This window comes from Saccopteryx leptura, chromosome 2, assembly GCF_036850995.1.
Source record: "Saccopteryx leptura isolate mSacLep1 chromosome 2, mSacLep1_pri_phased_curated, whole genome shotgun sequence".
NCBI lineage: Eukaryota > Metazoa > Chordata > Mammalia > Chiroptera > Emballonuridae > Saccopteryx > Saccopteryx leptura.
In genome coordinates, this window is record NC_089504.1 from 217,185,156 (window position 1) to 217,328,548 (window position 143,393).

The 143,393-nt window shown below is 46.5% G+C and overlaps 4 protein-coding genes and 1 pseudogene across 5 annotated transcripts in view; 3 read left to right on the top strand and 2 right to left on the bottom strand.

The window, feature by feature from the left end:
* TFF1 (trefoil factor 1) overlaps window positions 1-623 on the top strand; it is a 3,704-nt gene extending 3,081 nt beyond the window's left edge. Inside the window, exon 3 of the mRNA XM_066370140.1 lies at window positions 403-623. Coding sequence (XP_066226237.1) covers window positions 403-419 — 17 coding nt within the window. The 3' untranslated portion in view covers window positions 420-623. The remainder of the gene's footprint in view (window positions 1-402) is intronic.
* Window positions 624-14,191: 13,568 nt separating this feature from the next.
* Window positions 14,192-17,360, top strand: TFF2 (trefoil factor 2). The gene is made up of 4 exons (XM_066370137.1): window positions 14,192-14,333; window positions 14,999-15,148; window positions 16,154-16,300; window positions 17,175-17,360. Exons 1-4 carry the CDS (start codon window positions 14,210-14,212, stop codon window positions 17,186-17,188), a joined length of 435 nt encoding a protein of 144 aa, XP_066226234.1. The 5' UTR covers window positions 14,192-14,209; the 3' UTR covers window positions 17,189-17,360.
* Window positions 17,361-39,688: 22,328 nt separating this feature from the next.
* TFF3 (trefoil factor 3) lies at window positions 39,689-42,348 on the top strand. Its single transcript, XM_066370139.1, has 3 exons — window positions 39,689-39,822; window positions 41,059-41,205; window positions 42,150-42,348. Exons 1-3 carry the CDS (start codon window positions 39,699-39,701, stop codon window positions 42,161-42,163), a joined length of 285 nt encoding a protein of 94 aa, XP_066226236.1. The 5' UTR covers window positions 39,689-39,698; the 3' UTR covers window positions 42,164-42,348.
* A 6,597-nt stretch (window positions 42,349-48,945) lies between these two features.
* ABCG1 (ATP binding cassette subfamily G member 1) lies at window positions 48,946-114,583 on the bottom strand. Of its 2 annotated transcripts, none has more exons than XM_066370120.1 (15): window positions 114,387-114,583; window positions 107,309-107,552; window positions 74,812-74,929; window positions 73,645-73,777; window positions 71,198-71,248; window positions 66,356-66,501; window positions 65,947-66,070; window positions 64,969-65,083; window positions 62,341-62,489; window positions 62,069-62,170; window positions 60,933-61,101; window positions 59,982-60,082; window positions 59,707-59,865; window positions 58,540-58,658; window positions 48,946-57,501 (listed from the first exon to the last, which is right to left on the bottom strand). In XM_066370120.1, exons 1-15 carry the CDS (start codon window positions 114,426-114,428, stop codon window positions 57,273-57,275), a joined length of 2,001 nt encoding a protein of 666 aa, XP_066226217.1. In that variant the 5' UTR covers window positions 114,429-114,583; the 3' UTR covers window positions 48,946-57,272. The 2 variants fall into 2 exon arrangements, with proteins under 2 accessions (XP_066226217.1, XP_066226216.1); XM_066370119.1 differs by having other exon boundaries at window positions 62,305-62,489.
* A 2,517-nt stretch (window positions 114,584-117,100) lies between these two features.
* On the bottom strand, window positions 117,101-117,276 carry LOC136396369 (U4 spliceosomal RNA; annotated as a pseudogene).
* Window positions 117,277-143,393: the final 26,117 nt, after the last annotated feature.

A 143,393-nucleotide genomic window follows, 5' to 3' on the forward strand; every position in this document is an offset into this window, starting at 1 on the left:
ATGACCAGCTGTCTTTTTTAATACCCGGAATAGTGACCCCAAGGTGGCCCCATGGAGAAGTGGTATAGTTTAAATCAGGCTGGATTCAGGTCTGGGGTGGAAACGCAGGACTGAAAGACTGTTTGGGGAGGAACTCTGGTTTTTTTGTTTTGTTTTGTTTCCTGGCTTTTCTTCACATCTGTAAGCAAACATTGTAAAGAATCATCCTTGTAATGCTGAGCTGTTCACTTGGGTTGAAAGTGAACGGAATGACAAAATAGGAAGACAGTCCATGTTTTCCAAAGAATCTTCCCATTGGCACTTTAAAGTTAAACCCTCTGTAATTATTTAGAAGTGAAAAATGTTCTCATTCTCACTAACACATCTCTTCTTCCCCCTGCCTGCCCCCTCCTTTCCTTTCAGATGAATGTGAGTTTTAGCCGCTTTCCTGGTGAGAGTCACGTGGGAACTCCATAAAGCCCTACCCAGGCTCCGCTGGTGGCCACAGGTCCGTGGCAACTCTGCCAAGTGGCTGCTCACGCATTTGGGGGCATCTGCGTCTGAGTCTCAACTCACTGCATGGATTGATTGCTCTGATTTCTCATGCTCAAAACTGGCCTAAACATTAAAAGACATGAATGCTACCCTGTGCTTTTAATTCTTTCTAAAAATATAAAAATTTTTCTTTCTTTCAAAGAAAAGTGCCCTGTGTTTCCCTCTTGTTTCCTGTCATGGATTATACATTAATTCACATCATCTCAAGGGAGATATGAGGGAAGATGAAGGGTAAAATGGCCACAGGGTAGTAGAAGTTGACTCAGTAGCTCTTAGCAACTGAGGTCCGTGTACACCAGTGGTAGTCAACCTGGTCCCTACCGCCCACTAGGGGGCGTTCCAGCTTTCATAGTGGGTGGTAGCGGAGCTAACAAAGTATAAATAAAAAGATAGATTTAACTATAGTAAGTTGTTTTATAAAGATTTATTCTGCCAAACAGCGAAAATCCGACATAAAGTACTTGGTAAGTAATTATTATTATATGTTTTAACTTGCTGTAACTCTGCTTTATAAATTTTATAAAGTAAAGTTACTTCTCTATTTTATAAATCACCATTACTGTGGAACTGGTGGGCGGTTAGAAATTTTTACTACTAACAGAGATACAAAAGTGGGCGGTAGGTATAAAAAAGTTGATTACCCCTGATGTACAAGGTTATTCATTGCAAAGTCTTCAAGGAGCAACTTCAAGTCACACCCTTGTCAAGTCAGGAAAATAGGTACCAAACTCTACCAAGGCCCCTGCAATGTTTATTGTGGATAAACCATAAAAACTACTTTTCAATTTCTTCACTTCCTCCAGGTAGAAACTGGCTCAGGAGATGAAATCCACAGTAAAGAGTCTGAATAATAAAAAATTGCAAAGCATGACATGAGTTGATATCTTGAAGAACTCCCCACCTACCAATGGGAGGGATACAAAAGCCACATGTCACCTTATTACTGACACAGGCAAAATGGAAGGACAGAAAGTCAACTGGACCTGCCAATTGCACCCTGTCATTGAACAGACAACCCCCACCCCATGCCAGCAGTGCAGACTGAGCAGCCTTAGGTGCCCGGCCCCACAGTGCTGCAGGAGGAGTGGGGAGAGGCCACCAGCTCCACTGTCATTCTGCCCCAGGAGCACAGCTAAGCAAGTCCATCACTCCCCAGAGTGGCTTCTCCTCTCAAGTGTCCTTGCACCAGGCACAGCCTGGACAACTGTTGAGGGGTTCCCAGGAGCAGTGGAACACTACATATTCAGTTGCTCCCCAGAGGAAGAAGAGGCATCAAGCTTTGTGTGAATGGTGTTTTCCAAATCAGCCAGTCAGATCAATCACTCCCCCAACCCTTGGACACCAGGACAAGCATGTACAGAAGCTCCAGGGGCCAGGAGTACCATGCACAGGCAGGGACATCAAGATGGGAACCCCAGCACAGGCACACAGCAGCATACACGTGTGTGCAATGATGTGCATCATGTGTGTGTGCTGCGGAGATCAGCATGGCTTTTCCTCATTGGAGAATGTGCACAGACATTTGTTGCTTCTCTTTTGTGTCCATAGTGTATCTGATCTCTCTCACAATGTCTGCCTGCTAGATTGAGGTAAAAAGAAACTAGCTTTGTTTAGTCCAGTCCCTTGTGAGATGCAGCATCTTCTAGTCACTGCTCCTGGAGGTAACAGTCCCTGGGAATAAACTGCTCAGTCTCTTTTGGCCCACCCCCTTCCTGATCCTCTCCATGACTGGCTGGTGGGGAGGGGCTCAAGTGCCTTGTGGCTGCGGAGTGAGGGAGGCCTTGGGTCTACGGGCATCTCTTCAGTTTTGTCTGTGGAATGGCACTCGAGCATTCTCAGGAGCCCAGCTGGTTCTGTCCCCTGTCCTCCCACCCCACATTCCCCATGACATCTTGTGGCAGACCTGTTTCCCAGTCTGGCCATCCATTTCTTCCTTCCCTTATTTCTTACCTGACTTCTGCTCTATAAAGGAAGGAAAGAAAGCATTCACTTTCCTAATCTTTCTTTCAGTTACAGGTGGCCATGTGACTCCATTCTGGCCCATGAGGCAGTAGGCAGCATCTACCTGGAGGCTCTTGAAGATTCTTTCTCCTTAGAAAAAGTAGGGCTTCTTTTGGCCACCCTGGTCACACCTGCCTCCTGCCTTTGAATGTTGAGTGGTATGAAGGTGTGGTGTGGACTTCAGAAAGCCATTCTCTGATAACGAAGAAAGGCCAGAGAACTAGAGCCTCAACACCCATGAGTTGTTGATTTGACCCATCACCACCCACCTCCAGACTTGGTGCTAACTAAACCCAATGTCCTCAGGAGTTAAAGCATTGCCTGTGGCATTTTATGTTCTGGGACAACACATCAACAAGGCCCATCACTTTCCTGTACCATAGGACAGTCACCCTATGGCCCAGCTGCCACAGGCAGGGAGGGGCAAACGAGAGTGAAAGTCCCAAGGTAAAAGTCCTTAGGATGAGTCCTCCAGGCTGGGCCCCGATCTTTTAGACCAGGGGTAGTCAACCTTTTTATATCTACCACCCACTTTTGTATCTCTGTTAGTAGTAAAATTTTCTAACCACCCACCGGTTCCACAGTAATGGTGGTTTATAAAGTAGGGAAGTAACTTTACTTTATAAAATTTATAAAGCAGAGTTACAGCAAGTTAAAACATATAATAATAATTACTTACCAAGTACTTTATGTCGGATTTTCACTAAGTTTGGCAGAATAAATCTTTATAAAACAACTTAACTATAGTTAAATCTATCTTTTTATTTATACTTTGGTTGCTCCACTACCACCCACCATGAAAGCTGGAACGCCCACTAGGGGGCAGTAGGGACCAGGTTGACTACCACTGTTCTAGACAAATGCAGGCAGTCATTCTCTCTACCACGCCTGGGGTTTCACCCTAACTTCGTCTGTCTTTGTCTTCAGTGGGAACCCCCCAGTTTGGCATTAGGAGTGAGCTGGCAAAGGGAACTATGCAAGAGGGAACTAAAAGTCTTCACTTCATGTTTCCAAAACCAACTCCATTACAAATGACACCTCATCCTTCTCTTCATCCCCATTTTGTAATTGAGGACAAGGCACCGGCAGGTGTTTAATGACCTGCTGAGTGAGCAGACCCAGTGATCTAACAGGCTCAGCAGACTCTCAGGTCAGAGATCCTCCCAGGATCGAGGTTTACTAATGATTTCAGAGATGCAATCAAGAAAGCTGAGAGAGACGAGGACAACACCCTCTATTCATCCTTTTTGTGGCTCTGAAACACAGATGGGGCCCCCAGTGGGGCTCACACAGCTGGGGCCTTTCACTATGAGTCATCTCTCTTTCTCACATGGATAGCTGTGTGGGTGAAGTGACACTTTCCAGGGAGCCATGACTTATAGATCAGGTGCTCTGGAGTCTAAGTCCTCCTATAACCAGGGGCATTCAGTAGCAAAGTTCCTTCTTCCTGGCAAACATGTCAGACTAAGGACCTGGAAGCCAGGTGACAAGGGACTGAATTTGTGGGTTCCCTGCCTTCATCCAGTTTCCTTGGATCCTGGCCCAGTGAAACGACCCAACAGATACAGCATGGGCTGTGTCAGCCCCCCCCCCCCCCCCGTCAGGTTACACAGAAAGAATCACAGCTCATGACCCATGTCTGTCTCCTCTGGTGTCCACCTCTAGAATGTGTGATCATGTGGCTCTACCATCTGGATGCCAGGCCTCTGGGGGAGGACAGAGACTGGGGACTCCTACAGAAGCATTCTTGCTCAATACAAAGTAATGGGGTACATGTGCTTCTGCCCCATTGTGGCCCAGAACTCTGCATAGGACCCAGGGGTGGGTGCAAAATATGTGGCTTGATCTGTGCCATATTGTCCTGGAAACTCACAAAAATGCAGAATAATTCCACAGTGGGATGCACTGGGCGGGTGGAGGGGACAGGGAGAAAGCCCTGGAGACAGAGCTCAGAGGGCGGGAGGCGGGACAGGGAGCAGGGTTGTGGAAGTGAGGCTGTGAAGGTCTGGAAGACCAAGGGGTTAGGGGGGATGTGACAGCCATGCCCCGGCTGTTACTCCTGGGGCATGCCCAGTGGACCTATAGCAATCACTCAAGTTCTGGGGTTGGTGGGAGCTGCTGAGTCCTGGGTGCGGTGACAGCTGGGGTAGCATGCATGTATGCAGGAGCTGGGCCTGAATGGACATAGGGTGCTGGGTGCCATGCCACTTCCTTCTTCTGGTCAGAGCCAGGTGGAGTGAGATAAGAGAGGAGGAGCTTGAGAAGAAAACTGTTGGGCAGATAAAATATATTATGCTCACTTTGTTAAAGATGGCGCTGCCCACATGGAAGCTGTCGCCAAGGTGATATTAATGTGTGTTGGGGGTGGGCTGTGGGCAGGAAGGATCCTTGTAGCCTGGGGCTTGGTTTTGGGACTAAGCCTTTCCCACCCTTTTTGATGTGGGGTGGTACAATCCCATCATGCCTCAGAGAAGTGACTTTGTATTAGAGGCTTCCCTATTTTGTATATTGGATTAAAGGTTTTGATTTCTACACTACAAAATGGGGGCAGAACAGGAGCTTGCTCTCTTGGTTCCTGAGATTATCATTAGAGGAGAGAGCAGAGAGGAGAGCAGAGAAAGGCCACGTGGAGGAGGCCAGGAGAAGCAGCCAAGATGGCGGAGTGCTGAGTGAGAAGCCAGTTAGTGCAGAGTTTGTGCAGGGAGAAGAAAGGAGATGGGAAACAGAGGTGAGTAAGTCTGGTGAGCTAGAAACCTTGATTCTAGGAAACTCGGATAAGTCAGTAGCTTTGTGAGCACTGAATGTGAGTGGGTTTTGGAGCCCAGTGTGTGTTTTTACTTGCCCGCTGGGTGCAAGCTAGGATTAAAGATGATGGCTCACCAGTTTTTGGCTCCATTGTTTCTTTACCGACTGTTCTAATCGAGTGCGAACCTGCGTGGGCCAGGCTGCTGTGATGGTAGCCCTGGCTACTGGCTTTACAAAAACCCAGAAAGGCCTCAGAAGGGTGAAATGTTTCCTCCTTACGCCCAGGAGTATAAAGACATTCAAACCTGCCCAAGGCCAACTTCTGCCCATGGCAGCCCCTCACCCATGGTGTGTCCACACCCTTCGCTGCTCCCCATGCTGGTCATCATCTGTGGGGGGAACCTGGGTGGGTGTTTGGTATCACACCACTCCCCACATGTGCTTCTCTACAACCTGAGCACATGGGTGGGTTGGTGGGGGGTCAGGAGCAAAACTGATGTCTTAAGGAGGCAATAGCTTCCTTCTCTGGGTCACTGCAGAGTCCTTAAAACGAGCAGAAGGGTGGTGGGAAAAAGGCAAGCTGCAGTGATAACGTGCCTTAATAAGAACAGCTCTGCTGATAAGGCACAGGAGCAGTGAACAGTTTAGAGAACGTACCACATGCACACACATACATGTAGGCATACACATATATGCATACACATACATGTACACACAGCCCTTAAAGGACCTGAGCTCCTCTTGCAGTTCCAGAGCCTGGAAGTCTGAGATCAAGACATCAGCAGGACTGGTTCCTCCAGAGGACTCTTTCCTTGGCCTGTGGGTGACTGTCTTCTCCCTGTCCTTACATGATTGTCCCTGTGTATGTTTATCTGTTTCCTAGTCTCTTCCATTTACAAGGTCACCAGTCCTATTGGATTAAGACCCACCCTAAAGGCCTCATTTTAACTTAATTACTTTCCCAAATACCTTATCTCTACTTAAAGTCACATTTTGAAATAGTGGGGGTTGGGACTTCAATCTAGGAATTTGAGGGAGACCCAATTCAGCCCGAAGAAGTAGTAGCCTGTGTTTATTACTTGTAACCAGAGAGCCCTAATCCATGCAAATGGCCACATGCCCATGTCATGATGGCTGGCTGTTATTTGAGACTAGTTAGTTCTGTACTCCCTGGTGAGAGACCAAATGGGATACATGAAACTGAAAATGTGTCAGGTACAAAGAGCAGGAAGCTAGCTTCCAAGACGTAGGTGGCAGGAGCCTGCAGGAAGTATTACCTGACCAAAAGGATGGAATAGCAGAAATGTCATTACAGATGGGAGAGGATGAGGAGGCCACTCATCAGAAGTAGATAGTTCATGCCCAGGCTGACAGGTCTGTTATCTGTCATCCCTAAACCAGGCACTCATCGGTGGCCCCCATCATGGGCCCATTTGGAATTCAGGTGTCAGCCCAGAAACACAGACTAACAGCAGGTCTGCTTTGTGGGTCACTGGGGACTACAGCTGAGCCAGCAGTCCCAGATCTGGGTCTCCCCAGTAAAGCCCCAGGCACCGTTTATGTCCTGGCCCCTTGCTGAAACCTCGGTTTTTGTCCTTGTTACTGTGTATTGCTAGAAAGGCCAAGAGTGGGATAGGACAGAATACCTCATGACCCAGGGTCCAGGTATGTGGTCATTCCACCCATTCGCATCCACGGGAAACATCAACCTGTCCTGCGCTTTTTACTATGGACTGTTGCTGGATTTAGTTAATGCTCCATGAGCTTTTCTGTTCTGCTTGATCCATGAGCCTTTCTGTTCTGTGACTGGTCGTGTGCTTGGAGGTTACCATTGTTTCTAGATAATTTGTTACACAATAGGGTTCTGTTCAGACAATGTTGAACTAAAGAGCAGGCCAGGAACCAATTCTTGAAGCCAAGTTGTGGCTTAAGATCATATTTGTAGGGTCATTAAGAAGGATATTGTTAGCTTAAGAGAACTCCCTCACCTTTCTCTGTAAGAGTGGGAGGGCGGGCTGTGGAAATAGTCAATAACTGTGTGCCTGATAGGAAACACCAGGGGCTATTAAAGAACAATTAGATATTTGATCCAAATATTCATGGCTATTAGAAAACAGTCATCCATTGAAAATTTTGAGCAGACAGAAGATTATAGTTAGTAACAGAAAGATAAATGTAATACAATGTTTTAAAGGCATTTCTTTTTAAAAATTATTTATCTTTTTATTGAATTTATTGGGTGGCATTGGTTAACAAAATTATAAAGGTTTCAGGTGTACAATTCTATAATACATCATCTGTATATTGCATTGTGTGTTCTTAATTGTTCTTCTCATTCTTACTGCTGCCCTGAGTTGTACATTTTGGGAGTAGCAAACAGATTAAATTCGACAGAACTACACATATCTTTGTACATAAGTGGTACAGTGAGGTTGTGTGGACCTATTAAGTAGGGGACATCTATTCTAAAGGCAAACTCTGAAGGGTGTTTTAGTATTTAATCTAGTCTATCATTGTCAAGAACTCTGAAGAGCTATGAGTTTACCATACTCGCAAGCTAATAGTTTCATGGATGCTTGTTCACTGACTAAGGACTTGATTATTCACAATGTAGCAAGCAGCATGAAATTGTGATGTTTGTGCCCCTAAGTCCTCCTGGGGTGACACAGTTGGGCTCAAATGAGGGCTAGCACACACAGTTGGTTGTGTTGTAGGAGAGAAACACTGACCTCCTAAGGGACTCACATCTTTTAAGAGGCAGTAAGCCTGCCTGCCCGCTGCTGATGGAGATGCCATATCTGTTTTCGCAGGTTTGCTCCACAAACATTCTGGAAAAGATAGTCTGGAATGGAGGACTGTGTTGATAGTCTCCTACTCATCTCACTGGGGTCAGGGGGTACTGCCAGGGTTATGAGGGTGGCCAATGTTGGACAGCTGAGGTCACCCCCAACTTATGAGTCACATATGCTCATGGCCTGGGATAGGAGGACACCATATGCCATGCAAGGCCACCTGAGGGTGTACCCAGGAGCAGAGTGAGCAGCCAGGGGCTGTGGGAAGAAGTGCTGCTGTATATCAAGAGAGTAGGGTGCCCGTGGTTTCCACAGAGGATGTGATTGGCTTGTTTGAGTGATTTTGAGGACTAGCAGGGAAGTGAAGTCCCTTATTGAGGGGACAGCAGGAGTGACACCAGGGTCTTGATAAAGAGGGTTGTTTGGCCAGGGGGCCTTCTCTGTGGGGCAGGTGGGGAGGAGAACCTGTGATGAGGCCCTGTGAGGCCCTCTCAGTTCTACCAGATGTCAAGGCACACTCCACACTCAATCTTAATTCTAGGTCCCATACCATAAGGACAGTTAGTGAGACATGCCCAGATCGTAGAGACACATGGAGAATTGCTGCCCGACAATTTTGAAACATTTAAAGTTTATTCTTAGAGAGTTTTAAGACAGGGGTAGGCAGATTTTGTTTTTCCTGAAGAACAAATGGTAAATATTTCAGGGTTTGTGGGCCATATAGTCTCGATCACAACTCTGCCATCATAGCTTAAACATAGCCATAGACAAATGTGTAAATAAATAGGCATAACTGTATTTTAATAAAGTTTTATTTAAAAGAAAACAAGCAATGAGTCTGTGGGCCATAGTTTGCTAACTCCCACTGTAATATATCAGTTTGCCTTGACATGTGGGAACCTAAATGATTTAAATATTTTGAAGTTTTAAGATGGACCAGATTGTAGCTTGTCTCAGCTTGGTGTCAAATAAAACCAAATAAAGCACCCACTTAAATACCAAGAAGACATCTTCAAGTAATGTAAATCTTGCATAAAGTCTTTCACAGAAGTTCAAGGATGAATCGCATTGCACAACACATTGGAAAATGTGCTAAAATTCATATCCAACCAATTATACTGCCAAGTATAACTCATGGAGAAATGTTGAATTTCACCCCCTCCCAAACTCCATATCAAAATTCTCATCAGCGGCCTGACCAGGCGGTGGCGCAGTGGATAGAGCATCGGACTGGGATGTGGAGGACCCAGGTTCGAGACCCGAGGTCACCAGCTTGAGCACGGGCTCATCTGGTTTGAGCAAGGCTCACCAGCTTGGACCCAAGGTTGCTGGCTCCAGCAAGAGGTTACTCAATCAGCTGTAGCCCCCCAAGAGTCAAGGCACATATGAGAAAGCAATCAATGAACAACTAAGGTGTCGCAACAAAAAACTCATGATTGATGCTTCTCATCTCTCTCTGTTCCTATCTGTCTGTCCCTATCTATCCCTCTTTCTGACTCTCTCTCTCTCTCTCTCTCTGTAAAAAAAAAAAGAAACTTAAAAAAAATTCTCATCAGCGTTAATTAATCTGTTTACATCTTCTAGTTTTGGCCACATTCTTAATTAAGTCGATAAACTTAGTCCTGGGCTTCCAAAGACTTGCTTATTTCCTCACTCCACTGATCAGTACTACCAAACTACAGAAACCTGGAAAGCTGGGAAGGGATTGAATTGTGTGTTGTTTAGCCCCCCCTCCCACCCCTCTTCTACATTTAGGGGCACGAAGCATGTAAATGTTCATAATAAAAATAGTTTCCCCTGATGATAGTGTAACAACGAGGTATTATCCTACACAGAGGCAGATTTAATGGCGGGTGCACCAGGCATGCACCCTGGGCCCCGACTTCTGAAGGGAAGGGCAAAACCCCAACTTTACACTTTTTTCTAATGACACCAAGTTTGGTTTTATATGTGCCATTTTAACATTCATAGTACATAATATATTTTATTTATTTAAAAAATATGGTTAACAAGTATTTTTATTTTCTCCGTCTCTCTCTCTTTTTTTTAAGGGGCCCAATATTTTCTTCTGCACCGAAGGCCGCAACCCATCTTAATCCGCTGCTGATCCTACACAGGTTTTAGAGGGCATGTGGGACTCAGGGAAGCACTGCATTAGCCCTCATCCCAGCTCCCTTTACAAACGAGGATGCTGTCATCTAGAGAAATGAGGCTTCCTTCGTTATGTGTGTATATCTATGTCTAGATATTATTTTATGAGTTCCAAAGGTATTTGGGGTAGTGGGCGACACTGGATGGGAAGTTCCCACTTCTCCATTCTACTCCTTTCATTAAATAAGTCCACTGGGTCTGGGTCTGGAACATGAAGGGAATGAGGCACAGGCCTGGCTCTGGGTCTCACCCTGCACTTACTCTCTGTGTTATTTGAGTGAGACACTTTCCCTGTGTAGACCGTAAGATGGGAGTGGTCGCATTAGCCCTTCCCTTGCATTGCTGTGAGGATGGAATATGATCTAGCGTTTGAAATCCTCAGACAATCCCCTGGCACAAAGCTAGCCTAACCTGTAATAAATAGTAGCTATTCTCTTTGGTACAATTAATAAGGCAACCAAAAAAGGAAAAAATCTACTTAAAATGTAGGTGTGGTTAATGTTTTGAATCAGGTGGACAAAGGGTGTTTGGGAGAGGGATGAAGGGCACCTGTCGTCTCTCTGGGGGAGGTAAAGGAAATCTTCCTGGATGAAGATACTCCTGAGGTGAGAGCTAAAGCACAGAAAGGGGTTAGCAAGGCAAAGAGTGGAGGGGGAGGCATGAGGGAGGAGCGAACACACAAGCAAAGACTCAAAGGTTCAGCTCTGTGTAGAGAAGTGTGATATGCCTACAATGAGAAGGAGACCTAGTAACAAAAGATGCTGGAGGGGCATGGGGGTCCGGCTCACAAGGGCTCTTACCTTGCTTTTCATACTCAGGAAACTCAGACCTGGTCTTTGCCTTATAGGCTGTGAGAAGCAAGGAAGTGGCAGAGGAGTGACATATACATATTTTCATTTTGTAAAGATAATTAAGTAGCCTGACTCTTGTCTGGGTGGGTACAGAACTATTTGTGGCTAAGAGACAAGTTAGGAAACAGTTGTAGCAAACAAAGTGAGGAAGTCACGGGGACTAGATGGGCTTGTAAATGCAAATACTTACAGAAGCCACGCAGGTGCCATAACAGGGAAAGCCAGTTGGGTGGGACATGGCTGAGTAAGCTGGGGAGCTCACGCCCCGCACTGAGGGACCACCACAGCTCCAACGTCAGGAACTTCCTTCAAAATTCCTTGGAGAACAAGTTTGCAAGTGACAGGCTTGCTCACCTTTGGTTTGTCAAAACAAGTATTGAAATCTCTGTACCTTCTGCTCAGTCTTCTGTGAATCTAGAACTTCTCTAAAAATAAACTTTATTTTAAAGAAAAGAGTATTTTGCCTTTATTTTTGAAGGATATCTTTTACCAAGTATAGAATTCTGACTTGACAAGGTTTCCTTTTTCTTTTAGCACTTTAGAATTGCTGTTCCATTGCCTCCTGGTTTGCATTGTTTCAGATGAGAAATCACTTGTAATTCTTATTATGCTCCCCTGGATACAGTATATCTTTTCTCCAGTTGCTATAAAAATATACTTTTTAATTACTTATTTTCAGCAATTTGATCACACTGTGCCTTGATGTGTTTTTTTTTATATTTATTTTGCTTGGAGTTCATTGAGCTTCTGGGCCATGAGTTTATATGTTCCATCAAGTTTACAAAAAAAATTTTTGGCCATTATTTTCTTCAGTACTTTTTTTTTTCCTCTCCTAATGCTACACCAATTCTATGTATGTTAGACTGGTTGACACTATCTCATGGGTTGTCAAGGCTATGCTCACCTTTTATTAGTACTTGCTTTTTATGTTTGAGTTTGGAAAGTACATACTGCACTGGCTTCAAGCAAACCAGACTTTTCTTCAGTATCTAATCTAAAGTCCATACAGTGGATTTTTCATTTCAGCTATTTTTCTTATGTCTAGAATTTCCACTAGGTTCAATTTTAGTTTCCATTCCTTTATTTAGATTTAAAATTTCATTTCCTCACTATATTTTTTATGTTTCTCTTTAAATATTTGAACATTTTAGTGCAGAATCTGGGTCTGTTTTTATTCACTGACTTGTCCTAATGATTATGGACTGTACTTCTTCACATGATGAGTCAATTCTGGCTTTGTTCAGAACATTTTTCTGTGTCTGGCTTTTGTTGTCTTCCTGAACAAAATGCTAAGTTTTGTTCTGTTAAGCAGTTAATTTACTTGCAGATTAAATTGGTTATTTTAAGACTTGTCATAAAGATCTGTTAGAGAGGTGACATGGTGTAGGTCTACAGATGATGGTGGGGCAGGGCATTAAAAGTGGTATGGTTCACAGCCTGCTTCTCCAAGGAGCATGGTTTTTGTGTGAGCATAGAGACATCAGGGCTCAAGGTCAATGTCTGGCCTTCTGCCAGAGCCCATGTAATGGGAGCATGGACAGACAATGCAGTTGCAGATGTTGTACTGTGTACATAGCTTCACATTCACATAGGGTGCTATCACATCTATTATAATGATTTCCTCACAGGTGGAAATAACTTGTCTTGGAGAAAGGCTCCTCTTTCCAATTTGCACAAAAGCACTGTGTGGGCAGTTGGTGCCCTAGGATGGGGGAAGTAGCTGAGAACCTCTTCCTGAAATGGATGAAAGGGGCATCTTAGGGAAGACACCAGTATCTGTTAGGGCCAGGATAAGGTGAGAGGCTCAGGGACTGAGGATGATGATCTGTGTCTTTGGCAGAGATCAGGTGCTTTCAGCTGGAACACTGGAAGGGCCAAGATGAGGACAAGTTGGCTCCTCATCTTGTCAGATGAGGGAAGTTGGCTCCAGGGAAAGGGAACAGAGAGAACAGAGGGGATGAGGAGCCAGGAGAAATCAGATGATGTAGGAGCTTATGTCTTGGTGGTAACTAAGGGTGACCGGAATAGGGGCAGGGTAAGTTGACTTTGCAAGTGATTCAAAGATGGAGTCCCCTTGGTTGCATAGCAGTAGAAAGTCAAATACCTAGCCTGGAGATGTTATAGCTAGACTGCAGAAGCCCTGGAGGATGAGGCTTGCTGTCTAGACCTGAGGTCCTTGGGTTTTGGATTTCATACACCTTTGGGCCCCTGGCTGCTCAACTGATGATTTATAGATTGACGACTCTTTGTGATTCCTATGGGGGGTGGGGTGAGAGGGATTTAATGATCCCCTTTTGGCCTCCCACCATATCTTTCCTCTTTTTCTGTTGGGGTGTCTTCCCTCTGACTTTTCTCCTCTCTCTTTCTGTCCCATCCACAGACTCCCTTACCCAGAACATCACACCCCTGGCACAGTCAGTTTGTAGGTGCCATTTCTTTTTCTTTTTCTTTTTTTTTTTTTGCAGGTGCCATTTTCTTAAGGAGTGCAGAGAGCTCCTGTGAAGATGAAATGAGGAATTTCAGAGCATTGCTGAAATAGACTTATTTTTACATTTATCCAGGTTTCTCCTGTCACCTGGTTAGACCCATCTCTATGGACAGCAGCCCCCTTCCAAGGACGCACAGAAAAGAGATGCCAGCAAGGAGCCAGGAGACCCCATAACTGTGCAGCCCTGGAGGAAGGGGTCTCCTGCTCTCCTCAGAGATCCTCCCACTCCTGGAGGAGGCCTTCTCTCTGCTGACAAGTAACCTGGTCATTTTTCCCAATAGCCTTGGGCCCAATATATATATTTTTAATTCCTTTGCTAACCACTTACTTTATCTGGAAAAAGCATGGCTTATCCCTTCCTGGGTGTGACCCTGTGAGTGCCCTGCTCCAGACATACATGTGACCAGTTTTCCACGTTGGCATCCTGGAACGACCCGGCTCCCAGCGCCAGCATGGGAGGCCTCACTGGTGCCCAGGGAGCAGGGCACCTGGCCCGGAAGCCTCGCCTGTGCAGCCCTGTCTCCCGGCTGAGCTACCTCAGCCCCTTTTCCTAACAAAGGCTCCAAAGGGTTGGTGCCAGGGGTGAGAGAGAAAGGTTATTTCCGTTTGCTGAGCAAACAGAGGGAAAATGATAAAGCACCTCTGGCATGGGAACCCTGCATTCTGCAAGCGGTCCTGGGGTGCAGCTGAGCTTGGACATGGCAGGTGCCCGGCTCCTGGCAGCGGTCCTCGTCCTGGGTCTGTGCACCGTGGCAGGGGCCGAGAAACCTTGTAAGTGAAGGCCCCCGAGTGCCCCTCTGTGGCTCCCTATTCACAACTGGGCAGTGGAGCACTTGGGCCAGCGAGCTCAGAGAACCTTCTAGTGCCCCCAATATAGCGGGGGGTCTGTAAGTTCCCCTTGGTGGGCCTTTGTTCTTGTTTATTTCTCTCAAGAGAAAGGGTGGAATGAGGAGTTAACCTGAGGAAAGAAGGTAGTGGAAAGGCACCCCAGGGTCTGTGGTGTGAGCCACACAGCCAGTCCCCTCCCCCCTTCACTTTCACACATGCTCTCCTGCTGTGCAGGGGGGACCCTTGGGGTTCTGTGAGACCTCTGAGAAAGGCCTCTCTCCAGGACAAGGTCGGGATGACCTCAGGTGTTGAGGGCCCTGCCTGAGGAGACGATCAATCCGGAGGCCCCCTAGGGGCTCCTTGAGGTCCAGACTTGATTACTTTTCATCTTGACCTTGACCTGGGTCCACTGTCCACCTCTTTCCAGAAGGTTATTTTATTTTTTTATATACTGTATATATATTTTTACTAGTAAGATAATTTCAGCAAAGCCCTGTCAAATGCAGGTGAGATAAGGTTTTGCATTTCTGTGTGGACCCCAATGGTGCCCTGAGCGTGCCCCCGAGAGCAGGGCAGTGGGGCAGGCTTTGACCGAGGTCTCTCCACAGCCCCCTGCCAGTGCTCCCGGATGAGCCCCCAGAGCAGGAAGAACTGCGGCTTCCCTGGCATCTCCAGCGACCAGTGCTTTGCAGCCGGATGCTGCTTTGACACCAGCGTTCCCGGAGTGCCCTGGTGCTTCCACCCGCTCCCAAAGCAAGGTAACCTGCAAGAGGGCTGGACCCTCCTCCTGTGCCTTTGGCCGGCAGCCCAGGACCTGGCTAATGGTGCTTAGGGGCAGGTGCCCAAGGCCTCCAAAGGGAAGAGAACATGCTCTCCTTAGCGATGTCCACACCTGGAGCCCCAAGCGCCAGCTCTTTGTCCCTTTTGGCAGATATGAGTGGGAACTCATGTATTTACAGAACCTGTTTTCTGTACAGTATTTGAAGAAAAAACAACTCTCAGGCCTTTCCCACCTGTAAAAGCATGACCCTTGAAGGAGCTTCTACTAAATATCTCCTTTCATAGGACATTATTAACAGGACTGCTCACAGACCTCAAGTATTAAGAAAATGAAGATTTTTAGGATTACCTTCTGAGGGCGAGCTTTATGTCAGTGCATTGAATCAAGACAGAAAGTCATTACTTCCAAGGCAGGCAGAAAAGGAAGCTGCGTGTGCGGAGCACGCCGGGGTGTCTGGGACGGCCCCACGGCCCTGCTCATCCACACTCCCCGGGACTGCACTGGAGGTCCTGGGGCTCTGAGGCTGGGTGTCGGCCAGGGCCCTCCCTCGAGAGGAAGTGCTGTTGGGTTTTAATACTGCGGCCAAATGCTTATAACCTTTTTTTTTTAAATGAAGAAATAAAAACTTTTACAACCTTAGAGGGCATTTGCCAGGCTTTTCTCATCCTGGTGGGGCGGGCCACCCTATTTTACGGAGGTGGACTATCGAGTCCAGAGAGAGAAAAGGACCTTCTTGAGGCCCAGGTGCTTTAGGTCTTCTGACATGTGATATCTGTGGGGAGGAAGGGGTGCCCAGTCGCTGGGGCCAACATGCACACAGATGGTTCTTGGGTGTTTCTGGCCCAGAAGTTCCTCATGACCCATCTCACCAATAAATCCAGGGGGCTCTCGGAAGAAGATGGGGATGGAAGTTTCTAGGTGACTGTAGTGGGCCTAACTGTGTCTCTGCTGTTTCTCTCCTAAACCTGGTGCCGGTGACCAGAGTCAGATGGCTGTGTCATGGAAGTGTCATCCCGGAAGGACTGTGGCTACCCGGGCATCAGCCCTGAGGAGTGCGCATCTCGAAAGTGCTGCTTTTCCAACAACATCCCTGAAGTGCCCTGGTGTTTCTTCCCGCTCCCTGTGCAAGGTAGTGTCGCTGAGAACACCCCCCCCCCACCTGGTGCCTGGACTCGGAGGGTTTCTCGGAGAAAGTGGGAGCTGGCTGGGGATGGAGGGTCCTCAGGGGGACTTCATGCCTGAGTGCCACGGGGGGCCAGGGCTCCTGAACCCAACAAATATACTGATAGGCAAGCCTGCCTTTACTGGCAACCAGCTCTGAAGGCAATGCTAGAATGTTTTCAATGATGGCTGCTTCTTTTAGATAAATTTAAAGCCACACAGCACCACGTGTCATTAAGACGGCTTGACGTTAAGAAAGCATGTCACTTTTCTGCCACGCCCCTGAATCTAGGCCCATTTTGGTGTACTTGCCCATTTTACTGCAGTTCAGTCACCATTTTTGGATGTTACTCAATGCCATCTTTGTGTTGGGTACAGAAGACAAGGCCTAGAACAGAGCAGATGTGGCCCCTTTCCTTGTGGACCTCACTGTCCACTCAAAGGTGACCCTGCATGACAGGTTCTGCCCATAGTATCTTGCTTCAGTGCCAGTCCAGAAGGGTCCCACCCCTTTTCCCATAATGTGTCTCCTGACATGGAGTTTGGCAAGATAAAGGAAAAGCAGGCATTTCTCCCAAAATGGGGGGAAGGCACTGATCCTTGAAGAGTTCAGAAATTTCCAAGTGTGACCCAAGGGTCTATCTGGAAAATGGCCAGTTGTTTGGGGGAAATGGCTCCCCAGAGGGTACCCCAGCCCTGGGCGTTTTTCCCGGCAGGGGAGCTCCTTCTTCAGTGGGCACTGCTGAGCAAGAAGCCGGCTGCCACGTGACCCACAGCACCCTTAGCTCAGGGCTCTCGGCCCCCTGGCCACCCCTCAACTGTCTTGCATTTTCAATTTCCAGACTGTCACTATTAAGGGCACTGGCTTCAGAGGACTCACCAGCTCTTGGATGTTGTGACACAAAACAAGAGTACTCACCGGCTTATCAGTTTCATATTTTGTGTTTCCTGTATTCCTGGGTTTTCTTAATCACTTTTTGTCAACATTCAGTGTCTTCAAATAAAGAAAACCCTTAAAATTTGCTAAATGTTATTTTGGCTTCGTTGACACTGAGGTGGAGATTGTGTGTGTGTGTGTGTGTGTGTGTGTGTGTGTGTGTGTGTGTGTTCTCAGTGACTCTGGAGGCAATAAAGTATTGTGTGTAAGTGAATTTCAGAATCTATCTCACTTTCTAACTCTTATGTCTGATCATTTGCATACATACTCAAACGACTTTAGCCCTAAAATCTCTTGCAGTAGCATGCAATTTTAGTTTGCAATTACAAAATCACGTTACTTTTACCAAATGCATCACAGACCTCCTGCTTTTGAATGGAGGGAAGGGGCTCGGCTGGGTTAGCCCCAGATGCTCCCAGTAGTTTGCTTCCTCGTGTGCCCTCCTCGCCTGGAGCAGGTGGATGTTAGTTAGGCTGCAGCTCACACTGAGGCTTGGCCACCTGTGGGAAGGTAGCTGCAGGGCAGGTCATTTATGTGTCTACATGAAAGGGTCCTGGAATCCTTTAGGTCAGGGTGGGGGTGCAGCATGGAGGACACCAGGCCAGTCCGTCTGTAGCTTCTCCCTCCTCCTGACGCCTCCTCCAGCCGGAGTCCACTGGCTTAGCATGTGTCACTCTGTTACCGCCTTTGAAATCCAAGTTTTCTCCTTCCTGAGTGGGGAGAACCAGTGACACTGAATTTGCGTCGGAAGGTGGGGATTTTGAAAAATGTTTCTTCTAGAAGGGACTCCCCCCAGCCCTCATCTCCTCTCAGGACTCCTATCTTCAGAAGGAGGTTACATGCAGCCCAAGTCACCGCCATACGTTTATCTTGCTCACAACACATTTAATAAACAAACGGCTATTGTTGGAACATGGGGTCTCAGACATCGGAGACAAATGGCCAGTGGAGACAGGCACAGGCATTTGTGAATTTGTTTATCACAAGATGTCAGGTCCCTCTCAGGTTTGTCCACATGAGTAGTTTACATGTTTCCAGTCAGCCAGGCTGGCCACACCCGAAGCAAAGCCAAGTCACTCTCCAGGGGCCACATGAATTATTCCTTCCAACACCCCAGGACTGAAAATCTGCAGGTTCTGTTACCAGAATTGGCACTTGGCAGTCTCATCTGCTGGGTTTGGTGGGAGCTCCTGGTTTCGTGCCATGCTTGGGCATTTTCTGGTCCACAGACCTCTTGTTCTCAGGCTGAGTGCATGCCACTTGGCAGGACTCTCTGCCCACACTGAAGGCATTTTCTCAAAATTCTCTTCTCACGTCTCACCTTCGTGCCTCTTCCCCCTTAAGATTCTCTTCGAGGCATGAACACCCTAATTTCTGAGCTGATTCCTGCATTGCCATTCTGATGACTGAGTGTGGAGTCATGCATTTTTGGTGGTTTGCTAAGGGCTTGGGCGTCCTTAGGACATTTTCATCCCTTTCCGATATTGTAACTCCTGCTGCCCCAACGCCATTGGTGACAGTGTGGCATCCCAGCGTGGCTTGGGTTGTGCTGTCCTTCCTCCTACTACTTTAGATGGACCACACCAAAGGGTCCTTGTTGCCCCTAGAGCAATGATTGGTGACATGCGAACCCTCTCCCATCAGAAAAACAAACATTTCTTTGTCCCTCTCTGTCTTCTTCTATCTCTTCGCTTCCCCTCCTTTTCCTCCTGTGATTAATTATGTTCCATCTCTTCTGCCAGTCTCTGCTGTGCTCTCCCTCCATCCCCTCTCCCTCCAGAGGCACCCACAGTCACACTGGGCTCTGCAGGCACCCTGCTGATGGGGGAGGAGGGGAAGCTTGGTGCGGAGGGTCAGTTGGGAGCAGGGGGACCGCACTCCCAATGTCCTGGTCTCCTGGCTTGTTAGGTTCTAGGCCCTTGCCAGCCAGTTTGGGTGATGAAGGTGCTTTGACAAGCAATCACAGGAGAGGGGACTGGCCAGCCCATTGGCAGAGTGGACATCACAGCGCACATGTGGGTTGGTATCCCAGCTGTGTATTATTGGGGAGCTTCTCTTATCTCACATTTTCAGGTGTTCGCATGTAAACTGGTAATACTTACATCTCTAGCCAGATGTAGTGGGAATTAAAATTAATGTTTGTGAGGTACTGTTGCCTAGTGGGCCCAATCAATGAGGCACCTTCCAGGGTGTCGGGCAGAGTCTGCTCCTCTTGTCCTGACACCAAACAGGGTCACCCTGTGGTCTGTGTGTAGAAGTTCCTTCCACATACTACATGTAAGGCCAGTCTGACTGCATCCAGATGCGGTGGGTCCTATACATGTACTCATTACATTCATTGCACATTCATTGAGCTCACAGCAAGCAGCACCGCCACTCACTTCTGACGGAAGTTGGTCTGGCTCCCTGCGTCTCTTGGAACAGCGTCATAGCCTTCTTGATCTTAGGATGCTGGACAACCCTGGCCCACTATGCTTGGGACCAATTATACAGCAAAGATCACCATCAAAAAGCACAAAAATGCCAAAAAAAAAAAAAAAGGAGATACTAAACAGGCCATGAAAAGACAGTCTGAGAGCAGAAGCAGAAAGACAGAAGGTCACCTTGTTGGACCTCAGCTGGGAACGTTCCTGGTGAACCACGTGTTTTCACTGGCATTTCCAGGCATTCGCACATCAGCTAATGACCACAGCAGCACGGGGAGTATTGACACTGGAGTTAAAAATATTATACATTTTAGCAAGCGGGTAAATTTTCAAATAGGGAGTCCATGAGTGATGAGAAGCTACCGTCTGCTCATTATAGGTAGTATAGTTTCATTATATGTATTTGGGAGATGTAGTACATACACATAAATACTCCTAGCTGTTGCTTTGAGGTTCAGGAGAGCAGTCCCTCTGTGGACACCCCTTTTTGCCTAAAGAAGGAGGCAGAAAGGCCACAGCTCCATCTGAACCTCTATGGGACCCCATGGAATCATGGCATAGCAATAATATCATATGTATCACATCTTCAAAATAGACACATTACACTTATACTGCATAGCAACTTCAGGATCAATCATCTCCTACCTGTGCAAACTTGGCAAGTTAATTAGATGTACTGTGCCTTGTTTTACTTATATGCAAGGTGAGAGTGTGAATAGCACCTTTCCTTATAAGCTTTTAACAGGATTCAATGAGTTAATTCATGAGATGTGCTTAGAATAGTGGCAGGCACATAGCAAGTGCTTAATGAGAACGCAATGCTAGTTGCTGTTATTAATGCATACACTTCCCAATAGTCCAGGCCCCACTAATCAGGATGACACCGTGGTCTCATTTGTCTCAGTACCCATCAGCCCTCTAGAATCCCACTCACTCATGCAGGAAGGTCAACCTGGGCCAAGTCTTCCCACCAGGGTTCTTCTGTGGCCCTGGCTAATGCTGTGGTCCTTGTGGCCAGCGGTCCCCATCGCAGGCTGGAATGCTGAGGTTGCCACCTCATCAGGAAAGCCCTGGGAGTCTGCCCTGGCTGGTAGGGGCTTTGTCAGGCCTTTGTGCCTTCCTTTTTCACAACCTCTGCCTCTTCCTTAAGGCTTGCCAGCATGTGTGGTCACAGTGGTGGGATGTCCCAGGACATCCCTGGGAGTTTCCTCAGCTTCCCTGCAACCCTGATGGACTGGGAACAGAGCAGACGCTTCATTCCATGGCCCCTGGTCCCATCATGTCTGACTGCAGTTCCAGCCCAGCCTGGCCTCCCTGAAAGCTCAGACACAGATGTGCTCATAATGCCATGGGTCCAGGGCTGGGTGACCAGGTTTCCACAATAGTCCATAGGTGACAGCTTTCATATTTATTTCCTGTGATCCTTAAGTGTTCAATTCAACCTTAATTTCCCACAGTGAGAAATGTGGCTTTGAGAAAGGAAGGACTCTTGTATTTGTCCCATTTGGAACCCATGGCTAATGAATCTTAAGGTGTTTTCCCCCATAAAGAACCTAAGGATGCTCACATGGCTGCCTGTCCTCCAGTGCCCTCTACTGGCCAACATAAGTACAGAATTCTATAGCCTTCGCCTGCCCCATTGGGTACCCCAGGCAACAAAGATTTGGTGTCTAGGTATACCTTCTTAGTGTCAGGAGATGGATCTCACTAACTATTGTTAAGTTGCTAAACTGATAAAGTAGGATCAAGCTGACTTTATTAATAGGGGTCAAAAAGTAGAGATTCTGAGTTAAATGTTGCACCTGTGGGTTAGAGACCACTCTTTTCCTGGCTTGAAGACAACCACCTCCCCTCTGTCCTCACATGGAGGACTCATGCACATGGAAAGAAAAAAGAGAGATCTTCTCTCCTCCTCTTCTTACAAGAGCATTCATCCTATCAGATCATGATCCTACCCTTATGACCTCATTTAAGCTTATGCCCATAAAGGCCCCATCTCCAAGTACAGCCACACTGAGGGTAGGGCTTCTGCATATGAATTTGAGGGTAATGGCAACACAATTCAGTCATAGAATTCCCTTTCATTAATCAGTTATTGTCTTCACAATAGAAACACTGATAATGGTGAGGGGTTTTTAAAATTAGCTTTATTGAGGTATAATTCAAGACAATAATAATTGCCTATTTAAAGTAAATAATTCAGCAAGTTTTGGAAAATGTATACAGCCCCCCCCCCCCCCAAGTTTCCTAATGTTCTTTGTAGTCAATACCCTCCTCCGTCCTCCGGCCCCAGGAGACCAATGCTCTGCTTTCCTTCAGTGTAGTGTTGCCTCCTCTGGAATTTTATAGACTCACAGTGTGTGTGTGTGGTCTTTTGCACACTGCTGTGAGATCCATCCAGGTCCTTTACTCCTTTTCCTTGCTGAGTAAGTATTCTGTGATTAGGGGTATTTCATGATGAGTCTACCATTCATCAGATGATGGACATGTGGGTGATTTCCAACTCTTTACTATTATGAGTAAAGCTGTTATGAACAATTGTGTGTAAGTCTTGAGTGGACTTGGGTAGATACCTTTCTCTTAGTAAATATCAGCAAGATTGCTGGGTGGTATTTTATTATATTCAAGTTTATAAGAATCTGTCTGTTTTTCACAGTGGTTGTACCCTTTTGCCTTTTCACCAACAAAGCTTGAGAACTCAGTTGCTCCTCACATCCTGTCCAACACTTGATGTTATTAGCCATGCTGGTGTATGTGATATGGTAGCTATTTTTCACTCTAATTTGCATTTCCCCGGTAACAAATGATATTATGTATCTTTTTATGAACTTTTTTTTTGCTTACATCTTCTCTGGTAAAGAGTTCAAAGATTTCACATGTTTTAATCAGGGGTTTTTTCCCCTCTGTATTGAGTTGTAAGAGCTCTTTATCTATTCTGAATACAAGACCTTTATTGGATATGTGTTGCGCAGATATTTTCTTTCAGTCTATGACTTGCCTTTCATTTCCTGAACAGCATCTTTGAAAGAGCAAGTGCTTTTATGCGGATGAAGTCAAATGTTCCCAGTTTTTCTATGATTCCTAAAGCCACAAAGATTTTCTATTATATTTTCTTCCAGACTTTACAGCTTTAACTCTTACATTTTGAATTTTTAACACATTTTGAATTAAATTTTCAGCATGAATTTGGGTCTTTTCTGTTGGGGACCGAAATATAAACAGGGTGTTTTTATATCCAGGGGACAGGTGCTGGGCCTAACCACCCATCTCACCTGCCCAGTTAACAAAGAGCTATACCTGATTATTGCTTGACCCACCCATGTTTTCCGGAGGAGACTGGAAGCTAGTTTCTTATTGGTGTAAAGTTAGATCTAAATGGTATGGTGAGGGTTGTCTTTGAGTTGTCTTGGAAACAACTGAATTGCTAATGGACCATGTTTTTTCCCTGAATAAAGACAGATGAGCTTCTGGGGGCGGCCATTGCATCGGTTTAGGAGCAGTAGAGACTACTCGCCGTATGGTCCTCCCGAACCCATCTTTATGTATATATCTTTAATTTTCTGTCTATCATTTATTTAATTCCATACCTTTTCCCGTTCGAGGACCCCATAACAGACTTGTCGTGGCTGGACCGCGACACTTTTCCTTTGTTTTTTCCCCCTCTGGAACAATTATATGGCGTTGGGATGATTTGGTATTTTTGGCATTGTTACAATTTCCCTGTGAGACCATGTGGGTGGGCATAGAGAGTGTTACAGATTTGCTCCCTGATAATGTCCTCTATTTCTTCTATGTTTTATTTGAGTTTCATGTCTCTATGGAAAACTTTTTGGTAAATTGTGGTTTTCCTAAAAACTTATCTATACCACCCAAATTTTCAAAAATTAGTTACATAGTTATTCAGAACAGCCTTTTATAATTTTTGAAGTTTTCTTCATTTCAATAGTGACTTGGTCAATTTCTATTTTGTGTATTTATTTATTTATATTTTTGTTTAGCTTGGCTAGTGTTTTGCGCATATTTTAAGTTTTTTTTTAAGTAAGATTTTTATTCATTACTTAACTTTACTATTTCTCTCTAAACAACTTTGTTAACTTCTTTACTGTTGTGTTATTTTGGCTTACGTTCCTATTTTTTCCCAGCTTTCTTCATAGATTTAAAAATGTGCTTTTTATTATCATGATTTTAAAGTTCTATAATTTTGACTTATAGTTTATCTTTTACCCACAAATGTTTAATAAAAGATATTTAAATTTTCCATGTGTAAGAACCTTTCAAAAATGTTGAAATGTTGTGATTTTCTGATTTTGTAGTATTAGATCCTAGGGTGATTGTAACATTTATGCTTTGTGATATGTAATGCGTTTTTTTTTGTGTGTGTGTGAGTAAATATATGCTTAAATGCTGTGAATATTTCATTTCATGTGCACCTAGGAAGAATTCATCAGAACTTAAAATTCGACACATATATGTCCGTAAGATCTGCCTTATCGCTTATATTGTTTAAATCCCTATTTTCTTCCTGATCCTTTTGTTCCCATGATCCTCTTACAGCTGAAATGGTTCCCCACAGACACAGCCTGTTTCCCAATACATATCAGCTGTGTTTTGTGTACGTTTTCCTGCCTGTACCCAGTTTATAAAGTATGAACCTCTGCCTCGCCCTTTGTCAGCACAGAGGTGTTTCCTGTGAATTGTGGCTTCCAGGTTTACGTCCCCCACTCTTGCCTCAGCGTCTTAGTAGTTAAACCACTTCTGATCATGAGTGTTTTAAAGTTTTACATTTTTAACAATATAGTGACTTATTTTTTTTAATTATAATGACTCTTGGTTAAAAGCAGAAAGCAAAAGGAATACTGGTCAAGAAACACAGAGAGCTAACAAGGAGAAAAATAATAAAAGTAATCACACTGAAAATTTATTGTCAGATCTTCAACAGATAAGTTATCTGATGACTCTATTTTAGAATCTCATAGACAAATCAACCTCTCTCCAGAAAGTAAAAACAATGTTAAAGAAGTGATTATTGTATCAATTATTGCATTTTTAATGAAATACTTATCCAAAACAAAATACTTTTATATCAATTTACCTTATTTTATAACACAAAATTACTATAAATTATTTTTGTAGTTCCCAAAAAGAGTTTGGGATTCAATTTTTTTTTTTTTTACTGTGAAAAGTGTTCACAGTCAAAAGGCTTGGGAACCATTGCCCCCTGCCAGCTTACACCCCTTATCACTCTTGAACCCCATATTAATCCCAGGAGTAGTCCTCTGTATCACTCCCATTTTTAGTAGATGTGCTGCCAAGGCAAGCATCCCAAGAATTGTTTATTAGCTCCAAAATCTCTGAACTTTTTTGCTTTATGGCTATGTTGTTCTGCAAAACGTACCTTGCACTTGAGTGTATTGAATTATGACCCAGATGATCCTCATTACAGCCAATAAAGCCAGCGCAGGGTGCTTGCCCATCTGCCCCGGTTTGTTTCACCAGGGGTCTATAAATGTGTAGAAGTAGAAAGTGTTCAGCCTCCGTTGCTGATGGTTTTCTATTGATTCAATAGCTCTTAGGCACTTGGCTGGAACCATGCAACTTGTCTAATAATAAGTAATTTCTGCGCCAGGGTGCAGCACTGAGTTATAAATTCCTCTGTGCGCTTCTGGCCAGCGTCAGCATTTTTATGCTCTTAATTGACCCATCCCTTGACTACAATCACCCCACCACAAGGACATCCATCCTCCAGCAGTTGAGGTACCAGGGAGCAGAACAGACAGCAGCGTCCAGTAAACAGGTGGCTCAGGAGAAGACGTGGGAGGGTGTGTGAAGCCAAGGCTCTGCCTCAGGACTGGGCAGCTGCTCTAGGCATGTAACCCAGTGTGGAAGGCAGTCTAGAGGGCTGGGCAGCACCTTAGACCAGTGGTCCCCAACCCTCGGGCCGCGAACCGGTACAGGTCCGTGGGCCATTTGGTACTGGTCCGCAGAGAAAGAATAACTTACATTATTTCCGTTTTATTTATATTTAAGTCTGAATGATGTTTTATTTTTTTAAAATGTCCAGATTCCTTCTGTTACATCCGTCTAAGACTCACCCTTGACGCTTGTCTCGGTCACGTGATACATTTATCCGTCCCACCCTAAAGGCCAGTCTATGAAAATATTTTCTGACATTAAGCCGGTCCGTGGTCCAAAAAAAGGTTGGGGACCACTGCCTCAGACCACGTCAAGCCAAACGGAGTCACGAAGGACTGAGACTATTTTAAGAGTTTGCATCTCAAGATCATCACAACTGTAATAAAGCAGTTTTTATGTGTGGATCTACTGTAACTATGGCAACTGCACCATGACTAGCATGACGTTGGTGTTTTACCCACCAGGCTGCCCCGTGCATCTCTGCTGAAGCACCACACCCACCATGGGGCATCACGATTGGATCCCATCTTCTGTCTGTAGACTCTATGGACCATCCTATCTCAACCTCCCCACAATACAACAGGATGAAGGTGAAGGACAGGTCATGGCCATTGTGCTTTGTCCTTAAGCAGCTTCCATCTAGAAACCAAGTACTGGGGACCCTCCTGCCTGCGGGCTATCCATGGTCTCCTCCACAGCATATGCTCCTAGTCTCAGGACAGTCTTGTTCTGTCCCAATGCCCCCGAGAGAGGCACATTCTCCTATCTTCGTTCATTTATTGTTTCTCACGTTTTGGGCAACCCCTCCCCATTGACTCAGTAACATCACTTCCATCTAGCTCAATTCAGAGTGTCCTGTTCCTTTAAGATTTTCTCTGTTACAAGAGTGCTGTGTGAACATCAAGGCACCAGTGCTCACAGCGTTCTCCCTCTCACAGGACTGTGTGTTTATTTGTAAATTTATTCTTGAAATTAGCATATTCACCTTCTTACCTTAACGGTTTATCCACTAGAGCTATGCAGCAGGAATGTCTCCTGGATTCCACAGGGAAGATGAGTTGGAGGTTATGAGGTTCCCTCCATGACCACAGCTTTCTTTTAAAAACGGTGTGACCACGTCATCTTCTCCCTCTACAACCTCCCAGCACCTGGGCTGAAGCCTGTGCACACAATGAATGTTTAGGAACTATTGACTGATTGTTCTTTGTTCAATAATGTTTCCCTTCCGCCTGTAGGAGTTTAACAAATATCACTTTGGGTAAAACCCCTGAAGACATTTAGAAGCAAGATATCACTTGAGCGTTATGCATGTATGAATAATCTATTAATGAACTTTGGTATTTAGCTTCTTGCCATTTGACATGCAAAACAGGGCTATTATGAGTCTTGAGCTCATGGGGCACCTTTACAATTAAGAGCTCTGGGAGGCACTGGCCAGGGAGGGAGGTGCTTGCCTTTGGATGTTGACATTCTTTGCAATCTCACACTTTGCTTTCAATTCCCTGGTGGGTTAAATTCTTGATGAGGGGAATCCATTACAGCAGGGAAAAAAAAACATCTTTTGAAACACTGAAGTAATGGTGAATACAAAAAGGGTCACCAAGAGAGATTTGCTGTGGCTAACCCAGCACATATCCACAGGGCACCTTTAGCACAAACCGGCCAGCATTCTCTGAGCAGCCACCCTGGAGAGGTGGCCAGCTGTAGAGACCCCTCCTCCCATGCAGAGAGATCTCCCTTACCCCATATAGACAGCCCCATGCCTCCCAGCCAGCTTCCAGCTGCCTGCCCATCCTAAGGTTCAAGAAATGATGTGGACACTCAACTCTTGTGTCCTCTTAAACTTTCTCTGCAGTTTTGATAGAAGGTTTTTTGTTTTTGGCAAACAGCATATTTCTTAAGGGTAGGATGTCTTTTCAATCTCTTCAATTTCCCCCAAACTACTCCTCAGCAGCTGGGCTAGTCACTGTTGGGGGTGTAGCGGGACAAATCACGTGTGGGGTAAGCCTGCGTTTTATGAGATGCAGGACACTTGCAGTTCTGGTCATTCTTATTCTGCGTTTTAGTGATGCAGAATCTAATAGACCATTTCTGCTGGTCAGCAGACAACAATCACCCAGCTGTGGCTGAACAAATTAGGGGTCATTTCTGAGAAGTCACCATCACAATCTCTAGTTTATTTTCTGTCCTACTTTGAGGTGAAGGATGAGACAGTATACAGTATGGGGCACAGAGTGTCTGTGCATATGATGCAGAGATGAATCGTGTGAAACACAAACTCTTACTTGGTGTCTCCCACTAGGATGCCAGCTCACCTCACGCATGCTGTCCTCTACCAGCAACCACCCACCCCCCTCACACACACTCTGAGACACAGCCTGGTCTTCATCCTCAGCGGACTTGGTGAATCTACTGATATAAAGCTGAGATGGCACTGCAGAGGCCCAAGGACTATAAATGAAATAAGACAATTTGAAATGACTTGAGACTTTCATTTATCATCAATCTGGATGCTGGTGGGATTTATAAGTGGTACTCTCCCTCAACCCTGACCCAATAAGCCTCTTTGACATTGACCAGGTTTCCAGGACTGGATTCAGCTGGCTCCTGAACCAGGTCCCAGGGCTCTGATCCCAGACTGCAGGCTGGCTTCTCCCAGCTCACCCATACCAACCACCTCCTCTCCCTGCCTCCCAAACCACTTTATGTTGTTTGGATCTTTAAAAAATAAAATAACTTCAAATGGCCCACATTTCAAACTCTTCTCATTAGTCAGTCAGAATGCAATGTAATGGTCATCTGTATATCTACTACCCAGATTTATTGATGTTGAGTTTTTGTTCTTTTTGCCTTGATGCCTCTCATTTTATATAAAAAGAATAAAATTATAAATTCACCTGCTTTACTCATCCTTTTCCCTCTTGTCCAGAGTTCACCATTGTTCTGAAGTCACTGTATTCTCGTGCATATCCATAAACACATACATTATTATTATTTTTTTTAAGTGAGTGATAGGGGGGCAGGGAGACAGGCAGACAGAGGGATAGACTCATGCATGTGTCCCAACCAGGATCCACCAGGCAAGCCCTTTACACAGTGATGCTCTGCCCATCTGGGGCCCCTGCTCCATTGTTCAGTGTTGGGTAAACAAGTGTTTAGTTTTGCTTGCTTATATTCAGCAGATTACAAATTGTGGACTGCTTGCTGCGTGGGGAAGGGCTATTGTTTGTTATTGTTTGAAGGAGTTTTTTCTCCCACCCTGTTTTTCTGGGGAGTGGAGAGAAAGTCCAGAGAGAGAGAGAGAGAGAGAGAGAGAGAGAGAGAGTGCTGAGGGGCGTAGGAGCCCTGAGATTTCAGCCCAGCCTGTTTGGTTGGGGGTGCTGAGGCTGGTGGGGGCCTGTGAATATGGGAGAGTTCAGAGAATGAGTCGGGGCTTTGGGAGCCCTGAGTTAGAAGGAAGCGGTCTTCCCTGCCTGTTTGCTCATCTGCCGTTACGAGACTTTAATAAATGGAATGGTCCACCATTTTCTGGCTCCACTGTTCCTTTACCATCCATCTGCTCAAATCCAATGTGAACCTGCATGTGCATGGCCATGGTGGTGGCCACTGGCCTTACATCTGGCACAGCGAGCAGCATTTGAATCAGATTGGTATGGAGCCACCAACACCCTTGAGGGTCATTTCTTCCCAGTGTATGGTTCCCCATGGCTGTCCTTTTGGAGACTGTGGGCTGGCTGTTTTTTACAGCCTTGCGAGAGGCCACCCAAGGTCTAGAGTTTCAGAATGCGCTGTCAACTGAGCAGCCACAATGGATCAAGCTGGAATAGTCACTGGAAAAAGAGCTGCAGATCTGAGAACTGCAGGTCAGGCTAAAGGCTAGGAAACAGCCACTGCTTGAACTGGAAAGAGTGCTGGAGAAGGAGGCTGATTCAGTCGACAGCTGCTGAGCACCCGTGGTGCCTGGAACTGGAGTGATTTACAGGTTTGCAAGTTGCAGTTTGCCCTGGAAGTTGAACATTGGCAGTGGCAGTTGTTGGAGGAACAACTATGGGTTCAGCTTGTCCTGAAGATGGAGCAGTGCCAGTGGAGTGGCTCTGAGTCGGTGGGAGCAGGCGTTTCCAGCTTCTCTTCTGTGGATGAGGAGACTCGGGCTGAAACTGCCGTCTGCAGACTCCAGAAGGTAAAAATCCAGCAGCAAAGAATACCTACTAAGCCCCTGGTAGGCTTGCTACAATTGTGGGACATGGGGTGGATGGTATCATGCTCTCTGGAGCAGAGATGGAGAGGTTGATCACTGTTGCCACATGCTCCTCCTTGTGGCAGCATCTTCAGAGCTTCCCTGACGGCAGGGATGAGGGGGAGGCCTGAGGCCCTATGTGAACCTAGCTGCCTGTAATGGACCTTTACCTTGGTGATTTCACAGACAGCTGGGCTATTGTAGACTGACTCTTGGACTGCAACCAGAGGGGCACCGGCTCCCTTGTAGGATGGACATGCCACTTTGGACAGTATGAGAGACCCTGATGGGGGGGGGGGGGGGATGTGCTCCGTTGGATGCCCTCCTGCACTGGAAAGCTGATCTCATCCAGTTGAAGAGACACACCAAGGACAGTTTGAGGTTTCCATGAACATAGCCCTGGACTATACATACCTTCCCACCTACTGTGGAGTAGGGGGCCAAAGATGGGCCTCCATTTTGTGCCTTGGGCAGAGTGCTCAAGGAGACATTGTGAAGGGCACCTTTATCATTGTTATAATTGTATAATTTGTGCTGTTGCTGTAGTCTGTTTATGTAAGGTACCTCATTCCTTGCACAGGGATACCTGTGGTGTAGACTGTGAATCAAACAAAAGGGGTGGAATATTGGGTAAACAAGTGTTTAGGTTTTTCACTTGTATCTTGCACCATGTGTGTGTAGTCTGTAGAAGGCTCCTGGTGCTTGCCCTCAGGGCAACAGATTGCAAATTGCGAATTGCTTTCCTGCTTGGGAGAGATCATTGTTTGCAGGGTTTTTTTTCCCCAGCTTGTTTCGCTGGGGAGTGGAGAGAGAGTTCAGAGAGAGAGAGAGGAGTGCTAAGGGGCTTGGGAGCCCTGAGATTTTGACCCGGCCTGTTTGGCTGGAGGTGCTGAGGCTAGTGGGGACCGGTGAATCTGGGAGAGTCCGGAGAATGAGTTGGGGCTTTGGGAGCTCTGAGTGAGTCTTCCCTGCCCATTTGCTCATCTGCCGTTATGAGACTTTAATAAACGGAGTGGGCCACCATTTGCTGGCTCCACTGTTCCTTTGCTGTCTGCTCAAATCCAATGTGAACCTGCATGTGCATGGCCATGGCAGTGGCCACTGGCCTTAGGCTCAGCAACCGAACTATTTCAGCTCCTGAGGCAAGACCATAGAGCCATCCTTAGCGCCCGGGCCAGCTTGCTCAAACCATTCGAGCCATAGCTGCAGGAGAGGAAAAGAGAGAGAGAACAGGGTGGGGGAGGGGTAGAGAGACAGATGGTCTCTTCTCCTGTGTGCCCTGAGTAGAATTGAACCTGGAATTTCTGGTGGTACACTGGGCCAACACTCTACCACTGAGCCAACAAGCCAGGGCCGTATTATTTTTTTAAATAATAAAGAATGGTGTCATAATATGCCAGTTTTTCAACTTCTGTTTCACCATGGCTTACCCTCAAGCCAACTCCCAGAAGGATAGGTGGTTCACTCCGTTCCCTTTGCCTTCTTCCAAGTGTCAGCTGCCTTCCAGGATCTTGCAGGATGTTTTTGTTTTGTCTTTGTTACCCTCCTTTGCTTACACATCATTGTTTTTGTATATTTTCCGGAGTTTTTGTTCTTATCTCAGGAAGGGTTGGATAATTAAAAGATGCCTAGTGTTTTTGAGGTTGGAAATCTGAATTTATCTTTCTCTAATATGGGTGATTGTCATGACACCATATTCCATTGTTCTCTCTTTTCCCTACTTATGTGAAGTATATTTCGGTCATTATTCAAATGTCTTGACATATGTGGACCTGTCTCTGGCTTTCCATTCTCTTCAGTTGTCTAGGATTCTGACACCGCACCAGCACATCTGTGTTCTACACCGTGGTTTCATAATCAATGTTAATATCTGAATAGATACCTTCTAATTCTTCTCTGTCTTTTTTTTTCTTTAGAAAGAGAAGAAGGGAGAGAGATGAGCAGTATCAACTCATAGTTGAGGCACTTTTTCGTTGTTCATTGATTGCTTTCCACATGTGCCTTGACTGACATGTAAGAGGATGCTAGAGTGGAGGTTCAGCTGAGTCACCCAGAAACAACAGATATCATGTTTCAAAGTAAGATGGCAGCATTTTAAAATCCATTTGGCTAAGAACTGTTAGATGATCCTGAAATGGTGTACTTGTATTGAAGCTACAAAAGGATCAGGGGAAGAGAAGTTTGGAGAAAATGGTGTGTGAGAATTTAGAGAGAACTGGTGATATGCTGAGTCCCTTGCACTCCTATCTTGCCCTGAGGGGGGTTCCCCCAATCTTAATCTTAAACCTACTGAATGCAGCTGTAGCGTGACCACTGAGAGAGCCAGGTTTGTGTCCACCACAGCTGGGGTTACAGGAATCTGGTTTCTGACTCCTGAGAACTCTAATATCTAGCAAGGAATGGGATATGCCATGAGGATCTGCCTCTCTCCCAGAGTCTGAGAAAGATGGGTAAATGCCTCTGGTGACTCAGAGACAGGCCACGGGACCCAGGAGAACTGTATGTGGCCACCCCAGTGCTTGCACTAGAGGTGTGAACATGAATTTCTCATTCAGAGAAACTCAAGGCATTGCCATGCTTTCAGGGCACGGAGGAGTTGATGAGCTGGTAAGAGCGTACCCTTGGCATCAGAGGGAATATGGTGAGGAATCCTTGAAGAGCCCCCATGCTGACCTGAGATGAGGAGTTTGTTATGCCTGACCAGGCAGTGGCGCAGTGGGGTAGAGACTTAGCCTGGGACCCTGAAGACCCAGGTTCAAAACCCTGAGGTCGCTGGCTTGAGGACAGTCTTACCTGCTTGAGCGTGGGTGCGCTGGCTTGAGTGTGGGATCATGGACATGACCCCATGGTCTCTGGCTTGAGCAAGGGGTCACTGGCTTGGCTGGAGCTGCCCCTCTCCCCCGCCCTAGTCAAGGCACATATGAGAAAGCAATCAATGAACAACTAAGGTGCTGCAAGTATGAATTGATGCTTCTCATTTCTCTTCCTTCCTGTCTGTCCTTTCTTTATTAAATTCATCACATTCAACCTTCTGTCAGTCAATTGGCTTAACTCTGTAATCATCTTAATCCTCTTTATAGGATGAAGACACTCATGATTGTATCTTGCTTACTTTCTTATTCCTAAGAATAATTTACAGGAAACTCCTATTGATAATATTAACTTAATTTGATTTACAGACAAATCTTCTCTAAAATAAATAATGACATTACAAACTGGATATGCAGAATTTTCTATGGTGGACACAACTGAAATTTCTTATATACCTGAAATAAAATCTACCTAGCAGGCTGAACTCATTATTCTAACTCAGGCTTCTCATTTGGCCAAAAATCAGTAGTCAATATTTATACTAATAGTCGTTATGCATTTGGTGTAGCTCATGACTTTGGAAAGTTATAAAAGCAGCAAGGTTTCTTAACTTCCTCAGGACAACCCATAAAAATGGGAGACTGGTTGAAAAATTTCAAAGGCCATATAGCAAGCAAAACAATCAACAATTATCAAAATTTCAGGACACTAAAGCTAGCACTGTAGAAGCAAAAGGAAATTAAATAGCCAAGCTATCGAGACACGAGATGCTTCTTGCTGTCTTTTAAATCAGTAAAATAATATTTTACAGTTCCGATGGATGATTGCAGAGAAACAGGAAATATAGCAACAAAAAAGGGGAACCTTTGTCCCAGGCAACTTGGACCCAATCAAACCAATTTTGCCTATAAGGGTTTAATGACCTATGCTTTAACATGCACATGAGCTAACACATTAGGGTCCTAAAAAGATTTTGTAAAGTAAACAATATTATGCTACTTTAATGCAATGTGAATAGCAAATATTTCTATCTGTCCAAAATATAACCCTGAAAAATCATCCCATGTGTCTATTTGAAACATGACAATTGGACTGTACTCAATGCCACCATTTCAGAGGCACAATATATATTCTGATTTAATAACCTCCCATCCCCAGGTTGAGGCATTTTCTTATAGGAGAGCTACAGGCTTAATGGTATATAAATTATTGGGGGGAAAAATTAATTCCAAACTGGGGAATTTCCTCTAAGTTAGTGACTGAGGGACTCATTTTACTAGACAAATAATGCCACCCATCTGTAATATTTGGACTATTTTACAGTAAGCTTTTAACCTCCCATGGCCCAAAGCTCTCCCTACAGTACTCCTTAACCTGAGATATCTACTCCTTCTGGTAAACTTAAACCTTCTCTTCATCACTGGCCACCCTCTGCATCTGGATGAAGGGGCATATGAATAAGCTTTGCTAAAAGTAGACAGTCAACATTACTTTCAAGGGCTTATTAACCAGGTTAAAGAAATTAATAAATTAATAACCAAGTTGTTTCACTATGTGCTCCCAGGAGACAAAAACTTCAAAAACCACAACTTGCAACCAGAAGAGTTTTGTCCATAGAAAAAAGACACTAAAGCCTGACCAGGCGGTGGCACAGTGGATAGAGCGTTAGACTGGGATGCAGAAGGACCCAGGTTCAAGACCCCGAGGTCGCCAGCTTGAGTGCGGGCACATCTGGTTTGAGCCAAGCTCACCAGCTTGGACCCAAGGTTGCTGGCTTGAGCAAGGGGTTACTCGGACTGCTGTAGCCCCACGGTCAAGGCACATATAAGAAAGCAATCAATGAACAACTAAAGTGCCACAACGAAAAACTGATGATTGATGCTTCTCATCTCTCTCTGTTTCTGTCTGTCTGTCTCTATCTATCCCTCTCTCTGACTCTCTCTCTGTCTCTGTAAAAAAAAAAGAAAAAAGACACTAAAGATTCTTTAACATTGTTAGAAGAGACATTATCAGATGCCTAACCACGAATGTACATCTGCTCCTATCTCTGACATTTGCCTCCACCTACAGCAGAGGATGAGAAGCAGCGAACATCAGAGACAGTTCTCCTAAGGCATTGACAAGGCCTGTATACTTACACCTTAACGTGGAACTTTATTAGTTTGATTGTCTTTGCCCATCTGCTAATATTAACCATTAATAATAAAGACATTTCATGATGAAACTCCATGAACCTTGGGTGGGAACTTCTGAGTAAGGCCTGCTCTGGTCAGAGTGTTAGGGCCCCCCCTCCATTCATATGTTCCCAAATTCCTATGTTGAAATCCTAACCCCCAATGTGATGGCATTAGGAGGTGGGGCTTTTGGGAGGTCCTTAGGTCATGAAAGTAGCCCTTTCCCAATTAGGATATGCGCCTTATAAATGAGGCTCTGGAGAGACCCCTCAGCCTTCCACCACCTGAGTGAGAAGATGCTAGCTATGGTTCCTCACCAGAACATACCCACGCTGGCACCATGATCACCAACCTCAGTCTCCAGAACTGTGAGGAATCAGTGTGGTTTGTTAGCTCCCAATCTGCAGCATTCTGTCCTAGCAGCCTGCACAGACCAGGCCAGGACCAGATACACACTCACATCCATACTCGCATTCCCAGTCAGTACACAAACGTGTATGTCAGAACAGAACAGAGTCACATTGAACTGCTTGGCTAGGGTCTCTGTGTGCAGAGCTTTAGAAAGGCCTGTGCCCGTGCACCATTGAAGTCACAGTGTTCAAACCAAACTCTGAAATGACCGCTGCCCGATGCGGGCCAGGTAAGACGCACCTGGCAGATAGGCCTTGTCCCATTGGCTTGACACCATTCCGCTCACACCTGTGGTCCTGGCATAATCATTAATAGGGCCCCGGATACTCTTTAAAGTGTCCCTGTTTGGATAACTCCTTACATAGTCACCTCCCTGCTGGGCCTCCCCGGCATGGGCTGTCACCTGCCCTGGCCTCCTGACCAGGAAGCGGCTGCCTTACACTTCCCATCAACAGTGTTGTCTTAGCCTCCACTGAGACAAGGAACTTGGAAGAAAAGGCCCAGTGAGGATTATTGGGGTGACGCATGAAGTGTGGGGAAGGGAGTCAACAAACATTTGATGAGTGACGTTAACCAGCAAGTGCCAGAAACTGGCAATCAAATGGGCAGAGAGAGGGCAGGGAATAGGTGTGGATCACAGCATGAACAGGGTCCTGGGTGGAGGGGCACTGGGCACTGGGCAGAGCACCTCTCCCTCACCCAGGAGCCAGGTCAGGGCCAGAAAGAGGAGGGTCCCCTTGAGACAAGCTGTTGAGATCTTTAACCAAGCCTCTCCCCTCTCTCACACGAGAACGGGAACGTACAAGGTGGAGCAGACACTCAGAGCTGGGTGCCCTTTGGTATACTTGCTTCCTGGGGCTGCTGTAACAAAGGACCACAGACTGGGAGGTTTAAGAACAGGAATCTCTCACAGTTCTGGAGACAAGTGTAAGTCGAGGTGTCCACAGGCTGGGCTCCCTGTGCCCAGGGGAGGAGCCCTCCTGCCTCTCCAGCACCGGGAGCCGCTGCGGCCTGCTGGTCCTTGGCTCTGAGCTGCATCCCCCAGTCAGGGCCTCGCCTGGCACGTGGCGTCTTCCTGCATGTCTGTGTTCACGTCGCCTTCCGTCTGTGTGTCTGTTTCTGCATCTCTTCCCTTCTCATAAGGACACCAGTGAGACTGGAGTTAGGGCCCACCCCATTGCAGTCTGACCTCATCTTAACTTAAATAATTATATCCAAATAAAGCCATGCTCTGGGGTTCCAGGAAGGGCATGAATTTGGGGGTGCTCTTCTACCCAGCACACTTGAAAGTCGCTTATTGACAATGGGAAAACTTTGAAGCCTGAGTATGGTGGCTGCCCCCTCGGCTCAGGAAGCTAGTGCGGACTTCAGGCTCCTTGGAGTCTCCTGATGCTGGTCGGAGTCCCAGGGACTGTCTTCTGCCCTCCCTGGCTGTCCTTCCAGAACAGGCTCAGTGCAGAGCCTGGGCAGGCGCGAGTAGAGGGCACGTCCAGGTCCCCAATCGGTGCACTGCGAGGACCTGGCTTCCTGCTGGAGCCCGTCCAGCCGAGAGGCCCACTGGGCTACAAGGGTGGGGCTGTCAGTGCAGAGCCCAGCATCTCCACACACATCTGCTCTCCAGATAGCAGCTCTGTTTATTTCTGACTTATCGCTGTACCTTCGTGTCCTTGTCATCAGCCCACTCATTCCTAAGGACCTTTCTTTGTTGCAATAGATCCAAACCAAAGGAGTCACTGTAGCTAAGATCATCCCAGTATATCTTGAGTTAGACACCCAGGGGCTGTCATATACCCCCCACCATGTGTGGAAGGACAAACACTGGCCTAGTTTTAGGGGGAGGAGACCAGGGCCCAGAAGGGGCTTTGTAGGACCTATGGCCTCTGTCCTCCTCCTTCCCCCTGCACAGCTGGTGGCTGACACATGTGCAAGGCCTGACCACCTCCCCTGTTTGTCCTCAATAGAAATGACACCAAAAACAAGAGCCTCCCTGAATTGGTCACTATGGCTGCTACTGCAGGTCCAATTGTTCAGAAAGGTCTGGCCAGGGGAAACAGCGCAGAACACAGAGATGGGCCCACACCCAAGGCAGCTGCAGAACGATGTGACAGCTGGTCAGCAGGAGGCTACCTGAAGGCATGAGTCACCAAGACCCATCTGGGTTTCGATGAACATGGCTTTGTACTCTCCTTCAGCTGGCTCTCTGCTGGCTTCAGTAGCCAAGAGGGACAGAATCAGAGGGGTGGGGAGTTACTGCTGTCTGCCTGAAGCACCTTTCTGACTCTCACCCATCTGTGAACTCCTATTCATCCCTGAAGATCCAGTTCAGACTTCACCCCAAATGAGAAGCTTACTATGTAACACCCTGCCAGCTCTTATCACATTGCTTCACAATTCACACTTTAAGCCTTGTTCTCCTTGCAGGGCTCTGTTCTCTGAGGTCAGGGGCCATCCCTGGTGCCCTTGGGGCTCAGCATGTGTAGGCCAAGCACCTGGCCTGTGATCCATGCTCAGTCTGTGCTTGTTACACATATGTAACAGCATCCTTCAGGTGGCAGACTGCAGCCCCAGCACGTGGGGCCATACTGCCGGCTTCTTGGACTCATCCAGGAGACCCTGGTCTTCCCTGGGAACCTGCACACCAAGCCCAGGGTGTGGGAGGACCCTCAGGACAGTCCAGACACATGCTCACCCTAGGGGCCTGCAGTTCCGACACTTTTTTCTTCATCCCTGGAAATTGAACTCCCTAGAAAAGCAGGGAAGACCACTGGACCAAATAAAAAGGGTGAAGGGATTAAAAAGTAATAATTGGGAGTTACAGAATACCCACAGGGATGAAAAGTACAGCACAGGAAATACAGTCAATAACACTGTAATAACTACACATGGTGCCAGGTGGGTACTGGAAACATCTGGGAGGACACTTTGTAAAGTAGATTGTCTAACCGCTGTGCTGTACACCTGAAATGAATACAAAGTAGTAGTGAATGTAAACTGTCATAGAAAAAATAAGCACTAGTTGAGGAGACCAGGGCATGTGGAGGTTTTGCCTCCAAATAACTGTCCCTTCTAATCCTGTTTCTGCAGTGTTTGTGCTTCCTGGAAACTAGCCCATTCCACAACGATCTGGCCTGTATTTTGAAAGCAGGTAGGCAGAGAGTCTGGCTGGAAAAGGCTCCCCAGGAATTTCCCCAGGACGATATTTTTTTGTAATAGAAAAACCACACCATCTGTGAGCATGGTGCATGTCCCCTCTGGGGGTGTCGCTCCGCTGCGACCAGAGCCTGGGGCAGAGGCCAAGGAGCCATCCCCAGCGCCTGGGCCATCCCTGCTCCAATGGAGCCTCGGCTGTGGGAGGGGAAGAGAGAGACAGAGAGGAAGGAGAGGGGGAGGGGTGGAGAAGCAGATGGGCGCTTCTCCTGTGTGCCCTGGCTGGGAATCGAACCCAGGACTTCTGCACGCCAGGCCGACGCTCTACCACTGAGCCAACCGGCCAGGGCGACCCTGTCCTCTCTTGCTTCCACCAGGTTGTCACCTACACAGGATTGGGGTAGGGGGTGATGGCTGTGATGGACAGCTGAGACTTCAAGGTCCCACCAGGTCTACTCAAGTAACCTTGGACAGCCACCTTAATTTCTGAGCCTTAGTTTGTTTATCTGAAAAATGGGTATAAATATTCCCAATTCACTTAGATATACTGCTGTAAAACAATTTTCCAGATACGTACAACCTTCCTTTAAAGAAAATGCAAGTTGGGCAAAGGTGTATAGTAAAATCGTGCTAAGTAAAAAGGTGTGTTAAAATCGTGCTAAGATCTCGAGAGAACATTTCTAGGAAAATACCTAAGAAAGTATTAAACATGGACACTGCTGGGCAGGAAAGGGTCTTTTGTATTGTTTGATTTTTAAAACCAACTTCACATATTATATTTTTATTAAAATGTATTGAATAAGTTTACTTAATATATTTATTAAAATGCAGGTAATAATAATTCTTTTTTGGTAGATAAAAAGCCAAAAAGAACGGAAAAAGATTTGCATCCCCCTCCTCCCAGGAGCTGTGCGAGAGACATGAAGTCACAGGCACGGTGTTCCTGAGTCAGGTGTGTTTCCTGTCTTCTCGAGTCCCAGGGATTAAATGGCCTACCCTAGGGACTCCTGTTGCACAGGGAACCTGCTTGACTCTTCTTGGTTGGGTTGTTGATATTGAGGCCCAGCCTGTCCTGAGCTTTTATTCTTTCCCTCCTGGCCAGGATGATGAGGGGCTGACACAGCCCGGCTCCCTGATGGATCAGCACCACCTTCTCTGCTGTAGGTAGCTGGGCCCTTGGGGGTTCTACAATCAAGTTCTAGGAAAAGCAGGCGGGGCCCACAAGCAGGGAAGGGCCATCCCCAAACAAACAGACTCCAGGTGCCTGTGCAAACACAGGGGTATAAATGAGTCTTCTTGGTCAACGCAGCATGTCCTCTGAGTGGCCGGGTCGCCAGAGGTTGCTTGTTACCATGGAGGCCAGAACGCTGTGGCTCCTGGCTGTGGTCCTGGCCTTGGGGTCCTCCAGCTCATCAGGGCAGTACGTGGGCCTGTGTGAGTACTGCTGTCACTCCCCTTCACTCCACACAGGGACAGGGGCCTAGGGGCAGGGGGGCACCCAGGAGAAGGAGGAGGGACACGGAAGCTCCAGGTTCAGGGGCTTTCAGTGGCTTGAGGAAATCCCAGTATTAACTTAATAATCATCATTTATCAGATACATACATTTTCTTCTCAGTGGCCCTAGCACTGGGTCTTGTTGTCCCCATTTAGACAAGGAAACTGAGGCTCAGAAGGTTAATAACTGACCTAATACCTGATCAGTGTGAAAATCAGGGCTGGAACCCAGGTCTGCCCAGTTGGCACCCTGTGCCCAGAACTACTGTCCCATCACCTTCTTTGCTAGAAAAGAAGAGACAAATGACAAGGATGACTTCCAGAACAGTTCTGGAATGATTCAGCCCTTGCATTGCAACCCCAGATGGGGGATACAGCTGTTTCATCACCCTAAATTTGAAGAGATTAAGGTGCAGCTTTTATCGGCTTACCTCCTGAGCTGTGTCAGAGACAGCGGTTCCCAAACTGGGCTCCTGTTAAACTCACCAGAGCCCAGGATGACCGATTACGTCCGAATGTCTCCATGTGGGTGTGAGGCCTCAGCGGTGGTAAGGAATTGTGGACAGGTAGCCCTAGGAGAGGATTTAAGAGCTGTCATGTGCTTTCTGTTTCCCTAAGCAGACCCCAGTTAGGTGAGGAGGCGAAGTGCACTTCGGCTAACTTTAGCCATGCAGCAGCCTCCTTGGAAAGTGAACTTTGGAGATGGAAGGATGTAGAGGGAAGGTGTGGCAAGCCAGACGATCTGGGAGAGGGAGGTGCAGAAAAGGAACACAAAGCTCAGAGGGCATCGTGACTTTGCTTATTGAATGTCTATATCCTGTTATACTTTACATTTTTAAAAGGGAGCGGGGAGTTTGTAGATAAAACAAGTGAAAAGGAACTTTGTTTCTGGGTTCAGCGGGCCCCGGATTCCTTGGGCAGCTGCCAGCTTGAGGGAAAGCAGGTCCATGTTGACTTCCTGATAAGGCACTGGAAGCACCCAGGCAGGTGGCCAGATTTCCTACAAAACATTTCTTTTTAAATGTTTACACGGAAAGCAGATGTTGGGGGTGGTTGTCATATCCTTTGAACTCAGGAGGGGGGAGAAAATAAGAGTGCAAAGTTGCAAAATGAAGCCAACAGAGCAACCCCAAGCCAGCAGGGCACTGGCCGCTGACTGGGCTTTGTCTGGGACAGCGGATAGCCAGTGTGCCATCCCGGCCAAGGACAGGGTGGACTGTGGTTACCCCGAGGTCACAGCTGAGCAGTGCAACAACAGGGGCTGCTGCTTCGACTCGAGCATTCCTGAGGTGCCCTGGTGCTTCAAGCCTCTGCAGGAGACAGGTAAGCCTCCACATACACAGGGTCCTTTCTGGTCATGGGGTAGAGCCTCCAGGTCCCCAGGAAGCAGCATGCCCCTGGGTCCTGGACAGGACACCAGTGCCATGGCTGCTCATTGGTGAAGACCTTGGTCAGCACCTTCATACCCAGGGCAGCCAGCCCCAGTGGCTGGCTGTTCCCTGTTGTACTGTTGCCTAGAGGTTTGTGCAAAATACAAAAGCAATCGTTCCAAAAAGATGTCAAAATCAAGGCATTATGTAGAGAAAACTAGTTAGAAATTATCCTGGAGGAAAATGGAAAATATGTAGGTTTGGAAAGCTGAGTCGATTTGCCAGACATATTCAGCAAACAAACCACCAACATTTGTGACACACAGACAGCTGGTGGGTGGCAGTCCTAAGTGTGGGGTCCTGGTGTCTCTCCACATCCCAGCACCCCCTCCCTAACCCTCACTCCCTTGGTGATACAGGGGGGTGCAGGACAACCACCCTGGGGAGCCCCATGTCAGCACCAGATGGTAGGCACATGAGTGGTTGCTATCTTGGTTCCATTGGCCCCGCCTCACACATCCTGGACGTGGAGGTCCCTATCAGCCAGTTGGGCAGCCCATGTGCCAGCTCACCTTCTAAGGAAGACACCTTCCTGGAATCAGCACTCAAGGGGCCACTCTTGCCCTCTGTCCCAGGATAATTTGTAGGGGTCCTGAGAAGTGGGTGACCTTGCAGAAATCCATCTCATCATCTGCCCCCTTCCTCCCGGGACCTAGTGTGTGGCATGTGGCTGTTCTCCCATGAGGTGGGGGACTCAGCACTTCCCCCAGAAACTTGGGAAAGAATGCAGCCTAAAGTGTTGACCATAAAGAGCCTGTCTTGACCTTAAGAAGCTGGGCAACTGGGGGGTAGAGAGGAGACCTGCCACCAGTAATACATTCTATGCTTTGTTTCCAGAATGTACCTTTTGAAGCCACTCCCACTGCACCTGGACCCCTTGGGAGGTGAATGTCTGCACTCTGGTGTCTTGCCTGTTCATCTCTGCTCTCCTATCCCCTGTTCCTGGCATGGCTTTGGCTGGAAGCTAATGTCTGGAGCCTGATATCTTAAAGAATAAAGATCCATACTCAGCATGAGGACAGGTCTTTATTCCTGAGACTTTATGTTGTTGTGTTTTATTTCTGCCAAGTTGCTCTCACTTCCTACTCAGCACATCAGAGATGGGGGTAGCAGGGGTTGTTATAGCTCTCCAAGCAAAATGTCTGTCCCAGTCTGGGGAGCAGGAGCAGAAAATGACCTCTAAGGAGCTCCACTGCCCGTGGGCTTGGTGCAGACCTCAGACCTAGTGCAGACAACAGGAAGGGCAGCAGCCTTCCACGTGGCCACTGCCTCCTGTGAGTTGAGCAAAGATATTTCAAAAGTAAGTTTTAAAAAAAAGTATTAATGCTTTTCTTGGTGAAGAGAAAGCCAATAAAATCATTCTACAAACTGGCTGTCTTGTGTATTTATTTGCAAGTCAAGTTTAACATATGCTTCACCTTGGGTGGTCACCTTTTCCATTTTTGTGTTCTGAAAAGGGACCCGGCTATATGAATAAATGCAGAAGGGTCACTTCCAAGATTCTTTGTCAAGGTCTCATGAAGTTTTAACAACACTTCAGTGGGGAGTTGGCCCCCAACCCCGACACAGAGTTCCACGGACAGCGGGTGGGAAGCTCAGTGAGCTCCAATGGGTTTTGCATATTAGCTCAGGCCGAGTGTCCTCTGCTGTTTCTGGTGATGGGACTCCCTTAAGGACATGAGGATAATTCTGTTGCATGCTTTTAATGTTGCCAGTGGCCAGAAAACAGTGCTGTCCATGGGGGTGGGGGTTCTTGATCAGGGCCGTCCTTCTCACTGGAAAAGAGATACCAGCTGCTTTCAAAACGAAAGCCTTTATTTTTGAGCTTGCACTTGGAACTAGGACCTTAGAGATATTTCTACCCTTGTCTTGCAGATAAAGAACCTGTTCAATAGTCCCTGCTGAGAGGGACTTTGTCAGGATGTCCGGGTCTCTAAACCCTAAGCCCTGTGTGTTCCTTCTAACACCCTCCAGGCCTGGGGGCGAGCGTTTCCAGGGACATCTCAGACCAAGGAGCCAGGCAGAGGGCAGCCTCTCACTCGAACTCTGCCATGACCCATTCAGTTCTCGCTGGACAGCTCCCTAGTCCCGCCTCTGTACCCCTCTCTCCTCACAGATGCCACCCTGCTTTTGAAGCTATGCCATCTGAGCTGGAGGGGTATAGGGGTCACTCTGGCCTCTGGGTGTTGGCCAGTGACAATCTCTGCCTAGAAGACTCGTCTAAAAGTGGGAGGGTAAGGAAGTAGGGGAGAAGTGAGGGGGTTAATCTTCTTGTCCTGGGGCTCAACTGTCTCTCCCCAAACTTTTCTCCGTTGTTTCTGCAGGGTTCATGGGGGTCATCCTGCATGGCAGTCTCTGGCTGTCTGCCCCATGCACCCTGAGTGCCTGGTCAATGCAAATGCTAGCCCCACCTCCAAAGCCTTTAGGGGTGTTTCATGCCATGCACACGGACATGAACATTAGAATCACCTAGGAAGGTTTAAAAATCTCAGAGCTCTGACGATTATATCAGGGTCCCTTGGTGGGCCTGGCCCCAGCAGTGCACAGAAGGGCAGAGAAGCCGGCACAGGCCTCTGCGAGGACAGCCAGCTGACAGTGAAAGCAAAGTGTGTGGTAAGGGGCTGCAGCGTCAAGGAGAACAAGAGCTCCGGGCTGAGCTTCAGCATTGTTACTCTTCCACAAAGCCTCTGGGCCAAGATGACCATAGACATCTGGGGACCCCCACCCAGCCACTTTTGAAAAATACGTATTTCATTAGAATATCATCTATCTTGATCACTGAGTTTGGGGCTCTCCCTCCAAATTTGTGCTTCACCCTAGCCCCACGGGGGGGGGGGTGGCATTCTCATAAATAAGTTCACAGAGCACCAACATCTGGCCAGACCACGGACCATGATGGAGTTGAAACACACTCAAGATCTCTGTGCAGTAATGTCTGACCTGCTCCAAACCTCCTGGTGACCAGCAGCCCCCTCTGCTGGCTGACAGGAGTGACTGTGGCTTCCCATAGTCATGCAGTCACAGCTGCAGCCAGCTTCACGCCTCTTCTAGACAGGATTATTGAAACCCAACACCCATTAAACTCGCCTCCTGACAGCATCCAATCCTGATAAAGTCCTCTCTCCTTGAACCTCCCCAAAATCACATAGCACAAGCCCAAATCCTGCAATAAGTCCTTCCTAACATCTTCTGACCAAGATGCCCCATACATGTGGTATGCCTTATGGCCACAAATTCATCAACCCCACTTGACTGTCTGTGTGCTCTTGGGGTCTGTGGTAGGAGGGTGTTGGCAAGACACAGGCCAAGGATTTGGCGTGGGCAATGGCAGCTCAGGGCGATATGTTCTCCCCCAGGGGTTCTAAGTGGGGCTGCACTGCCATAGGGGACGGTTACAATCTGTAGGCATATAAGATGGCAGGGGTCTGGGATGTTCCAGTGTAGACTGAAAACATTTTTTTCTCTTTTACCCAAAGTGCAGTAAGGAAACTTGTATTTACTCTTGCTTTACACATGAGGAAACAGAGACATTTGTTCCAGAAACACAGCATTGCTAAGGTTCAAACCTGGGCTCTGCCGGCCACTTTGTTGGGCTGCAGGTAGTATAGTGGTCATTAGTGGACTTCAGGCACCCTGGGCACTCAACTGTCAGTGACTGTCCAGGGGTCCAATGGTCTTTACACCACCCGCTAAACCTTCTCACCCCCTGGTCAGTGTGCCTCTAAACTTTTCATCCACCAGTGGCTCAGGGTGAATTCAAATAATGAATTGGGTTCTGTAAGATTCAGGGATTATTTTGATATTAAATGCCTTCCTTGTTGACTTGAATATGGTATACATTTCTAGAACCTTCCAGAAACTATGAGAACTTTGACTTGCCTAGGAGAAGCCAAATCCCCTTGCTGCTGATGAAAGGGGATGTAAACAATAGGTTCTTTGTGCCCGCACACACACATGTACTGTGGCCATTAAATGCATTGATTATTTCCTGTGTTGCTTCTATGCCTTTCCTTTTCTCCTGAATTTAAGTGCAGTTGGCCATTAAAAGTGTTGCTCCCACACTTCTTATTTGGCAATGGTTCCTTCAGTGTTGACTGGAGGGCTGTGTATTGTTTCAGAAGATGTTGGAATTCTCTAAAATTCATCATGCTAGTCCAAGAAGTCTTAAACTTTCAGTAGCTTGGAGAGAAGGGGTTTTGCTCCATCTTTAGATGCCAAAACAGAGTCAGACATGCTGCAGTCTCCCTGGGGAGCCCTGCGAGTGAGAAAGGGCAGGCATGACCTTGCTGTGGGTCTGATAGCTGTGAATGGAGAAGGGGAAGGAAGGACTGGGTGGTCAGAGCCTCAGCCCATGGCCAAGTTCAGACGAGGTCTCCCACCGGCTGACAGTCCCCAAACCGACATGCCCCTTAGAGGGAGGATTCCTGTTTTGGGGAGGAAAGGCCTGGCTGGGAGCAGTGAGAGAACATGGCCTGGCTTGGTGTCAGTGCTGTGGTCAAACCCAGGGGACAGGGGCTGGGGCTATCAGTCAGCTGTGTTTCTGCATCAGGTTCCCTCAGGGGGATGTCCAGGTGGCTCGTGGCACATCTCCAGGGCTGTCTCAGAACCCTCATGGTTGTCGCAGAACCCCCAGGGCTGTCATGGAACCTCCTCTGTCATTCCGTTTTCTCTCTGCAGCCGTTCTGTGTCCTGGGCTGTGACTGCCACAAAAGCTGCAAAGTCTCCCCTCAGACCTCAATCTTTAAGCTGAAGATGCACTGTTGTGAACTGGAAGAAGTTAGAAACCCTCTGAGCCTCAAAGTCCTCACTGGCAAGCTGGGGACAGTTGTGATAGCTGTATCACAGGGTGTTTAATGAGCAAGATGCAGGCTCAGAAAGAGCCTGAGAGGTCCAGGCCCACAGACCTTGGTCCTAATGCTTTGGTGTGGGGCTTCTCAACCCTTTTGAGCTGTGGCCCCTTTCTTCTTAAGGTTGCATGTTGCTTTTGATATCTAAATGTGCTTTCTGCTGAGTGAAAGAAGCCAGACACCAAGGCCACACACTGTGTGATTCCATTTATCCCTCACATTCAAATCCATAGAGATAGGAAATAGATTAGTGGGGGAGGAGGGTAGGGAGTGACTTCTGATGGGGTGTGGGGGTGATGAAAATGTTCTGAAATTAGAGAGTGATGATGATGGCTGCACAAATTTGTGAAATACTAAACAGCAGTGAATTATACACTTTAATGGTCAACTTTGTAGTACGTGAATTCTCTCTCTCTCCATATATTATATATGTTTGTCTCTCTCTGTTGATTTACTGACTTTAGACAATGTCCAACTTTCTGCTGAGAACTGAGTTTAGATCCAAAGCTTTCCCAAGGGCCAAGGTGTAGACTGGCTCATTTTGTCTTTGACACCATTGGTCCTGCCAGGTGGCCCCCAAAGGGACCTTGATTTCTTCCAGGTGGGCCCAGGCCGAGGGCCCTATCCACTTTATCCAGACCATACTCGGAAGTGGGTTCTATTAGCTGCTTGTCTCTGGGCAGCTGTCTTTGCCTTCATTGGCCTGGATACTGTGGTCTTTCCCTCCTGGGTTTTGTGGGGCGCAGACATCTCCTTTTTTCCCCATCTATCCCATGAACCTGCTCTGTTCTCCAGTAGGTGCCAGTCCTAGAGCCCTCTAGAGGGCGCCCTCGGATACCTTCCTCTATTCTTTCAGAGCTGCTGCCCCTCCCACTGCCACCTCCGTGCTCGCTACAGGGGAAAATGTCTGTCTCTGGATGTTCAGAGATCCCTTTTCCTTCTGCCACCTGCAGTCAAATATGACAAGATGGGAAATTAGGAGAAACAAATCAGCTTTCAAGGTCCCGAGCACATGGCACTCCCAGACCAGTAAAGAGATAAGAGAGGGAGGACATACGTGGGGGAAACGGACATTCTTCAAGAGGCATACACTGCCAAAGGGTTTTATCTCTATTTCTTATCCCACTGTCTTTGTGTAGAACAAGGTTGCTGAAAGGTGGCACTTACTATTACCGTATGTTGTCAGTGATGATTAGCACCCTGGGGTCAGGTGGGATGTGCCTGGCAGGTCTTTTGGGGCAATATTGCTGAGGTAGCCTGCAGTCCCAGAGCGTCAGCCCTTCCAGTGTAACTGGGGGACAGAAGGCTAGTAGCAGAATGTCTGTGCTGAGTGGAGCAGCCTCCACAGCCCCTCGGGGCCACTGAGAGTGAGGAGGCACCCATGGGGTCTGCAGGTTCCCACCTTCCGTCAAAAGCCTTCTCCATGCCCCTGTGTTACATTTTGGATTTGCTTTCATCCAGAGGTTTTTGTGGTTTAAATTGTAGGTTATCAGGATATCAGTGTAAGGATGTTTTCCAAATTGTCAGATTTTTTTGAAGCATGCTTGCTTTGGATAATGACTCAGCATCTATCTGAAGGGAAATGGCTGCATAGATTCTGGAACATTCTGTGAAGTTTTGCCAGGCAGCCATTAAATCAAGATTGGGAGTGTTGTTCCTTCTGGTCTGGAGCACTGGCTGCGATTCAGCACTGGGAAGGAATGCAGGTGGGGAGGGGGGCGGTGAGGCATAGGGTCCCTCTCTTTCCGGGTGTGATGACAGGGTGGGATAATAATAAATTATCTGGTTGTCAACCCTCCAGAGGATGTCCTGGATGGGTTAGAGAGGAGATTAACTTTTGAATTATTTGTTGAAACAAATGCATAGACTATTTGTATTTCAAAAATTCAAATAATGATCATTTGGAATAGGTGGGAAGGAATGGGGATTTTTATGGGGAAGGTGAGGGATGGTTTAAAAACACAGAGTTGCATCTGGGACAGGGAAACTTTGGCAGGAAGAAGAAACCACAGTGCCAGGTCATAAGGCCTTGGCCATTCTCTCTCCCGTCCCTGCACACACACTTTCCCCCACAGCTACAAAGGTAGCCTCATCTTCCCCATCACAGCCACACCCAGCTGACAGTCCAGAGTGACACCTGGACCCAGGCCCACCCACACTTCAGTGTTGAACCATATGGGGCCTTTAAAACTTAAAGAGCCCAAAGCTGGCTCCTGAGGACATTTGTCCATCATCTTACCCATTAACCATACGTCCTGGAGGAGTTTCTGCTGGTCGCGGGGATGCATTCCTTCAGGCCACTTCCTGTGACAAGATGGACTCTCTTCCTTTTTCCCAATGTCTCTTCCCAGATGAGGAATAGGATAAAGGGGTCAGGATCCCTGGATCCCCTGCTACACTGTCACCATTTGAACTCTGCTTCCACCCCTTGCCTCAGGCAAGTTGTCTAGTCTCTCTGAGTCTGTTTCCTCAACTGAGAAATGGGGCTGGTGGTGGCTCTCTGGCCCCAAGGATGGTGGTTAAATTAGATAACATATGAAAAACCACTTGACCCTGTGCTACCTATTGCACAGCAACCAGGGGCTGGCTTATCACTACTGTCACCCTTTTCTTCCCAACTTTAAATGAATCCGTTACAACACCTACTGATGAAATTGTTGCATGCAGAGCGAGGGCAGTGTGACAAGGAGGAAACACCCCACGTGCTCTGCCGGACCCAGGCTCAGTTCTCCCAGCAGGTCTGAGGTCGGTGTTGTGGAAAGCAAGAAAGAGGGAGGAACGGAATCTGAAAATAGCAATGTTTTATTTGACTTAAGTCACATTTTCATAAATGGCATCTAATCTCGGAAAACAAAAGTTCAAGTCTGCAAAAAATGCACGTACAAATCTAAGAAGGTAACTCTACAGAAATATACAAAGCAGGACCATGGTGTGTAAGGTAGAGTTAGAGCTCTCATCCTGGGTCTGCCCGGGCCTGTGTTTCAATGCAGTGAAACAGTCTAGGAACTAGTGTCCAAGGGAGCTCATGATATTTTTAAACACACACACACACACACACACACACACACACACACACACACACACACACACACACACACACATATATGTATGTATATATGTCGAGTTTATCTACAACAGTGCAAACCTCTCACAGCGTGCAAGTGACTGTATTTCCTAGGTAACATGGCTAAATCAAAGTTACCCATATACAGTATTATAAAAAAAAACAGGGCTTACAGAATTATATAGTAGATATACAGATATATGCACATGTTTGCACGCTGGTTAAAAAGTGTTACTTGCATTGACTCTTGCTTTGGAAGGAATAACAGAGGAAAAATGTTAAAATAGCTGCTCATGAAATGAAAGTGAAAGAGTCACAACAGATTCAGCCATGATTGAGTGCCGCGCCTACATGGCTACATGGGAGAAAGACACACGAGGAGAAAGGTGTTAGTTACACCGATTAACTTTTTAAACACACATGTTCTATTGAGAAACTCATCTCTGTCCCCCCTTCCACAGGGATCATGACTACAAAAACAAAAACCTCTTGTGTGGGGCTGGTGGGGTGGATTTTATTAACAATTTGAATGACAAGACCTTTTCTACCATTTTTACTTAAATGAGGACCTAGAGGTGATATTTATGATCCAACTGGGGCAATCTGTGTTCCCAAGGTCAGGGGAAAGAGACCTCAAAGTTGCACAATGACAGAATTGGAAAAAAAAAGAAAAAAATGGAAAGGTATTAAAACAAAATAGCCACGATGGCCACTGAAATGCTCTCTGAAAAGCCAAGTCTCTGTGATGGCTTTCGGAGGGGCTATACTGCGGCTGCCAGGAAAGCATGGGGATAGGGGTTCAGCCTAAACCCGCAAACCCAACTTCGTCTTCACTCGAGGCCTGCTCCATTTCACCCAGCAGGGAGGGCACTATCTCCCAGCAAGGCAGATAGCTTTGGTGACTTGCCCCAGAAGCGGATGTGCCCCATATGGCAAACAATGTTTTCACGAAAACTCCCGTTGCTGATCCAGGGCTATGCCAGGAGTAAGGGCTGGTGCGAACCGAACCCAAGGGCAGATGAAGTGAATGCACGATAGTTCACGCCGGGTGCTGGCAGCCAGTTTTCTAGGAGGTCTCCTTCAAGAGACACTTGTCTGGGGGACTTGAGAACCACTGCAAGCAGGCCAGCGGGGAGAGTCACCCCGCTGGGCTTCACCTGGGCCCCTGCTGCATGTGACAAATCACTGCCATCATGAAAGGGAACAGCAGGTGGCTTACAAGTTTCCCAAAATCAGATTTCCCGGCGTCGGTGAACATAAGGAGGTCTGATTTAACTGTAGACAATATCAGGGCCACACTTAAATTCAGGTGCAAACTGGCAGCCAAAGGCACCCACAGGTGGCCAGCCCAGGTCGCTCATGTTCACCTGGTGCAGACACAGCGAACAGGGTCGTGACATTTTACTGAGAGAAAACTCATCCCGAATGTAATCATGTTGAATTTGGCTGCTTTTCTTTATGTGGTTCAGACTCACGCCACTCTCAAACATGCTCACAACAACGAAGCCTTGGTAGACACTTGTACGTGCCTATGGCCGTGTCCTTGACTTGGCTTGCAAGGTGGTGGCTGTGTGGGTCTCCCTGGGACTGGAAAGCAAGCTCATTCCCCGGGCTGTAGAAGAACCATACAGAGCTGGCCGTGGCCCCACATGTCCTCAAAAGGCCCAGCCGGGGTCAGGGACATAACAAGCGTTCTTTTGTGCCTTTGTTCCTTTCTCTTCAGCTTTACAATGGTCACTGCAGGGTGTGAAAGCCTCCCAGGACAATCCTCTCCTGGCCGGACTGTGGTGGCAGGTGTGTGTGGACCATTTTCACCTGCTGACCCCAGGGGATTATTTGAGAACACAGCAGCATCGGTCCCAAAGCCTGGCTGGCGCCCACAGGAGCCCCCGGGGTGCACAGGTGCAGAGCAGGGTTCCTCGGGGAGGCCACTCAATGTCTGTTGGAGGAAGATTCCAAAATGGCATATTTGGAGAGAACATTAAAAATTGAGCAAAGGTTAAACCCTTGTTTCCTCAAAGATGGGAATAGGGAATGGGGAAAGTTGTGCCATGGCTCTCAGAAAATCTAGCTACAGAAGGGTGAGCACGGGAGCTCCTCTTCATGCTGCCTTTCTGCCCAGGAGGCGTGGGTTTACGTACAGGCTGAAATGAGCGTGTGTGACAGTTAGTGTGCACTAGGGGCCCGGGCGTCCCCGCTTCTGGTCCCAGGGAGACTCTGATGGTTGTCTCAGAGGATTCTCCTGGATGCGTGAGGCCAAGGGTAGTGACCGAGAGGGACCATGACTTTAATGTGAGCTGGACTGAGGCAGGGCCAGTGGTCTTCAGGGGCAGAGAGGGTCGGTCAGCAGGCATTGGCATCACAAGCTTGTCCCAGATCTGGGGTGCTCTCTGATTATGCACATCTCTTTCCTCTCCCTGTCACTTAGGAGAATGGCAGGGGCCATATGTTCTGTGACTTTGTGCAGCCCTGCTCTCTGCTCTGTGCCCCATGTGGGAGGGAAGCCCAGTGTGACAGCCCAGCCCCAAGCTCCACTGCCCCGAAAGTTCCAGCCAAAGCCCAGGGACCTGGGAGCTCACACAGTTGTAACTCCAGGCTCCCTCTGGGTTCTGCTTAGCTTAACTGGGAGCCAAACCTGTGGGTGGTGCTCTCCCTGGAGGAGCCACCTACAGAGGCCATAGCCTGAGAAACAGGTCTCCCAGAAGCTTTGAGCAGTGAATAAAGAGGCCCCTCTAGTCTGCTGGAACCACTGCCCTGAGTCCCTGCCCATGGAGGCCATTGCAAGGATGAAGAGGACCGGAAGGAAAGGCTTGGCATGGGCTGCCTGCATTCGGGGCCTTGGCACTTTCTGAGGTCACAGCCAGCATGAACAAGGCAGGAGAAAGTGGGTGAGGAGTCTGGGAGGACAAAGGAAAACTCACACGACATTAAGACTGTTCAGCGTATAACACAAACATTCCCAATGGAGGAAAGCGATCATTGACGATTGGAATTAGACAAGAACACTAAAGAAGCAACCCGAACTCTTTCTAGACATACAGCAAACATATTCAACATACTACCTCAAAATCCATTTTACCTAGCCGAATTCAAACATCATTTTAAATTTAAAGCATTTAACAGTGACAAGAAAGAAAGCTTTATAGAAAATATTTTATTAGCAGTCTTCATTCCTTAAAAGTGTCTAACTTCATATTCATATATTCTGCACCCTCCCCCCTCCACTCTTGAGCTGTTTTGTTTTACTTTTTGTCACTTGGTACTTTAGCTGCACTGGACAGAAGCTTTAGTGTGTTCTGACTATGCTCTTATCATTCTGGGACGGGCATGAGGCGTGGGGCTTTTTTCTTTCCTTCTCAGACTAAAGGATAATTGAGGATTCATAGATGAAGGAAACACCACAGGATAATACTGTGGCATACAAACTAACACAAACATACATGTGTGAACGTCTGTACGCACACAGACACACACATACATGCACACATACACAATCCAGCCCTTCTCTGCCCAGGCTCATCCACAGCTTTGCCTGTGAGGAAGCCAAGACCTTGTGAGCTCAGAGGAAGGCACACTCCACTGAGGCATGAATAAATTCAGCCCCTAGACAGCTCAGGACCCCCCCCCCCCCCCCGCGCAAGGCGATTGATGGGGAGGGCTGCGGGCCACCCTCTCATCACAGCTGTCTGTTTGCTGTTGGCAAGTCCAAAGTGAATAGCCGCTAAGCTAGTACTGTATTGCATTCTATACCTTACAAAGTATTGTCATATACATTTGGATACTTTGAATAGGAGGCAATGTGGCAAAGCAAAAAAAAAAAAAAAAGGAGACTTTAGGGTCAGACTTGGGCTCAAATTCTCCTCTTTCCTGGCCCTGGAGCTGGGACCATACTGAACCTCTGCTAGCCTTGGTGTCCTGCATCTCCAGAATGAATAAAGAGATGTGGTCATGGGTCCCCTCCCGCCAGCCTGCCCTGGAGGGCCTGCCCACCTTGTCTGAGCTCCCTCTCCCCAAGCACAGTGCCTGGGACAGCACCGAGCATGGGGACAGTCAGCCAACTCACTGAGTAAAAAAACAGAGGGACTGATAAGGCATCAATCAGCACAGCGTCCGTCCAGAACACTCAGCACAGAAAGATGCGCAGATGTTGCAGCCCAACTTTTCCTCTGTCAAACAACCAAGGTGATTTCGACCTCATGGGCAGAGCCTGTCCCTGACCATGCCTTCCTCAGGGTGGGATAATGACCTCCCTGTGGATAAGTTTTTATCTAAAAGCTTACATGTCCCATTTCCTGGTCCTGAAGGCCGCCCCCCTCCAAGGTGATGTATCCTGATACCGGCATCTTCTATGTTAATGTTCATGCAGGGTTTCTTCCCTTCCTGGGGAGAGCATCCCACTTCCCCCACAGGGATTCTGAAAGAATTTAATTCTCTAGCTGATATTCAGCAAGTGTAACAGAAAGGGGGACACAAAATGCTGTCTGCGGGGATAGAGAGAAAAGGCTTCCGGAATGGGGCTGGGCAGCTGACACCAGGCCCTCTCGCTATCTTGGATTCAGGACAGTAGTTAGAAGAACCCCAGCTGCCCCCTCCTCTCTTGACAATTTTCCTTTGAAAGTGAAATTCTCTGAGCTTCCACTTCCCCTCTGCTAACATCCAGCGAAGCCGAGCACCTTTTACCCGTGGGTTCATCCTTCTCTAAATGGAGACGCAGTCAGAGGTGAAAGGAGTGTTAGAGTCACTACATCCAGAAATTACTTAAAAATCATCAGATTTGGGAAGCTGGTCTGGTTTAAATTCCAATGTAAGAAAGCCAACAGATCACCTCCTACCTCTTAACCACAACTATTTAGAAAAAAAAAATCAAATAAGTTGCTTGGATGCTATCTTAGGCCACTGGAATAAAGTATTTTCTCCAACTATTCTAAGGCAAAAGCAGAGGGCAAATATCTGGAGATCCAAACAGAATGGCAGCATTTCAGTAAAAGCTGTTAAGGATTTATAATGAGAACGTACAAGCAGGGGGCACTTGCTGATAGCTGGATTGGGGTGAAGGCCGCAACCTAGGAGTGACACGTCCACACCCAACCTGGCTTTAGGTCTTCAGAGGCAAATTATCCTGGGGTGCTGACTTAGTGCACTTGCTAAACGCCACTTAGCATCCTTTAAAAAAAGCTCTGGGTTACTTTGCATGTGGGTTTCCCTTCTAGCAGCCCAACAGTACTCAAGTCCCCAAAGATCTGCCTTTGTGTGTGTGTGTGTAAGGGGGGGGGGGGCTGAGACCTCAATCAGTTCCTCATCTATAAAGAGGTGAATGAACTCTGCTAACAGAAAAAAACTGAAATTCCAGGAGTATGAACTCCAGTGGAAATAGTTCCTTCCGAGGGTTTAGGTGTGCTTGGAGATGAGATTTGAAATCTAAAGGAACCTCGCTGTTTCCTTCTGAAATTGCTGAGACACGACCCCGGGGGCTCAGTGGATGAGCTGAGGCTGCCGGTGCAATGGAGATGGTTGGCTCCACTCAGGGCAGCTCCTGGTGTGCACATTCTTAGTGGGGTCACAGAGCCACAACAGGAAGGGCTCACCTGGAGGGGAAGAGGTATTTAAACACAGACCTCACCTGCTATAATTCTGAGGCAGGATTGATGACTTTCTTCTCTTCCTAATCCTGTATTTCACTAGGCTGTTCCTATGTGGGTCTTCCTATGGGTCAGGAGTCCCCAAACTACGGCCAGCGGGCCGCATGTGGCCCCCTGAGGCCATTTATCCAGCCCCCGCCGCACTTCCGGAAGGGGCACCTCTTTCATTGGTGGTCAGTGAGAGGAGCACAGGATCCGCAGCCTGTGCTCCTGGAGTACTGTATGTGGCGGTGCTGCAAAGTACAGCATTGCTCACGTACTGTACTACTTCCAGTGACGTGGGACGCACGCGTCATGGCTCCGGTAGCACATCATATCACTTGTTACGGCTAGCAGTGACAGATATGGAACTGGACACTGACCATTTCATTAGCCAAAAGCAGGCCCATAGTTCCCATTGAAATACTGGTCAGTTTGTTGATTTAAATTTACTTGTTCTTTATTTTAAATATTGTATTTGTTCCTGTTTTGCTTTTTTACTTTAAAATAAGATATGTGCAGTGTGCATAGGGATTTGTTCATAGTTTTTCTAATAGTCCGGCCCTCCAATGGTCTGAGGGGCAGTGAACTGGCCCCCTGTGTAAAAAGTTTGGGGACCCCTGCTATGGGTAATGTCTTATAGGCAACTCTACCTTCAAGTTAAAAGAAGACTTTTTACAAAGGCTAAGTGTGACCCTGGCTCAACAACATAGTCTGAAAGGCAATACTATAATTGTGTAAAACAAGCAAATTTAAAATTGCATGTTAATATTTCTCGATTGTGTTTACTAAAAAGGATCTAAGGGTGAAAATGGGATCGCTAAGCATTTGCAAATCAAATCTGTGTGATCACTGATCAAGTAACAATTGAACTCTTTTCCTTCTCTGAAGTAGGAAATAGAGTTTTGGGAACAGAACCAAGGAATCTTTCAGGACTGAAATGCCCTTGAAGACTCACTAGTGCTACTATTTATAGAAGAAGAAACTGAGGGTCAGAGAGGTTCATGAATTTGCTCACAAAAATACAATCTTTCATTAGGGGACCCTGATTCCAGGACAACAATGTTCTAGAAGGGGAAAGCCATTCCATTTTTCCTTCAGATGACATTCTTTGGCCAGAATCACCTCCTTCCCTGTAAACACTCTGCTTCTGGCTGCTGCCAGGCATGTGGGTACCTTGTTAGGAAGCCAAAGGCTGTTCACCCTGCAGATACCACTGTTCCTGCCTTGGAGAGCTCTATGCATGTGATTATATCACTGGAAAGAAGGGGCTTTGGTCAGCAAAGTGCACACCCACCCCACCCTGAGAAGGTGGTATGGCCTGTGGAGATGGACTCACCTCCAGCCTCATTTGATGGAGCTACAGACACCTTGGCCACACAAAGTGTCTGCTGGGTTCCTGCCAAGGCTTTGATGCTAATGAAGTCTTGGCACCTTCCATCTGATACATTCCAGCTCATCTTTCATGGCTGCCCCTGGGACCACTCACCGTTCACGCCCGGATGGCCCTCAGCCCAGCGTTCCCAGGTTCAGTGGAGGTAGTTAATGCGATATATGAGGAAAGGGAAATGTTTGTAAAAACTCAACAGGGTGGACTTTCTAGAATGTTTTTTAGGCAAAATTAAGGTGCTCAGAAAGTTAGGAATAAAAAAAAAACCTTATATATTTTGCTTAAAATAAGAAGCATATGGAAAACAAAAGACTTTGAAAGAGTTGGCCAATTTCGCCTTCCAACCTTTTGTATAACTTTGGAAATTGTTTGCAGAGCTTGGCGCGCACAGTCCCAAAGCCTCCTCTCCACCTGAAACCTGCCTTTGCATCTTTCACAAGTTCTGTCTGTTGATGAGGCCAGCTCACCCTGAACAATTCTCTCCAACAAAAAGATACAGTTTCTTAAAATGAATGAAAACCATTGACTTTTGGCTTGGAAAATGACTTCTCCTTGGAAAAAGAGAAAAACTTGTAGAAAGATGAGAACTATGAAAAACAAATCATAAAATGGACCCACTTCCCTCTTTTCTTTCTCCCCCGAGGACGTCCACCTGTACAACGACCCACGGAGAGAACCCTCATGGCCCCGTCCGGGACCAGCGCTACCTAGCCATGGGGAAAATGGTACTGAGGAAGCCTCTTGTCACCAGTCCAGTTGCAGGTTCAACTCTGCACCCGTAGTGGCAGTATTACATTCTGTCTGTGAAAACGATCCTTTCTACACCTTCTTCCTAGTTAAAGCTGGAAAGGGTAATGGAGAGAACAGCAGACCTCGCTGGGTGGAGCCGTTGAACACTTGGCATCCGTGAACCAGATGCGGTGGCTAGGGGTTGGGTCACAGTCGTCCCTGTGTCCATGGGCACAGGCTTGCCGCCGTGATTCTACAAGTTGCCGTTGGCGGCAATGTCTAACGTCCCACTCTTCCGGTGTTCCGGGGGCTTTACCTTTCGGCCCGGATTTTGTACCTCAGGACTAAGTAGGCGATGAGGCGCAGTGAGATGAAGAAGATGCCCAGGACAATGAAGTCCAGGTAGAGTTTGGCGTTCTCCACATCCAGCTCTCTCAGAATGGCCTCCGACTTCTGGAAGTGGCAGGTCTCGTCAATGTCACAGTGCAGATCCTCTCGGTCCAGGCCGTAGATGGACAAGATGACCCCTTCAAACCCATACCTGCAGAGGGGAAAGTGCCAGAGTGAGGGAGTCATAGGTGACCCGATGACTTCCCCACCGTCCCTGACACTGCCTCCATTTGCCGAAGGCAAAACACCATCTGCCTTGTTTTTGGCTCCCGATTGGCTCCGTCCCCAGAGGTCTTTCTGCACTGACCTCCCAGCACCCCCGAGATAACACATGTGGCAGCTTCTCCACCATTTCCAGTTCTGTTTCCCCCCAACTGAATGAATTGCACATGTCTGTCCAGTAGTGAAACGAATTGACAACCACTTTGATTCCTTCTGATGTTATGTACTTTTTTAAAGTTAGATTGATCAGAGGTTCTGCTATCCTTCCAAGTGCCACACAGCACTCTAACAACACATTTGTGCCCCACCTATTGTTCCTTGCCAGCCCTCCATTGTCAGAACAAACACGCTAAAAAGACACGGGTGTCAGATGTCTTGGCGTTGGTGCACGCACAGGCTGCTGAAACTTTGTATGAGGGCTCTGTGTCGAGTTTGTTTTCCCAGAACAATATACCTGGGTCTGAACTGACACTCTAGAGCAGAAAAGCTTGTTCTGACTTGGGACCTGCGTGTCATGCTGAATTGGCACAGCTGGGCAGAAAAACTCTGAAGACCAGCGTGGCCCACTGAAGACCAACGTGCCAGACCACCCCTGAGTGCAGCGCATGCTGTCTGACCCAGTGCTGAGTGCCAGAATACTCATGTCCAACAACATTAGGATGTTTATGTCATGACCTGTTTTCCACTGGGTTTCTTACTGGGGTTTACAATGTTCAGAAATGTGTTATGAGTACTGTTTGATTCAGAGATGTACAAAGTGCCTAAAAGGTAGAAATGTTCCCTGAGGGTGGCTCTCCAAAGGACCAAAATACAGGCCCATCCAAGACGTGGCTTTTATAAGCATCTTCATGTTAACAAGAGTCCTCTTCCCTCTGTCACCGTAGAGCTCCCAAGTTATGGAGCCCCCCTCCACACCACACACACATACACACACACACACACACACACGCATGCATGCACGCACTACCTGACATAGGAGATATAGGACATCCACTGCAGGTAGGCTGGGATGGTGTCAAAGCTGACAAAAAATCCTGAGAAGAGGAGGACAGGAATGGCTGTCACAGGGCCCACGAAGGTTGCCACCTGAGAGGACACAAAGAGAGCTTACAGTCTGCCTAGCTTTCTCCTCAGGTGGCCCCTGGAGGCCACATTCTTGGACAGTCACATGGATCGCTGGAAAAGACCAGTTTTTAGGATGGGTCATCCAAGGGCCAGGATGGCATAGAGAAGCATCTGGTTTGGGGCGTGAGCAGCTTGCTTTCTGGTGCTCATGATTCACTCGAGTTCTGGCTTTGCTTTTAAGGAAAGGCCGGGCTTGAGCTCCCTGAAGCCACGGAGGTGCCGAAATGCAAGTGCACATGCGTGTAGCAGGTTATGGATGGGTGGTACCAGGAGTCTTGAAGGGGCACATAGAGGGACTGAGGAGGTGGGGAAGAAGAGGGGCGTGTAATCAGAGGCAGGTTTAATGGTGGGCGCACCAGGCACGCGCCCTGGGCCCCAACTTCTGAAGGGCCCAGCAAAACCCCAACTTTATACTATTTTCTAATGACACCGAGTTTGGTTTCATATGTGCAATTTTAACATTAATAGTATATACTAGTTTTTATTTATTTTAAAATATGGTTAACATATATTTTTATTTTCCCTGTCTCTTTTTTAAGGGGCTCAATTTTTCTGCGCCGGGGCCTCAACCGACCTTAATCTACCTCTGGGTGTAATGGTGGTTGAGGGATGACTGAATGGGTCCCCTGAAGCAACAAAACTTAGGCATTGAGAGCTTGGCATCTGAGCCGGTTGTGTGATGGTGACCAAATCACACGGCCTCTCTGGGTCTCAGTGTCCTCACCTGTAAGATGAGGATAGTACACACCTAGCTTGGGGGGGGGGGGGAGGTTGGGACTAAACAGGCCATTATATGGAAAGCACTGAGAACAGCACCGGGCATGCACTCTGTGCCACATAAGGGCACCTGCTGCTGTTGACGTGCCAATCCTCACCAGCCAGGACAACCTGAGTCCTGACCGGAGACTGACCTGGTGAAGCCCATCTAGGAAGGTAGGGTGGAACTAGGAGGAGGGGGGAGGTACTGAGCCCCACCAGGGCAGCAGGGAGACGTTTCCTTGACTGGTACCTGCAGGGACGTGGAGGCAGCTCCAATCAGGAGGCCCAGGGACTGCGCCACCAGTGAGGTCATGGTGCCCAGTGCAGCAAACAGGACAAACCGCACGGCGTCAGATGGCTGTGACGTCATCCAGTACACGATGCTGCAGTAGGCCACTGGGAACATGATCTGGAAACACAGGGTCCATCACCCTTGCATGGAAATCAACTTTTTTCCATGCTGTTTTACAGGAGATGATGAAGAATTCTTGCCCCTCTTCAAATACACACCCTTTGCATACATACCTGGAAGGGGACATCGGCCATAGTCTTGGCCAGGTAGTAGGCCTTCAGGCTGTACCAGTAATTCAGGTGTTCCCGAAGAAACACTCCCATCTCTAGGGGAACTAGGAGCCAGGAAATGGAAAAGGGGTCAGCAACACAACCAGTGTGCCAAATATTGGCACAGATGACCTGGCCTGTGCCAAGACATGGGCCTTTCAACACTTAACAATACTTGGCGTTTGGATGAAAAAGGTAAGGACTGATTTAATAGCCTGGGAAACAATTTTTATAAACTGAGGAGCCATCGAGAGGAGAGTATCTATGAGAATACTGAAAATTATTTTAGTGATAAATATAAGCATTTTTTACTCAATTTATTCTCATTGAGTAACTGTAACAATGTGATTCTTTCCTGTGGGCAAGACCTTGCAAGCTGGTCCTGGAAATTTCAGGCGATTTAGGGAGGAGGCATTGTGGGGAGGAAGGGTTTATGCTGGAGTTCTGCTGAAGCAACGGGCTTCTACACTGTCAGCCTCAAGTGGCCAAGGGCAGCTTCCTCTGCAAATGATTTAGACTTGCACAGAAATCCATCTAAAATAGTTTTACCCACTCACTAATTTGGCTGTATCAGGGCTGTCTTAATAACTGAATGAGGTAAGCAGTAGAATTTAAGGGGCCCCTGATTAGAAAACTTTTTAGGAATTTCTCTCTCGCATCAGCCTTCCACCATGCGTAAAACTCTTCTATTAGTGATTCAATCCTTTGGCTTAAATATAGTATGCAGTTTCTTGTCTAACAAAAAATATAATAATACCTATATCTGTCTACAAGGACAAGGGTATTTTAAAAAACAAGACAATGTATGTTCAGAAAACGCACATCTTGGTTGAGCCATCATATCAGTCCCCGATTAGTGGGTTGGAATGACAGATAATGAAGGAGAGGGAGGCCTGTGGTCAGGCGGGCACTCACAGGTGAGCACGGTGGGCATGAGAGCTGCAAACATGAGGAACAGCATGGAGAAGAAGAGGAAGCCAGAGTTACTCAGGACCTTCTTGGCTTCGTTCCCAATCCCCAAGTACAGCAGGCCGATGAGGAGCCCGATGCCAATGTGAGAGGTGATCCTCAGGTGTGTCAAGACCTGGGGGCGGACATGGTTGTTATGCTCCTGGAATCTGGGGGGTCAGGCCATGACGGACACTGGGGCCAAGGCCTCCGGAGCATCATCCGTGGCCAGCCTCATACTTCATCCTTGCCCCTTCTCCTCTAGAAAAACAAGTCTCTGACCCTAAACTGGCTCTCTCTCTCTTTTGTTCTCTCTCACACACACATACACATATATAACACTGCATTGCTGTTAAAACAGAGTTGTCCAAACATGGCCAGTAAAGTCTGTCTCCCTTCAGAGCAGAAGACAAGTGACAATGATGATGGAGGAAGGGATAAAGAATGGATATATCAGAAGCCCACCCCTGAAGGACTGTAACAACACGCAGCGTGGGTTGCTATAAGCCCCCCCATTTTTCAGATTAGGTCTCAGAGGCCCAATGAGCACCCAGCCCCTCTTGGGCAGGTTGTCAGATTATCCACATTAAAGGTGCATAGTACTATGGTTCTTAACCATTCACCACTGGCAGCCCGATAAACCTCCATACCACTCCAGTGCCTTATCCCTTCTCAAGCTTTTCTGAGGGAGGACTATACTCCCTGACATCATGGTTGGCCATGTGACTTGCTTTGGCCAGAGGAACATAAGCACAAGTGACAAGTGGCCATGAAAAGTTTTATACTTGGTTTCTCCCTTGCACTTTCCCTCTCTCACAGTCTAGAAAGGAGCTGTTTCTCCGTTCGGTGCCCCAGGATAAGAAGAAACACAGCGCAGAGTCATAACACTCAGCCACCAACAGGGAACACGAGCAAGACATAAATACTGTATTTACTGTTGCGGCGCCTGACATTTAGGGAGTGTTTGTCACAGCAGCATCACAGAGTGAAAGCTGACTAATGCGAATGGAGGAACAACAGTCTGAATGCTCAGTCAGGAGGGATACACCCAAAAATGACCTGCAGCTTCCTTTGTCACAAGAGATGAGTGCAAACACGCTTACTGAATCCCTCATGATGCTCAGGAAAGTCCTTTTGAACAGGATGCAGAACTGGGTGAGGCAGCTGGCGGAGAAGCTGTGACAGCCTTCCATGGAAGCAGAGTCCTGAGGACACACCAAGAAGGAAGAGGTTGTGAGACCCCTCCCTGCCCATGACACATTTCCCCACAGATAAGAAAGAGTGCCATGCCATGGGGGGCAAAATGCTGAGCGCTTCCCTGGGCTGGGGGTGGGATTACCTTTCTCAGCCCCTTCAATCGTTTTGCCTGCTTTACCTCTTCAGAGGGTCGGTGCCAAAGGAAGGGGTTCACTTCGGCATCCCCCCCAGCCTCTCTCCTGTAGTCCGAGTCGCACATGCCCTCGCGGATGGCTCTCACCAGGCGGCTATTCTGGTCACCGTACTCGCCAGACGCCACCTCCATGACTGCATGAGACACAGGTGTGTGTGGTCAGCCAGGCCCCATCCAGGACAGGCGCCCGAGATCGCCAATGTGAACAATGGGCCTCTGCCATGTTGGCCACTCCAGAGCCACGACTCCTGTGAGAATGTCTTTAACTGACTATATACCAGCTGCATGATGATGATCACATGATAAAATCATTTAGCAAGCAATGTTCTTTCAGCTCTCTCACCCCCCAACAAGATCATTTATCACATCAGGAGCCTGGGAATGAAAGGAACCAGCTTTAACATAGCTGCGGCAGTATGTATGATGAGAGCTTCAGCACACGGAAAAAGGGGTGCCCAGGCCTGCCATGTGCTTGGACCTCTCAGGGCATTGAAGTCTGGGACCATCAGCCCTACCTCTCAGATCCCCAGGGAGTGTCTCCTCCACCCACCCTGGGATTGCTCCCATTGTCCTTTCTTGGCCCCCAGCGGCAGGCCTCCTCCGCACTCCAAACTCATTCAGGGTTTCACTCTGCCCCATTCCTCTCCTGGTTCCCCCTTGCTGTTCGTAGTGACTGTTCATCCTTCCTGTCGCCCCCATGCTCTTTTCTTGTCTGTCTGTCCTCTCCTTCCTCATGTCCCCACCCCCACCCCCGGTCCTGGCCCCTCACCTCAATGACATTTTAGCTAATGCCCAAAGTTCCAAGGCTGGATTTCAGGTTGTATCCCCCTTCCCCGACAAAACCAGCATGCTGCTTTCCCCAAGCCCTCTAGATCCAGTTGTAAACCAGGACACAGGGGTCCCACCAGAACATCATCAAGGATACACACAAGCTCAGCACGGCCTGGTCTGCTGGTCACTCATACCCACCTCTCCAATGGCCACTCTCTGTGCACCTCTAGTCCTTTCTCCAGCTGATACCCCTACCCTTTCTGGGGCTCCCTCGAGGCCCTATGTACCCTGTTTCTCCTCCTGTCTGTCCTTCCCTCTGGGTTCTCACCCCTTTGCAGGCTTTGAACTTCACTACCCTCCCCTTGCTCAGCACACCTGTCCCAACCATTTTTCTCTCTCATGAACAAATATGTAACTATAAACTACTCATTCTGGTGCCTTTAAACAAAGCTCTCTGTCCCCCTCACCTTCTGGTTCTCACCCTATCACTTCTGTAAGGGAAGCATTTCCCAGGAACACATTTTGGGAGATGCTGTTATAGAAAATATGAAATCCTGGGAGTGTGGCCAGATGTTTGAAAGAAAAGCAACTGAGTGAGAAAGGCTGGTGACAAGTAGATCAAGTGGGAGGGCTGCAGTGGGTTGAATAGCATTACCCAAATATTCAGGTCCACCTAGAACCTCAGAATGGGACCTTATTTGGAAAAGGTCCTTTGCAGATGTAATTGGTCTTGAGGTGAAATTATCCTGGATTTAGGATGGGCCCTAAATCCAATGACTAGTGTCCTTATAAGCCCAGGAGAGGGCACAGACACATAGAGAAAAATGCTGTGTGAAGACAGGGACAGAGACTGAAGTGATGAGGTCATAAGCCAAGGAATGCTGGAGCCACCAGAAGCTGGAGGACCCTGCCAACACCTTGACTTCTGGCCTCCAGAACTATGAGAGAATGAATTCCTGTTGTTTTAGTCCACCCAATCTATGGTGCTTTGTTACAGCCACTCCAGGAAGGCAGGGTGTGATGGCATAGACTGGACCCCAAGTTCAGTGGCTGGGGGGCAGAAGGCAGAGAGGGTGCCCTGGGAGCAAGCAGCGTCCAGGCTGAGAGCTCACAGATCACAGGCCTATGCGAGTGAGGATGCAGTTGGCTGTTAAGCATCACAGCCCGCCGTCGACATGGAGAGACAAGCAGCTGGGACCATTAGCCTGACAGCTGGACTTCAAGTTCACCTTTTTTTTGTTATGTTTGGTCAAAATTTAAATCAGCATTTTAACAAATCCATTAATCAAAACCATTTTTAAAAGGTTCTTTCTTTCTTTCTTTTTTAAAGATTTTATTTATTGATTTTAGAGAGAGGATAGAGAGAGAAAGTCAGGGAGATGAACAGGAAGCATCAGCTTGTAGTAATTGTTTCTCGTATGTGTCCTCATTGGACAAGCTCAGGGTTTTGAATCAGCGACCTCAGCATTCCAGTTGACACTTTATCCTCTGTGCACCACAGGCAAGGCAAAGGGTTATTTCTTATTAGGACTAACTTCCTTTAAACCAGCTTAACATAAAAATGTTAGAAAATATCGCTCCGAACAACAGCTCCCTCACTATATAGTTGCCAGATCTTTTATCTGGAGGAAAAATAACCTCTTTTTCTCTGTCTTTACAAGTTCCTCCACAGGATGGCACTTGAGCTCTCTGTGGAATATTCAAGTAATTCCTGACTGGGAGCTCTGGTTTAAGTAGAAACCCACCAGGAATGGTAAAAATTAAAAAACACACACACAAAAAACAAACAAACAAACAAACAAAAATATCCTTCCTTTTCTTTCCCGTCAGGTCTCTACTTACCAAAATCGGCTGGGTTGTGGTAGGTTGGGCAGTTCAGACCTAAATCCCTCAAATACGGTACAAGATTGGAAACTTTCCCCCGGTACACACATTGTCCTTGACTCAGGACATAGAGCTGGAAGAAAGCAAGAAGAGGTAAGCATCAACCTTGCCTGCCTCTATAAAGTAACAGGTGCCTTCAGCCCACCCACATCCACCCACCCATTGGTTACCACCTACTCAGCCATACTTCCAGTCCTCCATCTACCCACCCACCCACGCATCCATCTACGCATCCACCCTCCATCCACCCACGCATCCACCCTCCATCCACCCATCCATCCATCCATCCATCCATCCATCTATCCCACCCATCCATCTCTATTCTCTATCTATCTATCTATCTATCATCTATCTACCTATCTATCATCTATCTATCATCTGTCTGACTTTCCTCTTTCTCTCTACATTACTTCCCAAAGACTGTTAAAGTTCACATGGAAATCCATAAGACAAGGAAAACTGAGGATATCATGAGGTCCTGAATTATTTTTATTATATTGCCTTTTTTTTTTTTTTTTTACACTAACCAAGCACCTACCTGCTCAGGAAAGATTCTAGAGCCATATATATTGAAATTCTTGAGACATTTTCTTTTTTGCTCATAATAATATCAAAACCTAAGGTTTATACACATGATATTCATACAAATAACCTGACATCTAATTCAGTAAAACCGGTATTTCTCTATTGTAACGGGAGCTAATGAAGCCTCAGCAAGGTCAGTGATTCACCTTAGTTCTTGTGGCCACACACCCACCCCAGAGAGAGGACACTGGCCAGCTGTTCCTACCCCTTTCTTGGCTGCTATGGCTTAAACATCTTATGAAACCTAACACTGAAGGTCACTCAGCAATGAAGATGACCCCATGAACTCAGGGGAAGCCGAGTACCCAGAATTCGGGTTCACTGGTTCCAATCACAGCAGGGTCTGCATACCTGGTCAAATAGCTCGAAGAGCTTGGCACTGGGCTGGTGGATGGTGCAGATGATGGACCTCCCTCCCTGCGCCAGCCCCTTCATCAGGGAGACCACCTGGAAGCAGGAGGCGCTGTCCAGGCCACTGCAAGTCAAGGGGCACTATGAGATGTTTGCGGGACCCACAAACCATGCCCACATTCAAAGTACGCTAGGTAGGTCTGTGTACAGCCTGAGCCCAGGGGTGTCTCCTTGTTTCAGACAGGGAGCATGGGGCAAGGCAGGCCTCTGTTCTGTGACCCCAAAATAGAAGCAAAAAAAGACAGGGCAGGCAGGGCTCATGCCTCCCCCTCCTGAAGCTACAGTGGGGGCCCCTATAAAACCTGCTGGCAGAGAGGTCAGGGTTCTTCCCCCCGCTGCTCCTGAATACCTGGTTGGCTCATCGAAAAACATGACGGGAGGGTTGTTCACCAGCTCCAGGGCAATGGCCAGGCGCTTCCGCTGCCCACCTGAGAGGCTTCCAGTCCGCGTGTTGGCACAAGGCAGCAAGCCCAGAGCTGTCAGGATCTCTTTGACCTGAGGGAAGTGGCAGAGTCAAGAGTGGTCATCAGGGACTTCCCATCACATGTCACCTCCAGCGCCCACATGAAAACCTGCTGCTACCCCACCTCGCTCCCAGGAACACAGAGACTGATGCAAATCCCACCGCGGCTGTCCATTTACATGTCGAAGGTCCTGACATGGGCCCGGCAGGCTAAAAGCAGTGGTGAATAGGACCGCCTGCATGGAGTCCATGTCCTGCCTTCTGCTATGACTCTCTCTTATAAGCCTAGCTCAGAGTCAGGTCAGGGAAGGTGTGTGGTAAGCATTGTAAGCATCTGTAGAATGGGTAGATTGATGAACACATAGATGGACAGATGACCAGGTTTCTGACCAGCACAAAGGGAGGGCCACCAGGTGAAATGAGATAATAAATGAAAGTGTTTGGCACACGTAAGTGTTTAATTGACAGCAGCTATTAATGACACCATTACTAGTAGAGCAACTCCTGTAGACACACAACCATATAGCCAGTCTGCTTGGAAAGAAGGAATGGAGACCCCTTTGCACTTGGCAATAGGAAAACATGGTCTCTGAATGGGCAGCAAGACAATAAAACTGCCTGAAGCAGCCAGTCCCTCCCACGACGGCCAACTTCCCACCTGACACTCAGGCTGGCCACTGAGATTCAGACAGTCCACTGTGCACTGAGCCCTCCCTGTCTGATTGGATTATTGATCCAGTATCTCCTGGGGATCCCCCCAGAATTCGCCTGGCCATCATCCCAGCCCCTGGTGGCTCCTTAGTCCATCTGGGTGGACCTGGTCAAGCAGCTTCTCTGGGGAGATGAGGTCATCCAAAAGGAGAAAGAACTCACAAGGAAGAAAATTTCCATTCCGGCTCTTGAATTACTTTAAGCACAGTCAGTACAAAATCTGTCTCCAATGACAGACAGCTGGGACACTGCTGCTCCACAGGCTGGTCAGACAGGCCTGGGTTCCAATCCTGCTTATCCTCTCTCTTGTTCATCCCTAAACCCCATTCCACTGCCCCTTCTACAATGTAGTGCCTTTAAAGGACACTGACCCAGAAATAAGGGCAGTGAAGTCACTTAGAAAAGGTTATCAAGGTAGGGGAGGTAGAAACGGCCCATTCTGGCATACTTCCCTTTCTGTGCAGCCAGAACCACAGGCCACAGCCACAGGATAAAGGGTTGTGCTGGTTATTCTAGGCTTGGCCGGTCCATTTCCTCTGAGGCTGGCTACTCACGGCCGAGTGTCCCCAGCCCCTCTGGAGGCGGTGCTGGGGGTAGATGGAGGCCAAACGGTGCCTTCCCTTTCCCGCCCATCTGGCTTGTTTTCTCCAGTGGTCTCCCAAGAGTGACTCTTGGCAGGCTAGTTTTGTCTCAATGAGTTACGAAGAACAATATCAATATCTGGCCCCGGGGACCTTGTTCTTAAGGAAGCCCCCTCCCTGCAGGGTCTTGAGGGCTGAGGCTACTTTTCTGGGAAACCAGGAAGGCTTGACAACACAGTCCACTCTGGCCAGAACATTCCAACCTATTGTGCTTCCATGCAGCGAGTTGGAGGGAAATGAGTCAGGGCATCTGACAAGTTTGTTGTCCTTAAAATAATCACACAATCCTGTTGATAGATCCCTGGCGGAGATGGGACCTCCACATAGCTGAGGACCAGGAGGATGAGCTGGTGGGCCCAGACTGTGGACTTCCAGCAAGGAACATATTCAGGACCCAAGCACACTTGTCAGCTCTGCAGTGGTGGCTCATTGCCTTGTTCAATCAGACAAATCTGGACAGAGGTGCAAGGCTCTCATTCCCTGGGGATGACTGAGCCACACAGTCCAGGGAAGACCCTGATTGGCTGAATGTAAATTCAGCAGAGAACAGCACATGGCACCTTCTGGTCTGTGCCTTAGGCCAGGCACATGGAGGACATGCACTCAGGCAGGCCCTCCCAGGAGATACCTCCATTCCCTATCTAGAAAGCTACCATCCACCTGTCCCTTCTGCTTAAGCAGGCAGAGTAGGTTCCTGTGGCCTTTCCTCAAGGCCTGGACCAGTTACTTGGGGCCATTGCTGCCAGCGCTCTGGGCTTCTGTCTGTAAGGAGGGAATAGAAGGCCAGATAAACAATCAGGGTGCCCAGCGCACGTGCTTTCTCGGGGATGCCAGCCAGGGGGAGAGGTGTTCCCTGGCTTCCAGAACACGGAGTACCAGGGACGATGAGAGGAACAACCACGCAGGGCCCTCCTTTCTGTTTCCCCACAAAACAGGTTAAGGAGCAGATCACATAGCTGACACCTTACTCTGCTTCCCTTAGCTAAGATCCCCTTGGAACTGCCCTTGGGGTGAAAGACTGGGCAGCCGCCACTCTCTGATGCCAGAGAAGGAAGCTTTGCTCAGTGCCCACAAGGGGTGCAGGGCAAGACTTTTCAAGGCTGGAAAACCAAGGTGAACCCCGTCCATGGACCAGGGCCTTCAGGGCAGCATGGGGCTGAATTACACGATGCCAGCCATGTGGCTGGGTCTGGGAGCTGCCTCTGAAGGTCTTGACATAAACAGACAAAGCTGGCAAAACAGACAAAGGAGGTAAAAGGAGAGCTGGTTGTGCTTCTCAAAATAGAAAGGCAGCAGGGAAACATGTACCTGTCCCCCCAGCCTGCCAGCACAGGCCCCCTTCCTCAGCCCCCTTTGCCCACACAGACAGCCTGGACCATGTGGGTCATGCTATAGGGAAGTCTTCCATGGCCTACTAATGGATCATGCTGTTCTGCACAGGTCAGACATGTTAAAGGCATTACCTAAATCAGCCTCATGCTGCCCCAAAGGCAGGGGAGCCTAGCCTTCCATCCCTTCATTACAGATGTAAGCCCAGAGCACTGCAGGCAGAGGCTCGAGGTTATCCAGTGGGACCTGGGAGGCCAGGGCTAAAGGGACTCCCCTTTGCCACACTGTGTTACAATTGAGCTGTTTTCATTGAATCAAGTTCCCTCCCTTCCTTCCTTCCTTCCTTCCTTCCTTCCTTCCTTCCTTCCTTCCTTCCTTCCTTCCTTCCTTCTTTCCTTTCTTGTTTCCTTTCTTCTTTCTTTCTGAGAAAGGAGGGGAGATAGACTCCCGCATGCATCCCAACTGGCATTTACCTGGCAACCCCGATCTTGGGCCAAAGCTTGGATCAACAGAGCTATTTTTAGTGCCTGAGGCAGACACTCAAAGCAACTGAGCCACTGGTTGTGAGAGGGAAGGAGAGAAGAGGGAGAGGGAGGGGAAAAGAAGCAGATAGTCACTTCTCTTGTATGCCCTGACTGGGGATCGAACCAGGACATCCACATATTGGGCCAACGTTCCTTCCATTGAGCCAACTGGCCAGGGCTTCAAGTTTTCCTCTTTACTGCACTTGAAGCTGGGGGTTCCTGTGGGTGATGCCTACAACCTTCAGTTGACGAGAGAAAGAAACACACGTTGTTTCCATGTTTTCCATGTCTCTGCTTTTGTTTCCATTAAATGTACTTATTCTTTTCCAACTCAGAAAAGAGTTCTATGTGATACATCTACAGCAGCAACAAAGTTCACTGGTCACAGAAATGGGTCTCTTCCATCTACACTGTGCAGTTAGCCCTCCATGAAGGGTTGAACCGTAAGAGTTCTGAAGGGTGCAGTGGGGCAAGGAGAAAGGACAGGGAGGGAAAGGAGGAACCTGAAAGATGTCAGTATTTCTTTTCATGCCAAGGTGGTCTATGTTTATGTAACAGTAACTATTATGTGGGACAGGAAAGGGAACAGCGGTAAATAGAATTGCTAGTAGAATCTCCTCAGCATGTTTCACTGTATCCAATTAGTCCTCCCCTTTTCCATCAAAACATGAGGAGCCACCTTGCACCACTGGGGCTAACCCTGCATGCAAACTCTGCTCTTTCCACTGCAAGGCTGTGGCCCTGCAAGGGCCTTAGAAGACAAGATAATGTTTTATAAGAAGAATTTCTATTCTTATAGTGAAAATCCCACTGGTGCTCACCATGGAGCAGTGAAGACAGAAGCTGAGTTTCCCTAAGATGTGTGTAAATATCGATTGGGTCCCCCAACAAAAAATGGGGCATATCTGGAGCTCCCCGCTGGGTCTGCTTACCCAGCACCCTCCCTGCTCCTGGGATCTGGGGAATTGAAGGAGCCATGCAAGGGTTAGAAGGTCTTACTCACCCTGGAAACTTGTTCATTTTATTTTGAAAAGGCTGGTTAATAACACGTGAGAATCAAATTTCTTCTGGCAAGTGTATGTGCGTGGGTGGAGGCTGGTTATTTTTAAATGAATGACTAACCATCTTCATTGTTAGTATTTTATTTAAAACAATTGAGCAGAAAGCATATTAAACATGAAAAGGGGCAGCGCCTGGGCTGACCCTGAGGTCTGGCCTCCTGACCACCTCAGCCCACAGGCTGGTGTCCTGCTGTGTCCTGCTTTGTCCTTGCTCTGTTTGTATGGCAGTGCCAGGATGGGGGGAAGTGGGAGGAGGGGTCAAGGCTGTGGCTCTTGCAGAGAGTGGCCACTCCCGGCTGCCAGGCTAGAGCGCAGCACACTGAGATGTCACAGTTCTCCTCCCCCACACAAGGCAAGCAGACAAACCAAGAAAACCAGTGCCAAAAAGTCCCCACACATGTGTTTGCCAAATGGAGTTTAGGCACTTTCTGGGCCAGTTGTGACCCAAAAGCACACACTTACCATCTCCTTTCTGCCTTCATCTTTCTCCTGGAGCTTCAGATGTGCAGACACCTGCAGGGGATGAGGAATACAGTGTGGAGTGGGAACCGACAACCCTCAGCAGGGCAAACCTCACAGGCTATATATCATAGGCCAAGAGCCCCAGAGCTGGAAGAAAATCCTCAGAAGAGGTCTTGGTCTCCTGTCTCCCTTGGCTCAACGAAGGTGGGGACTAGGAGAGCACTGCGTGTCTGGGGCGCTCCCCGCTCTCTCTGTTGAATCTGCTGCTGTGTCCATTGGAGAAGTTAGATGTTGTGGGCAACTGAGAGATAAGGAGACCCCAGGCCTCAGGGGCATGAAGGCTAGTGGTATATATACATACTTAGGAATCTCACAAGTCACCTGTTAAATCATTGATAGCTTAAAACGATCCATTTTTCATTACAGAGTACTTGGGAGCATTTACACCACAGAAATTGGCAAGTGCTATGTATCAGGACTCCAGTTATATTGTTGTTTTATTTGAGATTCTGTTTGGCAGCACACTCCAGGGCCCCTGACCCGGCTCGGAAAAACCCTGAGTAGTCAGCATCATGCTCAGTGTCGCCTTGGTTCTGCTCTGCCAACTTCTGTAGCTTTGGGAAACATGGAACCTCAGTTTCCTCACAAGCACATGGTGAGGTGACAACCTGCCCAGCAGTGAGCTGGTGAAGTTGCCATGAGGATCAATGACAGACTGAGATGCAGGGGAGAATGGAGAACAGGCCACAGTTCCAGCATCAGACAGGGCCAGGCCTAGGTAGCTCAGTTAAGACAGCTGCTTGCCCAGTGACATCAAGTGTTACTTCTCAGTAGGCCTAGTGGTTGTGAGGGTCAGAAGCAGCACGTGAAAATGCACACTCAAGGCTGGGTGCCAGGATCATTCCTGTGTGTGTGATAAGACCTCAAAGAATAAAAGATATCACGGCTTCAATTGAAAATCTCATTTAATTTAATTCTGGGAATAAATGGATTTCATAGCAGAGCCTGGTGAGAAGTTAGGAGGAGGGGGAAGATGACAACAGAAGTCACCAAAAGTTTGCAAAAGAAAGCAGCAACTGAGCCAGAAATCAAAGTGAAGTTTCTCCCTGGTCCCCTGAGATGAAATGAAGTGGCAAGTCAGGAGTCAACAGGGGATGCTTAAAGTTCGTATCTGCAAACTTACTATTCTGTGTGCCACTCCTCCCAAGTTCCCAGTGCCCTCGTCGGACACTGGTTTGGAAGCCAGATAAACAATCAGGGTGCCCAGTGCGCGTGCTTTCTCGGGGAGGCCAGCCAGGGGGAGAGGTGTTCCCTGGCTTCCAGAACACGGAGTACCAGGGGCGATGAGAGGGACAACCACGCAGGGCCCTCCTTTCTGTTTCCCCACAAAGCGGGTTAAGGAGCGGATCACATAGCTGACATCTTACTCTGCTTCCCTTAGCTAAGATCCCCTTGGAACTGCCCTTGGGGTGAAAGACTGGGCAGCCGCCACTCTCCGATGTCAGAGAAGGAAGCTTTGCTCAGTGCCCACAAGGGGTGCAGGGCAAGACCTTTTAAGGCTGGAAAACTAAGGTGGACCCCGTCCATGGACCAGAGCACAAGGCAGACAGGCTGAGAATGTCACAGAATGTGCCAGAAGTGGCCCAGAGGCCCTGTTACAGCAGATGAGGAAAAAGCAGAAAACCCAAGCATTGCCACAAAACACATTATGATGAGCAAAGGGCGGCTGAGGGGCCTTCTTGTCTCTTCTCACTAAGAGACATTGTTGTAGCTCTCGCTGCCCACACCTGGGTCAAAGTGGTCCCTGTTGGTGTGGGCTGGGACTTTTAAGAAAGTGGCCCTGGAAGTCCAGGTCAGGGCACTTGGCTTGGTTGTGGTCTGCTCAAAGAGCATGGGGACCAGGCCATCTGAACCCCGATGATTAGGATCCTGGGCTAGCAGCTCTACCCTGGAGGCTGCCTCTCTTACGTGCTCTCGCAGAATTCCATGTCTGATGACTGCCAGGCTATGTGAGTGCAGGGCCTGGGACCCAGCAGGTGGGCAGGCAACACTGGTTCACTCCCCCACCCGGCAGGCAGGTGAATTAGAGGATGAGACCCTCGGGGTCTTAACCCTACACCAGGCTGACTGAAACCTGGGCCCAAAGCCACAAAGAACTGAAGGACAGCTGATGGGAAGAGAAGACCCTTAAATGAAGGGGGTAGGACTATGGTCATCTTAGCAGGGGTCACCACATCAGTCGGGTCAATAACTTTCTCAGGAATTCAACCTTAATTTTGCCTTTCAAGGTTTATGAGAACCCAGAGTTGAGGGGTTTGTTTTCACTGGAGCTGTCCAGAAAGCATGGCCAGTGTCAGAATTCTGCCGGGGGAGGCGGGGAGCCTGGCAGAGCCCCAGGCCCACGCTGAGTGCAGCTCCTGCTAACAGAGGAGGGGTACATTGCTCACCATCATAGCCTCCTGGACGGTGAGGTGTGGCAGCAGCATGTCATCCTGCATGATGTAACAGGACACCTTCCGGAAGCAGCGCAGGTCCCGGGGCATGCCGTTGATGAGGACGGCCCCCTTCATGCCGGTCTCCCTGAAAGGCCAGGAGAGGACTCAGCCCAGCTCCTCTTCCCCCACCCCTCCAGGGCTGTGGAGGGCCTGAGAGAGAGGCAGCCTCTCCTGGCACCATCCCAGCTGGACCATCTGCCATAGAGACATGGGGACAGGATGCACGGAGACCTGGTGCAGCCCTACCACTCACAGGAATGAACTGCACAGAGAAAATGCCCAGAAAGGGGAAGGTGGAGGGCCGCCTCCCGGGATGGCATGTTTGTAACAAGTGCCCATAAACAAGCAGAGATACTCATGGATGCTCCTTCCTGTGGCCACAAGGTCAGATGTTCTCCCCTGGCTTCTCGAGAAGCGGGGTTCCCAAGATTGGCTTCTGAGCAATCCTGTGTGTGGCCGAGGCTACACTGGCTGCCCCGAAGGCTGTAACTCCATACTCAGGGGTGTTGCCACTACATCTAAACCAGTTCCTGATTCCTGACTCTGATGCTGCCTGGGAAGGAACAGAGCAGGGTCCCTGGGCTCATGTGACTCAAAGAGGAGGAGGCTAGCACCCTGGACCCACTCAGCCGTGTGCATGGTCCTTCTCTACCAGGAAGGGTGTTTTCTGTGACCAGAGTGGACAGGTTGGGGCATCCCTTGTGTCCTTTAGAAACAGAAGGGGCACAGCCCTGCCAGCCACAGTCACTCCCACCCCCACACACATGTGCATTCCTACTCCCCAAGGCTCTTCTGAGTGCAGCAGCTCAACCTGGGGAGGCGGCGGGAGCCATAGCCTTTCTGTCCCCTGACCTCCCCACCCTGAGCATCCGTCTCCACTATCATGCTGCAGCGAACAGGGACTGCCTTTTGATGCCTTCAATGTCATTTTCTTTCCTGGGCTGTTTCTTCACAGATTCTAAAGCCCCTTAAGGCTTCCTCCCAGCCCAGGCTTCATTGGAGCCATACAAAACCTTAAGAAGTGAGTGACAGAATGGACTAAAGTGGCCTCACTATTCATATTGTTGCCACAGTGCCACATATGGTGAGGGCCTCGTTCTCCTCAGCAAGTGTGCTCACCTGTATCCGGCCAAGATGTTCATGAGCGTGGACTTCCCAGCCCCGGAAGGACCCATGATGGCCACCAGCTCCCCACTGTTGAATTTCCCAGAAATTCCTTTCAGAAGGGTTTTGTACCCTGCAAAAAAAATCAAATTGCATTCATTAACTATCACAGGACCTGTTGGTTCCACCCCCAGGGCTATATAGGTAAATACTCATACACTTGGCCATGGAACCCAGGCCAACGGCGAGATTTTGCACACCACTGTCTACTTCCTCAATTGCATTTCATGGGTTATGCTAATGACACTTACCAGGAGCTGTATAATGCTTTAGACTATATGGAAAGCACTTTCACACATACTATCTAGGGTATGAGGGGTCCACCATTCTCCTTTCAGAATGAGGAAGCAGGTCCCAGGGCGCCTGGGGGACTCACCCAGGCCCTATAGCCAGTGTGAGCAGATCTGATCCAGGCTCACTGCACTGGCCACATTGCTTCTGCCCTCCCCCATAGTTAATTAAGTGATTAATCTGTTATTGCATTTATGAATTTTTATTTATAATTTATATAAATATAAATTATTCATATAGGATGTAGTCATAAATCATTACTCTATAATAGTCAACTAATTAATATGTTAATTAATTGATACCATTTTGCAGACACATCAAAGTGCTTTGGAATTTCTGCCAAGTCTCCATCGGAGAACTTTTTAAAAGGACAGAAAATCTACACACCCGAACAGAGCCTCGTGGGTTTTTCCTCTTTTTTTGAGTAGACTGTTCAAAATATGAGATAAAGAATAAAATAGAAGATACTGGATTCGTGGACAAAGACATTTCTCAATTTCTGAGAAACACTCCCAGAATGTACCCTTAAATGATCAGTACCATGAAAACACAACATTTTAGCTCCCACATGATGTTCAGGGGGTCCGATGAGAAAGGGGGGGCACCCCTCCAGACTCCACTCTCTCTCCAGTCTGAGGTTTGATGCTCCCTGCACCCAAACCTGTATGTTTATTTGAGCCCCAGCCAGGGTCTGGAGAGTTCTTGTCTTTCACAGATAAGACACCTGAACACCCAACCTGTCACCAGGTGCCACCTTGATTTAGACAGAAAGTCCCCAAGGCCTGTTTAATCAGGCACAGAGAAGCGGAAACAAAGGCAGGAAGCATGTGGCCCTGTGATCTGGCTCATTACGGAGAGTGACAGTCACCTGGGGGGGCTGAGATAGCTGTCCCGGAGGGAAAGAGGCAGAGGAGCAAACGAAGGGCATCTAGAAGAACTGCTCAGAACTGCCAATGAGCTAGATGCCTACCATTGGGTGTCCATGATGAGGGGTCAGCAAACATTGGCAGGTGAGAGTTAAAGGGGAGGGGATGGGGGCCCCAAAGGACTGTGAGCCCCTCAGTGGACAGGCAGTCAGAGGAGCCGAGGGGCAGCAGAGACCCCTTCCCTGCCAGGTCAAGCTCCCAGTGCAGCAGATTCCAAATAAGGACGGAGCTCTGTTGGGCTCTGGTACCTGGTCCACAGAGGACCTGCCTGACATCACCGAGGGACCATTAAATGGCAGACATGCCAGAAGCCTGCTCATTACTGGCCTCTTGTTGGTTCAGGTCCAGAGCAGGGTTACTTCCGAGCAAACCCTCCTATAAGCTATTTCTTCTCAAAGTTGGAAGCTGATTTACTTTTAGAATGTTAGAGTTTCACAAAGAGCCTGTCCATATGACCTGAATCTCAAGGGCCTGAGGTTCCTGAAGTTCAGTAATGGTGAGATTAAAGGAGACATTAGAGCAAGACTTCTTCTCCTAAAGGCCAGCCAGCCAGCCCCAGACTGAGGGCCCGACATGAGCCCGGACATCTGATAACTGCCCCTCCACACCTCATTTTGCCTCCCAGCTCCATTTATTATTGCCCTGGTGCATCAGCTCCATGATGACATGACCAGAACTGTCTCCTAATCACCATGTCTGTGTGTAGAACGGTGCTTGGCATGTCGTAGTCACTTTAAAAAAGTGTTTATGGAATTAATGAACAGAAGGTGAACTCTGCATAAGTAAATTTAGAATCACAGCCACTGTCTTGGCCACCATCAATTTGCTTAGAGCTTCTTTTCAGGCCATTGACCCCAACAGGACCCTTCTGGGCTTCAGACCAGCGTGTGCTGGGCCACAGCCTCTGCCAGCACAGTTGAGAGGTCTGGGCAGCCAGCTCCCTCTACTCATTCCCCTGCCTATTAATCGCTATGGTCAGCTCAACTCAGAAATATGCATTTGGTCTACTCTTGCGTGAAATATTTAAAAGAGGACTGGAAGAAATTACACACTTTTCCTTCCTCCTAAATGAAATGTGCTGGGTCAGCAAAAAAATTCCCAGGAGCCCCTGTGGGTTCAACTCTTCAGATGGTCCTTGAGGTCAACACACAGGGTTGAGTATTGCTGTGCAATGCATTTCAGAGGGGTTGCTGGTGTCCCTCTGTGGATGGCACAAAAATCACCAGTAAACCATTAAATAATCACAATCAAGATGTGTATTATACTTACTTCCAGGTAATTACTTTCTGATGCAAATTTTACTGAAATTTAGCATACCTAGAGAGAAGTACATAAATCATAACTGGATGCAAAGTTTGACACTCCCCCAGACTGAACTCTTGGGGAACTGGCTTCCAGGTCAGAAATGGGATGCGAGGAGCTCTGGGAAGCCCTCTCCCATCACTTCAGTGGGAAATTGCTTTTGAATCTTAATTAGAACCCTGGGGGTGCTGATTTTTAGACAGAGGAATCTATTTTTCCCAAAAGGGGAAGAAGTTCTTCCCCCCCTTGGAAATGAAGACAAAACTCCTTTGCCTGTAGAACGCTCCTCAGATAGGGAATAATGCCTCAATTATCCCATGAGCCTTGCCCTAGGAAGAGCTAACTCTTGCCCAGAACATGTGTCAGAAAATCATGGAGAAATGAAATGACTGATCATTGCATGTCTAATGTGAGCTAGTCTGTCAACACCAACAAAGTTCAGGGGACACACAGCAGCTGAGGTTTGGTAGGGTAGGGACAAATTTTCTCACTTGTAGAATGGTGCCCTTGAAGGACAGTCCTGGAGAGGAGTCCAGTGCTCCAGTGAGCACCAGCTCTGGACATGTTCACTCATGGTAAGCAGGGTGCCAAATCTGCTCACATTTTTTCCTTAATGCGGGCATCCAAAGAGCTCTTCACTCATGCAATTGACCCTCATTCTTCTGTTTCCTTCTCTTCCCATGAAACGTTTTCCAGTAAAAAAACAAACAAACAAGCCTGACCTGTGGTGGCACAGTGGATAAAGCGTCAACCTAGAAATGCCGAGGTCTCTGGTTCAAAACCCTGAGCTTGCCTGGTCAAGGCACATATAGGAGTGGATGCTTCCAGCTCCTCCCCCCTTCTCTCTCTCTGTCTCTCCCTCTCATCTCTAAAATGAATTAAAAAAAAAAAATTAAAAAAAAAAAAACAAACAAAATGATTCTTGCTGGGACATGGCCATGTCTCTGTCATTTAGGGACGACTCAAGCCCTGCACTTGTTCAGGACCCTTTCATGCGTTCTTGAGCAAATGTACATCCTCTGCCTCGCATGCTTCTCTCTACGGCTGCTTGTTAGAAAACACCCGTTTTCTAACCTGCCACCACCCGCTGCCCAACAAGAGGGATCGGAGCAGAAGTGTTTCAGAGCAGCTCACAGCACATCGGCCCCTTGGGAACCATTAGGCCTCCGATTCTGGTGACCTGCAGAAATAATAAGCAGCTTGTCTCCCAAACTCCGGTGAGTGACTCACTCACTCAGGTTTCATTTAACGAGCTGCCCTGTGGAAAGGGCGGTGAGGGTCAGTCAATCACTGGGTTTTGTTGGTGAGCTGCACCCAACAAAGGCTATTGTCTCACCATGGGGCTGGGCTGGGGCAGGTGGACCTAGTGCCCACTAGGAAGCAGGATCGTTTTGTGCTTGTTCAAATGTCAAATGCCAAGCTGGTCACTGGAGTAAGTATTCTGTTAGAGTCAATGTAGATTAACAAGGGACCCAGTGGAGCTCTGTGGGCAGATGTTGCAAAGGGTCATGATCCTGGCTCTGTTCTCCCACCTGAGAGCTCGCCAAGGTGGCCACACCAACTCCTCCTCCTCTAGGCTTCATGGAAGAGAGGTGAGTCTAGTCACAGACAAGGGGTCCCCAGTGCATAGAGAGAGGCCTGGTCTTCAGTAGGGAGATAGGGAGCTATCCGACTTCCCTGCCACACATGTTCCCCTCTTTTCTTCTCTGGGGTCGCTGTACCCATGGGGCTGGAGACAGAGTTTCACATTCTGCCTGTCCTTGTCCTAGTCAGGACCACTGCTCTCACAGAGGGGATGTAAAATCAGACCATAAAACCCCAACAGCCCCCTCACTTCACTTCACACTCAGGACATCAGTTTTCCACCCAGCCCTGTGACACTGCGCTTCCAGGCTTCTGCCTCCAGGACTAGAGAAGAAGTGTGCATTGTGGTCAACCACTGAGTCTTGTAATTTGTTACATCAGCCACAAGAAACTAATACACGCCCCTCACCCTGTGCACACTGGCTCAGCCCCTGCTAGCCTCCCAGATCCTGGTGGAGGGACCTATTTCCCTTGGAAGATTCTATCTAACATTACGTAAAAGTTATACTTTTTTAGCCAGCGAACCCTCACCAGAGGGCAGTTTGAGGGGGCAGCTCGTATTCTGAGATGGAAGCCCAGGGCTGCTCCAGAAGACATGAGAGCCACCATCTTGCACCTCTTCCAGGAGCTCTTCTTCAACACAGTGTCATTCTCGTAGTTTCCGTGCAGTCCATATGGGCACAAAGCCTGGTCAGAACATACTTCCAGAGTAGACCTCTCATAATGTGGTTGAGGGAACAGAGGCAGATCTGTGTAATTGATTATGAGGAGAAAAATGAAGGAGTTTCCAGTGGGGACCTCTGGAGAGGTTGGGGGCAGCTGGGGCCTCATTGCAGCCATGCTTATGACCAGGGAATAGCCATGGCCAGGCTGTCTACCTGTCCTGGCTTCAATTTCCCCAAAATAACAGAAGACGCCTACTCTCCAAAGCCCTTTCCAGCACTAGAAGTCTGTAGTCACATGGACTTTCTCCCCCTATGCAACCAAATGGTAGCTGAGGTGCATGTGTGGGCTACTACCTAAGTGGCCAAGGGGCGCTGATGTAAGGAACACCAGCAGGGAGTTCTCTTTGCAAGGGCATGTGGCAAGCCTTGCTATTAAGGCTGGACCCAAGTTTCTTGTCGCGCAGACCCTGGCCCAGGATTTTCTCTCAAATTACAGCCACCAGAAGTCCATCTGCTCTGGTTAGCACCAAGATACTCCAGGTCACTGTCAATGCCTGGACTCCAGGAAGGGCGTTCCAGAGAGGGAAGAGAGGCCGGAGAAGGAGTCTGCATTTTAGAGGGGCTGCTCCCATGGTTCAGGTCACCGTCCTGTGTCCATGGCTCCTGGGCATGAAAGGGCAGTCCACCTTTATTCGCTGGTGTGGAGCTAGTGGAACCCACATACACATGCACCATCCTCATGAAGTGTAATTCTCCAAAATACCTTTGTTGTCCTGGAGCTGGGGTTTAACTCCCACAGTGCAGGGGGGGCAGCTCTGGACCGCAGACATTTTAGTGGCCAGTTTAACCACGTCCTAAACTGGGTGAAAATTTGTTTTTTCTTTTTTCCCCATTAATTAAAACACATTTCTGTTTCTGGAATATTATATTCATTGGGTGAAGCTGTGAGCCTATGGGCGTGTGTCCAGAGTGAGAGGGTTGGTCAAAGTCTGGACTTTGAGCATTGTGTTTTCCCACGGCCACTGACCCTCCACATTGGCCCAACAACACGCTCTGGAACAAGAGTTTTCAGGGGAGGGTGACAGTGTGTCAAAGCATACCTGTGCCCACCACAAATCACTCCAGCACACGTACCGCTAATGCACATCTACATCACCAGTCCTGTGTCTCCTTCACAGTGACACCCTAAATGAGTAACTAGAGCAGGCGCTGTACGTGATGTCATTCTGTGCAGCCTCTAGCCCAGCAGTTCTCAATGCTGCCCGCACATGGGAACGTCCGAGGAGCTCTGATCAACAATCCTGATGGAACTGGTCTGGGATCGGCTAGGTGAGTCTGAGGAGGCCCTGATGCTCCAAATCTGGTCTAATTAACTTTGTGACCTGGGTCAGGTCCTTCAATTTTCTCAACTCATTTCCTCTTCTGCTTATGGGCAAGAAAGGAGTCTTCTCGGTCTAAAGGTGCTTGTGAAGATGAAGGATGTCATGTTGTTTGCAGCACTTCTCCTGGGTCGTCGAAAGTCTGAATAGATGGTCAGATCCGGACGAAACTTGGGTCCAATAGAGCTGAGATCCGGACAAAACATTACAACACAATGCCCACTGGGAAAGGCGAGCTATGTGACCACAACGTCCTGCACCTCAGGGAGGTACAGCTGAGCGGGCAGCCTCCTATGTGTGGACTGAGGATCCCAAGTGTGTTCTGCTGCATTTGGGGGAAGTGCTCCCACCAAGGGGCCCACCTGAGGTCAAACATTCTGTATCTAGTTGCTTAAGCGTGTCACTATCTCCAGGGCCAGAGACCATCCTGGAATGCTCTGGAAACCCTTCAAGTGCTGCTGTGTGCAAAAAATCTGCTTAGCCTTTGTGATGAGGGACAGGGCTGCCTGAAGGCTTGCCCCTGGCATCCCTGTGAGCTGACCTGCATCTGTTTTCACCCAAGAACTGCTCCCGGCTGTGATATCATTTCCTGTCACCCAGGCGAGGCAGGTCACCTGGAGCCAGCACTCCCCGGTCTGGCACTCAGAGCTGTCTGACACTAATGTCAAAACAAAAACTTGCCACATGCCACTAAACGTACACCACACACACGCACGCACACACACACACACACACACACACACACACACACACACCCATGGTCAACCAGGTCATCAGAGCACGGAGGTTGTCACCTCGCTACCTCAGCACAGGTCTTAAGACATAGATGGAAGTCATTTCCATCTGCCTGTCAGGTGGGATGCAGTTCCCACCACTAGCATTTTTATACTTCTAAAAGAAGAATTAGTCCTCTTCACAGGCTTCTAAACCTGATGGGAACAACAAAGAAAGAACTCATTTTGATTTAAATTATTTAAATTATACCAAAAGCACTGATAGTGGAGGTCAATCACCTCCAAGCATCCCATCTTAATCTGAACACGACACAGCAGCACCTGGAGTCTGCACCCAAAGTCCAGATGTCCTCTAGATGCCAGAATCGACGAGATGAGCCCTGTGGCCCTTCCCTTCCTTGCCTTCCCCCACAGTCTCAGCTCCACAGCTGGAAGTGGATCTTGGTCTAGACAAGGGCCTTCTAATCCATGCCTCAATTTCCTTTATTAAGTGGAAAAGCAACACCTGTAGATCACATTTCTTTCTTCTAAAACTCTCAGGGGTCTTTCGAGGCAACAATAACAGAAATCAGGGCTGGGAAGCCAGGCTTAATACCATCAACATGGACCTGAACATACATGTGCAGGCTTCTAAATCACATGGAACAAAAATCACTTATAAAATGAGAAGGTCACTGTTTATCTCCAAGCTGTTCAAATAGCACATCACATCTCTCTACCACGCCCCAGTGGGTGCTGGGACAGGAAGTCCATTCCGGCTTCAGGATAACAGCTATTTAATTTGTCAGACGGTGACCATTCACTCTCGGACTTTTAGCAGATGCTCTGTTCAGAAAGACAATTGGATAACAGACATAGCAGCAAGCTTTCTGGATGTTTTCCTCTAGGCATGACTTGAATGGGCTGGAAAGGGTCACTGGACCACAGCTCAAGGATGCTTTTCCACCCATGTGCACTGGTGGCCCTCACATTTGGCACTCCCCATTTGTCCCACAGTCTGTCTGCCACCAGTACACTCCCAGGTTCCGCCTCTGCCTAGACTCTAAGCAGAAGCAGCTGCTCACTCCCTCTGCCTACTTGGATCTAAGTATTTTTAACTGTAATGGGGAATCATGGCATCAATAAATATCAATATATATCACAAGAAAGGATGCTCAGTGTCCTGCAAGCACCCCAGGAGGCCAAACAAGTTCCTCTAGCCTGGTGTCCTAACAATAGCGGTTGACAAATCCCTCATCTGAAACGCTCCCCCAAGAACACTGGATTTCCTGCCTGTCTTTTGAAGCCCAGTTTCTTTGCAGATGTTTGGGCAGTGGCATGTCAGAAACCATAAAGTGGAGTCGATAAAATGTGTTTTCTCTTTTGTGTTCCCCGGGAAACCAGTCTTTGCACCAAGAGTGGTGGGCCCAGCTCTACTCTGTGCAGGGCTCTTGGCTGGGGGACAGAGAGCTGTTGATAGGATATGATGGGAAGTGTTTTAACAAAGGGCTTTGGGTGAGAGAATGACGAAATGAGCATTGTCCTGTGTCTTGCTGAACTGAGCCTGGTGTGGTTCTGGTTTATTCCCACAGTGGCTGGGGGCACCTTCTCCTGAGGGGCACCAGCTTGTCCCTGTGCTGGTCCTGTGGCCTGCTCTAGGGGACTGTCCTTGCAGATGCTGTTGCTGACCAGGTCTTTATATCTTTGCCCCTCCCTTGTGAGCTAGGCCCACATGCACTCCCTGGGAGCAGCTGCCCATGGCTGGGATCTGGATTTCAGACACCCCCTCTGCTATGTCCTGAAGCTCCTTCTATGTCCATGTCTGTGTGTTGATGTCACCTGGAAGTCAGAGCGTGCAGTTGGCAGCCCCTGGCACAAAAAAGACTTCCCAATGCTCCCCTAAACAGCAGTTTCCAAGCACCAAACTTTGCTCACTGCCACCACCACTTGGGTAAGGTGACATCAGTAGAAGAGCTTCCCTTTAATGGCTTCCCTAACCTGTCCCTAGAGTGCATTAAAATCCAAGGGGTGAACCTTAAAACCCAGAAAAAGGGCCATCTCAGGGCTTAGAAAGAGGCTGCAGGGCAGTGGGGTATAGAAAAAAGGTCTAGAAAAAAAACAGGAAACTGTCCCTGGTCATCCAAACACCTTTTCTGTTATTAAAGGTTTATCTTAGGACACAAGCTGAATGACATCACAGCCACTTTCCACAAAAGAAAGGTCACAGTAATCCCTAACCAGAAGTCACAAACGTTCAAAAGAGACACACAGGAGACCCTCCAACAGGACGACCGAGAAGTTTAGCCCAGTGGCCCCTCGGCAAGGTGGGACCCGCCCAGCACCCTGAACTGTCCACTGAGATGCGAGCTTCTTGCCTGCTCTCAGGTTTCTCAGCCTGTTAGGCCGCTTCGGACTTAGTGGGGTCTAATTTCATGAAAACCACGATCATTGCTCTAATAGATTAAATTATTGTATTCCTGGTCACAAATCCAAACTCTGAAAGAGAAAGGAAAAACAAAGCAAAAATCAGCACGTGCACAACGGGCAGCTTCCGGAGCAGGATGTGGCTGACAGCCACCTCCTCTATGGCTCCCCTGAATGTCTGCGTTAATGACATTTCTCAAACAGAAAATGGCAGCCAACAGCTCCTTCTCCTCCAAGTAGCCACATGGAGCTGGAGATAGTCAGCCCAGACACTTGCCAAATCTGTGGCCAAATCCAAAAGGTACTTTGGGGACAGATCAGAAAAAGCAAGAGGACAGCATATTTCCATGGCTGGGATTTCTGAAAACTTGGTGGCAGGCTGAGGTGGCTGGGGCCACCACCTGCTTCATGGACGTTCCCTATTGTTCCAGGTTGGACCTTCATGGGGAGGATACCATACACAAGTGCTGACCTTGTACTCATATATATTTTTTTTTTTTGTAGTTTTCTGAAGTGAGAAGTGGGGGACGGCAGACAGACTCCTGCATGCGCCGACCGGGATCCAACCAGCATGCCCACCAGGGGGCGATGCTCAGCCCATCTGGGGTGTTGCTCTGCTGCAACTGGAGCCATTCTAGTGCTGAGGAGGCCATGGAGCCATCCTCAGCGCCCAGGCCAACTTTGCACCCATGGAGCCTTGGCTGCGGGAGGGGAAGAGAGAGATAGAGAGAAAGGAGAGGGGGAGGGGTGGAGAAGCAGGTGGGAGCTTCTCCTGTGTGCCCTGGCTGGCAATCAAACCTGGGACTTCCACATGCCAGGCTGATGCTCTAATGCTGAGCCAATCAGCCAGGGCCCCTGTATTCACCATGTAAGGTAAATCAGTCTCCTCAAGGAAGGCATAACTCAGGGGTCTGCATAGCCCCAGAGTGAGTTTTGGGGTGGAGCCTCCCAGATGAGTGGGGATTTGGGTAGGATTCTGAGTCTCTCCTGCTTCCTTTTGGAGGAAGCTCCACTATCTCCCTGCAGGATCAGATCTATGTGCCCAGGCCTTGAGTTCAAGGCCTCCCACATTTGGGCCCTCCAGGCCCATTTCCCATTACCCACTACCTCAACTTCTTCTGCTCAGGGTCTCCCAAACACATCTTCACCCCACTGAGAACTCCCTCCCACCCCTCTCCATCCTCATCCCGCCTTTCTTCTGCCAGTTACGTGGCCTCCAGGGAAGAGAATGATCTGTATTGGGTGACTGGCCTCAGCTCAAATCCTGAGTCTAACTCTTGCTTATCATAGGATTTGGGACAACTTAACGTAAACTCAGTGAGCCTCTGTTTTCTCATCTGTAAATTGGGGATAACCATACCTACCTATCACTGGAGCTACAGGGAGACAAAAGAGATGAGGATTGGGAGGCATCTGGTGCATGGTGGGGCCTCAGTGAACACAGGTCCCTCCTTTTCCCACCCAAACCGAAAGCAATACCTTCCTTCTCCAACAGCTGGTTGTTCAGTTCACCAGTTTATCATTTCACCATCTTGAGTCCAAACAGCGGGCTTGAAGGCAAACCAGTTAAATCCATTCCTACCTTCCTCCTGGCCCAGTTACAGAGTTCCCTGCACCCAGCTTCCTCACCTGCAAGGGAAGGGTGATATAGCTTCTTTACACAGCTGTGGTTGGACTAAGGAAAGCAGAGTGTGTAAGGCAGGAGATGGGACCTGGCATGGCATTGGTTACTATTATTGCCTTTGTGCGGCAATCACTTCTATTGTTGGCAGGAATGCAACATAGCTCTGTCATTATTTCCCTTCTCAAGAGTCTGATGGGTCTCCCCCTAGAAGCCTGATCTTTCTGGGTCCGTGGGTGGGCCTAACACATACCGGCTATAGCATCCTTGGCCTGACTCCCTACCAAATGTCCAAGCCAGCAGTATGGCATAAGGAGAAAAGGTATGATGGCCAAGAGAAACAAAAAATCTTAAGTATTATCTTTAGTTCATCGACCATGAGACCCAGAAATAGCCGATGTTCATGGTACCATGTGAGACCTTGGCACAGACAAGCATTCTGTTCACATGTGCTAACAGCTGTGTGACCCAAGAACTAAACCCTAAAAGACCTTGAATGGACACAGGGAGAACATACAAGCTGGCCAAGGAGGAGATGCTGCTCCAGAAGGCCCGACTCATTTCTGTGGACACCTAGCGCCCGTCTGCAGCGCCACGTCCAAGGATCCAGCTGGAGTGTGGCTCCTCAATATTTGAGTACCACGCATGCACCTGCCTGTCCCTGGGGGAGTGTGGAGTTCTCCTCTCTATGCAGACTTCCCATGGCACCCACAGGAGAACAGAGACCAGTGAGGCACCCAGCAGCACTGGGAGAGCGAACTGGGTTTCACTCTGCCTCCTGTCCAATTATAATGCTTTCAAAAAGTGACCAGAAGGGCCAAACTCCCCCAAATCCCAGCTCAGCATGAGCCTTTATGCTCCATAATGAAGATGAGAAACAGTGCAAATATTTTCTACCTTGAAAATTACTGAGATAGAGAAAGAAGCAAACTTATCAAGAAAGAGAATGAGGGTTGGCTAGAAATTATTTCTTAAAAGTTTATTATAGCTTCCATTTCTTACCTTAGATGTTCATATCTAATTTAATGTAGTTTCCCTGGCACAGTTTTTAAAGCATGGTCAAGTTTACAGTCTTGACTTTATCATAAATATAGACTTTTTGCCTTTTAAAATTTTTTTTATCCTAACCTGGTTTTCATGAGACCTTAATATTGATAAAAGAATAAAAGATATCACCTTCTTGCTCAGAACAAAATTAATATATGCCTATAAGATACAAATTTAGATATGGCAAAAATAAGATTTGGTCTCAAAATCTGGTTTATCTTAAACCAAAAACCTCTCAGCCTAGGCCTTGGTTTTCTAATCTATGAAATGAGAAGTGTGGGCTATCCAGATCTTTAAGGTCTCTTCCTAACTTTAAAAAATACTTGCCCTGGCTAGATAGCTCGGTTGGTTAGAAGATTGTCCCAAAGCATGGAGGTTGCCAGTTTGATCCCTGGTCAGGGCACATACAGGAACAATGTTCCTGTCTCTCTCCTGCTCTCTCCCTTTCTCTCTCTAATATCAATAAAATGAACATTAAAATTTTTTTTTAAATACTCGTATATACAGTGTATCCATAAAGTCATGGTGCACTTTTGACCAGTCACAGGAAAGCAACAAAAGATAACAGAAATGTGAAATCTGCACCAAATAAAAGGAAAACTCTCCTAGTTTCATACCTATTCAGTGTAGTTCAATGTGGGCTCACGCACAGATTTTTTAGGGCTCCTTAGGTAGCTATCCCGTATAGCCTCTACAGACTCGTCACTGACTAATGGCCTACCAGAACGGGGTTTCTCCACCAAACTGCCGGTTTCCTTCAACTGCTTATCCCACTGAGTAATGTTATTCCTATGTGGTGGCGCTTCGTTATAAACGCGCCGATATTCACGTTGCACTTTGGACATGGATTCGAATTTAGCGAGCCACAGAACACATTGAACTTTCCTCTGTACCATCCACATCTTGACTGGCATGGCCGTGGGCTGCTCCGCTATATACACTGTGTTACGTCATCATCTGCGCATGCGCACATGCTGCCACATCATCCTACAGTAACGGGGAGGGTTTTCCTTTTATTCAGTGCATATTTCATATTTCTATCATCTTTTGTTGCTTTCCTGTGACTGGTCAAAAGTATACCATGACTTTACGGACACACTGTAAATATAATCATACATGCATGTATTTAGATATACAAGCACAAATATATATTTGCCATTGATTCTTGAAATGACATTTCAGACTTTCTGGAAGGCAAGATTATGAAAAAGAAACTGAAAAGCTGATGAGATTAGATTTCATTCCTACCACCTACCATGAAAGCTGGAACACCCACTAGTGGGCAGTAGGACCAGGTTGACCAGCACTGCAAAAGTGGGTGGGTTTTTATAAAAAGGTTGACTACCCCTGGCTATGACCAATGAGTTTACCCTTTTAGCCCCTGCAGCTCTGTTCACTCGTTTTGTACTGAACTGAGGTTACTTTACGAAAATACTCTTTAGCAGGGAATTTATTAGAACAGTTATATTGTTTTTGCCAGTATCTTAAGTGAAAAACATCTCAGTAGCAATAACTCCCTTTAAAAGTTATTTTATGTCCATCGATGACTATTTCTTCCCCTTCAGAAACTGCCATATATATATATACAGCCTCAGTAAAAATCCCCACATTTATTACCTTGAACTGTGTGGGTGGCTAATTCAGTTACTGCCATTTCACAGACCTAAAAATTGACATCTGTAACCAACCTCCTTCTTGCTTGTCATCAGCTTGCTCTCTCCACCTGCTCAGAGCTGCTGCTTCCTCCAGAAGAAGGTGTCCTCCACCTGCCCTGGCCTCCCTGAAGTCTCTTGTAGAGGGCCTCTAATTCCACCCTGATCTAATTCCAGGATGTCTTGTGCTGCCCTGTCTGCTCAATCGTCAGAGCTCCACCAAGATACTCAAATGTGCAGATGCGTTCGAGAAAGGGTGCAGCTCAAGAACAAACAGGCAAATGTTTCAATTGCCTGCTTCTCCCCACAGGTTGGCCCACCGAATTTCCGGTCCACCCTGTGGCCTAGTATCAGCCCTGAGCTGCTCTCTCTTCCCTGTCTGGAAGGGGATGCCAGTCCATGTGTCCAGCTTCCTGGGCCTCTTCCGGCCTCCTTCACACAGGGGGACCTGGCGTCGGTCTTTGTGTCTGCCTTGCCATCTGCCCTGTCCTCTTCCTGTCTACCAGTTGACCCTCTTGCCTGGGCTGATTGCAGGATTTTTGGAATACCCCAGCTCAGAGATGAAAGGACCCCACTCCCCAGGAGAATGCTTAGTCTAGGCAGTTCCAAGCTGGGGTCCAGAAGTTCCATTTCCCTCATCTGGTAAATCCTTTATTTGGACTGAATGTCTGAAGTCAATAGGAGAAGAATGTGACATCCTAGTTCCTTTATAATTCTTAGGATTACAGAAATCTCAACCCAACAGTTTCCTTAGAAGTCAGGCTTAAACACAAGCCAACAGAAAGGCTCACATTTTTACGTAAACCTCATATTCTCTGGCTCTTCCACCTAGAGACTTTCAAAAGTCCTCTGACCCATAAGTTTGCTTTATCCTACACACTGGCAAAAGCATGGGTGTCCAGAATTCACTGGAGAGGTCAGAGGGAGCCCCAGGAACACAAGTACACATGGCTCTTCACTCCAGACATTCAGTCCCTAAAACGGGCTTGAACTATAGGAGACATCTTGGCGACAGAGTTGGGTCAGTGATGGGGGAACCAGTACTTGCCATGCACAGGGTTCTTTTACATGGAGATCACTCTCAGCAAGTGACTCAGAAAGTGGTGGAAAAGTTCACACTTCTGGTTTCCTCCCGCCCTCTCTTGTATGACTCTCACCAAGTCAACAATCTTCTTTGAACCTCAAATCCAGCCCGCTAGCTGGGGGGCTTTCTCTGTTTACAGTCATTCTGCGTGTGAAAGTGCTTCCCCCATGGTGAAGGTCACTGTCAGCTCTCAGAAGGTGTTTTCCAAGCTTTTTGTAAAGTCAATTTCTTTATGGCAGAAAAACAGAAACAGATGCCGCAAAAATAGCCCTGCACGGTCAGCACAGAGGCAAGGAGCCTTCAGTCACAAGCTCCCGCTCCAACCATTAGGACCCCTTCATGTTCCAAGTGTGATATTAAAAATTCATGAACTATGACCCCTGAGATTCAGAATGTGCCACCTGTGAGATGAGGAGAAGATTCAAGCTCTTTACCAAAAATAGAGTGGGGATTGCAAAGTAATATGAGACCATAAGTTAGATGTAGGGATGAGGAGCATCAGAGAACAAACTTTTGAGGTCTCCCGGACACACTGATTTATCTGCAAAGCTATATCAGTGTTAATTGCCTGTGTTTCTTATCTGGTCCCTAGAGCTGGTGCAGAGGATTGTGGCCATGGTGACCTTATTCTGTCACGGGCAAGTATAATACTAAATACTGAGAGAATGGCTCGGGTGGGCCCCTGCTGGAACCTGGCACCAGCAGGGAGAGGAGAAGCTGAGGGTCCAGGTGGTCCCTCCTGAGTACCAGCGAGCACCGCATCTAATCCAGCCATGTCCTCCCCACGCCAGGCTGACCTCACGCTCTAGTCTCTGCCAATGACTTTGCCACAACCAGAAAAGAGCAGTGCTTCTCTTAGAGATAAGGAGGATTTACAGACAAGAACAGAAAATGAGCAGGTTAGACCGCTCGGCTTTCTCCTAGCCCGGCTGTCAGAACAGGGCCCAGATCCTGCAACCCTACTGGGCCTTTCTCACTAGCCCTCTCACCAGATTTCAGAGAGGAACTGTCCGCAGACAAATCAGTGCTAGAGATCAAAAAGCTTTATGAGGGGGCTTGAATAGGTTTTACAAAAAAAGCAGAAGGAAACCTTACCTTCTTTACCCTATACAGATTACGCTGCAAACTAGGGAGTGAAAATGCGTGCCCGCACACTCACACAAACACACTATCTAGAACACAGTTCTCTGGATCAGATTAAGACAAAAATACAATCTGCACTTTTTTAAGTAAGAATAATGTAAATTGCTGAATCCAGGCATTCCTGCCCTGTTATCTAGCATCTGGAAACCTGCTGTCCCCATAGAGATGCCCCGGGGACAGTGGGCTTTTATTCAGGTCGTTATGGAGCGGAGGGGGCTCAGAAGACTGTACATGGTCCTATATCTCACACAAAGCAGTGCCTGTATCTTTGTGCCAGCATCTCTCTAGCCCCTGGGAAACTGTGCCCTGGAGCTGCTGAGATCCTGAGACCCTGAGCCTGGTCTCTGCCCCCGCCTCCCGAGGGGCCAGCCAGTCCAGTTCCTGCTCCAGCTTTCAAGAGGCCATCAGGTTGCTCTAATTCAGCAGTTCTCAGAGTGGGGGGCCCTGGGCAGCAGGGTCAGCATCACCGGGCACTTGTGGACAAGCCAGGTCTCACCTTCCCCAGAACTGCTGAATCAGATGCTTGGGTGGACCTGGCTACCTGTGTATCATAAGCCCTCTGGGTCGTCCTGGTGTTCACTCTGGTTTGAGACCATTGCCTCCCGTCACTTCAGCTTCAGGACATGTGAACAAACAAGATACCATCACATGGGCCACTACTCTCCATCAGCTCTGACAACTGGGGATATGGGAAGTGTGAAAGATCACAGAGCGAGGGAGACCAGGCCAGTCCCTGAAAAGTTAGCGTTCTCTGGCGGCTAATTCACCTGACTCATCGCTCAGCATTTATCCCATCCTTAGATTTCCCATTTGGTTCTGGGCATCAGCCACTTATGCCCTTAACTGCTACAGCACCCTCCTCTCCTCTCATAGTACAGTTTCTAAAAAGCCAATATCCCTAACAGAAACTCAAAATACACTAGTAAGAATGACACGTGCTCTGATAATTTTGTTTAAAATAAAATGCACTAGAACCTACCTTAACACTGGCATCACTTTTCTTAGAAATACAGTTCACTGTTCTGCATTCAACAACAGGCATGTTTGTAAAAACAAGTAACCAAGCAGCATGGGAACAATGGAACTTCTTAAGAAAGAAACAGTATAAAATAATTAAAGCCCTCTGGATTTTCAGACTCCCCACAGTAGCGCTTTCGTGCAGGTGAGCTCACTGACGTCACATGAAAGAAGGATGTCCACTAGGCACTGGTTTTCATGATACCTGGTGGCCCACTGCCCTGAGATGTAGTCACTTTTGAATGTAGACAGTGCTCTCATGGGTCTGCAGACATGAGAATTATAACACTCCCAGAGATTACCATGCTGTTCACCTGGTTGCAGGTGGCCAGAGTGGCCATTCCACATTCCCATGCCCTGTTTTCCTCTGGTGAGTCTCCCCATGCCCACTCTGTGCTGACAATGTGACAAAGCAGCTGAATTCATCCCTAATTGCCCACCTCTGGCATCAGTCACTTGGGTGGCACCAGCGGGCATGCCTTCTGCAAATGAGGCATGGAGCTCGCACTTGTTGCAGCTGTTCATTCTCCCCGACGATGGGCAGCAGGTTTAATCTGGGCTGGGTCACAAGACCTGGCTCAGGCTTCTATGCTGCTCAGCCCTCCAAGCTCATCAGTTATTGCTCCCATGACACTGCCTCATTCTCAAAGCAGCACTTGAAGGCACAAGCCTGGAGGAAGTAAACGTTTTCAAGGTTCAAGTTCACTAAAAATGGCTGTGGACCTGGGTAGTCATTGGATATGTGTCACATGACACAGGGCAAAGAGGAAGAGCATGAGGGTCAGTGAGGAGGCTCTTGATCCTGGGGTCCTAGTGGCCCTTGCAGAAACTCTGAACCTGTTGCTTACACTTCTCCAGCTGTGGTTTCCTCATTGATGATGTGGGAGCAATGCCTCACACAATTGTTGGAAACATGATGAGGCAGGTCAGGCCCTTGTCCTCCTCTTCTACCTACACAGGGTGCCTTGCAGCCCAAGATAAGCACATAGGGCTGGACCCTCCTTCTAAGATAAGAAATATAGCCCTGTGACCTTAGGCAAGTCCCACATGTCTCCCCACTCCTCTCTCACTGGGGCCCATAAGGGTGAGGCATTTAGAACAATGCCTGGCACCCAGGAGATACTTGGTTAGGTCAACATTGACTATCACTGTGAACTAGTTCTACTATTTTTATTTTAAAAGCCTAAGAGTTTACTCCAAACTTATTTTTAGAATAACAAGAAGGCATTGTTGGGCAGATAAAATATATTATGCTCACTTTGTTAAAGATGACACTGCCCACATAGAAGCCCGTCACCCAGGTGATAATATTAGTTGCCCTTCTTGATTGGGATGGGTGTGATTATGTTAATGTGTGTTGGGGAAGGGCTTTTGTGCCAAAAGGTTTTAAAAGAAGAGATCAAGTTGTTCCAGGGAAGAGTGATTACATCCTAGGAGGAGCCCATGCTGTAGGAGAGCAGAGAAAGGCCACATGGAGGAGGGGAGAGGCAGCCAAGATGGCAGGGTGCTGAAAGAGAAGCCAGTTTGCGCAGAGAGAAGGAGATGGGGAACAGAAGTGAATAAGGCTGGTGTAAAGCCAGGAGGCATGGCCAGGGCCACCATCAGAGCAGCCCGGCCCATGCAGGTTCGCATTGGATTCGGACAGTCGGTAAAGAAACCATGGAGCCAAAAACTGGTGGGCCATAGTCTTTAATCTAGCTTGCACCTGGCGGGCAAGTAAAAATACACACTGGGCTCCAAAACCCAGTCACATTCAGTGCTCACAAAGCTACTGATTTATCCGAGTTTCCTAGAATCAAAGGTTTCTAGCTCACCAGCCTTATTTCCCTCAGTTCCCCATCTTCTTCCTTATCCCAGATACAAACTCTGTACAAACTGGCATCTCACTCAGCACTCCACCATCTTGGCTGCTTCTCCTGGCCTCCTCCACGTGGCCTCCTTTAGCTGCTGGCTCTACTCTCTCCGCTCTCTCATGCTAACCTCAGGAACCAAGAGCCAAGTCCCGTTCTGCCCCCATTTTATAGTGTAGCTTCACAACCTTTAATCCAATATACAAAATAGGGTAGTCTCTAATACAAAGTCACTTCTCTGAGGCATGATTGGATTGTACCACCCTACATCAAAAAGGGTAGGAAAGGCTTAATCCCAAAACCAAGCCTCAGGCTACAACAATTCTCAACACACATTAATATCACCTGGGCAACGGCCTCTTTAACAAAGTGAGCATAATACATTTTATCTGCCCAACAGCTGGTGAGCTAGAAACCTTTGATTCTAGGAAACTTGGATAAGTCAGTAGCTTTGTGAGCACTGAATGAGTGGGTTTTGGAGCCCAGTGTGTGTTTTTACTTGCCCGCCGGTGCAAGCTAGGATTAAAGGTAATGGCCCACCAGTTCTTGGCTCCGTTGTTTTCATTACAGTCTGTCCGAATTTTATGCGAACCTGCATGGGCCAGGCAGCTGTCATGGTGGCCGCGGCTACTGGCTTTACAGCTTTGATCCAGCCTATTGACTCTAGACTATTATTTGTTATCACACATCACACTGTTTGTAAAGATTGTTTATTAAGCAGTATATGTTCGACTAAGTGCTTCACGTGGGTCAAGTTATTTGATCCAATAAGAAGGGCATTATCATTTTAATATGCCCCTTTTACAGGGAGGCTAAGAAACTCACCCAGTTTCCCAGCAACTAAGTGAAAGGCAGAAACCGCGGCCCAAACTGAAAACATGAGGCTAGTGTGTTCCAAAAGGAAAATTTATTTTAAAATGCCTGGGTGCAGGCGGGCTGAGACCAGCAAAGCGTGTTAGCTCCAAGGGAGGGATGGGGCAGCGGTTATGTGGATTTGTCAAAGGGCCTTGGGCAAAAGTAGCTGCAAGATAACTTCTTCTGTTTGTGGTTGGGAGTGGCACCACAGTTCCTTAAAATGGTCTGCACCCTGATCCAATCGTCTCTATCAGCACCCAGCTACAAGGGAGGTCTGAGTCAGACTACTGAGTAGGCAAATCCTTCTTTCTCCTTTCAGGCCTGCTTTGTTCTTAAGAAAGATGGTGGCCGAGTAGCCATTTCATCTATCACTAAGTGGGAGAGCAGGGTTTACTCAGACTCCCTTATTTTGGAGCCCACATTCCCAACCCGCACCTTCCTCCATTGAGTGCATATTGTGGTATATGGTACTAGGTCTGGAATCATTTTTTAAAAAGCAATAGAGAAAGAGAAAAATAAAAAAGGAAGAAAATTGTAACTAAGCCCCATGTAGAGTTAACTCATCTTAACCTCCTTTCTTACACATTAACTTAGTATCACCACAAAAGAAGGAAAAAGCATTGTCTACAAAACTACAGCCTGATGGATTTCACGTTAGATATTCTCAAATCCAAGAGCAGCACTCACATACTCACACATGAGTGAGGCTGCTGCCATGCAAAGACTGGGGCTCACCGCCAGCACCCGTGAGGCCACTGGGCCCACCAGGCTGCTGGGACCACCACTACCACCAGCAGGAGCAGTGGGCACATCTTTCTTTTCAGCCATGAAAATCCAGCCACAAGACTCAAATGCACAGCACCTGATCAATCTCACATCCTCCTAAGATAACCTCTCTGAATCTTCCTCCCGAGCCAAACTCTGAATAAAGTATAATGTTGCTGGGAGCTTTGTTCCAATGGTGGAAATTTCTATCCAGTAACTACACATGTATTGATGCTTCGATATAAACAGCTCAACCATGCAACTCTCATTAGCAGGCCAGCCGAAGTTCTTGAAAGACCTCCAAGAAATAATGAAACCTTTCCCTATCTGGTCCTTGAACGCACATAGGCTTAAAAAAGCGCTTATTAACATCTCTGAAATGTTGAGTTTAAGTCCTAATAGTAGCCATAAGCAAGGAACCTGGGAAGCCTTAGAAAAGGAAGAGTATAGAAATTCTCACAGAGAACAACTTAACACGCTGATTATTACTATTAATATTTAGTAAAATCCTAATAAAGCCAAGAACACAAAAAACAACCCTTCAGCAAAGGATCTGCACACTAAAAGGCACTGAGCTTACTGTCACATCAGTAAGTGGATCTCAGCCCACTCCCTCCTCAGACCCTCTGAGATAGGATTCTTATCAGTCCCATTCTGCAGATGCAGAAACCAAGGCCCAAAGCCACGTGGTAGAGCCAGAATTCAAGAGCAAGCTATCTGACCCAGAATCCAAGCTCTTATCACCACTCAACACTCTGCCTTTCCTCTTATCCACCATGCTGTAGGTGAAGCCAGCGTTTGGGCTGACCCAAAGAAACAATACCCAGAAACCATTAACTAAATGGTTAGTCAGAGATGGTTCATGGACTTGACATAGCAAGGGAAGACCGAAATATTCCATTTTCTCCAACCCCTTGCTTTTCCTCCTCACTTCTCCTAAGATCTCTTCAGGGGTAGAGGCATATGCTCTTCTACTGGAATTTAGTTTTTTGTTATTTCAGTCCATTCATTTGGCAGACATCTAGTGAGTGCCAGGCCCTGGGCTGTGCCACAGGGAGAAGGGGTAACTGAGACAGTCCTTAATTGGAAGCTCAGAAGAAGTTAGTTACCTGGGAAGGACCCTTGCCACAGAGGTAAGGGTGAATGAAGGCAGGCTCCTTCTCCACCCCGGGAGACAGGTGGATTTCCTCACAGAGGGTGTGGCTCAGGCAAAGAATACACTAATATTGATAGAACAGACAGACCCCTTTCTTAATAGGCAGTCTACCTGGCTAGCCCACGGGGAGAGGCTGCAGAGAAAAGAGGCAGAAAGACAGGCAGGAAAGGGCTCTCCTTGAATTCTTTCTGCTAGGCTAAGCACTTTGAAATTTGTTATTGAGACATATTCAATTCTGAAATAAAGCAGCACAGAATACCCCTGGGAAGAGAGAAACTGGCGAGACGAAAATCGCCACACTCCTCTCTAAGCCAGATAAAAATAGGGGACGATGAAAGTTTGCATGGTTTGGCCCAGGACACACACACTGCACACAGCTCATTTGTGACTTTAGGAGGGCAGAACTAGATGCATACGGTTAGAGGGCTCCCTGTTCACCATTTAGGACCTAACCATTTTCTGGATAAGCTGATATGCAGGTCTTTAGAAACAGGAAACCCGCAAGCTTCCTCTACTAGTCTTAATGGGGATTCTGATAAAATATGAAACTAAATGTAAGGGCTCCCACTTTTCAACCAGACTTTTGAATACAGTATGTTCTTATGTTACCAATACGAATTGTGACTGTTTATAGGAATGGAATACCTCAGTCATCAGAAATGTGCATTGCCTTCTTTTTGCAAAGGTCATTTGCCTTTCTAGCAAAACCTTAGGAAGATATAGTTTTCCTTTGTGTCAAAGTTAACCGCCATCACCTCTTACTTTCTGTATTCCACCTTCAGTTTAGTGAGTCTCAGAGACTTGAGAACTATCATCTGCATGTAGGTTTACAAAGATGTCAACTCCACAATCAAAAAATCAAATAAGCAAGTAACACCCAACCAACACTACGAGAAAAATCATTAGCCCTTGGCGATGGATGGCACCTCCTACTCCACCAGGATGGTTCCAGGCCATCTAGGCATCAGAATGCAGCCAAGTGGCAGAAATCATGTTTACTGCACATGTGGAGTCACCAAGAAATGTGCACCAGGTGCTACAAAAAACACATCTCAAGTTCAGCTTCCACTTCTCCTTGCCTCACTCACACACCCAGGATGGAAGTGACTTGGCAGGGAGCAGGGGAGCAGCCACCTCGCAACGTGACCGCTGGATTCCAGCCAGCTGACTGGATCCTGGCGTCAGATTCCTAAGGGGAATTCCAAGATTCCAAAACCACCTTGGTCATTTTTAATCACTGCTCTCAGAGAAGGACCATGGCTGGTTGCTTCCTGCCCAACCTGCTTGGCCCAACCCTAGAGGCCCTGCCTCTTACCACTTCACCTACATGGTGAATGCAAAACAAAACAAAACAAGAACATTTATAAGAATTCCAAATATCGGTTATCTCATAGAAAATGTGTTCAACCTGTCCTAATGGTGCTACCTGCTGTTTTAAACAGAAATCTGAAAAATTGTGAAGCTTCCCTGTGCTGATGACAGCTACAAGGACACAGACACCACACGAGACAACCCTTAGGATGTCTAAATATCTCTGTGTCATTTCCATTCCAGTGAAGTCTCCCAAATAGGCTTTAAAAGACATCAAAATAATAATAATAATTAGTTTAAAAAATATTTCCAGGCCCTGGCCGGTTGGCTCAGCGGTAGAGCGTCGGCCTGGCGTGCGGGGGACCTGGGTTTGATTCCCGGCCAGGGCACATAGGAGAAGCGCCCATTTGCTTCTCCACCCCCCCCCCCTTCCTCTCTCTCTCTTCCCCTCCCGCAGCCAAGGCTCCATTGGAGCAAAGATGGCCCGGGCGCTGGGGATGGCTCCTTGGCCTCTGCCCCAGGCGCTAGAGTGGCTCTGGTCGCGGCAGAGCGATGCCCGGGAGGGGCAGAGCGTGCCGGGAGGATCCCGGTCGGGCGCATGCGGGAGTCTCTCTGACTGTCTCTCCCCGTTTCCAGCTTCAGAAAAATACAAAAAAAAAAAAAAAAAAAAAAAAAAAAAAAAAAAAAAAAAAAAAAAATTCCACCTATCAGATCCATTTTAGAGACGTTTTCTGGAGTAAAATTAGGCTAGTAGAAAAGGTTCAGGCACTTTCAGGGCTCAGGTGTTCCATGGACCCGGGTTGGGGCGTGGAGTGTTAACTCCCAGGCGTCCTCAGATTGGGCCTAGACCAGAGGAGGTGGAGAACCCTTCTGTTCCCAGGATGCCGAAGCATCCGGACCTCAGGAGTTCCGCATCCTCTGCTCCTGCTTAGCAACAGCTCTCTGCCCTTAGCCAATCGCTCCGCGCCGCCGAGGTTACCCTCGAGCGTTGACCGGGAGTAACCCTAGCACTGGCAGTTGCGGTCCCTCACTGCGCATGAGCATGCGCAGCAGCGCGCACTTGCCCCGCCCGCACTTGCCGGGACAGCACCTATGCGCGCACGGGGAGTTGGCAGTGCTCTTCCCCAACCCATCAGGTTTTGTTTTTTGTTTTTTTTTTTTTTGGGGGGGGGGGTTCCTAAGGAACACGGAACGCCTCATGACAGCCTCCACTAGACCCGCCGCCAGTGTGTGCAGCCGCCTGGCCGAGACAGTGAAAACGTCAGTCTGGGCCCCAGGCCTGCAGTCAGTGTGGCACCATACCGGGAAAGGGATGGGGTTTTACTCCATATTTATAGCCCGCGGAAGAGCCGCCTGAGCTTCCCCTTCCCTAGAGCCTGCTGGTGAACAAGGGCCAGAATGAATTCGCTCCTTAGAGACAAGCCAGTTCCTTGGAAGGAACGTCTCAGTGCCGGACAGGTGGTCCGATAACCCAATCCTGAAGGGAGAGGGCCAGGCAGAGGTGCCCAGCACAGCCCCAGCACGGTGCCCTCAGCCCAGCCCATGAGGGATATCTGGGAACCGCCTCCCCAGGAGATGGAGGGAGGCCTTTTGTGGCACCACTGCCGCCACCAGCGTTTGGGGTTGTGTATGTCATGGGCAAAGTAAAACTAACAGCTAATTTTAGAGAGCCTGAGAAATGACAAAAAGAGAACTCTCAATGATGCTTTTGAGAGCAGGTAATTAAGACTGGAGGTTTGAGTGGGAATAGGAAAGATCTGCCTCCCCCTAAACCTCCCTTCCTCCTGGGAAGGATATCCATACTGATATGCCCCTGTGGTTTTCCCTTGGCAACTTAATGATGCAATATGCTACAGCTAACAGAATTTGCTTAGTAAATATATATATAGATATATAATTTTTTTTAATTAAAAAGTAAGCACTCTCCCAAAAAAAAGTAAGAGGAGAGAAGTTAACAACCGAGAAATCCCATAAAACTCCTGCTAAAAGGTTCACTTTCAGGACAGGCAGCTGAGCTATCAGGCCAGGGACTTTTCTGTCTGAGCATACTGGCTTGCCTAAAAGAAACAAAGAGTGACTCACATCTGCTCCTCTATGGTGCTCCACCTTTATCAGTTGACATAGGACAAGCACGTTCTGGTAGGGGCTCCTGTTCACTGCCCTGCCCCCATGGATGCCACTCGAATGCCCACTGCCCAAACCGGATTCAGGCCTCATTTGCTCCAAGGGCCACATGCTTCTTATGTCTTCCTTTCCAGAGAACCCCAACTCTTGGCACACTTAGTTACTATTTTGTACTTGGTTAGCCTTTTTCCCTTCCAATCTGTGAGTTCATTTCAAGACCAAGACCAATATCTATTCTGCAGACTTCAAGAAAGCAGAAGTTGGATCAACCAATGAACATTACTTGAATTCAGATTTCAGCTCAACAGAAGCCTTTTCTAAGAATTAGACTGCATAAACGTGGACCTGGCTGCCCACGGAAGTGTCAGTCCCTGGTTACTATAAGTGACAGAGGCTGGCCACCCACTGTTGGGGATGAGGCAAGAGGGACTTGGGTGAGAGGTCAGACTAAGAGAGATCCAAGGTCCCTCTGGGCTCCAGATTCAGATTCTAAATATAGGTCTCAATTCAACATAATCACAGGCTTGAAGTCACTCTGGCATGTCTTAATTTTGACACTGACTGCCACTTACCTTACAAAGCAGAAAAGTGACAACATCACAGCTGACAAAGTATGAGGTGAAACTAATAGCTGGAGTCGGACTGGACCCCGAGGGCATACCAGTCTCCACCTCTGACTCTGTGAACGGCTCTTGCTGCCTTTACTCATATTATGCACAAAAATCCTTCTATTTGATAAATTTTACTTGAAAGTAAGCTTTCCTCTGAAGGTTCTGGAACTTCATCAGCATGGGTTTGATAGAAAATCATTCCCATTCTACCAACTTCTTCTTTGTACAGTTCCTTCTTTCTAAACATACTATTTAATCTGACCCATGTGGTACCTTTGTTTCTGAAATAAGCAAACCTGTTGATTCTAGAACTGAACTCAAAAAGAGCAGGTGTATGGTTACTAAACATTTTTTTCCTGCCAATTTATAAACAAAGGAAATGGTTTCATGTTCAGCAAAATGTCACCTTGGCCTTAGAGATTAGGTTCTGGTTTGTAAGAAAGGACCTTAGTTCAAGAATGTGAAGTTTTCACGATAACAAGCATATTTGAGGTTTTATAAGAAGGCGGGGTGGGGGAGCATACATACACTCAGCAGGTGAAAATAAGTATGTCAAGAGTGTCCTCAAAAAGTGAAACAGTGACACCAACCCCCTACTGAGCACTGCAGAGTCCTGCAATTATACTGAAGAGAACTTCCAGCCCAAGAACAGGCACACTCTCTGGGAAAGTGACAGAGAGTGAGCATACTTGAATGAAGAACCTGCTAACAGGAAGGTAACAGCAGTGGCCAGACACTGAAGCAAAGGAAGAAGAAATGAGATCTCCAGACCCATGTTGGCAGAAACACCTGAGCCATTTCTATGGCGGAGTGGATCCTGACAGTGGCACATTTCTGACCCATGCACCCGAGGTTCCACATGCCAGTGGATGATGGTTTGGCTTCCATGCAGCAAGCTCAAAGGAAGAAGATATACTGGCTGGAGAAGGGAAGCGTCTAGACTCCTTAGATGTAAAGTTCTCCTTGTAAACTAACAAACCCTTTGGTTTTATACATAATCACTATACATTCATCTGTCATGAGTCTGCTGTGGGAGTCAGCCCATCCTCAACAGTTCTTCAAAGCCTCTTTTGGAGCCTATAAAGCAAAAGATCAGAACTGTTTCGGAAGACCCATCATCAAAGGCTCTAAGTGGGTGTCCTGCTTGCCTGCCTGCCCCAGGGAGCCACCAAGAACTGAGAGCCTAAGAACTGGCCCCAGAGGGGAAGAGAGGAACTCTTCATTTGTCTCCATTTATAAACTTAAGCAGTTTTAGGTTCACCACACTGCACCAAATAAAAGACTAGCTTCAAATAAAGACAAAGGCAGCATGTTTAAAAGCAATTTCCTTTTGCACCCAAAAGAAAACCAACCTTAGCATGATGGTTCCCAAGAAGCACAAGAGTATTCCATTCATGCAAGGGGAACAGGAATCCCCTCCGAACCTGAGCAGCCCACCCCCTGGAAACCCACTGCTGCTTTGGGATTTCTGTAGTCCCCTCTAACTGGCCGCCCTTCCCATCCCTGTCAGAATGGGCTGGATCAAGTCACCCAACACTTGGTTAGACTCCAGTCCTCCTTTAATGGAATTCCTGAAAGGCGTTTATTTAAGGCACATTCCACTCATTTTAACCAGCCTGTCATTACAGGCCTTGGGAAATAGCTATGGAAATTAAGAGAAAGCAAACTTGAATTTGAGAAGGTTGTTGAAATGCATTTTTATAGCTTAGAAGCAAACCAATACAGATAAGCCTGGAGCTGCCCAGATTGTTTAACTCCTTCCTAGCATTTGGTAGGAGGTAGCTGGAAGGTCAGATTTCAGAGCAGGAGATGCTATTTCATCCCACTGGAGTGCTACCACGTTCAGACAGTAGCCTGGCTGAGAAACAAACAGTAAAGAGAACTCGCTAAAGCCCCAGATATGATTACTTTTGTTCTCAACCTGAACTTCATCGCAAGGTAATCTTGGGAGGGGTATTTAATTTCTAAGAATCATGTCACCTATTTTTTTTTTTTTTGTATTTTTCTGAAGCTGGAAATGGGGAGACAGTCAGACAGACTCTCGCATGCGCCCGACCGGGATCCAACCGGCACGCCCACCAGGGGCGAGGCTCTGCCCACCAGGGGGCGATGCTCTGCCCCTCCGGGGCGTCGCTCTGTTGCGACCAGAGCCACTCTAGCGCCTGGGGCAGAGGCCAAGGAGCCATCCCCAGCGCCCGGGCCATCTTTGCTCCAATGGAGCCCTGGCTGCGGGAGGGGAAGAGAGAGACAGAGAGGAAGGAGAGGGGAAGGGGTGGAGAAGCAGATGGGCACTTCTCCTGTGTGCCCTGGCTGGGAATCGAACCCGGGACCTCTGCATGCCAGGCCGACGCTCTACCACTGAGCCAACCAGCCAGGGCCTCATGTCACCTATTTATATGAAATCATGCCTCATACCTCCCTGCTGAGGGTACAGGACAGCTAGAGACTGTCCAAAGAACTAGGAGATTCCTTATGAATGGCAGAGTTGACTGACATCCAATCAGGTCAATTAAAAGAAAAATCAGTCAGAATTGTTAAGGCAATCACTAACAGCTTCATAAAATGGGCTGAGTCCTATCCATTCCATGGTGATCCAGTGTTGTGCCCTCCTAGGGTCAGGTGCTTACTGGGTTCCTTGTTGAGTCTTAGCCTCAAATCCCACAGACCTGCTATCACATCCTGCCTTCGGTGCTCCTGTGACCTGCGATATGTCTAAACTTTATGCTTTCCAATAGGTACAAAGGGAAGAACTGGCCCCTGAGCCAAGTGGCCTGATTTAATTTCACAAATGGAAAGTGCTCTGGTCTCCTTTGTGGGGAGGTAGCACTGTCCAGAGGACCCCGACTACTCCACTTGTAAATTGTGACAAGCCACATTCTAATAAAAAGAGAGAGAGAAAAAGAGAGAGAGACCCCTGTGTGAATGAGCCCTGAAAGCCAAGAAACGCTACTGAAGTGTCACATCTTCGCATCACCACCCACATCTTTGTCTCAGAAGTTCAGGATGTGGATTCTCTTCTTAGCATGGGGCCCCAGATGTTACCAAGAGTGTGTACCTATAGGATGCAGATGTGGCTTTCAAAAGTAAGTCACACTGAGGGCTCGGTGAGAACGACTAACCTGGATAGTTCAAGTACGTCCTCTGACACAATCGCTGTGTGCCAGCACCAAAGTCCACATGTTCCAAATCTTTTGTCCCACCAACTTATGCTACATGAGTGAATTCCTTGAGGGAAAGTAATTACTGTGTCAGAAGCTGGTGAAATCGTCCTTGGGGTATACTTCTTTCTCTTGGGAATAGTTCCTTTCATAATTATGTTCTCTACTAGGAATCTATTATGTGATCTAGTTTTTCCTCCAAAGACATCATTAATCATATGGTGAAAATGTAACTACAATTGAAAATACAAGATGTTTTGTTAAATGCCATATTCATTGCTTGGCAATCATCAAGCTCAAGAATGTTAAAGAGCCGGTGCCTGGCCTCTCCTTCTTCAATACTGCCATTGATTGCTCACACCTCTGTTCTAAGGGTTATGATATTCTCTTTCTCTGTCTTCTCTCTTTAAAATAATTAGGTAGGCATTTATGAGATTACTCTGATCACAATGCAAGCTTTGCTACAGTATTCTATGTTGAGTATGTATCGTATCACCATGTTCTGGCAGGAATTGTGTAAGAAAAAGACTTCCCTGAAATTTACTGGAGTCATTCAGTGTTTTTGTGATGAAGAAACCTGGAGTGGGAGTTAGCCGGAGCCCAGCACTGACTATGACTTTGAGCAAATCACTTCTGCTCTCGGGTCCTGTTCCCTTTACCAAACAAGGCATGGCAGCTCTTGTGTCCAGATATGCCTGTCTCCTGTGCAATGTCCTGGCGTCCAACCCCACTGTGGCCATTACAGTGAGCTCCACATGTAAAGTTGACTTTAAAACATTTTTTAAAAAAATCAACTTGAGACAGCAAAACTAATACAGTGAGAGAGGTGAGAGAAAGAGCTCCTGCCCCAAAGGCCAGTCACACTTGGCATCACACCTAGATGATGCCAAATATACAACTGCCACACTGAGAAAAAGGAAATGAGAGAGAGGCTGGGATCTGACTTCTCAGCTTCACCTCATCATGGCTGGGGATGGAGACAATCACCAGCAATCAGAGGGACAATGCGGGAAAGGCCATGTGGGGGGAAAGGAGCCAGACCTGAGAAGAAGTGGCTGGGACACCAACTGGAAGACAGGGAGCCTGGTGGGGCGCAGGTGGAGTTCACAGGTGCTCTCCCAAGGCCTGGGACCAGGCTCAGTGCTAACTTGTTCATCCAGGGGTGGCTCTTAGTTGGGGAGATATGGTCCCCAAGTTACTAGCTCACTGGAGATGTAGCGCTTGAAAGCCTACTGGTGATGAGGACACAGTAAGTGCTGAGATAGGCTTTGGCAGCTAATTCCCTCATGCAGGAAAACTCTAGACTTCCCTGGGAGCAGCCTCCAGCCTAGCGGGGCAACTGATTCAGCAAGCAGCAGGGCAGGCCCCATGGGCGCCAGGCCTAAAGAAGAAACGCTACTTCCCTGTGGCTACAGGGACCCTGGCACACCTGAGGCCCTGTGCCAGGTGAGGCACAAGCAGCAAGTCAGACTGCAGAGTTCAACCTCACCACCCCAGTCCCAAGCCTGCCTGGCTAACTCGGGTGCATGGGCAAGCTTGACCTCTTGGTTTCTTTTCTATTCGGTGAGAAGGTGGACGGGTATTTCCCACCCTGACTTTATGCTGGCATGAAGAACCATCTAAATTCTGAATTGCAGGGTACCAAGAACAAAGGAAATGGTGGTGCACACAGGAAGGGCACGGGGAGTGAAGCAGACACAGGTGCTGTTGCTAAGGAGAGGACCTGGGAGGAAGCCAGAAATTGGGACTTGCTGGTTGACAAACCAACCACTGGGACACAAAAGCCCCATCCGTGCCCAGCTTCCTCTGGCCCTAACCATCTCCGACTCATGGGCGGGTCCCTCAGGGCCCACTTCCTCCTCTCCCCCTCCTGAGCCCACAGAGGTTACTGTAGGGCAAGTGAAGTGTCTATCTGGCAGCCACTTGAGCTGAACTTCCAAGTGAGGGCCCTTCCCTCAGTGATTAAGACACCATTACCGTTGGCTAAGTTGGACAATTAGTATGACTGCTTCTAACATTCAGAGAATACACACGGTGGTCAAGCCACATACCTGACTAGGATATGATAGTCTTCACTTGCAAACACTGGTTGAGGACCTGCTGTGTTGGTCTCAAACCAAGATTCTGCCACAGTTTTCAAATGCTTGCATTTTTGCATTGCAAGCTATCTTCACTTTGAAGGAGAGCCAGCCAAGCATTTTTAACCACCACGACAACATTCCTAAGGCCACATTAATCAGATGAACAGAACTGATCTATGTGCTCACAGGTTTGCCACAATCAGTTTACATAGACAAATCAAGTCAAACATAACAAGGCCCTCCTGGTCACTTGGTGCATTTTTTCGGTAACATCTTTTCTCAAGTTCAGGAGGTAGAGGCTGAAACCCTATGCTGAAATTTCAACAGGCTCAAACAAATGAGCCCAACCCTGAGCCTGGCACAGAATTTCTTAACAAAACAGGCTGAATACAGTGAAACTCTAAGTGTCAGATAACAGTGCTATACAATGAGCTGGTAAGAAGCTTTAGGATCTGTTCCTGGTTGTGCAAACTGACATAAAGTCGTCCAACAACCAACCTGGCTCACAGGTCCCAGTGATCAGTCAGTAAACCTCCATTCTAAAATTATGGTTACCAAGAAGTCCAGAGTGCCCATGCCAACAGCCTCCACTGCTTAGTTTCAAGAGAGCAGGAAAACAAAATGAAGGTAAGAGAGAGGAAAAAAGTGAATCCTGGTGGGTCCTTTCAAAAAGTAAGAAGGGTCAAATCTAGACCTAAGTTGGGAGTCCTAAAAAATGACAATGCTCCAGTGATATGTGGGTTGCTTTTATTGTTTCAGATTTCTCATCCACATTCAAGATGTTTCAAATGATTTGTTGGAAACTAGGGACCATCATTTCTTTGTGATATGGAATGTGTCCTCTCCCAGTAGGTCCCCACCCAACCAAAAGATGGGTGGATGATGGGTGCAAGGAGCAGAGGGAGATGAGGAGTCAGTGCTACAGGAAGAAATAAGTCAAGAATACCAACCCAAGTGGCACTGACTCCACACACTTTGAAAATCTAGAGCTGGCAAAAGGAACATCCAGGTTGCTAAGAAACCCCAAAATACTGTCAGTTCCTATGCAACAGGCTGGTGACAAACTCCTGGATTGTGTGGCTCTCCAGAGACCTCCCTAGTTCCTTCCACCCTGTATCTTCTTTTATTTCTACCATTCATTTGGTAAAAGTTTATTATTATTATTATTATTATTATTATTATTATTATTATTTTGTATCAATACCACCCGTTAGAGTACTTTAAGATCCTTAAACGTAATGATTGGTTTTAAGAGAAGTCACGCTAAGTCACTGGCTACCTTTTAACACTTCAAACCTGGAAGGGGAGCACCTGTCTTCCATTTTGTTCTGAAACATTAAAAAAAAAAAGTCCCATCTTGAAAGACTATCATAAACAGCCTCCACTATAAAGGACCCTCCATATGCACTCCAGAAAATAGCATATGCAGACACTGGCCAGTCTTTGTAAATCCTCTGTACTTGATTCAGAGTTAAGAGCCACTGTGAATTTTGAATTGTCTAATCCACCTATCCACATTATAGAAAGAAAAAAAAATCAGGCATAAAGCAATGAAATAAACTGCCATAGCAGTAAGAGAACGGGAAGCAGACTCAGCCTCCCAACTTCCAGACCCGATTTTCCCACACAATCTGTGGCTTCCTTCACAGGCTCTTCCCACCTCCTAACATACACACAGCAGCCACCTCCCTACCTTTTTTTCTCCACCAGGGTCCTTCGGGGACCGAGTAGGAAAGGTCTTTGAACTCAATGTTGACAGCTGCCCTCCGAGGCAAGGAGGAGAAGCGCTGGGCCTCTGTGAGATTGTTGTCCACTTTCTTCAGATGCCCGTTCAGCAAGTCCTTCTCGGTGGGCTCCATGTTGCCAGAGACCGCCTCATCTACTGAGACACACACCGATTTGGGCTCCGTCATCGCTGCAGAGTAACTGCTGGCATTCTAGAGAAACAAGGAGGAGGTACTGAGAGAGGGCGTAAGGCACTTCAAGGAAAAGAGCACAGGGGACTGGCTGTTAGGCTCCAGGTCATATTCATAGCAACACTTCTTAAACTATAAGGCGACTTCAGCAAGAGAAGAAAACTTACCTAGAGGAGCCTATTATCTCTAGCCATCTCTTTTTCTTCTATTAAAACGATGCCTCGCCTGACCAGGCGGTGGCGCAGCGGATAGAGCGTCAGACTGGGATGCAGAGGACCCAGGTTCGAGACCCCGAGGTCACCAGCTTGAGCGCGGGCTCATCTGGTTTGAGCAAAAGCCTACCAGCTTGAACCCAAAAGTCGCTGGGTCCAGCAAGGGGTTACTCGGTCTGCTGAAGGCCTGCGGTCAAGGCACATATGAGAAAGCAATCAATGAACAACTAAGGTGTTGCAATGCGCAATGAAAAACTAATGATTGATGCTTCTCATCTCTCTCTGTCCCTGTCTATCCCTCTCTCTGACTCACTCTCTGTCTCTATAATAAATAAATAAAAAAAATTAAAAAAAAAAAAAAAAAAAAAAAAAAAACGATGCCTCAGATAAGCTCTTAAACTCATCTACCAGCTTCCTTTGGAAGCATAAAATCTTATCACAAAACCATGATAAATGAATCATTATTTCAAAGAATAAAACACTGGCCACCATAAAACATTATCTATGTATAGTCTACCCATTAAAAATTTCAATAACGGCTTGTAAGACTGCTAAAAAAAAAAAATGTATAATTGAAAGTTTTATTTAAAATGAGTTCTTTTTTTTTGCCTGACCTGTGATGGCGCAGTGGATAAAGCATTGACCTGGAAATGCTGAGGTCGCCAGTTCAAAACCCTGGGCTTGCCTGGTCAAGGCACATATGGGAGTTGATGCTTCCAGCTCCTCCCCCCCTTCTTTCTCTCTCCTCTCTCCTCTCTCTCTCTCTCTCTCTCTCTCTCTCTCTCTCCCTCTCTCTCTCCTCTCTAAAATGAATAAATAAAATAAAATAAAAATCTGGCTTTAAAAAAAATGAGTTCTTTTTAATTTATTTTGTTTAATTTATTTAAAATGGGTGCCTTCTTTGTGTAACCTCATCAACATTTTTCAAGAGCAATGACACTACTCGAATCTCTGGTTTTGTGGGAGTTCGCCTTTGTGTTTCCCTTGTAAATTTCTCAAATCACTTAAAGCTCTCCTTTCTCCCTGTAACTTACTAAAAAAGTAAAAAAGATAGATATTTTCCTCTATTACACAGATGAGGAAACTGGGGCACAGGTAATTTAAGGAACATGTATTGCTCTGAGCCCTTTACTCAAGTGAGGGGCAGAAGTGATCCCAGAACATAAGTCATCAAAATAAATAAATAAATAAACAAATAAATAAATAGCAAAGCAAAATAAAAACCCTTAGATGCCCCTTCTACTGCATCACACAAGAACCTAACATTTTGTAGCTACAATGGCTTTTCAAACTTCCATTAGAGGTCAACAGAACTGCTACAGATATGCCAAGAACCAAAAGTATTTATGCAAATAAAGGAATTTCTTTTTTTCTAATGGCTTGGCAACCCCGAACAAATCAATATGCTTCAGGTACCGCCAAAACTCAGAACCCTGGGGTGGACAAATATTATGCTGAGCTTTCCCAGCTGTCTCTGAATCAAGAGGGAACATTCCACCGAGCCCAGAGTGAGGGCCACTGGTGATGCTCCTTCACACTGTTGAAGTCAGCAAGCTTGATTGGGAGAGGTCACGGATAACGTCTTGGGCAATTCAGGCCCTCGTGTCTATGGTAGGATTGGGGACACACTGCAGCACTGTGGTTTGCTCTGAAGAGGAACAACACCATACTATTATTTTTCCATTGGTTTCTTAGGCATTGCTTTAGAGCTGATAGCTTTTTGATCATTTATTGTTTCTAATAAAAAATCCAAAACAAAACCTGAGAGTGGATCATCCATAAATATTTCTACAAACCTTGCAACTCACATGGCCAAAACAAGGCTTTCCCCTATTGGAACGCTCTCTTGATGGCACCTGACTGTGTCCTTGAAGAGTGGACATTTCTCTATCATGGTATTTAAGGGCTCAAAAATCTTGGAGGGCTTGGTTTTGAATATCCAAAGCACAGAGGAATGGGCAAATGTGGGCATAGGGGTTTCTGGTTCTTATGATGTTTGAAAATGTTGCTTTGACACTTTAAAAAAAGGCACAAGTGTGCGCGCGCGCACACACACACACACACACACACACACACACACACACCTCAGGCATCTCTTGCCTCTGGAAATCAAAACTCAGCTCACTGACTTCAACACTCTGTGAATAAAAATTAAAATGCAGAATAAAACTCACAAAATTAAACTTGGTTCGCTACTCACACTGAGCATGTGAAATGTTTTAAATGCAAACATAAGTAGGTTCATACAGTCCAGAATTTAGGGAAGGTCTGTATTAGCCCAACATCGGGGTTCCTCAGAGCCTTGGCATTGACAGTATGCCTCTCCAACTCCCAAGAGGCAGCCATAGGATGCCACCTCGCCTCCGAGCTTGCCCCAGGCCATCTGTGTCCAGGCATCTTGAAGAAGCAAGAGCAAATGCTGCCATAGCTCAGCATGCTCTTGGCTTTGGCTGATTGGGAGAAAATGTGCAACTTCAGCTCTGGCACCCAAAGCAGGCACCAAATGCCATCCCTTTGCCCATCCATCTTGTCCTTTGGGGCACACGCTGCTGTGTCAGGTTCATAACCCACTGTGACTCCATAATTGCCCTTAAAGCACCAAATCCTGGCCTTGGGGTGTAGTTGGGGTAGCCACGAGCAAGAGAATTAGCACCAGACCCAGTCCCCAAGGTTTGTTCTCACTCTCATCATGCCACCCAAGTGAAAAGGCTAATAGTACGGTTCCAAGCCCATATCCTTCTGGTAGACTTGGCTCCAACCTGGGATCCCCAATGGCTATGGGAGTGATGAATGTCCAGCAACTCCTCTCCAGTGGTGGTCCCCTTCAACTTCCACCCCAACATTCCAGCTGCCACAATCCATCCATATCCTCCCCAGAACCCACTACAGGTGTCAACCCTTGAAGAGATCCAGGAATAAGTCACAGCTTTGCTTTTTGATGAATACAGAGATGAAGAGCCATTACCCCAACTATCGACCCACCAGCTATAGGAGATGCCAGACCTGTATTATGATGAGGGCCTGACTTTCCCCTTTATAAATTTATCTATTCTTTCACTCATTTATTTAACAAATTAAACCAAATAGAGCCCCACCGGTCAGCAGTCAGTCACACAGACATGGCCTATGGCCTCAGCAAGATCATGTTCAAAATCAAGCCCCAGGCAAGAGTACTGGCAATTAGTTACAGTACCGTGAGGCAGGTGAGAGCTATACGAGACCATGCAGTGCTATGCAGGACAAAGCTGGGTGGCTAAACTGATTTGGGAGTGAGAGAGAGAGAGAGAAGCCAGGGTCATGTACTCACTATTTAAAGTATTAAACAATAACACCTCTTGCACATAGGTAAGTGACTATAAACAATGACTTGATTCAGCAAATACAATATGCCCATTAAACTCCAGGCTGCAGAGATTAGGCCTGTTACTAATTCTCCAGCTCTAGAAGGGGATATTATCATCTCCCCTCATCCATTTTGGAGGAGGGATCAAAGACACAGAGAGACTGCCTGATCTGCTCAAGACCTCACAGTTAATAAGTAGACAAGCTGGGGTTCAGCTCTGTGTGGCTTCTATATCTGCACCCTATCCTCCCAGCCAGAGTCCTTAACAGTGCTCGCTTTTTACAGGAAGTTGTAGGTGAACCTGGGTTATCCCAGCCTCCGTCCATTGTAGGGAAAGCTACAAACAAATAAAAGGAAAAAAACCATACAATCCCACTCCAAGTAAACTGACCCCAAAGCTGTGCACACCATTATCCACTGTTCCTCCATGGTGTCCAATGGCCTCACCCAATTAATAAAATCATGGAATTCTGTATGATGGGAGGCAGTGGCCGTCACTCCAAAATAGACCAGCTCTCTGGAAACATATCCTCAGATGAAAACCACCAGCAATGTAGGTTACAGCTCTCTGTCTTCAGCCTCCTAAGCTCATTAATAATGAAACAAATACATCTTCTCTCCCCATTGGTTTCTTTTCATTGTATGTTTCCCTACCTTACTGAAGTATTGCCCTGACCTCACCCCCTCCATGCATAATTTGTGCTGCATAATAAATGGTAAACAATAGTAGGTCCATTCACCAGCATTGAATACCAAGGAGCCCCTGTTTGGAGTGATCCTGCCTGCTGTTGGTGAGGGTATGTCCTTGGGTGCTGACTTCAATTTGAATGCTAACCTATAGAGATGCCTGTTTAGCTGGGGAGGTTCTCTAACAGGCAGCAGCACCCCAGGCCACTGTGAAGCTGGCTCACTTTACTGACCCAGGGAAGCGCAGTTAGAGATAGAAACACATATACTCACAAATACATACACATACACATACACACACACACACACACACACACACACACACCAACATCATGGGGAAGGGAGGATAGGGAAGAGGAACTTGCAGGCACCAGGTGTTGGCATGCACTCTCTCTCACTTCTCTCTTCGGTTTATCGCCCCTGGGACCCTGTGCACATTAGTGGAAAACATACAAGGAGAATTTTCAGGCCAGCAGGAAAATAAGCCAAAGGGCACACCCTTAACTAAGAAAAGGGCAGATATCACTCGCATGGTCACTCAGAATGCGAACCTCAGTGAACCTCACCAAAACCAAACCCGGCTTCAAACAGACCAAAATACCACCATCCCTTTGGGAACTCATGACCACTCCTCCCACCAGCCCAGGGACTCCAGTACCCAGGTAGCACTGGCTACTCTTTAAACTCACACCCGGCCCAGTCAGCTTGGGCTAAACCCCAGAGATGAGCAATGGCAAAGCAAACCTCAGGGTCTATGACTTGAGTAGAATTCTTTTTTAATTTAAAAAAATATATATACAAGGTTTTCAGGGAGGAAAACTATTTTCCAAAACAAGGAAAACTTTTTTGAAAAAAATGAGCTCAGCTATAAAATGAGTCCAGCCATTAACATCTCCATATGAGAACAAACGCTGGATCCTGGGGCTGCATCAACCATACATGACATAAAAAAACAAGCTTGCCGTAAAAGCCCTATACCTCAAAACATTCTGATTCATTCTTTTTCCACATGGATAAACAACTTTTGCAGCTTTTAAAGGACTGCAAGGGTTACCCAGCACCCAAAAAACCTGAAACTAGCCTTACTTATAACCAACAACAGTAATTTCCTAATTCTCCATTATCAGTACAATTTAGGAATCTCAAAGAGGTGAACAAATGCTAAGGTGGAATTGCTGCGTGTGTCCCAAACACACAGCAGATCAAAGCAAATGTTGTGAGGAGAAAATTGCCTTTCCTTTTTTTTTTCACCCCTTCTTATCTATAAAAAGCCAAGTAATAAAGGAGTAGCAAGCCCAGAGATGGGAACCAGTCTGTGAGTGCCCTGGCCACCAGCTCTCCCCTGCTCTAACAACCTCCTTAACGTGCCTGCGGCCCCATTCTATCGGTTTACACTAAATCATTATATAATGAGCTGGCGAGGCGCGGTATGTTCTACAGTAACCTGTTTGGAATCGTAGGATGCAGTTGGCAGAGCAGAGCATGCGCAGAAAACCAGCTACTTTTTTTTTTCCTTGGGCTTAAGGCAAGAGGTAACTGTCGGTCAAATACCGCCAAGCCCTGCTGACTTCAATACAGGATGCTAAAAATGAAATAAAGGGAGGGGTGGGGGTGACAAATTGGTGCCGCTGTGCACTGTGGTCTTACAGCCTATGGGAAGAAACTAGCCGGATAGTAAACACATAGAGATAGAAAGAAGGATGGATAGGGAGGGCGATATGGGTTGTAATACAGTATGTTCTCTATTTGTATTTTAAATGACCCGAAATCCAGTCCATAAGTACCTAACTGCAATGCCGGCTTGCTGAGCATAGAAATGAAAGGATCTAGGATGGGTGTGGGTCGATGGTTAATTTATTGTTCGTTTTGTCCTAATGTAAGTCTATGGAGCTATTATAAACTAGCAAGAGGAAGCTCTTGACCACCCCTGGGAATAAGCACTTGCGTATCTAGCAGTGAATTCGTTGGCACCGGGGGATCCCCCGACGGAACTGTACACTACACTCCGAAGACGTTAAATGACTGCCTCTGTCCAACACTCCGCCTCTCTAAAGGGTGCAGAAAGATGACCTGCTGGTAACCAGGCTCACCCTTGTCTGCTCCCGGGGACTCTGCCGCCTCCCTCCCGAGCAGGTCCAGAGAGGCAGTCCCCGAGGAATTCAGGGACAGTGCAGGCTATGGCTTCGGGGATCAGCTCTCTCTTTTGTTCCCCGGAATCTTGCCCAGAGCTCCGGAGGGTGGCGCGAGAAGTGGCGGCTCCAGAAGTCCCGGCCGCGGGCGTCTCCAGCCCAGGCTGCTGCGCTCCCCAGTGCGCTCCAGGTCCTCAGGCCTCATGCCTCTCAGCCAGAAGAGGACGAAGTCTAAACCATCTGTCTACTTGTGGGGGTGCTGGCCACCTCCCGCTCACTCCTGGCCCCAACACCTCCCTGGTGTACTCTGCCGGTGCAAGAAGCATCCCGCAGCGCCAGGTGGCCAGGACGTGGGCGATGGGAGACGGGCATCTCCTCACGGACCCAGGGGCAGGTGTTAAGGTGAGGGTGCGGGTCTTTGTGTGTTTCTTGCCCTCCTGGAAAAAAGAACCAAGCCCCAGGGACTTAGGATGCGCTCACTCACCATGGCGGTGCCGACCGAAAAAGCGGCCATCAGACAGGCCATGCCCCGGGGGCGACACGGCAGCAGCGGCAGGGACTAGGCGGCGGCGGCGGCGGCGGCGGCGGCGAGGACCGGAGGCAGGCACGAGGCTACGTTCGCTCCTGGCTCAGCCGCTGCGCCCCTCGCGGGCTCCGGCTCCGGCTGCTGCCGGGGCTCCGGCCCCGCCCTGCGTCGGCCGCGCCCACGCCCCGCCCACGTCCTGACATTGGCCAGTGTGCGGGACGGGGCGGGGCCGGCAGGTGCGCTTGCTCTTGTTTTGCTCCTGCTGTAGGCAGCTGCCGCAGCTTCGTTGCATCCCCACTATCCCCACCCACACCCCTGGGCCTAGCAGGCGCTGTGGGCTCTCTCCCCAGGCTCGGAACTTGCGAGTCCGAAAACTCGCAAGGGCTGGGCCAGCTGCCCATGGCTCCAACAGATAGCAGGGTTCCCCTCCAGGACCGCTACCTGAAAGCACGCACCAGTGCGGCCAGACCAGAAATCCGGAGGGGGAGGGCAAGGGACAGGGGAATCTTCTCTTTTCTTCTTTCTTGGGCACCTCTCTGCCAGGTAGGATCCTGAAGACTAATGAAGAGATTACCACTCCAACACCCTCTTCCCAACTACAGCTCAGTATCTGGGGTGACCAGCTCTCACCCCCCACACACTGAGGCAATGCACAGTCCTATATGCAACAGTGCTTTGTGCCAGTCACAGAACTAAGGGCTGGTAACAAAGGTCTGGTAACTCAGGTGAAGATGTCCAGGTTTCTGTCCTCCCCCTCCACCCACACACCCACCCCTCAACACAGAAAAAGGCTTGCTTTTGCAGGATGATGTTTCAGTGCCTGGCCCAGTACCTGGCCCACAGCTGCATTCATGTAACTAAATAAGGAATGACACTCCAGATTCTGTCTTATTTGGCCCCATACTGGAATATCAGATGGCCTGGTGTCTGCTAAAGCCTTTATTATATATAAGTGGAACCATTTCTTGGTAACCATGTGACAAGGCATTCTTTACTCCCAATTTCAGAGGTCAGTGCTTTTTGTTCAGCAGTTTTCATGTTGGAACCACACAAGAGAATGAATTTCTTCTCACCTCCAGCTCACTGGGGTCTCCCTCCCCACCATGCCTCAGATGGGCAAGCCCCTGACTTTCTTCTTGCCTAGAAAAGGGGCACAGCTTGCCTGACCTGTGGTGGCGCAGTGGATAAAGAGTCGACCTGGAAATGCTGATGTCGCTGGTTTGAAACCCTGGGCTTGCCTGGTCAAGGCACCTATGGGAGTTGATGCTTCCAGCTCCTCCCCCCTTCTCTCTCTCTCTGTCTCTCCCTCTCCTCTATAAAATGAATAAATAAATTAATTAATTAAAAAGGGGGGGGCACAGCTTGTCATGCCAGGCAGGTGACCTTCACACCCACACATCTGATGACCATAACTAAATTCTCCCTTCAAATCAAAGGGGGTATGATGTATGACTTTGAGGAGGAGACAGCCCTGCTTTTGTCTGAACAATTTCACTTGAAGAGTTGGTGCATTACCTCTATTCTATCTGCTCTATTTCCAGGTGCTGCTCTCCATGTGCACAGGCCCAGGAGGTCATGTAGTTCTTTAAATGTACTGAACAGGAAAGCCAACAACCCCTGAATGTTCTGGAAAAAGGATTCAAATCCACAACCTCCTGGGAAGAGTAAGCCAAAAGGCAGAGACCAAGGTGCCTCACCTCTGAAGCCTGGGGTAGGGGACAGCCCTACAGCCAACACTTGCTCCAGGGGCAGCTAGGACACAAAGCAGGAGGGGCTTGCCTGGAACGCAGCTGGGGCAGGATTCTCTGTGGGAATCTGGCCGAACACTTTTCAGCTTGTGATAGGACAAATGACAGGACATTGTGGTCCTGTTGTGCTGGCATCTATTCTCTGTCCAGAATCTAGTCTCCTCACTCTTAGGAGCATGCCTAGAGTTCCTTCAGGAAATTCCCCTAGGCCCTGGCCCCCAGTTTTATGCCATGTGATTTGTAGCAGTAGTTGGTCAGGAACCAGGGATGTAAGGTGATGGATGCTGGCTGGGCTCCTGGGAATGGCCAAGGGGACAGCATGCAGAGCCTGACAATGATGCCAAAGAGGGAAGACAGTGGCAAACTGGGTCCTTGTTGGCATGACTTGAGCTGCTGGCTTTTCTGTTATAGGCCCCTGGAAGAGCCCTCAGTATATATTTGTACATTGAGATAATTTTGATCTCAGACACACAGGAAATAATGCATGTCAAGCTCTTCCCACTATGCATGGTACATAGCAAGCACTCTAATTCTAATTCTCACTAATGTTACCCCTTTGTGCCAAATTAGAAAATAAGCACATGGTAGAGTAGGTCAGATATCAGTGTTTTCCTTTTCTTTTTTGTATTTTTTGTATTTTTCTGAAGTTAGAAACCAGAAGGCAGCCAGACAGACTCCCACATGCACCTAACCAGGATTCACCCTGCATGCCCACCAGGGGGTGATGCTCTGCCCATCTGGGGCATTGCTCAGTTTCCTATGGAGCCATTCTAGAGCCTGAGGTGGAAGCCATGGAGCCATCTTCAGTGCCTGGAACAACTTTGCTCCAATGGAGCCTTGGTTGCGGGAGAGGAAGAGAGAGACGGAGAGGAAAAAGAGGGAGAAGCGTAGAGAAGCAGATGGACGCTTCTCCTGTGTGCCCTGACCAGGAATGGACTTCCACATGCCAAGCTGACACTCTACTGCTGAGCCAGTCAGCCAGGGCCAGATATCAGTGTTTTTCAAGTCGTCACAGCGGGGTTTTGGGAAAAGTTTTTAATTAGCAATAATCGCGCCTCGGATAAACCTCATTGGCTACGATACTGCCACTGCGCAAAGCTATCAGTGTTTTTCAATGGCTGGTTCACGTACCAGTGCCAGTCTGCCAGAAATATTATGCTGGCCCACATGTCAGTGATGCCTTAGTAGAAATTCCTGCTGGGGTTGGGGTTGTATGCTGTTGTATGAAGATTATAGCTGGCATGAAGTTTCTGGCCAACTGGCACCGGTCCGCAAACCAGAGGTTGAAAACCACTGAGATATGTGACATTTGTATCAGGATTCTTGATTATAAAGGACAGAAACCCAAGTCCAACCTGCTTATGCTAAAGGTAATGCATTGTCTTAGGTAACAGAAAGGGTCTAGGTGCACTGGTTTCAGACCTGCCAGGACCAAGCACCCATTCTATGTCCCCAGCCCCTGGTCTACATGCAGCTCTCTGCTTTCTCTCTGCTGGCTCCTTCCTCAGTTTGCTGTCTCTGCACAGCCCTCCCAGCAGATCTAGGCATGCACCCTGTCAACTGGCAGCCAGCTGCTGTGTTCAGGGAGTAGCCAAATACCAATTGGCCTAGTTTGAGTCACATGTTCTGAGTGGGCCAAAGGAAAGTCAGTCCCAATAGAACCATACAGAAAGATTGGGCCATCGTGCTTCACCAGGCTATCTTAGGGCACTCTGAGAAGAAGCATGGATACCAAGCAGGTGAACACAAGACGAGCTCATCAGAGGACTGTCCAGCCAGAACTCAACCCCAGCAGGAATTTCTACTAAGGCATCACTGACATGTGGGCCAAACTGGGCTTGAGAACTTCCGGTGGGGAGGCACTTCCTGCCTCAACAGGCAGCCTGTTCCAGTATTAGCAATAGTCATTGTTAGCAAGCAGTTCCTGTGACTAATCAGACTCCCTGTCACTCTGAGTGCTCCTAAATGCACACTGTTCCTAAGGACAAGCCTCCTTGCCCCCTGAGCCAGTGACTTGATGTCCTGAGGGCATGCAGGGTCATGTGCTCAATCAGCAGTCAGCTACATTCACTTCCCTTATAATTATATAGTTTCAATTGCTTGGTTTGCACTTTATCCCCCAAACTCCATTTTTAAAATATTTATTATTGAGTTTAGAGTGAGAAAGGAGGGGAGAGATAGATAGTTGATTGATTGATAGATGATAGATAGATAGATAGATAGATAGATAGATAGATAGATAGATAGATAGATAGATGAATTTGTTGTTCCACTTATTTATGCGTTCATTGGTTGATTCTTGTCTGTGCCTTGACCAGGGATTGAACTCACAACCTTAGCATATTGAGAACAATGCTTTAACCAACTGAGCTACTCACCCAGGTCCCATGTTCCATTTTTAAGGAAATTCCACTTTATACCTGCCAGATGCCCAACCATGGAGGCTGGGAAATGAGGGGAAGATGGGGGCACCCTGAAGAATTAGTCTCTGGTGCAAAGATTCTGCTCTTGGTGGTGTTCTGTCTTCAATGTCCAGGTGTCTCCCCCCATCTTATCCTCTGGGCGCCCCTCCTTCCCTAGCCTGCCAGGAGGTGGGGGCCGAAGAGGGGCTGGGAGATGAGAGTGAAGGGAGGAAAGGGGAAGTGCCCAGAGGCTGAGATGAAAAATGAAATTATTAGAGATAATTTTCAGGGAAAGAAAAATGCAAGTAACTATTTCATAAACTAAGTTAGGGAGAGGCAGAATAAGTATTGCAAACAGATTTTTTTCTGTTTTCTTCCATTAGCATGGAACAGTGGCATTAAAGATCTAGGAAAGTATTTCTACAAAGGGAGAAAGAGGAAATAACATCTGGTGTTGAGATGACCTGCAAAGCTGCAGATTCGGACAGAAGTCTCAGAGACAGACACTGGAAAATTACTGAAGACCTCCTTCCCACACATAAATGTCCCCGTAAGGAACATCCAAACCTGTAAGGATTTTTTATGGGTTTAGTTGAGCCAAATGGGCAACAGTAGCAGGGTAGCAAAATCACAACGGACTGAGAAAATACTCTGGAAAATGGCAGTTTTACCGCCTATTTATACATCAGAATCTAAGGGGAAAGCATAAGGAGGTTACACAAAATCCACTGGTGATAGATTAGGGAGGCGGGAGAAAGCAAAGTGGGAAATCTTTGGGACTGGATAAAAAGTAAGATGAATAAATAGACTCATGCTTCTTCTACATTGGTGGTTATAGGATAGTTAACAGTTAACAACATGATGAAAATAATGAAGGGTTTTGTGGTCTGTGCTCTGGTGCAGTGATTGTGCCCAGAGGGATCTGGGAAAAGGAAATCACCCTAACATTCCAAAGGTATGATGCAAAGAAGACAATAGACAGGCTCAATTAATAGGTTCAGTTAAGGTAAAGATTGACTTTTGTTAGGGAAGATACCGGTCTAGGACATGACTACCCACCATGACTTGCTTTTAGTTATGAAGTTTATTTTTCTTTAATTTTATTTATTGACTTTTGGAGAGAGGAGAGAGAGAGAGAGAGAGAGAGAGAGAGAGAAAGGGGGGAGAAGCGGGAAGCATCTATTTGTAGTAGTTGCTTCCTGTGTGTGCCTTGACCCAGCAAGCCAAGGGATTCAAACCGGTGACCACAGCGCCCCAAGTCGATGCTTTATCCACTGCGCACCACAGGTCTGTTTTAATTTCAGACCATCCTATGTGGTTACTTTAGGTCTCTGAGTGTGTAAGGCTGCCATGCAGGCCTCCTCTGAGCTTGTCAGGTGTAGTATGTGGTCCCTTTTTCATCCATATAAATGAAAAAATGAAAGCCTCTTGTCACCCCCATAAAAGGTTCCAGCTGAGAAATAACTCGTAGCCCCATGGGCTTCTGTGCACCCCACTTTTCCTCTGAGGAGTCTCCCTCCCCTAACTCCATGTAATCTACCCTAGAACACAACCCAGGTTACTGGAACGGTCCACCCCTCCAGCCATTACAGTTGTTCCAAAAAGAATTTACAAACCCAGTGGGGCCATCAGAGCTCTCATGGGACTTGTCTGGGCCCAGAGAAGTGGAGGGCTTCTTTCCCTTTGGAGTTGGCAGCCACTTGCAGTGGCCATCTTTCTTGCCATAAGGAGAGTGTGTAGGCGAGAATGATGTGACCACTCCAAGGCAGGCAGAGCTGAAGGATGGAGAAAGTCACGGAGCTCTTTCTGAGAGGCGGAGCATATGGTGATGAGCATTGGACTCTAGGGCCAGGTGGCTGGCTCCTAGAACATGTTTATACCTCTCAGTGCCTCCCTGACCTCCTCTGTGAAATGGGTGACAATTGTGCCCACCTCATAATATTATTATTAGGATTAAATGAGTCCATTTTTAAAAATCTTATCTAGCTCATAGTGTGCCAGTGTATCTTTTAAGTAGATATTGACCATTCTCATTATTTATTTGCTATATAAGACCCAGTACTCTTTCTCTAACTTTGAGCTAGCCTGAGTTAGATTTCCATCACTTGTAGCTTAAAAAGTTCTGATTAAGGCCCTGGCCGGTTGGCTCAGCGGTAGAGCGTCGGCCTGGCGTGCGGGGGACCCGGGTTCGATTCCCGGCCAGGGCACATAGGAGAAGCGCCCATTTGCTTCTCCACTCCCCCCCCTCCTTCCTCTCTGTCTCTCTCTTCCCCTCCCGCAGCCAAGGCTCCATTGGAGCAAAGATGGCCCGGGCGCTGGGGATGGCTCCTTGGCCTCTGCCCCAGGCGCTGGAGTGGCTCTGGTCGCAGCAGAGCGACGCCCCGGAGGGGCAGAGCATCGGCCCCTGGTGGGCAGAGCGTCGCCCCTGGTGGGCGTGCTGGGTGGATCCTGGTCGGGCGCATGCGGGAGTCTGTCTGACTACCTCTCCCCATTTCCAGCTTCAGAAAAATACAAAAAAAAATAAAGTTCTGATTAAGACAGTTTTATAGAGTGACGTCACGGAAATGGCGCCGTGAGCAGCGCGTCCGACAGATCTCCCCAAAATCACAACAAATTTATCAACTAGAAACAGGAAAATTTATCTTCGGAGCATTACGGAGTTCCACACAAACTGAAAGCAAAAGGACTGTTATCACTTGAATCTGAGAGACGAGGGTGTGGAGGAAGCTACCGCAGGGACGTTCATTCAAGCCGCGAGGAAGTGCGCCTGTGGTAAGTCATCCCGCACTCGGGAGCCGCGAGCAGCAGCCTCGAGCCTCCGCCGCCAGCCGCCGCTGCCAGCCTCCGCCGCGAGCCGCGAGCAGCGCCCGGGTCGGTTGCAGAGCGAGCATCGCCCACACTCCGGAGCGGCGAGCAGCCGCTGGCGCGCGCCCGGTCTGGTTGCAGACCGAGCATTGCAGACCGAGCACCGCTAACGTTCCCAGCGGCCCGCGCACGGGGAGCGGGAGAGGCCCAAGGGCGGTATTCCCTACTTGGGAGATTCTCTCCACGGGCGGGGCACCTCACCCAGCCATTCAAGCTAACAATCAAGCGTTGGGGGAGGGGCGCGCGCAGGCAGCCTGAAATACCTTCGGGAGCACAGCGGCGACCCAATTACTAAAATTAACTTAACCCGTGAAATCTGCGCACCCTCGGTTCTAATTGATAAGATCTCTCTCAGTTCACCGACCCAAGACAAGAGGCGTGATATTTTTTAGTGCCTCTCGCTAAAGGGGGGGGGGCAACTTCTGATTGATAGAGCCTCCATATTCAGGGATAAACGCTAACAAGAAGGACTTGGCAGATAATAAGATCTATACCACACTAGTCGCAAGCAGAGACTAGTGCCTCTTCTTACCAGCCAAAACAGGCTACAAAGTGGGGAAAGCCTGGGTTGAGAGGTCCAACTGAATGCTAGGCGCTGAACAGTCACCTTGACAACAATTGACTCCCACCCCCGCCTGATTACACTGGAGGCCCTGACTGCCAGAGCCCTTCCCAAAGCCTTGCACTGAGTGGGGATAGAGTGGGGATTTCCCAGCTCTTTGAGCCTCTTACTCCCCAGGCAGAAGCAGTGGCAGCCTTATAGCTGGATCACCAGGCTGCTAATTCAGGAAGGGGGGACTAGGAGAGAGAATCCACGAAAGCAAACTCTCTCATCGTTGGACCCTGCAAACACCAACAAGCCTTGACTACCAGCAAGACTAAAGCCAATTATATGACATTGCCATAGAATCCCATCAACTGCAAATTCCTACCTAAATGTGACACAGGGGCAGAGCCTGGGGTACAGAGTCACCGACCAGGAAGAGGGAGAGAAAAGAAAAAGGAAGAAGTTAACATCTCAAAATAAAGAAAAATCGACAGACTTTACAACTTGTTCCACTAATTTTTTTTTTTTTTGTTGTTGTTGTTGTTTGTTTCTTCTATCTTATAGCCTTTATTTCATCCACCTCGGTCCTTCTATTCTCTGCCCATCTTATGCTTCCCTTTTCTTGAACTACACTACCCATAAGTGTTACATTTTATTTCTCTTCTTCATCCTCACCCTCCTTTGGGGTTATACTCCAGGACACTTAACTCTCACTCTCTCCTCTTTTGTTTTATTTTTGTTTTTTTTGTTTTTGTTTTTGTTTTTTGCTTTATTTTGTTTTTTTCTCTTCCTTTTTTATTTCTTCCTTCGTTTTTCTCTTTTTCTTATTCTTTCCTTTCTATTCGTTTTTTCTTTTCTCGTTTTACTTTCCTCCCATTTAATCCTCAATCACGAACAAATTAGTTAATTTGGGACTCAAGGTTTTTTTTGGCTTTATTTTTCTTTTTCGCTTTTGTTTTTGTTTTTTTCTTGTTAGTTTATTTTTGTGGCATTTTGGGTCCTCCCAACCCAAGGTCTCCATTGTATTTGGTCTTCGCTCCACTTAATACAACAGATTTTTACTTATTATTTTTATTTTTTTCTTCATTATTCCTTTTTTTGTCCTTTTTTCTGGTTCCCTCTTATCCCTCTCATTATATCTCTTAGTTGACCATCACCCGCAGGCAGATCAACTTATGCCTGTCTAAGATTTTCTTCCTTTTTTTTGCATTTAGTAGGTCCCTACTCCCCTTTTTTTTTTTTCCCCTTGAACTCTTCACCGCAAACCAGGCCCTCCATTATAGGCACGATATTTCCCTGAGGAGGGGAGAGGAGGGAAGGAGAAGAAAGAAAAAAAAAGGGGGGGAAATAATAAATTATTACTGCTTTTTTTTGTGGGGTGTTTTACCCTTTGGGTTTTTTTTTGTTTTTTTTTGTTGTTGTTGTTTTTTACTTTTTACTCTTTATTAATTCTAATTAGTGCTATCAATAAGACCACCCTCAGATGCCAATAAGAAAGAGGAAATCGAATATTATGGATACAAAAGAAAGAGAGGTAACACAAATAGATGTGGAAAAATCTGTGGAGAAAAGACTTAACATATTGGAAGCCTTGGAGCTAAATGACAGAGAATATAAAATAGAAATCTTAAAAATACTCAGAGATATACAAGAAAACACAGAAAGGCAATATAGGGAGATCAGAAAACAACTCAATGAACACAAAGAATATATTACCAAGGAAATTGAAACTATAAAAACAAATCAAACAGAAATGAAAAACTCAATTCACGAGCTGAAAAACGAGGTAACAAGCTTAGCTAGCAGAACAACCCAGATTGAAGATAGGATTAGTGAAATAGAAGACAAACAACTTGAGGCACAACAGAGAGAAGAAGAAAGAGACTCAAAAATAATAAAAAACGAGAAAGCCCTACAGGAATTATCTGACTCCATCAGAAAGAATAACATAAGAATAATAGGTATATCAGAGGGAGAAGAGAAAGAAAATGGAATGGAGAATATACTCAAACAAATAATAGACGAGAACTTCCCAAGCCTGTGGAAAGAACTAAAGCCTCAAATTCAAGAAGCAAACAGAACACCAAGTTTTCTTAACCCCAACAAACCCACTCCAAGGCACATTATAATAAAGATGACACAAACCAATGACAAAGAAAAAATTCTCAAGGCAGCCAGGGAAAAGAAGAGTACAACATATAAAGGAAGGCCTATTAGATTATCATCAGATTTCTCAGCAGAAACTCTACAAGCTAGAAGAGAGTGGACCCCAATATTTAAAGCCCTGAAAGAGAGGAACTTTCAGCCAAGAATACTATACCCATCAAAGCTATCCTTCAAGTATGAAGGAGATATAAAAACATTCACAAATACAGAAAAGATGAGAGAATTTATCACGAGAAAGCCCCCACTCCAGGAAATACTAAAGGGGGTTTTCCAACCAGATTCAAAGAACAAAAGAAAACAACACCACAAGTAACAGCTCCACCAAGAACACAATAAAACCAAACTTAAACTGTGACAACAAAGGAAAAAAAAGGGGGGGAGAGAATGGAGATTAACAGTAGCAAAGGACGATGAAGTGCAGAAATACTTATAAGATAGGGTACTACAATGAATATGGTAGGTACCCTTTTCATTACTTAATGGTAACCACCCTAGAAAAAACCACCACAAAAACACATGACTTAAAAAAGGTAGCAACAGAGGAAAGAAGTATGGAACACAAACAAACAGAAACAAATGATAGAAAAACAAAAGAGAAGAATCAAACTAGATACAAAACTAACAGAAAGCAATTTATAAAATGGCAGTAGGGAACCCACAAGTGTCAATAATTACACTAAATGTAAATGGATTAAACTTACCAATAAAAAGACACAGAGTAGCAGAATGGATTAAAAAAGAAAATCCAACTATATGCTGCCTACAAGAAACACATCTAAGCAACAAGGATAAAAACAAATTCAAAGTGAAAGGCTGGAAAACAATACTCCAAGCAAACAACACCCAAAAAAAAGCAGGTGTAGCAATACTCATATCTGATAATGCTGACTACAAGACAGAAAAAGTACTCAGAGACAAAAATGGTCACTTCATAATGATTAAGGGGACACTGAATCAAGAAGACATAACAATCCTTAATATATATGCACCAAACCAAGGAGCACCAAAATATATAAGACAGCTACTTATTGACCTTAAAACAAAAACTAACAAAAATACAATCATACTTGCAGACCTCAATACTCCGCTGACGGCTCTAGATCGGTCATCCAAACAGAGAATCAATAAAGATATAGTGGCCTTAAACAAAATACTAGAACACCTGGATATGATAGACATCTACAGGACACTTCATCCCAAAGCGACAGAGTATACATTTTTCTCTAGTGTACATGGAACATTCTCAAGAATTGACCATATGTTGGGCCACAAAGACAATATCAGCAAATTTAGAAAAATTGAAATTGTACCAAGCATATTTTCTGATCATAAAGCCTTGAAACTAGAATTCAACTGCAAAAAAGAGGGGGAAAAACCCACAAAAATGTGGAAACTAAACAACATACTTCTAAAAAATGAATGGGTCAAAGAAGAAATAAGCGCAGAGATCAAAAGATACATACAGACAAATGAAAATGAAAATACGACATATCAGAATCTCTGGGATGCAGCAAAAGCAGTAATAAGAGGAAAGTTCATATCACTTCAGGCATATATGAACAAACAAGAGAGAGCAGAAGTAAACCACTTAACTTCACACCTTAAGGAACTAGAAAAAGAAGAACAAAGACAACCCAAAACCAGCCGAAGAAAGGAGATAATAAAAATCAAAGCAGAAATAAATGAAATAGAGAACAGAAAAACTATAGAAAAAATCAATAAAACAAGGAGCTGGTTCTTTGAAAAGATCAACAAAATTGACAAACCATTGGCAAGACTCACCAAGGAAAAAAGGCACAGGACTCAAATAAATAAAATCCAAAATGAAAGAGGAGAGATCACCACAGACATCATAGATATACAAAGAATTATTGTAGAATACTATGAAAAATTATATGCCACCAAATACAACAATCTAGAAGAAATGGATAAATTCCTAGAACAATACAACCTTCCTAGACTGAGTCATGAAGAAGCAGAAAGCCTAAACAGACCAATCAGCAGGGAGGAAATAGAAAAAACTATTAAAAACCTCCCCAAAAATAAAAGTCCAGGCCCAGATGGTTATACTAGTGAATTCTATCAAACATTCAAAGAAGACTTGGTTCCTATTCTACTCAAAGTCTTCCAAAAAATTGAAGAAGAAGCAATACTTCCAAACACATTTTATGAGGCCAACATAACCCTCATACCAAAACCTGGCAAGGATGGCACAAAGAAAGAAAACTACAGACCAATATCTCTAATGAATACAGATGCTAAAATTCTAAACAAAATACTGGCAAACCGAATACAACAACATATTAAAAAAATAATACATCATGATCAAGTGGGATTCATCCCAGAATCTCAAGGATGGTTCAACATACGCAAAACGGTTAACGTAATACACCATATCAACAAAACAAAGAACAAAAACCACATGATCTTATCAATAGATGCAGAAAAGGCTTTTGATAAAATACAACACAATTTTATGTTTAAGACTCTCAACAAAATGGGTATAGAAGGAAAATATCTCAACATGATAAAGGCCATATATGATAAACCATCAGCCAACATCATTTTAAATGGCATAAAACTGAGGACTTTCTACCTTAAATCAGGAACAAGACAGGGTTGTCCACTCTCTCCACTCTTATTTAACGTGGTGCTAGAAGTTCTGGCCAGAGCAATCAGACAAGACAAAGAAATAAAAGGCATCCATATTGGAAAAGAAGAAGTAAAGGTATCACTTTTTGCTGATGATATGATCCTATACATCGATAACCCGAAGGACTCCACAAAAAGATTATTAGAAACAATAAACCAATACAGTAAGGTCGTAGGATACAAAATTAACATACAGAAGTCCATAGCCTTTCTCTATGCCAACAATGAAATATTAGAAAACGAACTCAAAAAAATAATCCCCTTCACGATTGCAACAAAAAAAATAAAATACCTAGGAATAAACATAACAAAGAATGTAAAGGACCTATATAATGAAAATTACAAAGCATTGTTAAGGGAAATCGAAAAAGATACAATGAGATGGAAAAATATTCCTTGTTCTTGGATAGGAAGAATAAATATAATCAAAATGGCCATATTACCCAAAGCAATATACAAATTTAATGCAATTCCCATCAAAATCCCTATGAGATTTTTTAAAGAAATGGAACAAAAAATCATCAGATTTATATGGAACTATAAAAAACCCCGAATAGCCAAAACAATCCTAAGGAAAAAGAATGAAGCTGGGGGCATTACAATACCTGACTTTAAACTATATTATAGGGCCACAATAATCAAAACAGCATGGTATTGGCAGAAAAATAGACACTCAGACCAATGGAACAGAATAGAAAGCCCAGAAATAAAACCACATATATATGGTCAAATAATCTTTGATAAAGGGGCCAACAACACACAATGGAGAAAAGAAAGCCTCTTCAACAAATGGTGTTGGGAAAACTGGAAAGCCACATGCAAAAGAATGAAACTCGACTACAGCCTGTCCCCGTGTACTAAAATTAATTCAAAATGGATCAAAGACCTAAATATAAGACCTGAAACAATAAAGTACATAGAAGAAGACATAGGTACTAAACTCATGGACCTGGGTTTTAAAGAACATTTTATGAACTTGACTCCAATGGCAAGAGAAGTGAAGGCAAGGATAAATGAATGGGACTACATCAGAATTAAAAGTTTTTGCTCAGCAAGAGAAACTGATATCAAAATAAACAGACAGCCAACTAAATGGGAAATGATATTTTCAAACAACAGCTCAGATAAGGGCCTAATTTCCAAAATTTACAAAGAACTCATAAAACTCAACAACAAACAAACAAACAATCCAATAAAAAAATGGGAAGAAGACATGAATAGACACTTCTCCCAGGAAGAGATACAAATGGCCAACAGATATATGAAAAGATGCTCAGCTTCATTAGTTATTAGGGAAATGCAAATCAAAACTACAATGAAATACCACCTCACCCCTGTTAGATTAGCTATTATCAACAAGACGGGTAATAGCAAATGTTGGAGAGGCTGTGGAGAAAAAGGAACCCTCATTCACTGTTGGTGGGAATGTAAAGTAGTACAACCATTATGGAGGAAAGTATGGTGGTTCCTCAAAAAACTGCAAATAGAACTACCTTATGACCCAGCAATCCCTCTACTGGGTATATACCCCAAAACCTCAGAAACATTGATACGTGAAGACACATGTAGCCCCATGTTCATTGCAGCACTGTTCACAGTGGCCAAGACATGGAAACAACCAAAAAGCCCTTCAATAGAAGACTGGATAAAGAAGATGTGGCACATATACACTATGGAATACTACTCAGCCATAAGAAATGATGACATCAGATCATTTACAGCAAAATGGTGGGATCTTGATAACATTATAAGGAGTGAAATAAGTAAATCAGAAAAAAACAAGAACTACATGATTCCATACATTGGTGGAACATAAAAATGAGACTAAGAGACATGGACAAGTGTGTGGTGGTTACCAGGGGTGGGGGGAGGGAGGACAGGGGGAGAGTTAGGGGGAGGGGGAGGAGCACAGAGAACTAGATAGAGGGTGGCGAAGGACAATCTGACTTTGGTTGAGGGGTATGCAACATAATTTAATGACAAGGTAACCTAGACATGTTTTCTTTGAATATATGTACCCTGATTTATTAATGTCATCCCATTACCATTAATAAAAATTTATTTAAAAAAAAAAAAAAAAAAAAAGACAGTTTTATAATGCTGCTAAAGTCAGGGGCCAGAAGCCAGTTTATGGGAAAACCCCGTCAACCCTATAAGCCCTTATTGCCTTAGCTTCTGTTTACCCTGGCACACACTTTATCTCCCCAAGGAGATCATAAATCCCAGTATATCTCAAATAGTTCTTTGCTCCAACATCATTCTTAGCTAGCATTTAGTCAGAGTAGGTGCTTGATAAAAATTATGAGTTATAGTTGAACAACCACTAATAATTTGAGAAGCACTACACCATATGTTAACTTATGTGACACTCAGAGCGCTCTTGTGGAATTGGAGGGCGACTGCCATCATTGGAACACATATGAATTTGACCCCTAGACCCAGCTACAGAGATGGCCATGATTTGTTTTTCCTGTCAGTCAGATAACCTACCTCTGACCCCGGGAAGGCAATGTCTTCATATCATGCCAGCTCAGGCACAGATCAACTTTCCTGGCTCCAAAGACCACAGCTCAAGTCCAGTGTGCTCAACACCCTGGTCACCATTGCAGAAGTTCTCTAGCCTCCCTGAAACACCTGAGCTCTCCTGGGATCTGCAAGCCTCACACCTTCCCCTGCCCCCAAACTAGCAAACTTCCCAAACCTCCTGCCTCTCTACTTCAGAGTCTCAGCTCTCCATCCCCTCCCCTCCAGGAAGACCTAGGTAGTCACCTCATTGAGCCTTAGCTTGTGAAAGCAAAAGTCAAATTAGGGAGACTATCTGCTGCATGCCTGGAAACTTCTGGGCAAGAAGATCCCTGCAACTCAAAAGTCCTTAAGGCAAGAAAGAAACAGTTCAATTAAAAAATATTTTTAAAAAACACTCGACTATTTTTTAAGGTAATGGAGGGGAGAAATAGCTAGAGCAGAGAAATTGGTATCAGATATTATCTCAGTAAATTATTCTGGCACATGGAAAGGAAGAAATGGAGGTTCTATGAGGTTTGAAACCTGCCTAAGGCATCAGTGTTCAGTCAAGGACCCTGGAATCCGGCCTCCTTCCAAGCACCACTTTTCCACAGCTGTCAAATATGTGTTGGAGAATAGGCCAAATCTATTTCAAATAGAGAGAGAGATCTACAAGAAGCCCCAAAGTTAATCTGTCACAGGTCAAGGAGCAAGCTAGTGCAAATGTGGAATAGATATGCTTTTTCCATTCCTTCTCCTGAGCACAACTCTGGATATTACACAAAACAAACATGAGAAAGGCTGGCCAGGGACCTTGGAACTCAAGGAATGACATTGTGGTGAGGTCTCTGGGCATTTTTTTTTTTTGCCTCATATATCCCAGACTGTCAGGGGAAGAAACCAATAACCTTGAAATGCAAACCAACATGAACAAAGGTCGAACTGAAAACTGCTTTCTCTAGTCAAAGGAATGGAAAAGATGCAACCTAGCAATACAGCAAATATTTAGACAATTTTTGCTCTGCTCCAGCTCCACTCAAAATGGTCTCAAAAATGCCAGGTTGGGAGACTGAAATCCATCCCTGCAAGCAGTAATGAAAAGTCCCTCCCTTCCTCACTGGGGTGGCAGCAAAGGCAATACAGTAGAATAAGGAGTTTCACCACTACCCAGTGTTAACAAGAACACTACTCATGTGGGGAGAAACAATAAAGCCTACTATCTCTCCCAGTCAAAGGGGTCTGGATAGTGATCAACTGGAGAACTGAACTCTAATCTTTCTCAGCAGTAATAAGGAGCCTCTCTCTTGGATGTCAATAAAGGCTGATTGGGGAACTTAGGCTTGCACTCTCACTGGAAAATAATGAGGAAGTACCCCTGTCTGAGTGTTATCAGAGGAAACCAAAAGACCTACATAAGATCTAGAGTCTCATAACATAATACTGAAAATATCTAGGTTTCCATCAAAAATTACTTATCCTCCAAGAACTGAGAAAATCACAATCCAAATGAAAAAAATTGAAAAAAGAAGCAATCAGTAGATGTCAACATGAAAAGGACAAAGCTATCACAATTACGTAACAAAGATTTAAAGACAGTTATCATAAAAATGCTTCGTGAGCAATTATGAACACTCTCAAAACAAATGAAAAAAATAGAAAGTCTCAGCAATAAAATAGAAGATATAAAAGAGAATAAAATTGAAATTTTAGAACTGAAAATTACAATAGCCAAAATTAAAAATTCAGCAATGGGCTCAATAGAAGAGTGGAAGGCAGAAAGGAAAGGATCAATGAACTAAAAAATAGAACAACAATAGAAATTATTCAATCTGAACAATAGAGAGAAAATAGGTTGAACACAAAATGAACAGAGCCTAGAGAACCTGTGGGACTATAACAAAAGATCTAACAGAAGATCTAACAGTCCCAGAAGGGGGTTGGGGTTTGAAAAAGTACTCAAAGAAATAATAGCTAGAACCTTCTTAAATTTTGCAAAAGACAGAAACTTACAGATTCAGTAAGTTGTTCAAATCTAAATAGGATAAACTCAAAGATATCTACATGACACACTGTAGTCAAACTTCTGAAAACTAAAGACAAAGAAGAGATTTTGAAAGCAGTGAAAGAGACATGACATTTTACCTAGGGCCAAAAAATAATTCAAATGACAACAGATTTCTCATTGAAAACAATGGAGACCAGAAAGAATTAGCACAATACCTTTCACTTGCTGAAAGAAAAAATTGCCAACCCAGATTTCTATATCCAGAAACGATATCCAAGATTTATAACCAGTAGACATACCCTAAAAGATTGAATAGAGGAAGTTCTCTAAATATAAAGAAAATGGTAAAAGAAGGAAACTTTGTATATCAAAAACAAAGAGAGAACATTGTAAGTATAAATATAACCAAATAACATAGACTTCTCTTCTGTTCTTGAGTTTTCTAAATTGTCAAAGCAAAATACTGTCTTACATGTTTCTAAATGTACGTAGAGCAAATATGTAAGACAATTATATTATAAACAGAGAGGTAAGGTTATTACATGGCACTCAAACTTGTAAAACTATGACAGCTGGAGGATGATACCTCATGTATATATAATAAAATACCTAGAAAAACCAATAAAATAGCTATACAAAGAGATAAACTAAAAAATATCACAGATAAATCAAAATGTATTTCTAAAAAATGTTCAAGTAACTCCCAAAAAGGAAAGAAAAAATAAGAAAGTTGAAAAAAAGAAAGAAAACATAGGGAAAACAAAAAGTAAAGTGTATGCTTAAGCACAATGTGTCAATATTTACAATAGATGTAAATAAATAACACCAAATAAATTAAAATAAATAAATAAATAAAAGTAAAGTGCTAAAAAAAATAAAAAAGAAATAAAAAAAAATAACACCAAATAAAAGCAGAGCTTGCCGGAGTGGACTAAAACTGCTCCAACTAAATGCTGTCTAAAAGAAATTCACTTCAAATATAATGATATAGGCAGCATATAATTAAAAATGATGTATTATGCAAACATTAATCAAAAGAAATCAGTCCTGACCAGGTGGTGGTGCAGTGGATAGAGTGTTAGACTGGGACGCAGAGGACCCAGGTTTGAAAACCCATTGTTGCCGACTTGAGCACGGACTCATCTGGTTTGAGCAAGGTTCACCCGCTTGAGCTTAGGGTCACTGGCTTGAGCAAGGGGTCAGTTGGTCTACTGTAGCCCTTGGTCAAGGCACATATGAGAAAGCAATCAATGAACAACTAAGGTGCCACAATGAAGAATTGATGCTTCTCATCTCCCTTCCTGTCTGTCTGTCTCTATCTGTCTCTCTCTCTGTCTCTCTCTCTATCTCTGTCACACATACACACACACACACACACACAAATCAGTAATGAATATATTAATACCAGGTGAAGTAGACTTCAGGAAAAGAAAATTATTAGAAGGTGAGACATTACATATTGATCAAAAGGCTAATCCACCATGAATATATAACAATCCTAAATACAATGTGGGGCAAAAATAGGTTACAGTTGTGAATACATGAAACACAGATTTTATTCTTGTATTATTATTTATTAATTTGTATTATTTTCCATATGAACAACTGGAAACCTACTTTTACTCTACCCTGTATGTATGAACCAAACAACAGAGTTACAAATAATATAAAGGAAAAATTGATAGAACTGAAAAGAAAAATAGGTAAACCCACAATGACAGTCGGACACTTTAATAACTCTCTTACAATAATCCTACAACAAATAGACAGAAAAACAGCAAGGACATAGAAAAACTCAACATCACCTCTGACCAATAAGATCCAGTCAATATTTGTGGAACACTCCTGGATGAAGTGGCCTTGGACCAAACCTATATCAAAGTATTGACATCTTATGGAGTGTGGGAAGTGAGGAAGAAAGTGGAAAATCTCTGGAGATAAACAGGGAGAGGACACAGAACCAGACAGCACCTGGGACCAAACACAACTGGTCTATAAGGCAAAGCAGTGTTCATGACTGTCCTTTGTCCACTGTCAACTTGATAAGGTGAAAACTTTTGCTCCTTACTGGAAGAGAGAGAGATAGAGAACATGCAGGCATCGGCAGGCAGACAACATTGAGTGGGATGCCAGCTGCATTACCAGTTGTCTGTGATGCTGGGCCAATTCCTAACCTCTCAAAGCCTTAGTCTTCACCAGTAAAATGGGAATAAAAGGAGTAGCATTGTGACAGTTGAATGAGATGGGGTAGTTACGGTACGTGAGAGCCAAAAAGAGACAAGGACACTTGTATGCATCCGACATTTTCTTCCACATCCTGAGTCCACGATCTTCCCTGTGCCATCCCCCCATTGTTTTCACTGCTCACCATCACCTTAGTGGCTCTACTCTCCATTGCTTCCTATGATGAACTGTTATGTGGGACATTTTGCAGGAAAAAAATGGGTAGATACAGGCACAAAAGAACTCCTAGGTCACCCACTCAGAGTGACAGTATTTCAGCATTAAATATTAAAACCGCAGTATAATAGCCAAAAGGTCAAACCTAATTCTAAGGTAAACAAGTCCTAGGGATGTAGTGCACAGAGTCTGCAGTTACCAATGCTGTGTTGTATATTTGAAAGTCGCTAAGAGATTTGTCTTAAAGTTCTTATCACAAGAAAAAAATTGTAGTTATGTCAGGTGATGGATATTAACTCATCCTGGTGATCATTTCGCAATATAAACATATTTCAAATCATGACGCCATACACCTGGGACTGATAAAATGTTATAGTACAATTATACCTCAATAAAACTGGAAAAATATTAGGGCGCCTTACTTTTCACCCATCCAAATTTACTGATTCACTGTGTTGCCCTCACTCGCATCTGTGCCTAAAGGCTGAGAAGCTCATACTGATCCCCAATATGTAGCAGACACCTGGGCCTGGGTGCCTCTCCAATATTTGTTGACCGACTGATTGTTGTCACAGACCCTTTACATCAATCTTTAAATCCAAATTATTGTTTGCTGCCTATACAAGAGATGTTACATATTTTCTTTGACCTGCAACTACTTAACATTTATTCCATACATCTACATTACAACGTGTTTTTTTTTTTACTAAAAAGTGTTTTCTTAGTGACTTACCCACAACTGTAGGTGCAAAACCCCCAAGGAGCCCTCCTTCTGCAAACAGATTGTCTGCTGTGGGTGTATTTATTCTGCAACTAATAAGCCCCTGCCTTATGTAGGACAGAATTTCAGTTTTCGCCACTGCAGACATGTAAAAAAAAAAATGCCCCGAACCACAAACAGTGACTCATTTTCTGTTTTATGCTACAAGGAGAATAGTTTTAAAACAGGTATGATGCAATCATATGTGTGATGATATTGCCCAATGCAATTGTTACTGCAGAAAACAGGAAGTCGCAGAGGTTACTAAAGGACAGTCTGCTCCCTCCCAGGTCACTGGCACACGGAAGCACCCAGCACCTGTCTGTCCACAGACTGGCCAACTATGAAACTGACTGATTCGCCACTTAGAGTCAGATGATAGATTTTGCATTTGTGAACATGGTGGGATTTATTATTATTTTTCATATAACACATTGACAACAGCCAAAACAGAAATTCACCAGGGTCTACAGCAGGGGTCGGGAAACTTTTTGGCTGAGAGAACCATAAATGCCACATATATTAAAATGTAATTCCGTGAGAGCCGTACAACAACGACCCGTGTACATTACGCATTATCCAATAAAAATTTGATGTTGTCCCGGAAGACAGCTGTGATTGGCTCCAGCCACCCGCAACCATGATCATGAGCGGTAGGAAATGAATGGATTGTAATACATGAGAATGTTTTATATTTTAATGTTATTATTATTTTTATTAAAGATTTGTCTGCGAGACAGATGCAACCATCAAAAGAGCCACAGATGGCTTGTGAGCCATAGGTTCCCGACCCCTGGCTTACAGGGTAACAGTTAAGGGTAAACTGAGTATTTCCTTATGGAAGTTCTACAATAACTTAAATAACATCACATTATGATAGCTCTAACCAATGATTCTAGTTGCAAAATTGGGGACAAAGGCAGCTGCTGAAGTGTCTGAGAACTGCAGAGCTTGAGGGGAGGTGGCCATCACCTGGTGACAAAGACTGAAGGCCATGAAGGCCAAAGTAGGTGCTATGCACCGTGCTCTGTAGCCACTAAAATCATTTAATTCTTATCACAGCTTTGGGAGCCAGGTGCTATTATTACCCATAGTGGGGAAGAAAGGCAGAAAGAGGCTATTGGGCTTCCTGAGGTGGCACAGCAAGGAAGCACCCAATCTCAGATCCAAATCAGCAGGGTCTGGCTCTAGAGGTGACATGTTCTTTGTCTTCCTGTAAAAAATATTTTTTCTTTTTAAAGTACACACATCTTAATATAAAGCTTGGTGATTTTTACATCTCTACACACCTGTACATTCCCCACCTAGATCAGCTGTCACGGAGCACATTTCTACGATGGATAAAGTTCCTTGTGCCCCATTGCAATTAATTCCTGTCTCTCAAGAGAGGTGAACATTTTTCCGGCTTCAATCACCATAGGTTAGTTTGGCTTATTCTTGATCTCCACACGACTGGAACACACTAGGCACCGCTTTCTGTCTGGCTTCTTTCATTCATCGTTACAATTTTTTTTTTTTTTTTGCATTTTTTTTGAAGCTGGAAATGGGGAGGCAGTCAGACAGACTCCCGCATGCGCCCAACCATGATCCACCCGGCATGCCCACCAGGGAATGATGCTCTGCCCATCTGGGGCGTTGCTCTGTTGCAACCAGAGCCATCCTAGCACCTGAGGCAGAGGCCACAGAGCCATCCTCAGTGCCCAGGCCGTCTTTGCTCCAATGGAGCCTCAGCTGCGGGAGGGGAAGAGAGAGACAGAGAGGAAAGAGAGGGGGAGGGGTGGAGAAGCAGATGAGCACTTCTCCTGTGTGCCCTGGCCGGGAATCGAACCCCGGGACTCCTGCACGCCAGGCCGACGCTCCACCACTGAGCCAACCGGCCAGGGCCAACGTTATGATTTTAAGGCTTATCCCGTGTTTTTACACGTATCCATTAGGCCACAGATCCTTTTGGCCACAGTTGATGTTTTTGTTCTCCTATTGATGAACATTTGATTTGTTTCCAGTTTGGGGCAATTATAAATAAAAGTGCTCTCAATATTCCTGTACATTTGTCTTGATGGACGTAAACATTCATTTCTCTTGAGAATGTATCTTAGCAGTACAATTGCTGGATTGTGAGATAACGGTAAGTTTCACTGTAGTAGATATTACAGCCAGATTTCTAAATTTAAACCAGTTCATATGCCCACCAGCATATATATGTTCTTTTTCTTCCTGTAAAAAAGATTTGTTCTTTTCTTTCCTTAATGTGAGGGTACCGGCTGCGCCACACCTTTGCTCTTGCTGTGCATTTTCAGTTTGTTTGTTTTTTTACTTTAACATGCCCCTTTTTTTGAACTTTATTTATTTATTAATGTTAGAGAGGAGAGAGAGAGAGAGAGAGAGAGGGAGAGAGAAAGAAGGGGAGAGGAGCAGGAAGCATCAACTCCCATATGTGCCTTGACCAAAGAAGTGAAGGGTTTCGAACCGACGACCTCGGCATTCCAGGTTGACGCTTTATCCACTGCGCCACCACAAGTCAGGCTAACATGCCCTTCTTAAAATAGTTGTATGGTATTATATCACCAAGGATTTAATTTGCCTTTCTGTACTGACTAATGGAGTACTTGTCCAATTTTTCCCCCATTTAAAAATTGGATTCTTTTTAGTATCGATTTGTAGGATTTATAGATGTAGTCCAGATGGGCATCTGCCACGTATAATTAATGAGATTATGTTCTCCTAGTCTACAGCTTGCCAGTCAATTTTTTCATTTTTATTATTTTTTTAATGATGGAAGCTCTTAGTTTTCTTGAAATCTAATTTGTCAATATTTTCCTTTATAGTTATGGGTTTTAGCGTGTATTTTTTCTTCTTTAAGAAATCTCAGCCTACCACAGGAATATGAAAATATTTTCCCATGCTTTCTTCCAGAAGTGTCGCTGATTTCATTTTCACATAAAGCTTAGAAATTTTGAATTCATGACATTCATCCATTTTGATTTAATTTCTGTTTTAACAAAAAGGCAGAGGTCAAGGTACATTCTACCATGCGCTTGTTCAATTAACTGCTCCAGTTCCAGTTTGCTGAAAACCCCATCCTTTCTCCATGAAACTGCACCAGCACTACGATATAATGAGGTGACCGTTTATGGGAGGAAGGTCTATTTCTACACCATCTGTTCTTTTCTATTGGTCTATTTGTCTGTCTTTATGCTAGTATCACACTATCTTCATTACCATGGTTTTAAAATAAGTCCTAAAATATCTGGATCTTTTGCATTTCCATGTGAATTTTAGAATCAGTTTGCCGACTGTCACCAAGAAAGGGAAAAGGAGGACTGCATTATTCATAGATCACTTTTAGGAGAACCAGCATCTTAACAGCGTTAAATATCCGAATCCATGACTATGGAATATCTATCTGTTTGTTGTCTTTGGTTTCTCTCAGAGGTTTTATAAAGTCTTAGTTAAGAGTTTTTGTCCACTGAATAAATCTTTAGTTAGACTTATTCTTTTTTTATATTTTATATTATTGTAATGATATCTGTTTAGCTCTCTGTCCAATGGTTTGTTGCTAGAATGTGGAAGTGTAATTGCTTTCCCTATATTGGTGTTATATCTTGTGACCTTGTTGACGCCACTTATTTCTTTTTTTTTTTAACTTTTTTTTTAAACTTTATTTATTTATTCATTTTAGAGAGGAGAGAGAGAAAGAAAGAGAGAGAGAGAGAGAGAAGGGAGGGGCAGAAAGCATCAACTCCCATATGTGCCTTCACCAGGCAAGCCCAGGGTTTTGAACCAGCGACCTCAGCGTTCCAGGTCAAAGCTTTATCCACTGCGCCACCACAGGTCAGGCTTTTTTTTTTTTTTTAAACTTTTTTTTTAAACTTTATTTATTTATTCATTTTAGAGAGGAGAGAGAGAAAGAAAGAGAGAGAGAAAGACCACTTATTTCTGCTTTAATCTTTGTTATTTCCTTCCTCCTGCTGCTTTGGGCTTAGTGTGTTCTTTTCTAGGTTCTTAAGGTGGAAGCTTAAGTTATTGATTTGAAGTCTTCTTTTTCATAGCCATTTATAGCGATAAGTTGCCCTCTATGCACTGCTTTTGCTGTACCTCATATGTTTTGGTCTGTTGTGTTTTGTTTTTATTCATCACAAGGTATATTCAATTTTCCTTGTGATTTCCTCTTTGAACTCTTGGTTATTTAGAAGGGTGCTGTTTCATTTCCACATATTAGCAAATTTCCTAAGATACTTTATTACTGATAATAGTTTACAGATTTACTTACATAAAGTTAGACTATGATGTGCTTACATTTAATTTTTTAAAATTATTCATCCTATTTGGATTTATATTCCTGGCTCTGTAGGTTGCTATTTTTTAAAGGATTTAGGAAATACTTAGTTATTATTTCTTCAAATATCACTCTTCTCCCTCTCCTTCTCTCTCCCTTCGTCCTCCAGAATTCCAACAACACCTGTGTGGAGATTGAGCCTGTCCTGCCGGTCTCACCCTTTGTTTTGTTTTTATTATGATTCATTTTGAATATTCTCTATGGATCTGTCTTTAAATATACCCTACTCACAAAAACTAGGGGATCATGACCCTGGCCGGTTGGCTCAGTGGTAGAGCATCGGCCTGGCGTGCGGAAGTCCCGGGTTCGATTCCCGGCCAGGGCATACAAGAGAAGCACCCATCTGTGTCTCCACCCCTGCCTCTCTCCTTCCTCTCTGTCTCTCTCTTCCCCTCCCGCAGCCGAGGCTCCATTGGAGCAAAGATGGCCCGGGCGCTGGGGATGGCTCCTTGGCCTCTGCCCCAGGCGCTAGAGTGGCTCTGGTCGCGACAGAGCGACGCCCCGGATGAGCAGAGCATCAGATGTCCAGGCACTGGGGATGACTCCTTGGCCTCTGCCCCAGGCACTAGAGTGGCTCTGGTCGCGACAGAGCGACGCCCCGGATGGGCAGAGCATCGCCCCCTGGTGGGCGTGCCAGGTGGATCCCGGTCCGGCGCATGCAGGAGTCTGTCTGACTGCCTCCCCGTTTCCAGCTTCAGAAAAATACAAAAACTAGGGGATCAGAGAATGTGCAGATACTCCAGTACTTTCAGCCTTTTGTATAATGCATTTTCACCAATGAAATAAAAGTTGGTTTTGCATCTCATTTGCATAATCAAATAACTTTCTTTGACTTGTCATTTGCTTTTCTGATGATCTTATTTAATTAAAAAAATCAAATGCTTCTTTTTTTATTGCTTCTTATTCATTTTGAAATATCCCCTTATTTTTGTGAGCAGTATATTATTCTTGTGTTCTGTGTATCCTATTTGTTGTTAACATCAACTGAAATACCCATATTTCAAAATATTTGTTTGTGCTCCTAGAATGTCCTTTTAATGATTTTTTTTGTAGATCCCCATCCTTTATGGAAATGCCCTCTCTTTGCATCCACTTGACCAGTTTTTTGCTCTATTTTCACATATCCATCATGGTTATTATTATGTTGTGGATTGCTACCTCTACTCTGAAGTTTGACTCTAATCATGAAAGCCATTTCCACAGAGATGAGACCTGTCACCTGACTTGTGTTGCTTCTGCTGCTGCCTCACCTCTCACCTACAACCTGTGGCCGTTTGGCTGGTGTGTCTTCCAGTTCTGTGGCTTTGTCTCCAGGAACAAGTCAGTAGATGATCACTGGACTCCGCCTTAGTAACCACACCCACATAATGGCTGGAATCGTGTTGTCACAGGAAATCAGGAGTTTGGGAAGCTGTCCTGGGCAACACCGGGTCTACAGACAAAAAGTATTTTCACCATTTTCCTTAAACTCACCAGTCCACATCGAAGACTGCTAACTCATTGATTATAACCCAGAACTTTCATAAAACGTTCTTTATTTTTTTAAAAATTAGCTAAAATTGACCTCATGGCAATTTAATTAAGATAATATGTTGCGAGTGTTACAAACTCTCTTTTCTTAAAACATAATGGTGCCTCACCTGTGGTGGCTCAGTGGATAAAGCATCAAGCTGGAATGCTGAGATCGCCAGTTCAAAACCCTGGGCTTACCTGGTCAAGGCACATATGGGAGTTGATGCTTCTAGCTCCTCCTACTACTCTTCTCTCCACCTCTCTCCCCCTCTCTCCCCCACCTCTCTAAGATGAATAAATAAAATATAAAAAAACCACAATGATAACTCATGGAGACTCTAACTAGTTCACTAAAATAGGCTTTTTACCCATTGCTTTTGATGGAGGACTTTCAACTGGCTTCTTGAAGGGCCCGCATCACCTCTGTATTCCTGTGAATATGGTGTTGTCATGAAGTCTACCTGGGCAGTGAGCTTGCCAACACCTTTCTCTGTCATGTCACTGATAACCTAGCCCTCCAGACCACAGCCCTCCACACATGCCCAGCATGACCAAACCGCCTGTCCCTTACATTGGTAGTTACATCAATGAAGCAAGTCATTCCAAAGCAGGGCTGTCCTGTAATCTCCTAGGGGAGAGACTGACAAAAAAAATACTGATGCTACCACGTCACCCAGCCCCGTGAAGCAGGAGCACTGGGTGGGATCCGGAAAGAGAACCCTAACGGCCATACCTCGGAGCCAGTCCTGAGCCCTTGGAGCCCTCCACCCAGCCCACCTCGCTCACAGCCCTGCACCCGTCCCTGCCATTAACACCTCCAGCAGCTTTGCAGCCCTGCCAGAAGTAGCCATTCTTCTCTAACTTGGCCTGTTTGTCTAAGCCTGTCCAGCTGCCCGGCCCCTCAGTGTCCCCTCACATGGCAGTGTGTTCTGAGGTAACTGCAGAGCAGGATGGCAGTGTACTGGCTCAGGGACACAAGAATATGAGGATGAACGTGTTTTATTTTGTTTTGTTTCCTTGATGAACCACAAGATAAGAAATAGGAAGTGAGGCATGAACGCAAGTCAACTGCCTATTCCAAAAAAGTCCCAGAGTTTTCTTGATATGTCAAAGGTTAAGTGGGTTTGAAACTAACTACAGGACATCAGAATAAAACAAAACAAAAGCACCTAGGAAGTCAGGGCTGACCATTTTATTTCTGAACACAGGAAGAGGAGTCCTAGGAAGCTCCCAGTGGACTGCAACAGATTCTTATACTCACCATTATCTAGTAAATAATTTAAGAACATGGTGACTGAAAAACCATATAAGAATATCTCACATAGTTGGGATTAAACATATATATATATAGGCAGGAGTGTTAGGTCTCTGGGGTCTATGTGAGTGTTCCTCATCCTCCAGGCTACAAATCCCCACATGGTCACCTTAATACATGGACGAGTGTTTCTCATAGTCAGGACTCTGGGCGATGACAGTGGGGTTGGGGATGGAGAGCTAGGCCAAATTGAGTGGATTATGTAAGATAGCATCAAGCATGGAGCAACTTGGGGACAGGATTACAGAAAGAGCACCTAACATCCAGGGCCCGTGAGAATCAACCTCGGCCACTAAGCACCTTAGAAAATTCTGTCAGGGCAGAAACCTGTCCTGTTCCAACAGAGAGGAGCTGGAAGGCACACAAAAGAATCAACAGTGCCATTTGATGTCAGCCTCCCTGTCTCCCAGGTGGGCTAGCCATCTCTGTAAGTCACACTGGACCCAGAACAAAAATGTGTCCTTGTTATTAGGACATTGACTTCCAGAGTCTTTGCCTTTTGGAATCGTCAAAGTCCCAAATGAAGGAGTTGAATATTAGAATCTCTTTACCAAACCTGGCTGCAGCCTGGCTCCCTGTCTCAACCCTGCACCACTGGGAATAAGGATTCACAGCTGATGGTGGGCGGTGTTGTCAGCTCCACCTCAGTGCCTAGCCCTGGTCCATGGGCACACGCCGCATCCGGAGTGCTGGCAGTCCCCATGCAGCGTGTGCCAGCACTTTCTCTGGCTTATTGTCTAAAATGTAGAATGCATTTTCCCATAGACACAGGGGTTAGTTTCCCAGGCTAGTCTATAAAAGCCCGTTTTTGTTTTATTTGTAGATAAATTGCATTACTGCAATTCTTCACGGTATTAAATTGTGGGACTCTGTATAGAGAGCTCTACAACACTGCATTTGTCTGAAAAATATCCCAAATTCAGCCTCCAACCTCCAAGAGGTGGTCCTGGGCTTGGTCTTTTGCAAAAGGGCAATCTTCAATGAGGCAGGCCCTGGAGCACCCACCTGGGTCCATTTGTGGCCTGCTGTGGCCCAGCATTACCCAGAGGATAGTCCAGGGCAATGGAGGAGATGCAGGGAAGGAAGAGATGAGGAGAGCTGGGTCAAGGAAGAGACAGTGTTTCATATGTTAAAGATATAAGGTGGTACAATTTCTAAACGTGGAGCTTTGAGTGCTAGGCAAAAGTTTCTGGTCTCCCACACCAGCAAGTTGGGCACATGAAGTGAACCCAGCCAGAGCTCCCTTTGAGATAAAGGATTCACCCTCAGGAGGGCAGTTATGGTCCATCTGGCAGACGGAGTTGGATTGATCAGTAAAGCTGTCATTGCTGTAGTCCTTTTCAGGCCACATCCATACTCAACAGGACCCAGTGCCTTATTGATGTCTGCCAAGGGAAGGGACAGAGACAGTGGCTGGGTGCTACCCACCTTGGCCATACTCTCACTGGGAAAGTCAGCATTTGCCAGGCTTTTAGACTTGCCCAGGGAAAGATGTGCTCTTATAAGCAAGCGAACACTTAGATCTTTTTCCAAAGTCCATAATAGAAGCATTACTTGTCAAATATTACACAGTTGGGCACATACATATAAAAATAGTCTATACCAAATCTATGTATAAGGTATTTTTCCCACCGAGGAAGAAGGAAGGGTGTAGCCACGAAGTGTGGAATAGCAAAAGCTTTATTTAGTAGAGCACTTTCTGGACGATGTTCTCTGGTCTGTGAGACAGGGGCCAGAGAAGTTGCGTGGCAT

Excerpts from the sequence above, each read along its gene's own strand:
- TFF2 (XM_066370137.1), top strand. The coding sequence starts at position 14,210 with ATGGGAACCCTGCATTCTGCAAGCGGTCCTGGGGTGCAGCTGAGCTTG. Across the intron at positions 14,334-14,998 it reads GGCAGGGGCCGAGAAACCTT|CCCCCTGCCAGTGCTCCCGG; the intron begins GTAAGTGAAGGC and ends GTCTCTCCACAG. Across the intron at positions 15,149-16,153 it reads CCACCCGCTCCCAAAGCAAG|AGTCAGATGGCTGTGTCATG; the intron begins GTAACCTGCAAG and ends GCCGGTGACCAG.
- TFF3 (XM_066370139.1), top strand. The coding sequence starts at position 39,699 with ATGTCCTCTGAGTGGCCGGGTCGCCAGAGGTTGCTTGTTACCATGGAG. Across the intron at positions 39,823-41,058 it reads AGGGCAGTACGTGGGCCTGT|CGGATAGCCAGTGTGCCATC; the intron begins GTGAGTACTGCT and ends TGTCTGGGACAG.
- ABCG1 (XM_066370119.1), bottom strand. The coding sequence starts at position 114,428 with ATGGCCTGTCTGATGGCCGCTTTTTCGGTCGGCACCGCCATG. Across the intron at positions 107,553-114,386 it reads TTTCGGTCGGCACCGCCATG|AATGCCAGCAGTTACTCTGC; the intron begins GTGAGTGAGCGC and ends TTGTTTCTCTAG. Across the intron at positions 65,084-65,946 it reads TCTTCGAGCTATTTGACCAG|CTCTATGTCCTGAGTCAAGG; the intron begins GTATGCAGACCC and ends GCTTTCTTCCAG.